Source organism: Topomyia yanbarensis, unplaced genomic scaffold (genome assembly GCF_030247195.1).
Source record: "Topomyia yanbarensis strain Yona2022 unplaced genomic scaffold, ASM3024719v1 HiC_scaffold_22, whole genome shotgun sequence".
Lineage (NCBI taxonomy): Eukaryota > Metazoa > Arthropoda > Insecta > Diptera > Culicidae > Topomyia > Topomyia yanbarensis.
In genome coordinates, this window is record NW_026683404.1 from 1 (window position 1) to 130,466 (window position 130,466).

General features: G+C 37.3%; 5 protein-coding genes and 1 long non-coding RNA gene across 9 annotated transcripts; 3 read left to right on the top strand and 3 right to left on the bottom strand.

The window, feature by feature from the left end:
- The first annotated feature begins 2,945 nt into the window (after nucleotides 1-2,945).
- On the top strand, nucleotides 2,946-6,134 carry LOC131694983 (uncharacterized). Its single transcript, XM_058983521.1, has 6 exons — nucleotides 2,946-4,261; nucleotides 4,326-4,410; nucleotides 5,218-5,489; nucleotides 5,545-5,656; nucleotides 5,721-5,818; nucleotides 5,874-6,134. Exons 1-6 carry the CDS (start codon nucleotides 4,178-4,180, stop codon nucleotides 6,048-6,050), a joined length of 828 nt encoding a protein of 275 aa, XP_058839504.1. The 5' UTR covers nucleotides 2,946-4,177; the 3' UTR covers nucleotides 6,051-6,134.
- Nucleotides 6,135-6,367: 233 nt separating this feature from the next.
- On the bottom strand, nucleotides 6,368-11,351 carry LOC131694988 (uncharacterized). Its single transcript, XR_009306576.1, has 2 exons — nucleotides 11,232-11,351; nucleotides 6,368-11,147 (listed from the first exon to the last, which is right to left on the bottom strand). It is a non-coding gene; the product is annotated as an uncharacterized LOC131694988 (long non-coding RNA).
- Nucleotides 11,352-14,592: 3,241 nt separating this feature from the next.
- Nucleotides 14,593-15,553, bottom strand: LOC131694982 (DNA-binding protein RFXANK-like). Its single transcript, XM_058983520.1, has 3 exons — nucleotides 15,403-15,553; nucleotides 15,055-15,339; nucleotides 14,593-14,997 (listed from the first exon to the last, which is right to left on the bottom strand). The coding sequence occupies exons 1-3, from the start codon at nucleotides 15,432-15,434 to the stop codon at nucleotides 14,673-14,675; spliced, it is 642 nt and encodes a 213-aa protein (XP_058839503.1). The 5' UTR covers nucleotides 15,435-15,553; the 3' UTR covers nucleotides 14,593-14,672.
- A 1,240-nt stretch (nucleotides 15,554-16,793) lies between these two features.
- LOC131694980 (transmembrane protein 214-A-like) lies at nucleotides 16,794-86,566 on the top strand. Of its 3 annotated transcripts, none has more exons than XR_009306575.1 (9): nucleotides 16,794-17,092; nucleotides 17,878-18,700; nucleotides 19,687-19,997; nucleotides 20,069-20,214; nucleotides 65,244-65,561; nucleotides 65,623-65,745; nucleotides 65,829-65,959; nucleotides 79,607-79,750; nucleotides 85,752-86,566. XR_009306575.1 is itself a non-coding variant. In XM_058983517.1 (9 exons), the coding sequence occupies exons 2-9, from the start codon at nucleotides 16,966-16,968 to the stop codon at nucleotides 85,864-85,866; spliced, it is 2,094 nt and encodes a 697-aa protein (XP_058839500.1). In that variant the 5' UTR covers nucleotides 16,796-16,866; nucleotides 16,935-16,965; the 3' UTR covers nucleotides 85,867-86,566. The 3 variants fall into 3 exon arrangements, 2 of the variants coding, with proteins under 2 accessions (XP_058839500.1, XP_058839499.1); XM_058983517.1 differs by lacking the exon at nucleotides 79,607-79,750 and having other exon boundaries at nucleotides 16,796-16,866; nucleotides 16,935-17,092; XM_058983516.1 differs by lacking the exon at nucleotides 79,607-79,750 and having other exon boundaries at nucleotides 16,808-17,092.
- A 3,503-nt stretch (nucleotides 86,567-90,069) lies between these two features.
- Nucleotides 90,070-91,953, top strand: LOC131694984 (tRNA selenocysteine 1-associated protein 1). Of its 2 annotated transcripts, none has more exons than XM_058983522.1 (3): nucleotides 90,070-90,360; nucleotides 90,644-90,791; nucleotides 90,904-91,953. In XM_058983522.1, the coding sequence occupies exons 2-3, from the start codon at nucleotides 90,756-90,758 to the stop codon at nucleotides 91,849-91,851; spliced, it is 984 nt and encodes a 327-aa protein (XP_058839505.1). In that variant the 5' UTR covers nucleotides 90,070-90,360; nucleotides 90,644-90,755; the 3' UTR covers nucleotides 91,852-91,953. The 2 variants fall into 2 exon arrangements, with proteins under 2 accessions (XP_058839505.1, XP_058839506.1); XM_058983523.1 differs by having other exon boundaries at nucleotides 90,686-90,791.
- LOC131694985 (uncharacterized) lies at nucleotides 91,941-92,727 on the bottom strand. Its single transcript, XM_058983524.1, has 3 exons — nucleotides 92,603-92,727; nucleotides 92,147-92,361; nucleotides 91,941-92,087 (listed from the first exon to the last, which is right to left on the bottom strand). Exons 2-3 carry the CDS (start codon nucleotides 92,357-92,359, stop codon nucleotides 91,995-91,997), a joined length of 306 nt encoding a protein of 101 aa, XP_058839507.1. The 5' UTR covers nucleotides 92,360-92,361; nucleotides 92,603-92,727; the 3' UTR covers nucleotides 91,941-91,994.
- Nucleotides 92,728-130,466: the final 37,739 nt, after the last annotated feature.

Consider the following 130,466-nt stretch of genomic DNA (forward strand, 5'->3'; position numbering starts at 1 on the left):
CTTCATAAAATATTTTGTCGTTATTCGAAATATTTATAATATTTTTTGTTATTTGAAAATTTCCACACCTTTTTATTATAATATTTTTGACAGCTAAAGTATAATTTCGAATTGCACCAAACTATACTGGTGGTTAAATAAATGTTTAGTACAGAAAATGTTGAAAAAATGTTTAACAAATGTTAAATATTTCTACTATTTTTTAAACAATTTTTCAAACAAATAGAGTTTTAGTCGGTTTCTTCACGCGACATACCGTTTAAGTTGTAAAATATTGCATATATTATTGAAATTTGAGTAAGCATAGGGTTTTTTAAATATTTCACTTTTTGTGTTACCCTGTATGACACACGGGCGGGCGAAACAGTCGCTTCTCGGGGGTCAAATCAGAACTCTCCTTCCTTTTACTCCTTTCGTAAACCTAGAGAATTACAATTTGAAATTATTTTTTATAATAAACTAAGGGGCACAAATTTACAGTTATCTTAAAGCTAGGAATACTTATAGTTTGACTTACAAGAGGTTTTTTTTCAAGAAAGATTATTGAATTTGGCAACTAAAACTAGGAAATCACACTTAAATTTGTTTCTAGTATAATAGATTACTATGCTTTGGAAAGAAATTCAAAAGAGGGACTTCCATCATCGGAGCCGCAGAAACCGTATCAGCACAGAAAAGAGAGGTCGGGCAATTATGACAGGGAAAGCAAAACTCAAACTTGCAACTTTATGGCACGCAAAAGATCAACAATTACAGCCTTGGGCTACCGAGACATCTTGAACCGAGATGCTGCACAACAGTCCTAAACCCCCCAAAAAAGATGATCAAAAGTATTTCCTGGCTTTGGATGATGTTTTCGTGCTTAGGTGTCGTCAGTAAAGTTTCACGAATCTTGACAATGCATCTAAATTGGTTAGCTTCTTAAATTTTCTTAATCCATTCCAAGCGCGTCATACCACATTCATCAAGAGATATGACATGTGCAATTTTTCTACTCACCTCAACGAAGATTGCGATGTTTTTGATCATCGGAAGCTTCACAACGAAAAATAGTTTGTTTGAAAGCTACTGGCACGTGTGTTAGCTATCACAACGAGAAACTTACGTAAAATACCAGCACTGCTCTGCTTCCTAAAATATACCTCACGGATGAAATGACCTTGGTACAGCAATCAAATTGAATTTAATTGAAGTGAATAAGTAAATCAATAGGGAAGAGTGAGGACACTTGATCCTTGGGGATATTTGATTCCCCTTCCATATCGCATAGGGGAGACTGAGGAGACTTGATCCCCTTTTTTATTTTTCAATCCTACTCCATGGAATGACAAAAAAAACTATGTATTTTTTGTAGTTTTATATTGTTTCTAGGGTTGACTGATAATCATAAAAAAATTACATGGAAATATTATACTGGACATGAGATATGAGCATTTTTGGAAAACAACAAAAAAAATGGAAAATTCTTTGATTAGTTGAGACTCGATCCCTAATTTGGGGAGACATGATTATTTTTTGAAAACGTGTTTAAAAGAGCATGTAATGTAATAAGCCTATTTTTATCCTGTTTCTATTATCATCCTACCCATCTGATGCCTTTGGTTAGAACAGCGTCTGCCATCTTTGCTCAACGCATTGGCTCAAATGGTGTTGCGATAATTGGGGTACTCGATTAGAGTTTTTGCTGCGCTCAAACAGAAGATTTTCACCATTCTCAAGACAATTTTGTTATTATATTGGCTCTTAATAAGAGGCGAGTGACCTTAAGGCTAAAACCTCCATAATCGAAATCAAAAAATGGCTCCTAATAACAAAGCAAAGAAGCTGAAATAATAAAATTAATAATGAAATAATGTGGTACCCTTCCTAATAGGACAAAAATAGGTACCTAACTCCATTCAATGTTATAAATGTATTTTGGTATTGATTAAATTGTTGTGATTAGATATTACTATTTTTGTTACTACATATTACCCATCTCTCACCTAATTTTTATTACGAATTCCCTAAATCTCTGTGCAATTATTTGAAGGCTGTCGTTATTACGGTTGAGGAACGTCAAATGTGGGATGCATGGTTGCTATGTGTGCTGTAGTAAACATTTACAGTTAAGTTTTTGTATGATGAAACGTTCATTTTTGACGGTGTTTTTTGTTATTTTATGGCAACAATGACTTCAATTGTTCTGGTTTGAATTTGGTTATTTTCAGTAGTGTGTATGAAGCATGGCGAAGGGGATCAAATCTCCACGAGTTTGAAGGGATCAAGTGAACCTATAGCATCTATTTCAGCAAGCTTTAGTAAAAAAAAAGATGAACAAATAAATCAGCTCAATCATAACGTATTCATATAATTGACATTCTCCTGTATTTCTGTATGCAAAAGTATAGTATGCAGTGGGTGACTTTATCAATTGTATAAAAGTTTGAAAATTTGGAAAATAAATCTTCTTCAGTTCTTCTGAGATTTTTTTCTTTAAATCGGTAAAAATTCGGTAACACATGTCCAATTTATTTTTTTGTGTTAAAGAAACTTATGTTTAGATAAAACTACGCAACTTTCTAGTATATTCGATTAATGTATTCTGATCCGCCTTTGAGTTTCACTGATGGGATCAAGTCTCCCCGGGGATCAAGTCTCCTCAGTCTCCCCTAATCTAAACACAAAAAGTTATCACAATATAAAAAGAAAATAACATATTTGGTACTTTATGATGTTTAAAAAACAAATCAAATGAATTACATTTGTTTCGGAAAACTTGTATCATATTTTTGAAAATATGTGTTAAAATTCATCTCGAAGATCTTTTTACGATTTTTTTGAACGATTGTATGAGTTCGTCGAACTAATTATTAATGAATATATTCAACTACAATTACTTTATTAGGGCTTTTATCTAGAAAAACAAGTTTTTCATTTTACACGAAAACAAAAAAATTGTGTTAAAAATTCAAATTACAAAAAAATCATTTTCCCTAACTTTTTTTTTATTTTGTCAACAAAAACCTATAGAGAAAAGAAACATTTTTAATGTAACTGTATGATGGAGAATTATGGGTAAAAAAGTTTTTCTAACAAATTGTCGTCTTTTAACCAAGTCTCACCAATCACTACACCATCTATGGAAGTTTTACAACTGTCAAGGGCTTGCAAAATTTCATCAAATTTAGAGAGATTGTTTATACCTCTTAGTTCCACTGCCAAATTTTTAGTGTCTGGTTATCATTATTTATATAATTGCCATTAAAATCGTAAATATGATCGAAAGAAAAATTATTGATTGTATTATCCATTAGGAATGCATGAATTCAAAGTTTTTATGCTGGATTGCGAATTTCGTTTTCGTTGGGGTAGATTGTTCTGGTGACGAAGAGGCAGATTTTACACGGTTGCAATTATTTATAATTCGATCAAGGTCATGTTTGCTACCAAATCTTTCAATTTTAGACTGTTCATCCTTTTTTACTAAAATCACTCCTCCACGATCAGGCCATACAAATTTAATATTCAGAAGTTTTTGAGATTCACGCATTTCTTTTAACAATTCTATTGACAAGGCTGACAGTTCTTCACCGATCGCGACTTTCATTGCTTTTCCGTTTACATTTAGTGCTTTATCAATCGTCATAGTAGATTTAGTTTTTAAAATTCACTATTTTTGTAGGTAATCCACTGCAACACGTTAGGGAAGTAACGAAGCAGGCAAACAAATTTCAATATTCGTGGTTATTAATTTTTTTGAGGGCGCGTAGCTGGTAAATCGATTGCCCTGTACGCAGTTCACCTGGGTTCAACATAGGGTTAGAGATTTCCCTAACCCGAAAAAGAGACCTTAATGTTAAAACCTTTATAATCGAAACAAAATAATTTCTTTTTCTCCTTTACCTCTCACTGACATATTGCAACGAATACCGCAGCCCTCGGTGATCCTCTGATTAAAGGCCTTACCGAGGTGGCCAATAAGCGTCCGGCGGATCCCATCACCTATCTGGCAACATATTTGTACAACTTTGCTAACCAGAATCGGTCGAAAACAAGTGCCGGCAGCCAGACATCTGCCATCAAAAACGATCCGAATAACAACCAGATCGAGATTGCCGTGAAGGAGGAATCCGAAAAAGAGTTGAAAAGCTCTGCCAAAACAGAAGAAACCGTCGAAGCGTTAGACGAAGAAGAAATGGCCGATCCTGCTGCGGAGAAAGATGAACTGGCACCTCCGTCGCCGGATGGTTCTGGCAGTGCGCCTTCCAGCGATAACAGGGTGAGTCTTTGTGTGTCTGGCTGATAGAATCGAATTTGTTATTAATCATGGTATTCAATTTCAGGACGAACATGGTCAAAGTATGCTTCATTTTGCATGCGCTAGATCACATGGCAAAAATGCGTTGATTCAGTTGATTGAAGAATCGGGTGAGTTGATTGATGCGAGGTGTAGTGTATAGATGTTTTTGCGTGGTGTGTTTGGTAAACAAATTTATTCGATAAAAATCGGCATCTCTAAAACCTCAAGATATCGAAGAGTTAAAACTTTTGACAAGTAGGCCCCGTGCGAAACTAAAAACTTCGATAACATTTTATTAATTTCTCGGCATGATTTTAGATTTATATATACCCAGGTAACCAATAAGCAAGCTAAATGCATCTTAACGGCTACTTGATAAACACTTAAGTCATATTAAATGCTATTTAAAAGTCGCTTTTGGCAAAATATACGGCTAAATTACTGCTGTGCCATGAAAATGCTTTTTTACTGCTCTTGTGCATTCAGAATGCTGCTTAGTGGCAAGAAGTTTTTGAACAGTTTTTCGAATGCTGATTAACAACAGTTATGCATAACGAATGGTGGCATACGGCAAGAAGCATCCGAAATGCAAATTTTACGCTACTTTACTGCATACACTAATGCTTGTTGGTTACCTGGGTAGCCTATATCAAAATTGTAGACAACATGTGTCCGTCAGATTCTCACTTTTAGTTAGAAGGTCTAATGTGCCACCTCGTGGTAAAAAAGTGAAATTACTCCACTGTAAAACTTAAGTTTTCAAGCAAAAAATTTCGAAATAATTTTTTTTTGGGACCTCCTGACCGATTAGTTTACTTTTAACCGCGAATGAAAGGGGAAAATCCATTCTTACGTATCATGACGTTTTCGAATAAACTTGTTAGAAAACACACCGTATTTCTACACCGAATATAATTCCGCCATGCTGATCCTAGGGACTAGTATCACATATCGCGATGAGCTGTACCGAACTGCTAGAGATGTCTCACTGCAAGCTACTCAGCCGGATAATTCGCGAGAAATTGATCGCTACGTGCTTGGCTTGGCCGCTCGTGGAGATTTGGATACGTTGACCAATATGTTGCTGGACGGCTACGACCACATTGCCGATGTGGTGGGTTCAGACGGAACGACTATTCTACAGGTGGCATCATCCAGGGGCCATCGGGATGTAGTTCGCTTTTTAGAAGGGATTCGAGAATTCGAGGTTTGTTTAAAACAGTTTTTTTTATCTAGAAATTTGATCGGACTTTTCGAAATAGGAAAACCGGGAAAGTTTGCTGAATGCCGTACGCGACCAGAATATTCAAAGAGTAATGAAAATTACTCAACTTTCGGATGGCATGAAACTTGCGAAAGCTAAAAACTACTATGGTAAGGCGTACTTCATGTACATTTTTATATTGATCCATTATTCATGAAAAATGTTTCGATTTAGGACGCTGCTCTCTGCATATTGCTGTATTGTTTGAAAATGAAGAAATTGTAGAATATCTTGCAACGCACTTTAAGCATGTGCTTAAAATTGGCGACAATGTAAGTTGGTATTTAAACGAGATGCGGAAAACGTATGAACTATTTTTTTTTCTAGTTGGAGCGGACACCTCTCCATTATGCAATGGGAATCGGCAATGTAGAGGCAATCAGTCGTATACTGATTAAGAATGGAGCTAAACGGGTTATGAAAGATCTCAAAGGACGGCAACCTAGTTACTACTTTATGAACAAGGCCGATATTTTACGTCTGCAGGAAGAAGAGAAGGAATAAAATTTGACAAATTTGTAATGAAATTATTTTTTAAGGTGGAGATTTTTTATAGACAAATGTTACTCGGAGTTAATAAAATAGCAACTTAATATATAAAGAATGATCGATTTGTTTTTTTCAAGATAAATTCATCTAATAATTTATGGATTGAAATCTGCTTTTCAATGCACATTCTATTAAGTTTCGTCACTGGTATCTTTAATATACGAAGATAAAAATTATATCTGGAGGAAAAGTAAAACACTTGCGATCAAGACTAAGTTGTATTCCCGTGTCGAATGATTCGGATCTCCAATTAATTGATTATGCAACGATACTTGAAAAGTAATTCCCGTTATTTATTTCTCGCATATCTAAACCACACTGACAGTTCATCCCACCAGGCCCGTACTCTGCATACTCTACAAGGTATTTTCCCAGTGCCGGACTTGGGCACCACATCTCCCCTTTTAACAAATTAAGAATTCATAACTGATAATCATGGAATTTCAAAGGCAGTTTCCTGGATCGTTGCTCTCTAGTTGGTGACCGATGTGATGATACTGTAACTGATGATGCATCTTCATCGAAACCTTCGAAACCCTCCTCTGAATTGTCGTCTCCTGCTTCTTGTAACTCTGCTCGCTGAGAGTCCTCATTGTGGACTGGAGCTTCAATGTGTGCCTGTGTTATATCAATAACTTTTTTCAAATGTGCCACGTTTCGGTCATACGATCTTCCATTTAAGGGGTCTTCAATTGTTACTCGTGGTCCCGAACGATCAACGACCTTGTATTCTTTGGGGTCGAATGTTGTTTGGAGCTAATTGCCTGGTAACAGATTTTTCATTAACACAGTGTCTCCAAGATCAACTGACGGTTTCCTTGCTCTTCCACGAGAGTCCTCATTTTCTTTCCCCTTTTCTTTCAACATTTGATCTCTGTCTGCAACATCAGAGGTGGTTGGCGTTGTTTCAATATCCTGCAGATCTGGAATTTTGGATCTGATGGTTTTACCGTACAGGAGTTCCGTGGGTGTGCGTCCAGTTGTAGAATGCGGTGTGGTGTAGTACATCATCAAGTACTCTTGTAAATCTTTACGCCAATCTCTACCAAGAGCATTGCTAATTTGAAGTCGCTTGAGCAGTGACCGGCTTTGCCTTTCCACCAACCCGTTCTCTTAGGGCCAGTATGGTGTCGAGTGGTTTAAGTGGATACCGCGACTTTGACTGTATTCTTCTATCTCAGTACCCACAAACTGTTTCGCGTTATTGTTCTGGGTTACCCAGACGAGTGAAAATGGTGTGTAGTTTGGTAACAGTTTCCTTGGCCGTAATTTTGTGCGCAACCACTACTTCTTTGTAGCGACTATAGTAGTCGATGACAACCAGTAAGTACACACCGCTCGGCATCGGTCCAAGGAAGTCAATGGCAGTGGTCGTCGTGACATCGGTTCGGGCTTATTTGGTACAGAAACTAGACGGCAGCCTCCGCAACTCGCAACTCGATTAGTGACCTCGCAATCCATACCAGGCCACCAAACTCGATTCCTAAGACGCCGCTTCATGACAGATTCGCCGGGGTGCCCTCTGGTGAGCCAAATCCATCATCCTGGAGTGCAGTCTGAACGGGACGACAAGTTTATCGCCACGGACAAGTAGGTCACCTACCATTCCTAGCTCGCCTCTAAATGGTACGTACGGTTTAACTTCCGATTCATTCCAGGATCCTGTGTGCAGACACTTCTTCACTGCTGCTAGTGTTGAATCTGCTTCCATTGATTCCTGTAGCTCTTGAATATCGATTGCTGCTGATTCCATGACCGCCAGCACCATAAACTTATTTTCGACATCAAATTCTTCGGGGGTATCGTCAACAACTAGTCGAGACAACGGATCAGCAATGTTTCTGGAACCTTTACGATATTTTACGGTGAATGAAAAAGATTGAGGATTGCAAACGAAGCACCCATCGATTCTAGAACAGGGTCTGGACGTTGGTTTGAATATCGCTTCTAGCGGCTTGTGATCCGTTTCCAGTTCGAAGGTACGACCCAGCAGGTAACAAGAAAAACGCTTGACTGTCCAAACCAACGCGAGGGCTTCCTTCTCGGTTTGACAGTATCTGCGCTCAGTTTGTGTAAGGCTTTTACTCGAGTATGCAATCGGGCGAGGGGCATCATCAGTTGAACCTTCAAATTGTATCAGAACGGCACCGAGAGCCATGGGTGAAGCATTAGCAATGACACGTGTTCGTAGAGTTATCGAAGAATCACAATAACTTAACATTAGCAATCATTTCCTTTAGTTTTGTAAACGATTGGTGCTGATCTTTTCCTCACAGAAATTTGACCCCAGTGTGCGTTAGTGCCGCAAAGGTGCAGTAGTGGTCGCAAGATCAGGTAGAAATCGTCCTACGTAGGTCACAAGACCAAGAAAGCTTCGTAGTTCTTCCTGGCTTTTCAGAGCTTCGATTTTGTTATCCGAAGGCTGAATGCGTTCTGACGAGATTGTGTGACCCAGAAAATCCAACATCGTAACCTTGAACACACATTTGTCCTTGTTCAGCAGCATTCTGTATCCACGGAGCGTAGAAAGGACAACTTTCAGCGCTTCGTGTTCTTCCATTGTTTCAGTAAAGATTAAAATATCGTCGATGAAATAGACAGCAAATTTACCGCAGCGACTGAGTATCTGTTCAAGAATGCGCTGGAAAATTTCCGGTGCTATGACGATTCCGTACATGAGGCGCTTGTTTCGAAATAAACCCATGAGCGTGATAAACGTAGTTATATATCGACTGGCTTCTTCCTATTCAACTTGATGAAAAGCCTCTGTTATGTCTAGCCTGCTAAAAAACTTTGCACCGGTAAATCTAGGAAGGAAATCCTCGATCGTAGGCATCAAATGTCTCTCTCTTAGAATGACAGCTTTCGCCCTACGCATATCCACGCACAAACGTAAATCCCTATTATCTTTCACTACAGTAACATTGGCATCCTCCTTCAACAGGCTCAATGATGTCGTTCGCTAGTAATGCATTAAACTTCTCCTCTATTCTGGACGTAAGCGCAATTGGTGGTTTTCAGGGATGTTGGCAGACCTGCGTGATCGAGAGATCGATGGGAATACAAACCTTCACTCCTTTGATCTTGGGAAACGGGTGTTTCGTGCTGGTTTCTGGCATTGCTACTCCATAAGTACTTGGTAACCCGACAAACAACACCCCTAGATCTGTGGCAGTTGTCCGACACAAAGTTTATAAAGAACAGTTGCGCAAAGACTGAAGCAAATCTACCTATTGAACACTCAAAACGTCTACCTATTGGACACGAAGAATAACAATGCTCGAATGCGTGGGGAGTATCGTTATTATGTGATTATAATTATGAGAAAAAATTCAATGATGTAATATTAACATTTTAATAATGTTAATATTTTGCTTAATGACAATTATTAAAAAATATATGTTCACTGATATTCAAATTTGGCACTATTTTAAACACCGGAACAGCTCTTCCACCGACAGTGGAAATATGAAGGTATTTCTCATAGTTAAAGTGCAGCTAAAATTTTGACAAATTTGTGTATGCATTCCACTTATACTATACTTATACACTTATTTATCTTACGCTGCAAATTCGACTGTTTTTTTGTCACACCCCAATCAGCGGCAAAAATCAATGCATTTCGTTCTTAGTTGCGGTTCAGGAGAGAACCGGAAAAAGCTTAAATTCTTTATACGATGTTATTTATCGTACTGATTTTTACAAAATAAAACTGAACACTTAATTTTAAATTTTTAAATGCACAAAGTTAACTTCTAACTGAAGCGTTCGGGTTAAGTCATTTGAAATTTAACTAAAAATAAAAGGTTGCCAAAATTTAAAAAAGACCAATGATTGGTCCAATGTTACCAATCCTCTCTACGCAACTCTACTATTAAAAACTCTGGTCCGACCTAGTAAACATTGCTGTCCACCTTTTACTACGTAGAATGTGGTGTCCTTCTCGTAAGTACGACCCGCGTATTCAATGTGTACTAGTGTTTCAAACTTGCCTAGTAGCGTTAACGGGTTCGCTTGATCGCCGTATGGTTAGAAAACCTCGTCACACTTCTTTTGTTGATTCCAAACGTTCGTCACCTTCACTGATACGGAAAATGAAATTATTGTCCGAACATACGCCTTCTTTGTGGTCATCACCTCTGTGAATCTCGACCTTGTTGATACGATCAGTTTGGAAGCGTTTGCCACTACGAAACGGTCCATCATATTTCCGCTTGGATGCAAAATTGGTGCGACATTGGGTAGCAAAATGCCCAATCCGTTTACATTTGTTACACTCCTTTTCTTTAGCAGGACATAAAACGTTCCAAAATGTCCTTTACGACCACATCGCGTGCATTCTTTTGCATGTGATTGCTGAATCCTGTTGATATTTCCGTATGCTGTCGAGAAGTTTTCAGAGCTTGTTGTAGGAATGCTGACTGATCGGACCTGCTGTTTTACGGATTCATACGTGGTTACAATTTTGGTAACTTCATCAAGACACAATGAATCACGTTGGAGTAATTGTTCCTTAAGCTCACTTGGTGCGAAAAGAATCACTTTGTCGATCACGCTGATTGATCTGCTTTCTTCGGCTGATTTCCCGAAATTGCATTAATTTGCTTGGTCCTAACAGCAGGGCATGAATTTCCCCAGCGATTCCTCTGGATTCTGGGCCACCCTTTGCCAGCAAAATATTCCGTATGCTCGTTTTGTCTTTTTCATTCGTAGCCGATATAATATAACCAAAATTTCGCTTATATTTCACCCATTCATCACGAATGGCGTTTCTCGGCAATGACTTATACTTGAACTGGGGGATGGCCCATTTCTCCATCGTACCACACGTTACAATCGATCAACTTTCAATGTTTAAGCTTCCCGGCCCTTCGGAGCCTCTACCTTCTGGTAGATAGTTTCGCTTTCGCTCTAGCTGCTCTTTTCAAATGGCTTTGATCTCGCTGGCTATCAGCTGCCACTCGCAGGTGACTTAGTCTGATCGCTATCCTTTCGATAGCTACTACCCTTTGATAGTATCGCTTGTATCACGCTAGTTAGCACTTAGTTTCTCTGGAAATTAAGACAACTACTTAACCTCAATTTTATCGAATGAACTCTTTCCGTTTAGTTTTAACATATATTATATGTTCTTACCTTTTTTCCGTACTAAAGATGAGATCATCCTCGTCGCCAAATGTTGTATTCCCGTGTCGGATGATTCGGATCTCCAATTAAGTGCAACGATACTTGAAGAGTAATTCCCGTTATTTATTTCTCGCATATCTAAACCACACTGACAGTTCATCCCACCAGGCCCGTACTCTGCATACTCTACAAGATATTTTCCCAGTGCCGCACTTGGGCACCACAAGATTCATTGAAGATCTATCATTTAACATGCTTGGATTAGCTTCGTTTCCCGAGCGACTTTCAATAAGCTTAAAGCTCTAGTTTCTCAAGTCTTCACACATTCGAGAACTGTTTACTTTCAATGAATAATATTAACCTTTGGAAGATTACGATTGTACCGGTTCCTATGTGGCTAAAACGACGATGTAAATGAAATTCAATAGAGGTCAATGGGAGTATTATATCTTTCATTTGAAAGTAAGTTCTTAAAAATCGGTCAAGAATTCCCTAAGAAATAGGTGTCAGATTAACATAGGAGCTTGGTAAGTTCTCCAGGGGTCATAGATAGCCAACGTGGTCAAAGCTACTTTGATTGGTTATCAGTGATCTGGACATGAAAATCCAAGTAATGTTGCACGGATTTTAAAATGTATTGCATCATGTGGACATCAGGATGTTACAGTCAAAATATCATGTCACATTTACTTTGACAATCTATCTAACAATCTTTTATAGTCAGTGGTTTTCAACCGGGGGTGAATTCACCCCCAGGGGTAAATTAAACTATTGCGTGGGGTAAATTACGCGGGAGAAATTTTAAATTCAGATTCCTACCGAGAGTGCTTAGGGACAAGTTTCTAATTGGAAAATTACGGTTCTCATTTTACTGAAAATCATTTTTTTCTGCCAGATTAAAGATGCAAGAAATGTTTAGAACGGGGTACATCATGGGGATCAATATTCGGAAAGGGGTACATGGTACGAAAAAGGTTGAATACTAGATCTACTCGGATACTATCCGGTGATGAATTTACTACGATTGAGAGTTCCCGGCGGCGGAATTGCTTTCGATTTATCCAGAACCCGATTATTGTTTTCGTGAGCCCCTGAAAACCCCGATTCGTCCCGATCTACTCGATCTAGTCCCCGACGGTGGACCACGGCAGTAGGTGCCGAGGTCTGTCCAGTGATACCGGGTGGAGCGTAGCTTCCAATTCACTGGCGCCCTAACAACCCACTGCTGGTGGTTCGACGCGGTCTACCCGTGCAAACGATAAGCCCTTTATACCATGGTCCAGATTCACCCCCATTATATGATATGTTGAAAGTGTTTGTAATGGGATCAGCCCATAAAAACATCATCACCATGGTTCGGTAGTTCCCACATAAAAACCCTATTTTGGTGTATCTCTGGGTTATTGATACCATTTTATAGTGTTTTGGTGGTTGCAAAATTTGTAACAAATTTGGCGTCCGGTTCGCTGGCGCCCCGATGACCCGAACCCGGTGATACGTCGCGTACTACTCGACTGGAATTTTTCCCGAACCCGATTAATTGCTTGACAGTGGTTTTCTAGTCAGCGGCGCTGCTTTGTTGGTCTATTTGGGACTTCCTGTACAGCTCGTAATGTATGCTCGACATTACTGTATTGACCGCATCCTAGACAAGCTCACATCGTGGCACATAGACTGTCGACTGCCACGCCGACCTTCTTCGAACCTAGGGCATTCGAAAGCCACGTGTTCTGGCATCTCTTGTACGCTCATACACACATTCCCATACTTCCGCAAGCATCCGCACCCGGACAAAAAATGCGTCAAATGGAAGTTCACTTCACCGAAGAATTGTGAAGTGAACTTCCATTCATACCGACACATTTGGGATGAGTCGGTGGGTTCACCTTCCTTGTCTCATTATTGCTGCCACTTAACCAACAAATCCACTCTGACCAGTCTTTTTTCATTTCGTGTATTCTTCCGCTGGTAGCAAATTCCACGTCCTCCGCCAGAATGATGCAGATGGGGATCATCCCGGCAATCTTGCATAGGACCTCTAACGATATCGTTCTGTAACCACTCGCGACACGAACAGCCATTTCGCGAAACGTGCTTGTCAACTTCGTCCGGTTCCGCTTTGAGTTCAGCGCAGCAGCCCAGACTGGCATATTTGCCATGAAATAAATTTTAGCCTTTACAACGAATCCCGGGCGCAGATTTTTTAGTATTTATGCAAAACAATTGCTTCAAGCGTCGTTTAAGAGAACGCATCGGATTTCTCGGGTGCTGTTTGTACGCAAAGCCTAGTAATAGATCATGTGGACTCTCCCCACAGTAGGCTCGTTTTTCAACTTGTATTTAGTGCGAAGCTGCAACGCATGACGCGCGGTTTAAACAGCCGAACAGACAGACGATCCTTGTCGAAGAAGATGTAATTAAACCTAACCCAATCCCGCCGTAGGTCACCCGACACAACATTTGTCCCGTCTACCATTTGTTTGTGAACGCACACACAATTTCGTCCCATCCAGTACTTCCACGCAAGACAATCTCGAATTGACTACACCGTCGATCCAAACTTTACGAGCGGATATGTAGACGCGGTAGTTCAGTAACGCTTGCTTCGACAGAGGTCACTGTTTATGATTTTAAACGGGAAGTTGTAGCCTTTGATGGCGAATCTTGTTCGACATCAATTTTACCATCAGCTGGTGTTTTTAGAGGAATATATGTATGTGCGGGCCGGAGCCCGGCGCTCTTCACTTGATGCATGAATGAATGCTACCGCTTTCCTCCAACGTATGTGTGAAAACCTTTATCAGCAATAGTTCTAAAAAGCGTCTTTGTTTCACTCGCGTTTGCGAAAAGGTGAGTAATGTCGCTAACGCTATAGTATTTTCACACAGCTCACAGTTCCTGAAAATTGTCTCGTCAGTATACTGGGCATTCAAAACAACTTAAGTCAAAAAGTTTTCACTTGTACAAACTACCAACCTTTGAATTTAAAAAAAAATAACTCGTATTTTTTATGCTAAATGTCAGAATGTCATGAAACGTCGAGATCTCAGAAAAATATTTTTTGAAGAAATTGCTTTTCTGGGATTTTGAAGCCATTTGGACACTGGACATCAAAAATATGAAATCAATTTTTCAAATTTGGTACTTTTTCATAAGTAATAATTTATGACCGGTGATCTTATTGAGCTAAAATTTTGTTTAGAGGGTTTTTTGAGGCACTATAAAGCTTTTGAGGTGGTTATTATATTCGATGGCAATTATTAAGTACGCTTACTAACTGATGTGATGGACCAGAATGGCAACTAAATTCTTCCCCGAAGAAAATAACAATAAGGAATAACACAATGAAAATTATTACATAAAACATGTATATTGATATTTGAATATAACTTCAAATTTAAAAGCTAGTGGTAAAAAATGCACAAACAGCTCATGTAAACTACTAACTAGCTACGACATCAACAGTGCCGTAATGTAATTTTCCAGCACAGCCTGAGACAAACCAGCTTGGTTCTTCACAGCCAAGCTGTAGGCTGTTTCGCCCTCTTCGTTACTATCGGTAAACTTAGCACAGCGGCTGAGCAGCTCATTGCACGTGTGCGGATGATTCCCAGCAGCAGCATACATTAGTGCGGTATTACCAATCACATCCATGTGGTTCACATTGGCACCTTTCTGAAGCAGCAGCCGGACGATTTCATGATGACCACCGGCGGCTGCAAGCAGCAACGGAGTGACCATATCGATTGCCTGACGGTTGACATCCGCTCCACAGCTGGAAATTACAGTATTATCATTCACATGAAAACGCCAGTAATTTGAACCGTTTTACTTGATCAGAATTTGGGCTGACGAAAGTTGCCCGTAATAGCAGGCCCAATGCAGCGGAGTACAGCTATTTGAGTCGACAGTGTCCACCGATTTTTCTGCGCGAATTTGTTCTTCAGTGATCTCGCCTTGGCCAGTTTTTTCGTGGAAGTTCAAACAGATTTCACTAGGTATGCTTGCTTCGGTATTGCCCCGTTGCAAATTTGTTAGGACTGTGTTGGTTGGTTTGTAAGGCAGAAAAGCGCTTTTTCGGCTACCATTTAGCAGAAGCGGATTAAACTCGATTTTCCTGTAAGATGTGGGTGAATCAAATCTATGCAGTTGTATTCAAATACAAAGTTTTGAATCTTACCTATCATCGTCGGAATTTGGAGATGAGCTCATTCTGCATAAGTGTATGCAATAAGAGTATAGCTACTTTAAATTCTAAAAAAAAATACCAGCTGTAACTGATTTTTATAGGAACGAAAAAATAATTTTGCATTCTGATCCATTTACCAATATTCAATTCAAAACAAAACAAATAAAAGTATTGGGCGATACTGTATAGAAACCAAGAATATCGATCCTATCGAACGAATAATGTTTAAAATAGATCGATGCAAACATTTTCCCGGTCAAACATAGAGCCAGCCCGGAGACAACTTAACAGCAACCAGCTGATTTTTTAACTGGGCCGCTTTTTAGTTGGACCTCTGCTAGTTGGACCATTGTCCAACTAAAAAGCATCTGAATGTCAAAATCTTATGTCAAATTTACCTTGACAATCAATCTGACAATTATTAGAGATGTGAATATATGCAATTACACTACAAACGTCTCCTTTGGAGAGTTTGACAGCTGTCAGTCGGTCCAACTAACGAATCAAATTCGTTAGTTGGACAGAGGTGTGGCCCAACCAGCGAATCACGACTGTAGTTGGGATATCTCCACCAGGTGCGCTACTGTCGTCATGTTTTTTACTGGCTGAGTTCGACTGCATTAACAGCTGTTATACCTCTACCCAGTCAAACCATTCCGGCACTGGTTTGGGCTTCTGAGTGGATTCAGTATGAGTTCCAGCTCAAATGCATCAACCGATTGAGTCGGAATCGATTGTTTTCTTTGAGTCATTTTTCATACGTTTTTTCGGTGTGGCGCCGCTAGTGTTTTATGGTTTTAATGTTTACACACGTTTTATTGATTTATTTGCTCGATCATGGATATCTGTTCTCTGTGGAAAAACGGTGCACTTCGATATAATGGATTCAAGACACAAAATATGGCATGCATAAAATAAATTAACAAGAATCCATTTTCCTTATTAAAATTAGCAGGACTGTTCGAAAGATTTCAGCACACTCTACGCGTAAGAATCGTAATGCATTCATTTTATCTTGACTGAGCGGAGATGGAAGGTCATCTGTATCGGACTTATGCGTTTTGAAATTCGATTATCGCTGTATTTCAAAACTAATATCGATACTTTACGATACGTTGCCTAATACCTCGCGAATGCGGAGATCAAAGGAAATCAACAAAAAATGCAACGATTCAACCGTAGTCACATTGAACCACAGGGCAGAAATGCGAATCAAACTGTCAAAACAGATAGATCGGAAAAAGCGAAAACAGTGCCGGTAAGAAAAAGAAAAATATATGCCAAGTTGTCAGTTTGCATCAGTTTTTGTTTTCCAGTCGCTGTCTGCGAATTTTTTTTCTTAAATTTTTACATTGTTGGTAAAATATTGAAGTCTTTTTTGAGCGATTGATAAGATTTTATTCGTTATATTTATTCGTTTGCTGTTTTCGTTTGACGATTGTTCTTGTAAAGTTTGTGAGTTTGGTGCTTTGAATCAGCAACAGGATTATAATTAGTATACTGATAACCTCTCATAACAACAGAACTCCCTAACCAGGAAAATTAATAACTATAATGAATAGTGAAATGACCAATGAATGGGAAGTAGTCGGCAAACAGAAGAAGCCCCGTAAAACCGGTGGGGACAAAATAAATGGCATCGCAGCAAGCAAAGGCGGAATTCTTAAAATAGAAGATGCTGGTAAGAATGAACGGTTCTGGCGAGTTTTTCATTCGAAAGAACGTATGGATAAGTCGAATGTGCAGTTGGCGAGGGGTACTTCAGCACAAAAAGTTGAGTTTAAAAAGTATTGAATAAAAAATAATTCTGTAATTTATTTCTGATATAAGGCAAATACGCTAACAGGCTATCGTCACAAATAAACATACAAATTTTTCTAATTTATATGAGAAACGTACATTTCAATGGTTTTCTAACTAAAGGTTTATATTCAAATCAAGTATAATAAGAATTTTCGTTTTTTACATCTCACTGCATCGGTGTAATTTGTGATTCACTTTCAAACTTGGATGTAAACAGTCTCTTTTTTACACTACCACAGAAAACTCTATATGAGTTTGAATGCCTATGGTATATTTATTGTACTCGTTTTAAAATTAAACGTGGAACCGATAATTACTATTTATATTAATTTATTTGGCTAACCATAATGTAATAATTCTTCATTCTTCGTAGTAAACAAAACAAAAAATCGATCGGTATGAACTAAAACTGCCCCTGCTAATAGAAGACCCTCCGGTTTTTTAACTCATGCCCCCCTCGCCAAATGGTGCAATTTGCAAGAGAAATAGAACAGGGAGTGTAACATTAATTCTAGTGCATTTAGTTGCACCTGCACTCTGCGTCCATTCTTGAGCATTGTTCGTCAGTACTAGCTTAGCTACCCGTGGCGCGTGACACGCACGATTGAACATTGAACGCACGATATTTCAACGTTAGTTGTTTGTTTTGTTGGTTAATTTTAGACACAATGGATCAAATCCGGTTGCTGTACGCCAACGTGAAGGACGATGTGCTGTTCGATTCTAAACAAGTTACAGGGGAGAGAAAGAATAACCATAATACAAATGGGAAACAGCAATCTCACGATCGGAAACGATCACCTGGTAGGGCCCAGCAGCAGCAGAACCAGAATAAGAACAAACAAAAAATAGAAGCAGAAAGGAGACAACAAGCAAAGCCTAAATACAAGGATATAGAGGCCGCTTTAAAGGCGATCATCATCAGTGACCTTCGTGCCCACCTATGGGCGGTGAACGAAAGCTTTAAAGACAATCATTTATTATTACTGAAGGCAATAACGGCATTTCTGAACGAGCATCTCCGCGTTGAAAATGTAGATCCGATATTTGCGGACAAATCGCTTTCGTATCCATATAGCGTGATTCCTCATGAGCTGAAAGCTATTATTGATCAATCCATTTCGTCGGCTAGTACACAGATTTTGCAGTTTTTCTACGATCTCTCGCTGTCCAATTTGGCTGAAGATATGAACAAAAATCTTCCCCACATGGGGCACAAAATTTTACTGCAAGCTGTTGCCCTTCACCAACCGCAAATATGCGTCAACAATCTAGCTCGAAACGCGATAATACGAAATTCGTTCCAGAACCGTAGCAACATTGGTCTCAGTTTGCTGTGGGCACTTGGACAGGGTGGTTTTCGTGATCTCAACGTTGGACTGAAAATCTGGCAGGACTTTATGGTGCCGGTTATTGAACTCAAGACCTATAGCAAATACGTTTACGAATATATTCACAAGATTCTATTCAAACACAAAACAACAAAGTAAGTAGATCATTTTGTACTCCGAATATATCTTTTAGCTGCATGGTATCCCAAACAATATCAATCATTGTATCGTTGTTGTTGGCTATTTTCGGCAAATTTAAGACGGGAGCAATGGAATTGAAATGTGGATAGGTATTCTAGAGCGAATCAGTTATAAGCTTAGAACGGAAAACTAGGACTAGGCAGGCTCATATGGATATGATCGAAAGGAAATATGAAGAATCCTTTGCCTTCTGCTGGTAGGAGTTGGGCGTTCCACTCAAGTCTACCGCATGCTTGTTGATAGAACATAACGCATCATCATGTTTTACCGCCGACCCCGCCAATTATTGTTCATATCAGTCCATGATGTGTGTTTGTGGTGAACCGTCTCACATGTAGCGTTTGCCAGTAGAAACTAATTCGTTTTGTTTGCTGTTTACATGCTTCTATGCGCACCAAATTGTTGCAATGTTGCAACCGCATGGAAAATGCTCGTGTCGGAAAGGCGTTGACAAAACCGAAGGACTGAAAGAGTAACAGAAAATGTTTCTAGTATAGTATCTATCACTTCTCAAATTACGAATTGAACGAAAAACAAAACAACAGAGATCGATTGCGACACTTCACTCGGCTGCATTGAGTGAACAGCGATCATTCGCTTCCTCAGAAGAAAAGTTTTATTTAGGTGTTGAGCAGCACCCGACACTTTTTTTGTTGACCTGGATAATTTGGCTTGACACAGTTATGTGAGAATGGTTTGCTGGGTTATGAAGAAAAATGCCTGTGTCATACTACGTATTACAATTGTTTTTTTAGTAATACTCTTCTTTCGTTAAGAAAATCCTTACGTTGCTTTGAAGGCAGTATAAAGTTTTATAAATAAAGCAGATTCGTTTTTAAATAAACGCAACTACATTTATGTACATCCAAACCATTAGAGCTTCATAGTTCCCAACCTTTGTCGCTTTCAACTAGAACTTGCTTTTTTCCTATTTTTTCAGACTAGAAATTTCATCCAGTGACTTTCTCACCATCCTGAGCTCACTGACGACACAAACCAAAGCCAGCCGAGACGTTAGCAAACTCCTAGAGGAAGCTTCCAAACTGCTTGTCGAGCGCTATGTTTTTAGTGCACCTAAAACTTCCAGCACGTTCACGACAATGTTCAAAAATATACCATTCATTGCGAAACCAGAACTGATCTACTTTGGACTGATACTGTGCCTAATTGAGGATCCCGAGTGTTGGACCGCCTGGCGAGGTCTGTACCGTAAGAATATACAGCAGACGGTTGAATTGCTTAATCACATCGGTAAGAAATAAAGACCAGGTTTGACAGGTGTTTGGCAAAAATAACTCGTTCATTTTGTGTTTAATTTTTAGAAAATTCAACGCCTGAGCTGTCGCTGAAATTAATCAACGATCGACTGTTTCATCAGTTTCTGGATGATATCCAGGCAGTAAATGTTGAACTGGGACAAAGCAGGAAGAGAGTGGAAGGATTAAAGGCATCTACAACTATATTACAGGTGAGCCAAATTTAATGTTACCGTGATCAATTAGTGTACATTGTGAATTTTCTTGTGTTTTATGAATGAGTTATCGATGACATGTGTAATAGCGTGACATGGTGTATTAGGATCGTCTCCAGATATAAAACGTCTGATTAATTAAAATAATGCCACCGCCAAAAGGAAGTGAATATTTCGCGTATATTCTTGCTGAATACACTTGGACAAATCAAGGTGGCTAAATCAAAGACTTCTCTCTGCTCTGCTCGCTGACCAAGTATACAAAATGGACAGCTGCCTAATTTGGTCAGCAAGCCAAATAAAATCGTAGCATATGTAACAATTTTGTATCCACAGTGGTAAACAATCAGAGCGTTGCTTCCGAAAATTTTCATAAAATCACATGTTTTGTTATTCTAATCGTAGGTACATGTTTTGGCCTTTTTGCTGCCTATAATAGCAAGTCAGTCCTGTGTTCTGTGGAATTACCTGTCTACATTAACCCGACTTGCGATTCTGTGCAGTTTGCGGTTTGCAACAATTAACCTTCCGGGAAGTCGCGCTAGTGCACTGAGTGCACGCTGCTCTCAAACTCTAGCGAAATCGTCTTAGCGCACCATCGGCTGCTCATTCAGTGAGCCATTTGCGCGACTTCCGGAGGGTTAAATACCTCAATTTAGTATAGCGGACATTAACATTAAACGTCGTTGGTTAAACTTCATATAGTACATAACCTTCTATGCATAATTGGCCCATTTATATACTGTCGCTCTACGCTTAATTGTCCCAGGTGTATAGGGAATGCCATAGTATATAACACAGTTATTCGTATAGCGGCACTATAGGCAATACTACAGAACATGTGACGGTTATAAGTATAGAGGTAGCATATCGAAGCATTAAAAGTTCTTCATTATAAAAAATCGAGTTTTATCAGGTTTCCGTCGGATTCTGTGTTCGTGATTTATTTCTTTGAATAGTCTCCTAGTAGGGGAGTTGGAGGGTCCATGCAGTCAGCTCCGTTGATGGCGTTTCATATAGATTGTCTAGTACACACGGTTGAATATTTCTGTTCGTTCATCGGAACGGGTTACCATCGTACATCTATCTTTGTTATATTGGCATGTTTCTTTGTGTCGATAGCCTTTTAATATATATGCATTATAAATGTTAAATAAATTTGGCATTGGCTTCTGTTTTGGTTTGAAGGCAAAAAACGCATTTTTTGCTGTTTCAAACATTGTTGTTGACTAAACGGGTACTCCTGGTTGGGGAACCGTTATGAATTTTGCCACTGACTTAATTTCAAACATGACATAATTTAACAAACCGTAATGCACAAAATGACGAAATATAACCGTGTTCCGTTTATTTTACATTAGAAGTTTACTTTCTATGCCCAGTGACATGAAATTACACTATTTCATTTGTGATGCTCGTAAATGTCAGGGTCAGGAGATGTAAATTTACACGATTTTTCCTATGCGTACATAGGGCTCCATCTGGTTACATAATTGAAAACTAATAACACCTCGTATTTGATAATGCAGACTCAGATAAAAAGTAATATGTCGTGTCACCCGCATTCTCGCAACAAGTGCAACGTTGGAAATACACGAGAAGTTTCGACAGATTACACACGTTAAGGACTTACTATCAGCTAGACTATATTACTGACGAGTGGAACAGTAAACATTCAAATCCAATTTATTTAAGTTAGGTTTTGTGCTCTTAAGCGCAAAATGTTTGTTTCCTTTAGGAAAAATAAAGGTTGCATATTCACAGTCGTTTGACTCCAATGACAAAAGAGTTCGATTCCCTATACTCGTCAGCGACCCCAGAGTCTTTGTGCTTGGCTAACCGAGACATCACTCGATGTCGGTCAGTTGCTTTAGGCGCCCACACATGTTATGTGAACTGTTTGGATTTAATGTCTAACTGACGCCAATTTGGAGTTAGTTGGGATATACACTAGACTGGTTCAATTTTTCACTTTTAGCTCCACCAGGCTCTATTGATTCCTTTTATAGCCCTTAGTAATTATGCAAATTTTGGTACCGATCGGTTGTGTCTACGGACCCTCCAAAAATTTCAAAGTTTACATGGAAATTAGTATGGAAAACCGGATAAAATTGAAAATAAATTCATAAAAAATCACCTTATCAATCAATTCATGAGGACACTATATATTTCTAAAGGTATTCTTCTACTGAACACATTCGTGGAACATTGTAAGTTTGTGAAAATTCGCTGAAAAAAGTTATTAACTAAAGAAGCAGCATGGCTTCAAATCAAGTGGATTTTCTTATTAATCATAGCAACCCTGTTTGAAAAGCTCCATCGTTACACACAATGTAAACTAGGCTTACCACCCACCGCTCCCGTATGGCAGATACAGCTATTCCAATCACGAAACTTTGCTCAAAGAATCGTATTTTTTATTTATAGGGGGAAGTAGTCCAATTCGGACCCCCAGCAGTTTCTCAGCTATGGTAATATGTATTATGAAAAGCGGATTCAAGTGTGTATCTTTGTCGCGAGCGGTTGACTCTCGTAGAGCCTTCTTCGAGTCAGTTAATTTTCATCATTTTCGGCACAGTTTATTGCCTCCCGGTTATCAAAAGTATGAATAACGGTTCAATTTAACGATTATACAAAGTGCCCTCCCCAAGGTCTAGGGGTTTCACGGTATTGCAAACATTTTCAAGCATATTGCGTGCATCAGTCCTACAGAACCTATGACAGACAATTGCTTTAAGATGGTTATTGCATTACGCCTCGATAGTGATGCATCGAGGAGACCGAGAGGGCTTATGCGCCTTATGCCTAAAAACCCCCGCGGTCGCACGATCATGAATCGGTTACTTCCGGATGTTTCTCTCCTTGATATCAGCAGACTAGGTCTATACCTTCAATTGGTTCAATTAAAAAAAGAAAGCTCTCATATCCACTGGACACCACGTTACATGGCGACATGACCGAGGACTCTAGTGATATGGGGTAACTTACTCCCTGTCAGAATGTGAATTGTACACCGAAAACTAATTATCAGAATGAAGGTCCGCGTGACCATCCAAGAACGCACGCGTATATAGGAATGGCCACACGGTTACAAAATCCAGTCTTGTATACGCGAAGTCACATGAACGCGAGCACACGTGACAAATGCGTTAACATACGAACGCTTAAGCCCTTCGCGATTAACGAATTTTCGTCCATTTCTTGAAAACCTCACTAGTTTACATCGTAATTTTAATACTTTCGATTGTTCGTATGAAAAAGCTGCATAATTTGTTCTATGATGTCATATAGAGTAGAGTGGGGTCAAGTAGGTCAGTTTTCTTTGGCGAGCTCGTGCGATGGTATTTTTGCACTGCTTTTGACAAACAAGCACTTGTTGGAAACGTTATACATCCGGTAATGTATTGGTAATAATGGTTTTATCCCTGGAAAAATATTTTGAATCTTTAATCCAATAAGGCGAAGTTACAATTTTTTGCGATGTCTGGGGATACGATAGGTCACTATATTCGAGGTTTAATTAAACAATGTACACGCCTAGAAAATCACCGGTTCATCTTTTGTTTGAAGAGTATTAATACTGCAGATTATTCAAAAAATAAAGTGACGTGAAAAATCATGAAACCACGAAAGGAAATATTGAAAAAAATCATGTTGTGTCGGCAACTGCGTCTGGCTTTGTACTTGCGAATGAATTCTTCGGTGTCCTCGTCGTCGCCAGATTTCATGTTGATGTCCGTATTTTTTCCAAAAACAAAAATATCGAAAAACTAATACAAAACTCGTGTGCAGCATTAATTTTGGCGAAAGAAAAACCCCACTTAACATATTTTTATATTGATTAAATGTGCTGTACTGAGGACGAAAACAATGCGTTAATAAAAAATAAATAAACGACGCCGTAACTAATACAGCTGATCCACGGTAACAGCCAGAATGACAGTCGTCAACGATGTTCTCTACCGTGTATCTAATTCCCACAAGATGAGCGACTTCTGTAATAGCACAGCAAAGATAATGCCCTATACCTAGTGTACCCACATACCTATTTGACCCCATTCTAGTCTACTAATCTTTTCTTGTTTCCACGTGTTTGGATTAGTGAACTTGAATATTTTCATCTTATTTTCTCTAATACTAGTTATAAACACTTATCATATTTTTTTGTTTCCGCTGGAAAGCTAAGAAAATTTTGCATAAAAATGTACTAATATCTTGCAGTTAAGTGAATTTAGTACTCTTTTAGAAGTAAATTAGTTCAAAGTTAGTGTATTATTATTTTCTTTAAAATAGTAAATAACAAACATCACCTTTCTTATTATCGAAATGCGGCATCTTAGCAAGTTCTACAATTCCTTCTTTAAGTCCGTATCAGTAATTAAAATCAATTCGTCTCGACGCAAAATCATTTTAATCACATCGTTACATAAGCAAAAACGATTTTGTACCCACCGCATATGTGACGACGTCATTTTGTATCTACTATTATATTGCAGCGAAATAAAGAGGGATAAAGTATCAAAACCGAACGGGATATGAAATGAACAATCGCAATGATGCAGTTTATTAAGTTCAGTAACTCTGTAAGGGACCATTCATAAATTACGTAATGCGTTTAGGGGGGAGGGGGTACGACAAGTTGTGACATGTTGTGACACATGGGGGAGGGAGCGTAAGCTAGATCGTTACGTAACATGTTTTACTGAACAAAAAAAATATTTCGAAGAATTCGTTACGTAATAGGGCAGGGGAGATAGAGAAATTTGTGACTATTTGTCACATGGAGGGAGGGGGAGTCAATTTTGGACAATTTTCTCGTTACGTGATTTATAAATAGTCCCTAACGGTTGTGATTTGATAGTACATATGTGCAGAACGATTTTTTTGCCAAAAATGATCCTCTATCTCCCTTCGAGAGATTCTTAATCATGAACCAAACACCCTGTATATTGCCCGTATAAATATATAGCTAAATAAAATTTCCAGCTAAGTTACTTGAAATTAACCGTAAAACAAGGTTGAAGAAGAAAAAATATTTTTCATTGTTTTATAAGAAAAAGTTGTCTAAAAATAGGAGTGTACCCTTAAAGATACATAAGGTGCCAGTCAATCTTGATACATAATGAAGCATCACCAAACTTTGCTGAAGTGACTTTATCACGAAAACAACATCGATAGCCAGAAAATACTTTTAACTATCTTTTTTAGTGTTTGAAACCACCGTGCAAGGCTTATACACTCAGGTTTTTTTTTACGCGGGGGATACGAGCCGCGTAAATGAAAACCGCGTAAATGAAAACCGCGTAAATGAAAACCGCGTAAATTTCAAAATCCGCGTAAATGAAAACCGCGTAAATTTCAAAATCCGCGTAAATGAAAACCGCGTAAATTTCAAAATCCGCGTAAATGAAAACCGCGTAAATTTCAAAATCCGCGTAAATGAAAACCGCGTAAATTTCAAAATCCGCGTAAATGAAGACCACTTAAATTTAAGAATCCGCGATAAAGGGAACCTCATCGATGAGTACCGCGTAAATTTCAAAAACCGCGTAAATGAAAACCGCGTAAATTTGAAAATCCGCGTAAATGAAAACCGTGTAAATTTCAAAATCCGCGTAAAAAAAACCGCGTAAAAAAATACCGCGCAAAAAAAAACCGCGTAAAAAAAAACTTGAGTGTATTTCAAAATTGGCGTCAAAACTAGTTGATGATTTCATGAAAGTTATGTAGTTCGTTGGTATCTGAAAATTTCTAGAATAAACAAACCTATGTGATAACAATTCATCGTTTGGGGAAAATCACAAAAACTTGATTTTTTGAAGGTACTCAGCAAAGTTACTTCAAATCAACTGTTCAACAAAGTTGCAAATGAAAAAGTATTTTTATAGATGAAAAAAAAAAATATTTCCTAAAATCTCGACAAACATATGATTACGGCCTAAAAGCCAACTGTCAAAATCCACTTTGAATGGAAATTCCAGACAAACCGTTACTAGTCGAACACAGTTCACAACAGTTTATGAAAGAGAAAACTGTTATCTTTCGTTTACTACCAACATCTGTAATTGGCGTGTAACGGTTTGTCCGGAATTTGCATTCAAAGTGGATTTTGACAGTCGGCTTTTAGGCCGTAATCATATGTTTGTCGAGAAATGAGACCAACAAAGTAGCGTCATAGGCTAGAAAGACGCCGTGAAACCACAAATCGGGTTTCGGGAGAAATTCCGCCGCCGGGGAACTCTCCGACGGTGTAGACTGGGTCCACCGTCGGGGACCAGTTGAGTAGTACATGACGTAGCACAGGGTTCGGGTCGTCGGAGTGCCAGCGAACCGGACGTCAGGCTTCACCGGAATCGCCGGACCGACCTCGACACCCTACCGGGTAGTAGGCTAGATCCACCGCCGGGGATTAGATCAAGTTGATCGGGACGAAGCGGGCAGCCAAATGGCTCTCGGAAACGAACATAGGTATCGGGTAGAAATCTACCGCCGGGAAATTCTCAGATTCGCGCAGAGGACTATTCTACAGAATAGTGACGAAAATGGGAGCTAATTGGCTCACGAAACAAACACCGCTACCGGGAGCAATTCCATTGCCGGGGAACTCTCAGTCGAAGTAGAATAATATCCGAGTCGATCTCGATAAAGCTGGGATCTAAACGGCTCAAGGAAGCGGGTATCGATGTCGGAAGAAATTCCTCCGTCGGGGAACCATCGGTCGGAGTAGGGTGAGCTCACCGTTGGGGACTATTCAAGTAGATCGTGATAGGGCCGGGAGCTGAATGACTCACAGTAACAGGAGCTAAATGGCTTATGGAATCAACATCTAAACGGCTCACGGGGACGAAACCTAAATGGCAACGTAATTGCACACAAGAAGTAAGAGGAGAGTCGGCAGTCAAATCAAAGGTCGAGCCATTTCATGAACCAAGTGAGTCTCCGAGATAGAGCAGAAGAAAGAGGTGTGACGAAATTATGAGACCTCCCCCCACGAAGTAATACCTTGATGTAGTTTCGTGGGGAAGAAGGGCTAAAAAAGAGTAAGGAGTGTTTTTAGTGGTTAAACACGAACGTGAGTCGTGAGTCTTACTCAGTGCTAATCACTACAGGCCAGGCTTTTGAAGCCTTTTAAACCTTACTATAAATAGAACATACATAAACACTAGCCTGTCCAGAAAAAGAATGAATTTTTGAAAACTCAATCGGCCCGCCCCTGAGTCGATTTCTAGTCCCATCAGCAGTACTTGCTCCAAATTTGAAGTAAATCGAACAAGTCTAGCTAATGGTTCAACGTGCCTGAAGTTTGTGAGGGATTTTTCGACAATTTACATGGAGAAACCTCACTAGCCTGCATTTTCTCCGCTAGATGGCACTGTATGCATCGTATTATCGTAGGCTAATCGAATATAAGAAAGATAATTTATTTGTCTACAACTTTGTCGAAGACTGCTAGTCAATCCGCATCGCTAAAAGAAGTTATTTCACTTTTATCGAAGTGATGTCTAAGTCAGTCTTGCATGGGGCCTAGCAGCGCATGGTTATGTATTACTACTCGATTCCCACCAATCATACATTTTTGTGAAATAATAATTAGGTTTATTTCAATAGTATATTTAGAAGAATTTTAGTGCATAATACGAGCCACGTTTGCAGTTCCACCTGTTACTTCATAGAGTGCGACAAAACTAACTCTTCATAAAAGAAAGATAGAATATCAAGATGTCCGGGAGAATTACTGGAAAATTCCTGTTCTACAACTTTGTAGAAGACACCTAATTTCTATCTCTCTCCGTTGAAAAGTTAGTGTTGGCGCCCTCTATGTGGTAACACGTGGAACTACAATTTTCTAACCAAAACATGGCTCGTATTATTTACTATAATTGTTCTGAACTGGTTAATGAGCTAAACCTAACCATTATTTCACAAAAATGTTTAGTTCGTTGGAATCGAGTACTGATTTTGCGATCTCGTCGAACTGAGTCGAATGGTACATGACACTCGGCCCTCCGGGTCGGGATTACATTGGAGATGTTCAGTAATTGTATAACCTTTCTATACGAGAAAGGCGAAAATGTGCCAAACTCCAAAAAAGTCAAAAAAAAATTCTAGATTAAGGTAAATGATATTATGTGGGACTATAGAGAAACTGATCAAGATTAGGACTTTTTGAAAAATATGTAACAAGACATATTCAGATGAAGTAATGCGCCAAACCCATCAAATACTGCAAAATTTAACATATTTTAATCAATCTTCCTTGATTCCATATAGCTAGAAATATTTCTAAAACACCAAATTTTCCGAAACAAAATTGCTTCTTTTTCTGATACATTATGTCGTCTTGAGTGAGCTGTGCTGAGTAAGCTTGCTTATGACAAAACTTTCGAAAATTGGAGTTTTATATATTCTCATGTGAGCAAACACCAGTACATTTTTATTTTAATAAATTGAAAATACTACGGAAAATGTCAAGAATTAAATTTCAAATAAAGCATTCACTCCTAGAGGAGCTATTTTTGGTAGTATTTTGTTATAAAGAAAATCTAAATTCGGGGGTTATAGATGCTATGCTGGAAAAAAAAATTCTAATTCGCTTTTGGCATGTTTTGATAGAATATACTCTCGATATGTTTCATAGAAATTTGAGCGTTAGAACCTATACAATCATTTCCAAACATATTTTTCATTCCATTTGGGATACCAGTGATTAATTTGAAACATGTTAAAGCTTTTAAAGAGGGTAGTCCTAATCAAAAAGATAAGCACATTCCCACTCATGATCAATATTCTTTAGACAGTTAAACTGTTATTCTGGTTCCAATCACAGTTTAATATAATCTTTTATTTTCATCTGCACATACAATTCGGATTGGGAGAAAGCAATGTGTGATGTGAAACTTGTCATTCCAGTTGCTAACCTTCGAATGGTTTTTTTTCTGCGTGCGCAATTCTGGGCGCTCTTCTACTAACAGCTGATGAGTTTCATTGATGTGCGTGATGTTTACGTTTGTTTTGATCGGCTGAAAAAAGCAGAATGATTCGTTTTACAAATCACACGTTGGCGTCCATGATCTGGATACCTAGTTAGAATCGATGCAAATGGAATATGAGGCATTGCGTTTCAACTAGATTGTTTTTCGATGAGGTGGAAATTGGCACACCCATGAGGCGATAATTGGATCGTTGAGGTGGGAATTGATGCACAGAACGGAACATTTATTTTCATTTATGCTGAAAATTGAGGCAATTGTGCTAAATAAGCATTATATAGATGTTTAAGAAACAGTACACTGATACTTTATTCTGAGAAAGGTTATAGATAATATGGCTTCTTTTAAAGTTGTTCAAAAAAGAATGCGACCCTCTCCCTAATGGTGCCAAAATAGGCTCATCACCCTAAAATCTCGACGTTTCATGCATTTTAAAGACATTTGGCATCAAAAATACGAAATCGATTTTGAAATTTTCCGCTACTCTCCCCTTTGAGCATTTTTCAGTTCCTGTTTATATAGAATCAAGAACCGTCGTAGGTGGCCAATATGATCAAAGCGACTTTATCCGACCGTTTTATATGAGAAAGGCATAAATATAATGCACATCACGTTTAAATGGGACATGATCATAATTTGATTCCCACGATTTACGAAGAAAATAACGGTGCACTTACAAAACAAATTGCAAAAACAAAAATTCCAGAATGCCTTCTATATTACTAACAAAATTGTTTCAAAAATGTTCGTATAATCTCCGATAGTGCTCAGTAATCAATGTTCAGAAATCGGGCGTAACGGAAATCTCGTTGTTGACAATATGTTGTTTAGTTCACAAGCATTTAGCTTCCACGGAAAATTTGTTTTTGTTAAAATCGACGATTTCGTTGTGTAATATAAACTACCACCATATATTGTATTATTACCCCAAATAACGCAAAAAACGTTGTGGTATGGTACAATTATATCAATTATTGTCAATTATTGAAGACGACAAGTGGTAAGAAACAATAAAAATAAATTTCGTCTATAGTTTAAAATTCTATGTTATTACTCAATGCAATCCAGTTAATCTAGTGGGATGGCTGGTTCCAGCTACAATACCAGGTTGCTACTACTTAAGAAACTGATTAAATTTCCTGGCACTTTATGATCAGAAAAAGCTAAAATATTGAATAATCTTTTGAAGCCATTCAGCTCAATTTTTCTTTAAAGTGTATAATATCAATGTGAACCGGTTATGTGTTACCCTATACCTGCCATCTCACAGCAGCTTTTGACAACACGACGGTTTTCCATTCTCTCTCCTACTCTTGCCCATGCTTCAGCTTCAACCGTTTCGTTCTTCTCTTTTGTTTCCACACATTCTCGATAATGTTTTTTCAGTTGATTTTCTGCTTTTATTGCGAACAGACACGCATTTCGTATCGGTCCGTTACAATTCGCTTGTTTCATAGATTCCAATACCTACTGGTATACGGTGTGTTTTTGACTCCTATGCGGGCTAGTGTGATTTTCGGGTTCTAGCCGAGGAAGAAAAAGAAGACCCTGCACCGCTTTTTTGCAAATTCAGCAGATATCCAGTTCTTTGCCCTTGTTGGGAGATTTTTTTGTGTGTTATCTGTTGACAGACGGCCAATACCTGGGAGTTTATTTGTACAGATATTGTAAGTTTTAAAACATGAACCAAGGAAGATGCTGCTGCGACGGATAGTTCTGGTGAGGTGGTTAGTGGCGGTTTACGACAACACTGATTAAACCACTGAATGCGATCTATATGAATGGAGAGTGCATACTACGGTGTACAACAATGTGAGACAACTGGATGATATCATAGCACAGGTTTAGTTTCAGAATTCTACGCGGTGCCGTATATTGATGGCAGAACGTGCTGGGAAAAATCAATACAGAATTTCCAATGTGACGCTCCCCGTTGTATTAGAGCTCGGCGCCGTTATACGTGTCAAAAGCAACCAAGAATATGGTTCGGGGAGGAGGCTTTCCGAAGCGTTGGTAGTGGTGCCTAAAATGGATGCTCGGCGGTACCATCAACACCAACGTACCTACCTCCCTATCTCTTGCGGGTTAATATTGTGCGATCGAGGAGGATTCGTTCATGGGTGCTGTAGCTACCGGTTGGATTTTAAAGCTATTATAAATTGATAATTCGAATGGAATGATTTTACGTTTATGCAACATTTTTTTCTAATATATTGCCTAGTCTCGTCAGTACCGACAAATAAGGAGACGAACAGATGACGAGGCAAATAGGGTACGCTAACAAAGAGTGGACTTCTCAGCTTTTCAAATTAGCTTTTCCTGATCTATGAAACGAAACACCATTGAAAAAATTGTTTGAATGTACAGAAAATTAGGTACATGTGCATTAGCCATTCACTTCTTTCAAACCTCAAATTTTGGCGTGACGTGACGTGATTAAGGTGTAAAAGTTAACTCAAAGAACACTTAGAGGGGAAATTTCGTACGAACTCGTTGAGCTCATCAGTTAATAAAGAATGAAAATTTTTCGCATTCATCTTCTGATGTGATCTTTGTTCTACGAACAACGGAACGTCTGGAATCTGCTCAAATTTAATTGTGACAGTTGGTTTCCCGAATCTTTACAAACTCTCGGGCAATTATATTTACGGTAGTGAAAACATTTCTAAAATTCAAACTCTTATCTAGGATTATTTTTAACATCAAATTCAAACCCCTACATTCTTATAATATAACGGATGCGCGTGTCCACAAACTAACGCTGACTCCGCTCGATGGTACACTATGTGTCAATATACCCTTATTCACTTCTGGAAATTGCTTCTTTGCTGATTCCACTGGTCGGATCATGTGTGTGAGAAACGAGGAAGAACGGTTCATTAGTCGTCACAGCTTTTAATGCCCGCGAGGTATTTGGTTTCGGTATAGGTAAACTTTCTTTTTTGACGTTATAGTAATCTATTTACTATTGTCTCGATGCTAGGTCTAGCCCTAACTGGCACCTGTGATTTCAATACAAGATGTTCGTTATAGCGCGTGGTTGGATACTGATTTAAGAGGTTTGACGGGTGGAGTAAAAATTTTTGACAAAAGTTTAACCTGGCTCGAATGTTAAGCGTGGGTGAAGAAATCGGGGCTTGGATGTTGAAGTCAACCTAACAATACGCTTTAAAATAGAGTTTAGTACTGTTATAGTATATACCTATGCAGCTTCTTTTAACCATTTTAGTTGATATCGTTTTGCTAGGTTTGGCAGATAAACGCCCCCTGTGACTTAAATTTCTTTTAAATGTGGTTGATAATGTTACATTAATTTACATTTTTGGAGAAGGTGTATTGAACAACTTTTACTCTGCCACTTCCATGCATGCTTCTGAACCAATTTTTAATGATTATCTATAGTGGGTGAAATATCCCGTTAACTGTTGTCGCTTTTACAGAATAAACTTTATGCATGTAAGGTATTGCCACTATATTTTATTGCTATTCTACGCAATAAAACTCTGTCCTATCTATATTGAAAACTTTGCAAACCTATAAAACCCTACACGTTCATTATTTTGCCGATATCACACCAGTAGTGGTTTGTGACAATTGTCCATCAACTATCACCGAACCGGCATGCAGTCTCATTTCCAATCAGCGCAAACACATCACCACGCGAACTACAAGGCGTCTGTGATGTGTGGCATTTCTTTCTGCCGGTTTTCGACCACGTTGCACTCCTTCCTTCCTTGCATAGCGACGGACAAGCCAATGGCGTTAATCGTTTCAACTTGGTGATAGTAGGTTGGTATACAGACAGCACCACTAGGCAGGTTCCCTACCTTTCCGTTAGGTAATCAGCAGTGATCGGTTTTGAAACGAATGCATACCTACACGTCGTCGACTTTTTGGCTCGACGGTAGCTCAAGTGGTGCACTGTAGTACACTGTTTTTAATGATTGCCATTATGTCATTGCAAACACATTTGCAAGTGGTTCTGTTTTCCGGCTAATAGGTCATTGAAATTCTTCGATTTTTCCTTTTAGAATGTTGCTAGCATTAGCTTGATTCGTGCCATCGCACAGTGGTTTCAGAGTGCCAAAAGTGGGCCATTAGATTGCACTAAAACTGTGAATTTCAGCAATATGATCCTTCTTATTTTTATCTGACCGGAGCAATGATTAGTCCTCCTAATAGCGAGTTATACGTTTTATTTCTTTTAAAATAGATAAATGATTTTCGTATCAATCTTATAGAGGACCTTATCACAAACATCTTTTTCGAAGACATTTACATTATAATTGTTATGGTTTCCGAGATATAGGGTGTTATTTGTGACAGGACTATGAATTTCACTGACTTCTAAAACCTTTTTAAATCTTGGCTGCTTTACGTAGGACTTTCAAAACAAAATAGTTGGTTCCCACAAATAAGTTTTAAGGGAGGGAGAGGGGGTAACGTTAATTCGGTAAAAACACATTTTAATAGAAATAATTGTTTTTTAAATTTTGCGCAGTTCTTCACATCATTCCACAGTGGTTTTTTCGCCAAAAACGTGCGCAAAGGTATTCAGACAAAAACGGTAAAGCGTACAGAATGATGTCTTCTGGGATGTTTTATGATGGTCCATGGTCTTCATTTTGGTGATTTGCTTATAGCGATTAATCCCTTTTGAAGTGAGATATTTGTTACATTTTTTTTACAATGTGCGAAAAACTAATTTTACTGTATCTTTTTTGGCTATTTTCGGCAAATTCAATACTAGACGAATTTCTCGCCAAATCGTATTCAGAGTTGGCAGCACCCTCTCAGATTCTAATGAAACTTTCTGTACATGAAGACTTTGTCACAAAAAGCCACTTTGCATATTTTGTTTTTCCAAAAATGATCTAGACTGTCTTTTGAAAAGGGCCAAACTTTTTTTTCCCAATTTTTTTTCAAATGGCTTTAGTCTAAAAATGACAAATCCTGCAAAAAATGTTGTAGGAGTGGTTTTCACAAAATTAGTCAAATTTTCGAATAAAAATATTGAAAAAAATCTTTATTGACTCCTACACTGAAAAAAATCGATTTTAAAAATTTAATTTTTGATTTGGATGAAATTTTGTTCCGAGATAGATAATTATGTTTCCTACCTACCGTCAAAAATTCAAGTTGGGCACTTTTGAGGAAAAATAGATATTTGAAAAAAAAAAACCTCCTTGTCCAAACTATTTTTTTTTCTTCAGTGTATTTTTATCAAAAACTAACCCAATGAAAGTCATAATCATCTCAGAATCCAATAAAACTCAGTTTGTGAGAAGATATTGTCTAATTCAGCAACTGAGCATATTTTTATTAAGGGGTTAACTACTTTTTCATTTCATAAAATCGATTTTTTTATTACTTTATCTAAAAGTACAACTCCCAAATTTTTATAAAGATCCAAGAAATAGATCGAAAGGTACAGCGCTTCCAAGCACGCTTCGTCTACCAAGAGCAGTGGTAATTTGAAATTTTAAACTCGATTTTCTCGAAATGTGGTTTTACTAAAAATGGGTTTTCCGTGATCACGATTACCGAAAAACTGCTCAATCAATTTTCTTAATTTTTTTCAATTGATCGTAATTAATTCTTTTTTTAATTCATAAATTTTTGTTTCATGGATAAGAATTTTTTAAGACTATTTTTAGAGCAAAGTTTTTTTTATTTTTGTATTGTGCTGCTGCTCCATCAGACATAAAATAAATTTTAGAAAAAATTGTCAATTGTTTCATAAAATTTATCAGTTTTGAGAGGAATAAATGAACTGCAGTCTTCAAGTCTTCCAGTCTTCTTGTCTTCCAATCTTCCAGTATTCCGATCTTCCAGTCTTCATTCAAGTTTGTTATGAATATATAACAAATTCGTTACTGATACTTTTTGCATGTATCAGGCAACTAGCAGCTGGGAAAATGGATCCTGAGATGATCATGACTTTCATTGGTTTAATTTTCGAAAAAAATACACTGAAGAAAAAAAATTCAGTTTGAACAAGGTAAAGTTTTTTTCAAACAACTTTTTTTCTTCAAAAGTGCCCAACATGAATTTTTGACGGAAGGTAGGGAACATAATTATCTATCTTGGAACAAAATTTCATTCAAATCAAAAATGGTTTTTTTTTGTAAATCGACTTTAAATTTTTATTTTTTTCAGTGTAGTCAATGAAGAATTTTTTCAATATTTTTATTCGAAAATTTGTGAATATTCTCCTACAACATTTTTTTGTAGGATTTGCCATTTTTAGACTATAGCCAATTGAAAAAATTGGTAAAAAAAGCTTGACCCTTTTCAAAAGACAGTCTAGATCATTTTTGGAAAAACTGAATATGCAAAGTGGCTTTTTGTGACAAAGTCTTCATGTACAGAAAGTTTCATTAAAATCTGAGAGGGTGCTGCCAACATTTGTTCGAGTTGGTGCGAAATTCGTCACTAAGAGAAACGAAAGCAATGAAATTGAAAGACGGATTAGAGATGGCCGGGTTTCAATTTTTTTGAACCCAAACCCGAGAGCTTGAAAATTGAAAAAACCCGAACCCGACCCGAGCCCGAAATTTTAATATTTGAAAAACCCGAACCCGACCCGAGTCCGACCATTTTAAAATTGAAAAATCCGAACCCGACATGAACCCAAGAATGGAAATTTTGTGAAATTCGAACCCGAATCGAATCTGAGAATTTCAAAACCCGAACCAGATACTTTATAATTTGAGAAATTTGAGCCGAGCCCGACGTGTTAATACGGAGAATCAACCAAAGATCCCGAAGATTTTAAATTTTAGTCCCCCGAACTGGATCTTTGGCTCATCTAAAAATTTTAGAATCACTCGGCCCTGAAGTAGCACCATATGCATCCAGTTATTTCTGCCTATAGCATGATGCTTCGACACCTGCAATGGAGTTCTCGGAACGACTTCGAACTTCTACAAATCCCCTAATGGCTTGAACAGAACACACAATATTATTACGATCAATTCTTTGAGAGCGTGGAAATTCCTGTATTTTCATGAATGAATCCGGATCAGACAACGGTTGCCCGGGGGCAATGTGACAGAAAGTGCTTGTTTCATATATGTACCACTGATTTGATAGTGGCGCTAGTATATCATCATCATGAGTGCCATCGTTGTTCAGGACACTTATATGGTGATGACTGTTAACAATACCCACTGAGAAGTCCAAAAAAATGTTTCAAAATCGTTCAACACGGGTCCAACGATGGACGTTCGTTGAACGGTTATTTGGACGTTGTCCAAATTGGTCCAACGAACGTCCTTCATTGGAAGATTTTGAAACCAACCGTTCTTAGAGGGTATACATAGTTAAATCTTACACAGCAAAAAAGTCATGTAACTTTACGTCTTGTAAAATACACATAAAAGAAGCGTCCCAATTCACATAAATTTACATTCAACTACATGTAAAAATGAGAGTTGGCTGCTTTTCCCTACTTCATTCAGTCTGAGTTTTACATCAAAAGAATCACAATATTGTATTTCACATATTATCGTATGTAAAATTATATTATCAGGCAGAAAAATATGTCGCTACATTGTTTACGTCTAATGTATTTTTTTCTAAGTGTGTAATGTACAATTTTAATTCAAGCACTCGCGACACTTTTGAAAACTTTTCGAATGCTTGCGACCAAACCTTTTCGTTTTGACGACCAATCAGGAGCGTATCAATAAATAGTTCTATGTTGTCTCTACTTCAAGTAGATTTCTATTCGCTTTAATTCGCTGTACGCTCTAGTCGAGTTTCGCTCGTTTACTCCGAACGATGCCCAAGTATCTAAGGCTTCATAGTAAGTCGAAATTTATATTACATTTTCTATGACTTGGTTTATTGATGATCATAATGAAAAACAAATCGCATGAGATTTTTGATGCGAAATACTTAATTGTTGAATGTGCTGCTCGATTAAAAACTAAAATAATTCGGGCAGTTTGTGAATCTGAAGAGAAGAAATTGTGAAAAGTTGCGGAATTGTTTAGGAAATAAAATGCAACCAAATTTGTTCACCGCACGCAACTGTGGCCGGAGATATCCCGATATTATGCTTATTTTAATATATTTCCATGGGGATATTCTATCCTATTCTGATATTTATGGAACGGGAGCATCCAAATATTTATACGGGTAAATTCGAAATATTTCGAAAAACACGTCCCGAGTCGCAACCGGAATAAATATTTTTTAAAGTACCCAACCCGTGCCAGATGATAATAAAACCTGAACCCGTCCCAATTCCTACGAGTACAGGTTCGGGTCGCGCTTTAACTTTAAGAATACAATTATTTGTACTTGTACTGCGGCTTCTGAATTTGATGGAAAACCGTTAACGTTACCGATTTTCAAAGCCCCATATCACCGGCCAAAGTTACGTGCGGTGAACAAATTTGATTGCGTCTTGTTTGCTGAAATTTTCCGCAATTTTAGCGGTACACTTAGGTTTTTTTTTACGCGGGGGATACGAGCCGCGTAAATGAAAACCGCGTAAATTTAAAAATCCGCGTAAATGAAAACCGCGTAAATTTCAAAATCCGCGTAAATGAAAACCGCGTGAATTTCAAAATCCGCGTAAATTTCAAAATCCGCGTAAATGAAAACCGCGTAAATTTCAAAATCCGCGTAAATGAAGACCACTTAAATTTAAGAATCCGCGATAAGGGGAATCTCATTGATGGATACCGCGTAAATTCCAAAATCCGCGTAAATGAAAACCGCGTAAATTTCAAAAACCGCGTAAATGAAAACCGCGTAAATTTCAAAATCCGCGTAAATGAAAACCGCGTAAATTTCAAAATCCGCGTAAAAAAAACCGCGTAAAAAAATACCGCGCAAAAAAAAACCGTGTAAAAAAAACTTGAGTGTACAGTTCTTTGTGCTTTTACTGTGGCTTCTGCATGAGGCCTCAGATTTGATGACTAACCGGTAATGTTACGGACCGTTAAATCACCATATCTCCGGTCACAAAGGCAAGTGGTGAACAAATTTGATTGCACATCCAGCACGCAGTGAAGAAAACAGCGGCGGTGACATCCCCAAGCATTGGAAACCAACATTTCTTGAGCAATTAACCAGATATCACTTGAAATACTCGAATCCGTCATCAAAAATTGGAACAGTGGAATGGACTACCTGAAGCGCCCACATGGTCAACATTTAAAAGAAATTTTTTTCAAACAATAAATGGCAAAAAATGTTCTTTCGATTGACAAACAATTCGCGATTTACTCCATTTTTCAATTTTATTATCAGATTAAAAAAACGTCATGACGAATCACCCTGTATTAAATTATTCAGATCTACTTTTTTCCAAGAGAATCAATTTCAATTCCTTCCAACGATTTTTATTGTTAATGCATACTTTCTGCGACTAATGGCAACCAAAATTTATTTTACTCAGAAGTAACCAAAATTTGTTGGATAGCTCAATATGAGGTTTGGCCAAAGTGGTATCTTCGTTCGGAATTTGCACTACATCATTCTAATTTGTTTCGATTGAGATTCAACATCTCAGTTCAACCGCTGGAAAACTATTCCGACTGTTTTTTTTTCAGTATTCTGGCTCAAATGACATCACTGGCATAACATTTGGCAGAGATGTCCTTAATTTGCTCTCAGTCTATTTGGTAACCCTAGCAACTTTTGGTGTATATTTTGTTCTACTTTTTCAGCGGCTTTCAATTAAATGGCTTTTAGTTGGATTTCTTCCACTGTGCATAGGGCGCTTGCAGAGCGCATATGTATTGGTGAGCCGTTGGGCAGGCAAAAATGACAGCTGCATATAATGTACACGGAGCATCGAGATTATTTTATTTAAAATGATTAATTCATAATATTTAGAGCAAATATGATAAAATGTAATGCATTATCGGAAAATAAACCTTCATTGCATAACACAGTCTTTTCGAACGTTTGAATCAGATACGCGGACTAAATAAGTAAAATATTGCCAAAGTTATGCTTCATATCTATGAAAACAATGAATATTCTAAAAGGTTTTTGCCCAAAAAAAGTTTCTTATTTTAAATTTATGAAATATTTTGTACGTCGAGATTTCGTGCATACAAGAAAGCTTCAAAATATTGACAGGTTTAATGCCTATACAACTTAATCCAAGGTTTTTGAAATTTTGCATTTGGTTTTCTTATCATAGAGTGTTGGGTAAAATGTTGTACTATTTCAATACATATTTGTAAAATATTATTTGTCAAAAAATTAAGTTTTATTTTTATTTATAACATTTTATCCGAAGCCTGAGTATCGGTAGTTCCCACAGGAATACCCCAACTGTTTCTTACGATTACATGGTTGTATTTGCGAAATTTATTTTGATACCAAGTCGGTCTACTTCAGTGCATTTAGCATTGTATATTGCCGTATAATTGAACGGAGCTGTTCTGGACAATTATCCCTCTGCAAAAAGCGAAACCATTTTTCCCCATCACGATCGCCCTATTTGCAATCATAAACTACTCGAACTTTTCTCATGCTGCATAGAATGTCAACATGCAATGTGTGCCCAATAGGGTGGGACAAAAATTAGATTCCAGCTCCGAGCAACTTTTAGGTACCATTTGGGTCCTAGAACAACTGTGCAAATTCTTAGCTCGATCGGTGAAACTATATTTTTGCGCCCACTGTTTAAAGTTTACATGGGATTTTGTATGGGAAAATTAACTTTTACAAAATAATTCCTCCAGGAGTCGCCCATTACTTCCTAAAAATAAATCATTATTTGGCTTTTATAGAAAATTTAACAAAAAAACATAGTCTCGTAAACCACGAAACGATCTGACGTTTGAGAAAAAAGTTATTAAGCAGAAGCCGATTGATGCTCTGATGATTCATAAAATATTCATTTTTTCTAGCACCACTGCTGTTGGTTATCCAATTATACGCAATTTTGATTTAATCCTCTCTTAATGTGTCTAAATCGTTTATCTATACTATTTGGCCACTTCTCAAGGTTTTGAGGGATAAATTGAGGCTTCTTTTGTACATATTAAGAGGATGTTAAAAATTTTGTATATAATTAGACCGTCAGAAGCAGTGATGCTAAAAAAAGTAAAATTTTCGTCAATCTTCAGGGCATCAATCGGTTGTTGCTTAATAACTTTTTCCAAAATCATCAGATCGTTTTGCAATCTTCTAGACTTTGTTTCCTTGACAAATTTCCTATAAAAATCAGCCATCTACTTATTTTTAAGAGATAACGGCCTACTCTTGGAAGAATCAATTTGCAAAAGACAATTTTCCCATACGAAATCCCATGTAAACTTTAAACCGTGGGCGCAAAAATATAGTTTCACCGATCGAGTTAAAAATTTGCAGAGTTGTTCTGGGAGCTAATTTGGACCCAAAAAGTTACTCGGAGCCAAATTTTATTTTTTTCATATAACCATGTCCCACTCTAGTGCCCAACAGATGCTTTGACTGTGTGTGTGATTGATGCTCTGATGATTCATAAAATATTCATTTTTTCTAGCACCACTGCTGTTGGTTATCCAATTATACGCAATTTTGATTTAATCCTCTCTTAATGTGTCTAAATCGTTTATCTATACTATTTGGCCACTTCTCAAGGTTTTGAGGGATAAATTGAGGCTTCTTTTGTACATATTAAGAGGATGTTAAAAATTTTGTATATAATTAGACCGTCAGAAGCAGTGATGCTAAAAAAAGTAAAATTTTCGTCAATCTTCAGGGCATCAATCGGTTTTTGCTTAATAACTTTTTCCAAAATCATCAGATCGTTTTGCAATCTTCTAGACTTTGTTTCCTTGACAAATTTCCTATAAAAATCAGCCATCTACTTATTTTTAAGAGATAACGGCCTACTCTTGGAAGAATTAATTTGCAAAAGACAATTTTCCCATACGAAATCCCATGTAAACTTTAAACCGTGGGCGCAAAAATATAGTTTCACCGATCGAGTTAAAAATTTGCAGAGTTGTTCTGGGAGCTAATTTGGACCCAAAAAGTTACTCGGAGCCAAATTTTATTTTTTTCATATAACCATGTCCCACTCTAGTGCCCAACAGATGCTTTGACTGTGTGTGTAGCAAGAGCCCTATTGATTGAAGAATTTAACTATGTTATTAGCAGAACATTAACAATAATTCATTTATATGTCTATTTTATGAGCAATTTTCCCGGTTTTCCATTGATTTGGTTTAGCCTTTGACATTTCTAGCACTGATGTTCTCCTATGCTGATTTGAGCAATTCTCTGAGTCCACTATCTCATGTAGTATGTGCTATCAAAAACATCGCGAAGCATCAAGTTCTAAATGTTCTCAATCAATATAATATCCGAAGAGAATGATCAGAGTTATGAGAAATGACTCATCACCCTCTTAAGGGGATTAAAAGCGTTTTTTCGTCAAATATTGTTTTAATAGTTCTATCAGGGTAACCGGATTTTAATTACGGATTCTTTTTCTTATTTGTCTTACTATTCTGTATCTCATATTTTAAATGTCAAGTATTTTTGTTATCTTACGACAAGAATATCCAAAAACGTACTTCGTTTTCCTTTTTTCATGTGTGAACTCGATATTTCTAAGGATCCTGTAGATGGCTTCAAAGGGTTTCGTTAAATTAGTTACTCATTCAGTCATCGAAGCCGTTTTTCTTTTTCTCAATTTTTTACTGTGATTACACTTTTCGGGCGATTTGCGTTCTATTTAAGTAAGAAATCAATTTCAACTACCAAAAGCTACCAATGCATCCAAACCGATCCAAGCCGGTTTAATTTCATGTATTGTTGATTGCTCACATACATACATCGAACAAAAAAATATGCCGGCTCAATTTTCGGCAAACCTAAAAAATGCTGCTCTGGAAAACACACCGTACATGTGGACGTGTGAACCTGCTGAATTGTCAGCAAGCAAGGGCATGACGTGTCTTCAATTGATTGCGGAATCAAATATTACACAATTGAATTAAAATAAAACGATTTGACGTGTCGGTCGTGCAACCACGCGTTTCTGCATGCAGTGTGTATCACTATTCGAAAGACGCGCGTGTGTGCGCGTATTGGAGGCTTATGTTTACCATCCCTCTCAGTCTCGCCCATTACTGATACAAACTGGTGTTATTATAATCGGGTAACCCTTATTGGACTAGCCTCCGGCGAGAGGTTTATACACGCCACATGTATTGATCACTATTCATTTTCCTACAACAAACTTTCTTTTAGTTACAGTGATACGGTACAAATCTACAGCGGCGGCGTTGCGATGCAACATTGAAACATTGTGGAGATAGGTTTCCCCAAGACACTAATCTCAATTCTTATCAGATAATGTGATTCGAATATAGTCCCACTTTATGAGGCAATGGAAGATTCCAGAACGATGTATTTGATTTCTGTAATGCACTTTGAATGTACCTAACGTGGTAGAAAGTTTAGTGAACTCAGGCTATAGGTAGTCGTTCGTCTGAAGCTGGACTGTTGTCAATATGGTTCCGTGACTATATCAGATAGTTTGTAACATTCCTAATAAAGCGAAGCCATTTTGCGTAAAATGGCAAAATAATTTAGACGAGCTCGTGCCGAATGGTATTCGATACCCCATCTGATCACTTTTATTGTTGATGAACAGTGCACTGGCCTTAACGTTTTATGCTTTGCTTGGAGGAATCTATTATACGCTATTCTCCTTTTTAATATTGTTGAACTCTGATTTATTTACATTCATCGTGAAAATTCACACCAGATATCTACGCTGTTCATTACGATGAAATGCCTTCAATATACAACCAAACGTACTCATCTAGGTAAAACGCAATTAAATCGGTGCTGGAGGCAGTCTCAAACATAATGCTTTGCTACTGACGCAGCATCTGACTCAGTTTCTTTTAAAATCTTCGGGACAAAATAGTCTTGTTCACAAACACATGGCTAAGCACATTTTTCTAATTGAGCTTTGACGCTCCGCCCGGTGATGCAGCATTCTGTTTGATCCTAATGGAGTCACAAACAGAGGGCTTCGGCACAGACGAATCATCAAGGCCCGGTTGGAAAAATCTTTCTATTCATGGGTTGCTCGCTGTATCGAACGATGGAATGTCGTACCGACGTTGATGTAACTTTTTAAATAGGGTTTGACTATTTAGTGGCGGGGAGCTATATGTTTGCAGTTTAAGGGGTTCAAGTCGTTTGGAACGTTATTTTAATACTGAGATTTTACAACAATTTTAACAATATTTTGTTTTTTTTTTTCGTTACACTTATTTTCATAATGTCTATGGCAGATTTGAATAAGACCTGAAATTACACGAAAAATGTGTTAAGAATCTTATTTGCATCGATCCGTTTTATTAAGAATTAATTCTGGGTTGTTAATCGCAACGGTGAATTTATTAAGAGTTGCCAAGAAAAAAAAATTAAAATTGTAGGGCGTGTTGCCACTTTGATACAGCTAAGACCCGTTTTTATCAGCCTCCTTTGTTTATGTTAGGTTGACAAAATGGGGACAATGGCAAAACATATTTCTTTATTTCTTTTTAGTAAAACGAAGCTCTAGAAATATTCTTCTTTAATCCCTAGGCATAGCCTTATAATATTGGTTGATCGATAAAATCGGGTCAAAAAACTGGTAAAAACAGGGGCTGGTAAAAACGGGTCAAAAAACTGATAAAAACAGGGGCTGATAAAAACGGGTTTTCTATGTATTTATATATTTCTCCTCTTTTATTTTTTCTAGCAATCTTATTTAATTTTACGGATGAAATATATACTATTTAATTTCCAAGTTTAAACTTTCACACTATACTATAGTCAGTCTCTACGCATCGCTCGATCGAGATAGAAGTGTTTTGTTTTCGGTCTGTTGGAAAAAGAACAGTGCAGTAATCCGCGTTCAAGGTTATTTTGCCATTCTCTGCCTCTTCGAGGTTTGGACTTTTATTCTTTTGTGCGTGTGTTAACCGTTAGGCCACATTCCTCAACCTTTTGTTCGTAAAGCGAGGATTGAACAATAACCAGCTATTTAAGCTGGACTGGTGCGTCGTGGGAAACGAGTATACAGATAAGTGAAATCCACCTTTTTGATACATTTACGGCTTTTTCCCGTCTGCGCGGGTGCTGACCCCGCGCATTGACGGTGTCGATGGCTTCCTCCCCGGATGGCCAAATGGAGATCGAGTCGACTCCTAAGGCTCTCCCCCGGCCCAAACAATATCCAGAGCTCTCGACCGGTCCCTTTGTGGTCTTCTTTCGGCCCAAAACAAAATCGCTGAATCTATTACAGATTTCAAAAGACCTAACGGAACGGTTCTCGGCTGTGATCGAAATAAAAAAGGTCCGCTTAGACAGGCTGAGGGTCGTGCTGACTAACTCAAAGCAGGCAAACGATATTGCTTGCTGCGAGCACTTTACGAAGGACTATCACGTGTATATTCCAGCTGTGAAAGTACAGTCTGAAGGCGTTGTCACCGATGACAGTTTGACATGCGAGGATCTGCTGCAGTACGGGGTTGGCCGTTTCAGAGACCGCATACTTCAGCCAGTGAAAATACTCGAGTGCAAGCGTTTGCACTCAGTAGTAGTTGCGGGGGATGGTTCAAAAACGTACCCCCAATCAAACTCTTATCGGTTGACCTTCGCTGGTACCGCTTTGCCAAATTACGTCCTCTTGCACAAGGTTCGTCTGCCTGTGCGTCTGTTTGTGCCGCGGGTCATGAATTGCACAAAGTGTAAACAATTGGGTCACACAGCCACCCATTGTAGCAATAAGGCCCGCTGTGGAAAATGCGGGGAGAATCATCTAGATGATTCGTGCAGTAGGAATGCTGAGAAGTGTCCTTACTGTGCAGAGAATCTGCATGATATCTCGGCATGTCCCGCGTACAAACTACGCGGGGATAAACTAAAACGTTCCCTTGCGGGACGATCCGAACGTTCTTTCGCAGAAATGCTAAAGAAAGCTACACCACCAACCTCAACAAACATCTATGCTCACTTGCCTCCTAACGAGGGCGAGGCTGATGACCCACAAGAGGGAACATCTACTAGGGCGCCTAGAAGTTATAGGAAGAGGAGGAACATTTCCTCTCCTAAAGTTCGTTGTAAAGGCCAGAAGGTATCCCTTGACGGGACTCCGAAAGTCACATCTATTGGAAGTGTTGCAACCAAACCGAAGCAATTAGCTCCTGGTCTCGGAGGATTAAACTCAGAGAAGGAGTTCCCAGCACTTCCCGGAACATCAAAAATCCCAAGTGTTCCTCTGTTTCAGTTCGAGAATAATCGGGGCACTGGAATTATCAAACTCTCGGACATTGTGGACTGGATAATAAAAACTTTCAATATAACTGATCCTATTAAAAGTCTTATGTTAGCTTTTCTCCCTACAGTAAGAACATTTTTGAAGCAGTTGACTGCTAAATGGCCCCTCCTTTCAGCGATTGTATCCTTCGATGGCTAACTCATCGAACGAGGTCACGGATTTGATCACTGTTCTACAGTGGAATTGCAGAAGTATCATCCCGAAAATCGATTGCTTCAAAATTTTAATAAATAATTTGAGTTGCGATGCATTTGCATTATGTGAAACTTGGTTAACTTCCGACATAGATCTCAACTTCCACGACTTTAATATTATTCGCCTGGATCGAGACACCCCCTATGGAGGAGTGCTTTTGGGGATCAAAAAGCGCTATTCCTTCTACAGAATTAACCTTCCCTCGATAACAGGTATTGAAGTTGTCGCTTGTCAAGTAACAACCAAAGGCAAAGATCTTTGCATAGCTTCCATATATATTCCCCCCAACACCGCGATTGGGCATCGCCGGCTACATGACATCATAGAATCCCTGCCTGCACCGCGACTAGTTTTAGGCGACTTTAACTCTCACGGTACGGAATGGGGTTGCCTTTATGATGATAACCGTTCCTCTTTAATTCACAATATTTGCGACAACTTCAACATGACAATTCTAAACACGGGTGAAATGACACGGATTCCTCCCCCACCTGCGCGCCCAAGCGCATTAGATTTATCCCTTTGCTCGACCTCGCTAAAGTTAGAATGCGCGTGGAAGGTAATCCCTGATCCCCACGGTAGCGACCATCTGCCGATCGTAGTCTCAATCAATAACGGCTCAAGGCCATTGGAAACAATCAATATTTCGTATGACCTCACACGAAATATCGATTGGAAGAGCTATGCTGCCGCGATATCCGACAACATCGAATCTACTCAAGAACTTCCTCCGGAGGAAGAGTACAGCTTTTTGGCTGGCTTGATTCTCGACAGCGCGAATCAAGCTCAGACTAAGCCAGTACCCGGCGCGAACATACAAAAACGTTCTCCCAATCCCTGGTGGGACAAAGAGTGCTCAGACGTGTACGCGGAGAAGGCCGCCGCGTTTAAGACCTTCCGGAACGACGGGTTACCCGCTAGTTTTCGACAGTACGCGACGTTAGACAAGCGAATGAAGAGTTTGATGAAAGCCAAAAAACGCGGTTATTGGCGCCGGTTCGTCGACGGATTAACGAGAGAAACATCGATGAGCACTCTTTGGGGAACAGCCCGACGTATGCGAAATCGAAACAGTACTAATGAGAGCGTGGAATATTCAAACCGTTGGATATTCGATTTCGCCAAGAAGGTTTGTCCGGATTCCGCCCCGGCACAGAAGATCTACCGCGCCGCGTCCCGTCACGATAACGCGAACGAAACACCTTTTTCGATGGTGGAGTTCTCACTTGCTCTCTTGTCGTGTAACAATAAAGCTCCAGGGCCAGACAGAATCAAATTCAACTTGTTGAAGAATCTGCCAGACTCTGCCAAGAGACGCTTGTTGAACTTATTTAATAAGTTTCTTGAGGCTAACATTGTCCCACACGATTGGAGGCAAGTGAAGGTCATCGCCATCCAAAAACCAGGAAAACCAGCCTCCGACCACAATTCGTATCGACCGATCGCAATGCTATCTTGTATCCGGAAGTTGTTCGAGAAAATGATCCTATCCCGCCTCGACAATTGGGTCGAAGCAAATGGCTTACTGTCAGATACACAGTTTGGCTTTCGCAAAGGCAAAGGGACGAACGATTGTCTTGCGTTGCTCTCAACCGAAATTCAAATGGCCTATGCTAGTAAAGAGCAGATGGCATCAGTGTTCCTAGATATAAAGGGGGCTTTTGATTCAGTTTCTATCAACATTCTTTCAGAGAAGCTGCACCAGCATGGTCTTTCAGCGACTTTAAACAACTTTTTACTAAACTTGTTGTCGGAAAAGCACATGCATTTTTCGCATGGTGACTTATCGACATCACGATTTAGCTACATGGGCCTTCCCCAGGGCTCATGTCTAAGCCCCCTGTTATACAATTTCTACGTCAACGACATTGATGAATGTCTTGACAATTCCTGCACGTTAAGACAACTTGCAGACGATGGCGTGGTGTCTGTTACGGGACCCAAAGCTGTCGATCTACAAGGACCATTACAGAATACCTTGGACAATTTGTCTGCATGGGCTATTAAGCTGGGTATCGAATTCTCCACGGAGAAAACTGAGCTAGTTGTATTTTCTAGGAAGCGCGAACCAGCACAACTACAGCTTCTATTAATGGGTCAAACTATAGCTCAGGTCTTCACAGTAAAATATCTAGGGGTCTGGTTCGACTCGAAAGGTACTTGGGGATGCCATATTCGGTATCTGAAACAGAAATGCCAACAAAGGATCAACTTTCTTCGTACAATAACCGGAACGTGGTGGGGTGCCCACCCAGGAGACCTAATTAGGTTGTATCAAACAACGATACTGTCGGTACTGGAATACGGATGCTTCTGCTTTCGATCCGCCGCGAACATACATTTCATCAAACTCGAAAGAATTCAGTATCGTTGTTTGCGTATCGCCTTAGGGTGCATACAGTCGACCCATACGATGAGTCTCGAAGTCCTGTCGGGCGTTCTCCCGTTGAAAAATCGATTTTGGGAACTCTCATATCGATTGCTCATTCGATGCGATATCTTGAACCCGTTGGTGATTAAAAATTTCGAAAGGCTTGTTGAGCTCAATTCTCAGACCCGTTTTATGTCCCTGTACTTTGACTACATGGCGCAAAATATTAATCCTTCTTCTTACAATCCCAACCGTGTCCATTTCATAAATACTTCTGAATCTACTGTTTTCTTCGACACATCCATGAAAGATGAGATTAGTGGAATTCCGGACCACATACGCCCACAAGTGGTTCCAAATATTTTTTATAATAAATTCCGAGAAGTCGACTGTTCTAAGATGTTTTATACTGACGGATCAAACCTCGAAGGGTCCACTGGCTTCGGTATTTTCAATCAAAAGTTCACCGCCTCCTACAAACTCAGTGACCCTGCTTCAGTTTACGCCGCAGAACTAGCTGCTATTCAGTATACCCTTGGAGTCATTGACACATTACCCGCAGACCATTACTTCATCGTCTCGGACAGCCTGAGTTCTATTGACGCTATTCGCTCGATGAAACATGGAAAGCATTCCTCGTATTTTTTGGGGAAAATACGGGAGCTACTGAGTGCTTTATCTGACAAATCTTTCCAGATTACCTTGGTGTGGGTCCCTTCTCATTGCTCCATTCCGGGCAATGAGAAGGCGGACTCCTTAGCTAAGGTGGGTGCCATTGAAGGTGACGTTTTTGAAAGACCAATTTGCTTCCACGAATTTTTCAGTATTACTCATCAGAGAACCCTCGAAAGTTGGCAAACCTCGTGGAGCAATGGGGAGCTAGGAAGGTGGCTACATTCGATAGTCCCTAAGGTATCGACGAAACCTTGGTTCAAGGGGATGGATGTGGGTCGTGACTTCATTCGTGTGATGTCTCGACTCATGGCGAACCATTACACGCTGGATGCACATCTCCGACGTATTGGGCTCGTGGAGAGTGGTATCTGCGCTTGTGGCGACGGTTATCACGATATAGAGCACATAGTCTGGGCGTGCACCGAGTACAGTTCCGCCAGGTCTCGGCTTATGGACACCCTCCGGGCCCGAGGAAGACCACCCAACGTCCCGGTTCGAGATGTGTTGGCAAGCCGCGATGTCCTCTATATGTCCCTTATATACACCTTCATAAAAACCATCAATATTCAACTTTAACTGCCCCTTTTTCCTTATCATTCTCAGAAACGCTCTCTTCCACCTGTACCATACACCCACGATGGTTTGATGCGACTCCAAGGCGACACAAAACATCCTTGTCAAATGAGCCAACAAACACGGGACCTAAAGCACGAACATCACACGCACAACTCGAAATGTAGCCGATCAACATCTGAGCCGCACTACGAAATCGTCTGGAGAAACCCCTGCCATCTTAAGAACGACCACCCGGCGTCCCAGTACATGATTCTTCCTGATGAAGGCCACCCTGATTCTGTAATCCATCCGTTGATCTCCCGAAGTCTGAAACTGAAATAATATTCTCCCCCTGCCATGTTTGTCCACCCTACTTCCCCTGACTCTTATACACAGAAGTAACACCCCTCCCCCCCCCCCCCCCCAAATATCTTCATGAAGCATTTAGCTCTTCTTGCCTTTTCTAGTTTTAACTATTATATTATATGATCTCGTTGAAAATGCCCAACTCTACTACCACATAAAATAACTCTAATTAATGTCTCCGAATCTTTACAAAATTTAATCACGCCCTCTAATTATTTCTACTTTTAAGATAGTCGTATAAATTTTCCCCCTTAGTTAAACATTATTTGCTCCAATAATCTCATTGCTAAAAATGTCAAACCATATTGCCATAAAAACTAAATGACCCCCTAATCTTACGAAAATTATATTACCCCTTGTGTATATGTATAGCTAATCAATATGTAATCCCCTAGTTTTAAGTAATTTAAAATGTAAAACAAAACAAAATTGGCACCTTTAAGCTAACGCAAACCTGCCTTATCAAATAAACGAATTGGAAAAAAAAAAAACTATACTATAGTTGTTTTATGACGTCATAAAAATGTAGTTTTGATCCTAACTTGAAAGTGCCTATTTGCGTCAATGTTTCATCAAATCTTCAATTGCTGGATGCAAGCATTGTTTTTTTAAGTTTGTTATAATAATCATTGGAACATTCCTCTCCCAATTTAATTAATTTAAACCATATCTATTTATGATTGCACTGAGCACCATGCATACCGGTTTGTAGTCTATGTACTACAGAGCAATGGGTTGTGCTAATTACCGTGTCGAGTTATGCAACGAAGGTAACTCCGATGGCACTATGGGTGTGAATCGCCGTGCATCAATTACTGTTTGTTTGTTTTTTAACTTTTCAGGGTTAGAGAGAAATATACAGCAAGGCTGTGGAAGATGCAATTGTTTCGGTTATCGCGATAGCACTGCACAGTGATCAAAATGTGTAAATTCATGCCTTTAATTATTTAGCGGCAAAATTATATGATTTCGTGTTTTAATGACATTGAAGAAGTTTTTGGGGTTGTCGAGACGGATTTTCACAAGTTTATGGCCATGTTCCAAAATGCAGTGTAAAGGCATTTCTGAAATCTAACTTTTTGCTCGTAGCAGATAGAAAGTTTAGTCTTCAGCAAAGTTGTAGACAACATTATTTTTAGCATACCTTCTGAAGGTAGGGTAAGGTGGGGCAAATCCGACCGTTGGGTAAACCCGACCCCCCTCTGTTATCCAAAATCGGAAGCACTACGCGAACTAATATAAATGTTATCGAGTAGAGCATAGAAAATAATCATAATGGTGGCATGACAGCATTTTATTAGTCTACATTGAGATGCTCAAACGATATTAAGTGTGTTTTTACAACTTTTGATTTGATTTTTGTGCATCATTGACTACAGGATATTTCTAATTGATAAAGTGATTGCACAAAAAATGTAAGTGGATTTAAATTATTTGATTAGAGTCCTACAAAGTGCATAGATGAATTTAGTCCAACTTTTCTCATATTTGTTTTTAATTGCATCGTAATGAAAAATGACGCGGTGGGACAAATCTGACCTCTAAACAGTGGAGTAAATCCGACCGCTTTTTTGCTAAGAAAATGTTTATTTATCAAATTGAATTATATTTTTATTATTTTTTAGCACAATGTAATTTAGTAATGTGCTTTTATTATTTTTTATGCACTATGGCTCATAATTACAAACGAAAGACACAAAAACGAGATGAATATAGGGTGATGAGCCCATTTGCGCCATGTTTCTATTATCACAATAGGGACACCTGATTCGAGTTTAGGTGCGCTCAAACACGAGAATTTCACTGTTTTCAGTGCATTTGTGTTGTATTATATTGGTTCTTAACAACGAAGCAAAGCTGTTGATGTCAATTTTTACGTCTTCCATTGATTGTAGGGCGAAAAAATAGGCACTTCACCCTTGTATTCGTCGAGCAATTGCTCTGATGTAAATGGGAATATCTTTACGTGCTACTGATCGTGATTTTGTCATTCCAAGATTGACATTGAATCCCATTTTCTTCATGTCACAATTAAATAACATAACATTAATTGATTTAGCATTGAAAAACTATAAAATTTGGGTAATATCTGTACTAAATCAACCAAAAGCATTGGCGGTCGGGTTTACCCCACCATTTTTGAAAACAACAAAAATGAACTTTTTCGTTAAACACTTGAATCTCAATTTTTTTTCCAAGATACCAGTATAATGCTATATACAGAAAGTTTCCAAACCTTTAGTTTGGTATATAAAACGTCTTGATCCGATGTAAAATGAGCATTTTACAGCCAAAACCATTTACTAGTTCGGATTTGCCCCACCTTACCCTACTAACTCTCAAAAGATAGCTGTTCTTATGTTATGTGCTTCTTAAGCACTCCCTTAAACACTGGTTTTTGTCATCATGATAATTTTTATCATATTTGCTTTTCTACAAATATATTTTCTGCAATATTTTAGATATAATAAAAACACACAACTTTGTTGAATATTTCAAGAGGCTACTATATTTTTAAAAGAGTTACAGTATTACAGCCAGTATTCTCAAAAAGTTACAGAAATATACAAATGAAATATAGTTATTTTGAATATATTATAAACTGCTACAAATTCCTGAAGGAATGGTTTGTATCCGATAGTATCCTAAGATGCTATAAATGAATGAAACTGCTAGTATTTGAGGCGGTTATTATGGGTTATGCTTGATCTTAAATATTTTTAAAAAAAGAGGACGTAAACAGAAATTTATTTGGAGAACGATAGTCCAGAATTCTTCTGCTGATTCCTCCGAACTGGCGTTGTCTGATGAGTTGCCATATTCGGCGTTATAAATTAGCATAGTCTTCGCATCACCTGAAAGCTATTTAATTGTTGCTTTTCGTAGTTCTCGAATACCTCTGTCACTACGGAAACAAACGACAAAAGTAATCGCTTAAAAAGACCTTTGTTGGCTAGAATTACTAATAGTCCAACTGCGTGGAAAACGTAGCCAAAAATAGTCTAAATTGACAAGTTTTATCAGTTTTCACTAATATTGCAATATAACGAAGTTATATGAAAAAATCATTTTCCGTCGTCAACGTAAACGGCCCCTGGCAGCACTGCTCCATCGGAGTTCAATCAGACTAATTGCAATAATTTCAGCTGATCCTTGTAACTGTTAATACTCAAATGAAAGCTAATAGTCACATTTATTAGCCTTACTTGTTTTTGTGAGAAAATCTTGACTCAAACAAAAGTTATAGCTGTTTAAAAACGTTGTTGTCCACAAACAACATGGGCATGAATGGGTTAAAAATCGTTTCTAATATCTTGGAATCAAGAACGTAAATTGCGACTAAATCATCATAATAACAATTACGAAAATCGTTACTGAAGTCCTGAAATCATGAACATAAATCACGCTATTCTGCTAGCAAAATCCGATAGTAAACTCATGAATAAATATCACGATAACGCGATGAGGAATTATGAGATTCGGGACTAAGGTCCTGAAATCATGAACATCGTTTAACTATCGGCTGTTTTAGTTGTTATAGTTTATAGAGAACAATATATTCGCAAATTGAGCACATGAATCATAACAAAAACTAAACATGTCCAGGGAACAACCACAGTAACCCAACCAAACATTCGAATATATCGCCACTATGGACTGACAAAAAAGTGAAGTTTTCAATGTGTGTAAGAAATTAAACTGCTTTTAAAATGTCATCAACAAGTAGCACCTTTGCCTTTGCGTGCAAACTTGGATACTATAGTGATTCACGCATGCAAACCTGGGTGCGATGGTGATTTTCAACGCATTTTCATTTAAATGTTTAAACAGGTTTTTCGGAAAAGTTTGTTCTAGCTTATACTGGTAGCGCCGTCTATATTTTTGGCGCGTGCCAGTTTTTTGGAAACACAAATAGTTTCATTCATACGAGGTTTTTTATTCATAATTTCAGGAACGTGGTCATGATTTTCGTAAATAGTTCAAATCACGTGATTTTTTTCATAAATTTACGAACGGATTTCTTTGCCCATTGGGTTAATAAAGAACAACAATAACTTAGCATCATTCGATCCCCCGCCTCTAAATACAAAACTCCTCCAATATATACACCCTTATTTTTGTTTACGACAAATGCGAGATTCGAACGAAAGTGGATCGTATTCTCGCTTACGAAGGGCAAAATCAAATGGGCGCACGAATCTCGCATTCGTTGTATACAAGAATAAGAGTGATAATTTAATCATTTATGGATGTATTCTTATACAAAATTTTATCCAAACCTATGAAGATTCTCCTCCGAAATTAGAAGTCAAGAAATACTGTAGTTCTTCTGGAGATCTCACCACTAACAAGTGAACATGAAAAAATAGGCATATTTCATAAATTTTTCTAGACGCAATAAAGAGGTCAATCAAGATCTTGTCAAATGGGATTTATAAACTAGTTGTGAAGCACAAAAAATAGTTTTTTGGTTAATTTTATTACAAGATAGTGGCTGTGCAGGCTTTTTCAGTAGACATGTCAACTGGAGTAGGATTTTTTTGGAAATTTTGATTTGCCGCGAAATGACGCCCTTTTAAGTAAAAAACTCTGAACATGTCATAAAAATCGACATAAAATTGTTGATTAAAAAAAATTACGAATGAAAAAATAAAATCCTACGTTACAGTGATAACTGGAGAAATCAATTTTGAATATACTGTAAAAATTTCGAAACAATTAAAAATCATTTGTTCAAGTGACGTTTCCGGCCAGCTCAACTTTGAAAATTTTTAACATTTAGTAATTATAGTCGCCTGTGGTTCTTTGGTATATCATTTCCAAGACCCCAAAGCACATATTAGACCAATAAAAAATATCGATCTTTTGAAAATTCTACAGTGGTTTAACCCCTTAATTTGAAATTATTTTTATTAGAAAAGATCACTTGTAGATGAAAAACAAATATCAAAGTTACTATTTGTTGAAAAATAATTGTTGTTTTCATCTATCTAAATCGGGAGTAAGATTTTGTGCCTTGTTTATTTTTGATCTACTAATATTGAGATTGATGTTCAGAACCTACCGCACGCTGGTTAATTAATTTTAAGCTTTTTGTGGAAAAAGTAGAAAACAATTTCATAATACTTTACCGCCTATTTTTCGCAGACAACGTTATTTTTTATATAATTCGTGTATTAGGCGCGGCTCAACGCGTTAGGTTTGCAAAGCTGTTGATCTTTTACAATTAAATATATAAAGAATAAAAATTTAAAATCACGATTATTAATGAGTGTGCCAGATCCCATGCGCGACAGTCCGTCATTGTGAAGTTAGACCTGTTTTCGCTACTAGAAAATATTTGCTTCCATGTCAACATTACCCAGCAAACCAGCAATCGTATATAAAAGTTTACAATAAATTACAAATAATGACAGACTAAATCAAAATTACAAATAGTGCAAGCAAAAATTATGTTTTGTTGTAAAAAGTTCACACAAAATGCAAATCTGTGATCGAAATACAATGTTGACTTGAAGTTATTTATTAGTCCACTACAACTTAAAACAAAATTGTACATGCGGAATAATAAAGACAATTTTGAAACATTGTATATAAATTAATTTGCAATTGGATTAAACAGCAAAATCGTTCAAAAAAATAGTCACCTCCTTATAGCACTTCGCAAATTCTCTGCCAGACTAGGTTAATATTTGAGCAATAAAAATGGCTTGAGTACAGAATATAGGTTGTGATTTGACAGGTATAGAAGGTATCATTGGAGTGCCATATTTAGGTTGGATTATGGTATTTTTAGATCGTAATCACAAAGCGATGAAAATTATCAAATATAATCGTTGCTTGACAGTGTATAAATAGATGAGTACATAGCGGTTATGCTGGGAATACGAAGAACTCAGGTTCGAAACTGGAAGTAAATCGTAGCAGGTAATTTTAATAATTGATGTTCCAGTAACTCCAACTTCACTCATGAAAAACATATCTACCAGTGTGGGCGTAACTGTGCCTTACAACAGAATTATGGAAATTTCATCCTGATTTTTTTATTTTCATAATATTATTTTTTAAAAAATACTTCTTGTTACCACATTGGAGACCTTAAGGTGCATAAACCTTCATGTGTGATTGTAAAGTTGATCATATATAAACTCAAAATGATAAGCTAGATGATTGTATAATGCTTCTGATGAGATCAAAATTCGTCGTAAATCACATAGTTCTACTATACCGATTTGTTGTACGTATATGGCCTCCACTTTTGTTCACATAGAAGAGATCTGTGCATTTTATACAATCAAATCATATCGTTGAAGAGTACAGTTAATCAAATTGCAACTTATTAAAGTGAATCAAAATGTTGGCTGGGTATCTTGGGGGTCTTTCGATATTGCTTCTAGCTGCTTTCACTTGCGGGACACAAACGTGAACCCTGCGTCCTTGATATTAGCTCCCTTACGGATGATATCGGCTGTTGAGGTTGCGATATTTGACGGATCGTTTGCAGTTGCCATTATTTCTTGCCCAGTACCCCTAAATTTGGCAAATGTTTCTGTCTCAGGCAATGATATTGAAGACTCTGTGTAAGAATTTTTTTCTTCAGTGGATTTGGAGCAGGCTTATTCGTGATGTGCCGCATGTTCACAGAACAGGCACGTATTGTCGTGTTTGATAGTTGGAAAGGTATGAGGAAAGTGATCCTCGGTAATGGGTTCAACCCTGTGAAATGCGACATTTACTAGCTACTAAGTAGGTGGAGCAGGATCATGTAGTTTGACCTCGATTTTCCCATCATCCATTTATGAAGTTAGATATCAGCGTTGTCACACACAACCACGTGTTTATGTAAATTTACCTTTACATTTGTGGGGTTAGGTATTTTAAACATAAAATGTGTATGCAAAGTTTAAATTAAATCGGTTAAGTAGTTTTTGAATAGTAGTTAACACCGCAAATCATGTTTTTTGCAGAGACCTTCTACAAAAAGCTTCGTCACCGAGCCGCTTGTCGATATTTTTGCATGAAAAAATAACAGAGCGTTATTGAAATGATACATTATAATGCACAAAGGTTTTGGTCAATTCGCTTCACCCAAAGTTCTAAAAAAATCGTAAAAAAAGTATTTGAAACCCTTAAAAAATGCGAATAGAAAAATACAAGAGTGGAAAACAAACTTGTTTTTATTGTTTTTGAGAGAAGGATATGAAAAAAAAAATCGTGCGGTGCAAAATAAGCATTAACTACTCAAAACTTTACTCTGTGTGGCACGCATACTAGCGATTTCACACGCGCGTGCTTCATTATTATCCCAACTACTCGAAAGAAAAGCAAGTAGTTTTAATATGAATTGATAAGAATGATCAAAATTAATGTAATAGAGTTCAGTTTTTGTCGCTTCCTACGACATGAAAGCAGAAAAAACAAATTTCATATTTTTAGGTGGGAATGGGTTGGTCTACCTGCATTCTCACCACAAAACACCATTTGCAATATCTGGAAAGTAGGTTCTCCATGTGTCCTCCGTAATAGATTCCAAAATGCGACATGATTTTTTTAAATGCCACCTAGTATGAGGAGCCAGATCATGTAATTTGACTTCAATATTTCCATCATCGATACATATAGGGATCTTACTTTTAGCGTTGTCACAAATAAGCACGTGTTTTAAGTTGCTCTGCGAAATGAATCTTTTCGCTTGGGCTAAATTGTTGAAGCTTATCAGCACTGCGTGCCTGACTTACTCAAGCTGGAAGAGAAGATGACTTCCGAAAACCGAAGCTGTATTTCCACCTTCAGCAAATGTTCCACATCACTAATTCTGGTTCTTATGCGAAAATACCTGAAGTCAATAGCTTCGTGTTAGGCCACATAAGTTTGTTGATAAGGCTCAGTCATCTTGATAGATGACTATATAAGAATAAAAGTAGCGGTATCCTTTGTTGTTAAGAGAATGCATACAAGCAACTGATTTTTTCGTTCGTTTTGCGCTGACTCGTACAGAAGCCGAAGCACACTGAGTATCGTGACCGATGTCTCTGATAGTTGGAAATAGACTGATCGAGGGTAGAAGGGATGCTAAGTAATATTTTTAGAAATCTGTGCAAATCTTTGTTAAGGAAAACGTACAAGCTTGTCCCAAAACAAGATTTTTTTTATAGTTTTTGCACGAGGTCAGAAATTGAGAAATATGTACTGGTTATTACAATAGAAAACTGTGGAAATCTGTGCAGTATAGAAATCTGTGCAGCACATTGAAAATCTGTGAAACACAGATTAATCTGTGCACCTGGCTTCCATGGAGGGTAGTAAACAAACCGAAGCAACAACAGAAAACTCGATTTTATTTGTGAAATGAATTTGAAATAATTTTGAGCGGCCCTATATGAGCACTAACTGTACCGAATGTTTTACTTCGTATGACATACACATCTCAACGCGCGCGTCGTTTGTTTCTCGTCCCTGACAGCTTCTGACCCACAGATCTTCAACGCAGCTCCCGCCCGGAGCGAAACTAATGGCATTTTCGTTTTTGACAGTGCACTACACCGGTGTAGTCGGTGCTACACTCATTCAAACTTGGTACACTGGTGTAGCACCAAGAAAAGACGAAAAAACGCTATAAATCAGGCACCAACCCCGACCGCTGTCGAAATGTAAGATCTGACAGCAGCAGGCTTTGCATTTATCACTCATATGACTAAATGAGTCCGGATAATTTACCACTCCGACAATAAAAATTCACATTTTCACACGAAAAGTTATTGACACTCACACAACTTCTCAGGATAAATACAACGCATTATTTCTCCGGATAAATAAAACCGTTGGACGGGCATGAGCCAATGAGTTTATCATAGTATCCTCTTTGCGCTCGCTGCCTTGCTGGTACTATTCCAATACACGACAAAACAAGTCTAACGTACTTATCTGGCGGTTTTCGTTTAAATGAATTATATATTTTGGCACTTTTAATAATTCCCACGGAAATAAAATTTTATCTCCTCCGGTGAGAAGGGAAAAATCTGAAAAATTTTATCGGAAAAAATATTCTCGAGCTATTTGCGGAGACGGAGAATTTTGCGACTCATCTTATCCCGGAAAAGTTGAACATCGGATAAGCTGCCTCTCGTGTGAGTGAGTGAGAATTACAATGCCTGGACAGCAGTTAGGGTCAGAACCCGACAAAGCATGACTCGGTGGTTCGTACCCCCGTTGGTCCCGCGGGGAGGTAAGGGATAGGAGTTTTATACAAGAGGTGAATGGCGATATAAACTGGCCTCGTGTAATACAGATTTGCCAACCTATAGTGCATGTACTAGTAGTAGTAGTAGTAGTAGTACATTGTACTACTCAAAAGTACATGAAATTGCTCAACCCAATGAGAAAAAATATATACCTAGTGAACATGATATATTGAACTAAAGGCAAAGAAATGAACTTGACAATAAAACATTTGGTCGGTGTTAAGTCAGACCGGAGTAAGTCGCAAAACTTCAAAAAATGAGATAATGACAATACTGGATAAAGAATTTCTTCAGCTACATTCAACTTTTGCCAAATTTGAAATATGTAACCATAAACAAGAATTATGGCAAAAAATAATTTCCAATTATAACGTAGAGGATGCTGCAATTCAAACTTTAAACCCGTTTTTCTCGAAATCAATATTTTGTTACTTAGTCCGGTCTGACCTAACACCGACTATTTGCTCTTCGTGCTGATCTGAGCGAATGAAATGGGTGACTGGCCCTAGGCTATATTCCTCCCTAAGATGGAAAAAGGGTGCAAATTATTGGTGAAACCACTCTTTGTACGTAAAGGGCACAAATCCTAACTTAACAAAGTCATGGGTGCGTTTCGATTTTGTCTCATCAGAAACCGGAAACACTGCTCGGAAAAAAACCCGTTCATAAATTCATGAACACAAAAGGTCAAGATTTCGTGAACTGTACGATTTACGAAAACCGTGACCAAGTTCCTGAAATTATAAATAATAATCCTCGTATTCATGAAACTATTTTTGTTATCTAAAAACCAATTCGCCCCGAATATACACATGGCGTTACATTAGAATGTTTGGTTGGGTTACTGTTGTTCCCTGACATGTTTAGTTTTTGTTGTGATTCTTGTTCATGATTTGGGAATACACAGTCGACAGTCACATGTTGTTCATAATTTCAAGAGCTTATTCGTGATTCTTGTGAATTCTCATGACGTAAGCGAGATTAAAGTTCATGATTTCAAGATCTTAGTCGCGATGTTCGTAATTTATATTCACGTTATCGTGATATTTTACTGTTGAGATTCATGTTCACGATTTCAGGATCTTTCTCCCGATTTTAAAATTTTTTGTCATGAGTTGTGTGATTTGTTTTCATGCTTTCAGGATCTTAGTCGCGGTTTTTGTGACTTCTGTTCATGTTATCGTGATATTTTAGTCATGAATAGAGCACTTCATTTTCATGATTTCAGGATCTTAGTCACGATTTTAGATATTCTTGTCACGAGTTGTGTGATTTGTCACCCAAGTCACGATTTCTGTAATTTCTGCTCATGTTATCATGATATTTTATTTTAGAGCTTACTTTCAAAGAGTAATGTAACTAATGTTCATGATATCAGCCATTTTAACATGGTATTCATAAATTCTTTTCTCCTTATCGTGATCTATTATTTTTTGGTTACTAACGGATTTTTTTCTCGGAATAGCGTGACAATATGAACTGAATCATTAAAATATCTGGTTTTTTCGATATCTGGTTCTGTGAACTATATCACGTACACTATTTGGGGTTCTCAGTGCAGTTTTCGTCTTCTGGCCGGACATCACAATGAACCTTATCAAGCGAATAACGATGTTCGAGGTTCTCGTACCTTTTACTGGACGCAAGCAGCTGGGTATTTAATGAAGAAGATCATAGAACAAAAATGATTCCATGAATAATACTCCAAATTTTTTTAAAGAGTTCACGTAAAAATTTCATTAACATGTTGCATGAAATTGTAAATGATTACAGATCTTCTAAATATCATAAGCACGCAAATAGATACTAGATAGATCGTAAACCATGTACTAGTATTCATGAATCGGTTCACGAATACATGAATATTATTTCATGATTTTGTGAACTATTTCACGAGCACGGATGTTGGATCGTGACTAATATGTTAGGAATCATGAACCAGTTCTCGAATACATTGGCAATATTTTGTGATTTCATGAACTATTTCACGAAAACGAGTGGTAAGTAGTGACTATTTCATGAGCACGGATATTGGATCTTAACCAATATATTAGGAATCATGAACCAGTCACGAATGCATGAATAATATTTGATGATTTTGTGAACCATTTCACGAGCACGGATATTGGATCGTGACTAATATATTAGGGATCATGAGTTAATTCACAAAGATTGAATGCATTTATGGATCAAATTCCGAATTTCGTGAAATAGTTCACGAAAAAATATCCAGAATATTTTGATTTTGCGAACTAATGTTCCTATATCTATGAAAAAATCATGAGTCAACCTTTGGTTTTATGAATAATGTTCATAAAGTTGTGAACTAGTTCTTGGTGGAAACCGTGACCGAAGTTCACAAAACAAAAACAAATATTTCCACTAATGAAAGCGTTATGCGGGCGTTAGTCAAGGGAAATTGAACATATTTATAAAAGCCATGATTTTTGTTCATGGTCCTGTTTTCGTAACGTAAAAACGTGATTGTTCCAGAATTCATGGCACTTTATTCACGATTTTGGGAACCATTTTTTTCCGTGTGGTGTAGTGTATGTAACTGATGTTTAATTCTTCTCGTGAATTGTCAATTCTCAACCGTCATACATGATTCAAGTTATCATCCCACTCAGTCAAGACCATTCGTTTTTCCCATGGACATTTAATTCCCTGTGGATTAGTTCCCTAGTTGGTCAAATCAACACTAAAAACCTGTTTTAATCCACCTAGCGGTGCAATTGTGCCTTTCTCATTTCTCTAAACTATGGCACGGAGGCTTTTTATGTTCAACATAATTGTGGAAATGTCCATTACATTCTTAGTACATTTTGCACTTATACACAATGGCATGCCAGCCACGAACTTGATGAGCTACGTGTCGACGGTGAAACACTTAAAACAAAAAAATATCGTACTTCATTAGCCTAATCAGCATTAGATCAATGTTATCTGCTTGCTAACTCATTTTGTCATGCGGGGTTGCGTATGTGAGGAGGGCGAAAGTCCCATGAACGAACGACTCCCCAGCTTAAATTGGTATGCTTTGTGATATAGTGGTGGTTTAAATATGATGGGGTTGAAAGGGAGGGGTATGAGGGTTGGATGGGGTGGTGGTCTGAGGGGTGATTTAAGGAGATTTTTAAAGGAGGCGAGTGAACAGTAGAGGGGGGTGTAACCTCTCTCCGTAAACCATCAACTACGCCCCTGTTAAAATCCAGAAACCTTATGCGAGTCAAAAAAAAAATTTGGCCGGTATTAGGTTGACGTTTTTCAGAGTGATTGCATAACCTTTCTATATGAGAAAGGCAAAAATGTGCCAAAATCCAAAAAAGTGAATCGTCGTCAAATTTTATTTTCGAGTTTGCATCAAATCTCGCCGTTTCATGCACCTTGAACACATTTAGCATCAAAAATAAAAATTCGATTTTTAATTTTTCCTATAGTTTATATGAGAAATTTCTGTGTGGCCGCACTCTGAAACCCGTAATTCCGGAACCAGAATTCCGATCGATCCAAAATTCAATAGCAGCCGATGGGAAGGTTGCACCTTTCATTTGAGACTAAGTTTGGGCAAATCGGTCCAGCCATCTCTGAGAAAAATGAGTGACATTATTTGACACATACGCACATACACACACATACACACACATACACACACATACACACACATACAGACTTTTTCCGATCTCGACGAACTGAGTCGAATGAGATATGACACTCAGCCCTCCGGGCCGGGATTAGGTTGGCGTTTTTCAGAGTGATAGCATAACCTTTCTATATGAGAAAGGCAAAAATGTGCCAAAATCCAAGAAAGTGAATCGTCGTCAAATTTTTTTTCGAGTTTGCATCAAATCTCAACGTTTCATGCACCTTGAACACATTTAGCATCAAAAATAAAAATTCGATTTTTAATTTTTCCTATAGTTTAGGGTTACTGCTCCCTAATTCATCTTAGCTCCTCTATTCATCTCACCCATTTGAACACGTTAGTTAGAGCAGTATCTGCTATCTCTATTTAAGCGCAATCCAGTCACTATAAGTCGAGTTATCAATTAAATAATGTGACATACTGACTAATGAGATGAATAAGGGCACGTCTACCCTATATGAGAAATTTCTGTGTGGCCGCACTCTGAAACCCGTAATTCCGGAACCAGAATTCCGATCGATCCAAAATTCAATAGCAGCCGATGGGAAGGTTGCACCTTTCATTTGAGACTAAGTTTGGGCAAATCGGTCCAGCCATCTCTGAGAAAAATGAGTGACATTATTTGACACATACGCACATACATACACACACACATACACACACACATACATACACACATACAGACTTTTTTCCGATCTCGACGAACTGAGTCGAATGGGATATGACACTCGGCCCTCCGGGCCGGGATTAGGTTGACGTTTTTCAGAGTGATTGCGTAACCTTTCTATATGAGAAAGGCAAAAAACATAACAATTTTAGGTTGCTCAGTCCAAAGAAATGTTAGCTCGATTGACATCACCAGGCAGATAGCTGAACCCCTACAATGCTATCAAATCAACGAACATTCAAAATTGCATACAACAAAATATGTGCAATTTTAAAAATAATAAAATGAAGACTACAATAAAATTTGCAATAAAATAAGAACGGAAAAAATAGTTGCATAACCGAGGTGGCTAATTTTTAAAGATATAGCACTTTAGATGAAACCTAATAATAAGTGATAAGGGACGCGGACGAAAATAGGTGACCCCCGCCAACATTTGATATAAGTAACTAATTTCGATTGAATATTATGTACGTCCAGTATATCGAGAGCTGATAACGATCGCAAATTCACTTTTAATTTAACGAAATTTGCGAATTTTGAAACCTTTTATTGAAATGTTAAAAATAAAAATATGAATTATATCTAGATTGGCACAATAAACATGGATGATGGAAGCAACAAATCGGTGTCAAATTCATGGGCATGAATTGCATCTATTTCGATTACGTATAATACATAACGCATGGTGTGGAGGTTTAGTTCAAACCAAGGTGAAGGTTTTCCGTTATAATCAAGCACAAATCGAACTTGGATTATAGTTTAACCAATGCATCGATAGCTTATCCGCACGGCCTTTTCTGTGGCTATTCATCTATACCGGTGTCGGTGTGTTTTATTAAGATTCCTGCATCTATTTGCATTAATAGCAAACTTACGGCTCCCAACCCTCGATAATTAATAGGTACATAAAACTTGGAAGCACTTGAATTATTTCAAGTTTGAAAATTAAGTATGTTTGATTAATTCTTTCTTCTAAGCACTCTGAAAAAAATCCACAAACTCGCCGTCATAACCATTACCACCAGAACTATAGCAGTAGCAGCAACACTACCAGTTCCATCGCATAACATGTCGAAATCGGTCGGTTGAAGTTGAGATCGAATCCAGTTTCATCACTTGTCAAACACCTTGTAGAACTTGGCAACTAGAACCTGCTTCTGTCGATATGAACATTCTACTCAATAATTCTCGATCTATATTGAGTACCTGCAGTTGGCAAACAGGTGTATTGACTGGTGTTGTATTGCTGGAAGACATGGAACTGACCCAAACTGGGCGTAGGCTGATTTTCTCATCATTTTTCACAGATTGTAATCGTGACCATTGTATTTATAGTAGTACATACTAGACTATCACCGCAACAACGTTGGTTTTGCGCGCGCCTTCGATCAATCTGGATCTCGTCCCGGCTGACGCTCTGTAGACCTAAGCTGAGCGTGGGTGTGTACATATAAGTTAGATAAGCGAAGCAGAGCAAAGCATTACCCGACGATAATGGCACCAAAGGCAGCAGAGAAGAAAAATCCAAACAAGAAGCCGCAGAACACTAACAAAGACAAGAAGGTAAATTACTTTCATGAACGTATTAAATATGCACTTGTTTTGGTTTTAGACGGTGGTCGTGCATTTTAGCACGTGTTAACTATGCACACATTGAAAGGTGTGTATTACATTGTCGGTCAATTGTTTTGATCTAAGAGGTTTTTATAGCTATAAAAAATAGTATATTGATTGGGCGGCAAGGGTTATATGTTTATGTATTCATTTTTGAGTACAAGTAGATTATATTCAAAATTTTCTACACGATCCTTACACAAGAAATACGTTCACTTTCGATGCTACAATTGCATCAACCAATCCATTTTACGCAGAGGACTGACCGTAATAACGATTAGAAATGTTATCCTTCAATGCAGAAAGTTCAGAGTAGTATCTGTTTGCAGAGCCAACAAAGACAAACTACGCTCCTCCGCTCTAACGTTTTCTTTCACTTTAATTCCATTGCAGCAAGTACAGGAAAAAGTCGCCTCCAAGAAGAACAAATCCGCCAAGGCCGCCAAAACGCGTTCGTCCGGTCCCGTCCGGGTATGCTGCAGTGTCGTGCTGGGTACATTCCTGCTTTTCGGTCTGACCGGTGCCCTGATCGGTTTCGACACGTTACAAGCAGGTGGCATGTTCGAGAGGTCGAACACCGGTCAGCTGCTGAAGCAGGCGGGCCTGCTTCCAGCGGTAGAGGACGCGTGGACCTGTACGCTCAAGCATAGCGCACGGGGTTACAAGTGGGCTGAGGAAAATATACCTATCTACTATCAGATTGCCAGCAAAGTAAGACTCGTATATTATTTGTTTGTTTGTCACGCCAATTTTTTTTTGTGTTTACCTTCAGGCCATTGGACCATACATTGAGTTTTCGATAGACTTCAGCAAAATTCTCTGGAATGCGACCAAAAAGGGCTTTGCCAGCCTGAAACTGCTGGTCGAGCAAAAATCACCAGTGGTCGTTGATTTCGTAAGTATAGTTCACCTTGCCGATGGTACTGAAACGTGCAGTCGCTGTTGAATTTTGTTTTTATTATTTTTTGTATGCCCCAGATTGAACAGTACGCACCGGGACTGCCGAAGAAGATTGGTGATTTTGCCTGTTCAACGTGGACGACCGTCAGCACGGTGTCGGTGAGAACCTTCCAGCAGGGCTGTGATTTCCTCAAAGCGAAGGTGTTTATGTAAGTTTGATAATCGCTTGCTTTTTGACTAATTATTACTTGCCGTAGAGAATCATTCGTGACTGTCTTCGTGGCGTTGTTATTACTGTTTGTTTTTCATTTCTAGTACTCTTATCAATCTATTTTCATATTTTTATTATTCAATTTATCCACTGAAGTAGTACAAAGTTGAAATTTTGGCTGGTTCAGCAGTATAAATGAATGCCGCGGGTCTACTCTTTGGGAAGCAAAGATTAAAGTCATTGGAACTTTAGAAATACAGAACATGCTATTATGATAAACGTTTGCAAACGGTTATTGTTTACAGTTGTTGTAGCTATCGCTTAATATCGTTGTTAATAATTAAATTAGCGCAAATAGCGAAAGCCAAGACATTTTGTAAACATAGTTTAACCGTATCATTTCAAATCTAAGGCAGCGAAACATGCTTTTTTCGGGGCACATGAACCGAAGATGGAAAAACAAGAGGCCGTACATATCGCCATGTGGAGTGTGCACCTCTGTTTTAAAAAAAACATTTTCGATTTTTATTTGTTAGCACGAAAGATGCAAATCATCATTAGATGATGTATTACAGATATACGTTATTACGTACGCTCATCGGAACGTATCCTTGACAAAGAAATTTTTTTTTGGGAAACTACAACCAACTTTAAATAAGTTGTATGGAACGCAGAGCAGTTTAACGTAATCAAGCGAAGTTTGTCGAAAACCACACAAAGCTCAGGCTAGCAGGAGTCAGTATATTTTGGCATTAAATGCGGCATGTCCGGACAAGCGTAAAGTCACCTAGTGTCACGACAAAAAGTTAAGTCACGGAAAACTTCCACACTAAGCATTTTGTGTTGTAGAAATTCTTGAATGAGCTAGTTTTTTGATCTCACTAATTGTCTATAGGGATGTTTTATTTGATCGACTATTGTGTTTGCAGGGTTGTTACTTGCGGATTTCGCGATTTTCGCGTATTTCGCGGATTTCGCGATTTTTGTGGATGGGGCGAATTCGAGTTTGGACCGTGTTTTATTTATCGGAGTCTCTCCTAACATGTTCATCTATCATTTTGTTTAAGATGTATATTAAAGGGCGAGCACGAAATTATTGCGACACCGAAAATGTCATGCCAATTTTCTTATAATGTTTAAAATCAAATCAAAATTTTAGGGTAGTTTTATACATATATTTACTTCAAAAATCTAAAGAAAAGTTAATCGATGGAGCCTTGAGTGTAAAATTGAACGCATTTTCGCTTGATGCCCTCCATCAAAGTCTTTACAGTGTCATCCGGTACCAGTTTCTCAGTTTTTTTTCCATTTTCTTAACATGTCCTTCTTGTCTTTGACTATCTTCTTGCTCTTCCGAAGTTCCCGCTTCATCATTGCCCAGTACTGCTCCACCGGGCGCAGCTCCGGACAGTTTGGCGGATTCATGTCCTTTGGAACAAAATGGACAGAATTGGCGTCATACCACTCCAGGACACTTTTAGAATAGTGGCATGATGCCAAATCTGGCCAAAATAGTGGAGAACGGCAAAAGGCGCTTCTCGAGGCACTCAGATTTGTAGATCTCGCCATTTACTGTGCCCTTTGTCACGAAAGGCTCACTTCTCAGTCTGCAAGAGATGGCCTGCCAAATGAGATATTTGGAGGCGAACTTTGACATTTTCTTCTTCTTAAATTTGTCGTCCACATAGAACTTGCTCTTGCCGGTGAAAAACTCCAACCCCGGAATTTGCTTAAAATCGGCTTTTACATACGTTTCGTCGTCCATCACACAGCAGCCATATTTTGTCAGCATGTTCTCGTAGAGCTTTCGTGCCCGAGTTTTAGCCGTCGATTGTTGCCGCTCATCGCGGTTTGGGAAGTTCTGTACCTTATATGTATGTAGTCCAGCTCTCTTCTTTGCATTTTGGACGTAGCTCTGCGACATGCCGATCTTTTTAGCCAAATCACGGCTTGAGACGTTGGGATTTGCTTTAATCATCCGCTTCACCTTTCCCTCCGTCTTTTTGTTCTCCGGTCCCGGTTTTCCTCCAGCTCCTTTGCCGTGGTCCAACGTCAACCGCTCCTGGAACCGCTTCAACAATCATGAGACGGTTGAATGGTGAATGTTCAACATTTTTCCCAACTGCCGGTGCGACAGGTCAGGAAATTCCAGGTGTTTGGAAAGAATTTGTTCTCTCGACTCGCGTTGGTTCACCTCCATTTTCGTTGAATCGAAAAACACGACTTCGAGTTTGACAGCATATAAACAATACACATCAATGAGAAAGTGTGCAAAATTTGGTTGATTTTTACCCAATGGTAAAAATGTCGCAATAATTTCGTGTTCGCCCTTTAATAACTTCAATCGCTGGGAACACTAATCCCTCAGAGAAACGAGTTATGGTTATGAAAATTAACCTGAGACTCCGTTGCCGCTTTGTAAATATTTAAGCTGATGACGAATAATATTAATAAGGTCCCAGTTCTGATTTTTGAAGTTTCATTTAAAAATGTTGAAACACGAATGGCTAGGGGAAAGTGTTCGATTATCGGTACACTTTTGTTTTTGACTCATAACATTCCTCCCATTGCACAATATAGGGCCAGAGGCATACCAATGGAAAGCTAGAAGTCTTAGCTAATAACTGGTGAAGGGATTTAATTTATTCCGTCAATATGAAAAATTCTACTAACAATTTAGTAAAATGATTATTTTTTGCCATTTAGAAAAAAGTGGTCGGTTGTCGACACCCTAAGAAAATTTGGCAAAACTGGCAAAATATGAATGAAAATCACCAACATTCAAAGGGAAAATGAAATTTAGTTATTTCAACAACTAGCAAAGGCACTTTGAACATCATTCCTCATCAGAAGCACAATGTGTGTATGTGAAACGCTGGTGCGCATATTACGCATCACTAACGCACTGGCGGATCCTATTCATTGCAATTGAGTGAGTTTCAGGCAGTAATTTTTTTGACAAAAGCTTCAGACAAATAGGACAAAAGTCCATGCAGGCACGTAGTTAGAGAGAGTGGAGGTAGAGGGTACCCCCCCCCCCCAATTTTCTAAAAAAATGAAATGGGCACAATTAAAAAAACTGAAATTTCTAAACAATAGACGTGACAAGCTGGTATACACCTAGCGGTGAACAGACTGGTAGTTTGACATGACAGATTTAGCTCAAATTTGAAGCAGACATCCTGGTGGGGATAGGAATCGAATTGCAAAGTTTTAGGGCCATCTTTTCGTACAATGTGGATATTTTTGGTTTGCAAAGGTTGTAATAGTAGTTTGTTTACATATCCAAAACTGATATTCACCACCATACAAAAAATTCGACATCTTGAAGCTATATTTATAATGACGGAATCTGAAAACCTCCCATGTGAGTACTTTTAGAATAGAGATGTCGCCTGCTTGGATTTCAAAATGGCATCACACTTCGATTTTTGGCATCGGCTCGTGAAAACCTTGTCGGAAATACTCATATTGATTGGGATATAAAGAATTCCGCTAAACCGAAAGTCGCCATCTTGGATTTCAAAATGGTGTCAAAAATCAATTTGTGACATCCACTCGTTCCGAAAATACCCATATTGATAAGGTTATAGAGAATTCAGCATTTGCCACAAAAAAGCAGTGCCGACAACCGGCCATGTTTGGGTGTATTGCGACATTTTTACCATTGGGTAAAAATCAACCGAATTTTGTAACCTTTTTGAAAACTGCAAAAAAAAATGTTGCGAAAATTTCGGTGTCATTCAATTTTGATTCACAAATAGAATGAATTCACTTCTTAAATATTCAATGTTCTGAAATGCAAATGCAGTTCTGAAACATGTCAAGGAACCTCTGTTACCCGGAAGGTGTAATCAAGGCGTCGGACTTTGTTTCGGTCAACAAACTCTGTACTGCACAGCTCGAAATATGCGCATTCGGAAATGTTTCAGAACCGGATCATAAAGCAAAGCAGTACAGTAAAAATGCAGGTTGGAAAGCTGTATGCTCAAGTGCTGACCAAATCAAACGGATGCATCCTTATCCGTTATGTGTCCGACGCGGTATCCGGGTACCTTTTTAGGTTTCAATTAATGAAATTCCCATGTTTTATCCATAGCTAGAAATTGAAACTTTGTGACATCTTAGAACTTCACTAAGTCAAGCCTTTGTGTTAATAATATTGTTGAAATAGTAAGAGGGGTGTGAGGAGGGGCTCCTGAATTTTTTTACTACGTAACAGGCCACAAAACTGAAATACCAATAAATAAGGTAATTTCCAACCGATTTCGATACTTTTTGGTGTTTTGGATTCGGGAACTCATCCACCTTTAGACTTGGTAAAAATGAATCGGATTACTTCGTTTGGTTCCCGGGAACCTGGATTTCCGGAAGAATGTTCCAGTGCTGCGATAATATTTGTGAATTTCAATAGACTACTAGCAATATGGGTATCAAAATTCTTAGAATTGCATCAGTAGGCTATATCTCGTAGTTTTGGAACCATTTGGTCTTTGACCCCGGAACAGACATTAAGGAGCAGGTTCACGTGGGTCCGTGAGTGGCCGTTCCATTCCAATTCCATTTTTTAAACTGCCATAGGGTCCCGTGATAACAGACTTTGACAAATAACAGAATTTGAAGAGTTTTGATACTCATATTACTAGGAAATTATTAAAATTTACAAATCATGCCCTAGTCCTGGAACATTACTCCGGAAAATCCGGATTACCAAGAACCAGATCCATTCATCCAATTCAATTTTACAAAATCAAAAAGTGGACGAGTTCCTGAATCCAAAACATCTAAAAGTGCTATGCTATATTTCACCCTGAGGAGGAAAATTCGGTAAAAACCAAAATTTCTCACTAGGGTGAAAATTTGTTGGTAAAAACCAGTCTTTGTACAGGAGGGCGCAAATTCTTATTTCATACTTAGTTGCGTTTTAGCTTCGCCTCATCAGAAACCAACACTAACTTATTGTCGGAATAGATTAGCGCCGGCTTGACGCAAATCCCTTAAAACTAAAACACACTTTGTGTTTCAATAGAACGACTGATCAAACGTGATGTCCCGTTCGAGCAGAAGCTCTGTTTATGCCGATGAGACACAGTGAAGCCGAACCTTGTCTTGGCTTAGCAGGTCTATGCGAAAGCACTATGCTATATTTCACCCTAAGGAGGAAAATTCGGTAAAAACCAAAATTTCTCACTAGGGTGAAAATTTGTTGGTAAAAACCAGTCTTTGTACAGGAGGGCACAAATCCTTATTTCATACTTAGTTGCGTTTCGGCTTCGCCTCATCAGAAACCGACACTAACTTATTGTCGGAATAGATTAGCGCCGGCTTAAAAAAAGTGTCCAAATCGGTTAAAGGAAGCCATAGTTATGAACATTTCAATTTGTGGGTACCCGGGTACCCTCGTTGGCCTGTTAAAGGTGTTTCTTTTTGTTGGGCACATAACTGTTCTGGACGATGAAACGTGTATCTATTTGGATTTCGAATAGAAAGAGAAGTTTTATATTGCCAGGGGTCGCTGAGATGTTCCCAAGAAATACAAGTAACGTATGCGGAATAAAATTTGGACAAACTTCAAATGGCAATTTTTTTGTAGAAAACCCTTTATCAAATGTTCTCTCTATATGAAAACATTTATCAGCTTATTAACTTAATGTAGAAAAAAAATTGAGCCTATTCGAGAAGCTTTACGACAGTTTGCAGGAACTTCTGGCAAAGGAGTCGAAAAAATTGATGTTGGCAATGTTCTTAATTTCTTTCTTAATTTTTATTATTATGTTTGTTAGTTTTAGGTCGAAAATTATTGGCATATACTCACTGCTTCAAATTATCCCAGAAATCCTCATTTGGACGCACTTGTGGTACATTTGGAGGGTTATCAGCCTTTTGTACCAAAGGTATGCCATAATCCTCCAATGGGTCAAAACTTTTTTTGGCATAATAGCTATGTGCCAGATTGGGCGTTCGCTGCCATTTTGTTCACATAATATCTCCTAGCGGGTCGTAATTAACCCTGGATGTTTAAAATAAGTGTGCCTAGAGTATGACATTTAATATGATGCCTTACGCAGGGTTGCATTTTTATTTAAATGCTGGAAGCGTTGTCCAAATTTCATTCCGCATACGTTATGTTTTTGCGGATAATGTTGCCGGTAAATTGTTGCTCAGGAAGGGAATCTGCAACTGTAGTTGAAAGAATTCGATTTTCATGGCATCTAACCAGACAATGAAGGCTAGATTCTTAGAAATGTTACATTTTCAAATGCATATATTTGCTTAACCTTTCTTTCAATCGAATAATTTTCTAAGGATGAAGCAAAGGTAATAATTTATTTCGAAAAAACAACTGAAACAAAACCATTCGTCGTTATTTCGAACAAATTCACTTACTTTTCTGCATTCTACATTCAACTAATGTCGCTGGAGATTGCGCTTTATTATCGTCCAATACTTCGCTTTTGGGGTGAACTGGACTACATTGTTGCATAATTGTAGCACACCCTTGCTGTAATGGCAGCTGGGTAAGTTTGTCCAAACATAACGATCCATAATGGGACTCAATGAAGGTTAACATCCGTTTGTTGAGGAACTTCCTTTACTTCCAAACTCGTAGTATTATCTGTCACGAAAACGCTGGTTTTCTTACCACAGGAACAGATCCCTTGCCAAATCATAATTTCTTCGTGATCTAATCGACGAAAAATTTGAACAACGGATTTGTTTGAAATCGGTTACCGCATAGGATCAATCAAAACACATGATCGAGCAACCTGGATTCAGGCCACTGTTTAATGCTCGAGACTTTGGATGGGTTACTTATTTGCTGGATATTTGCAACCTTCTGGAAGACGGATCCGCCCGAAAGTGCAGCGATTAGCATTCTTTATTAGGCTAATTAAATCCGAATGACCTTCAACCGCAATTGACGATATACGGTTCCATTCCGAGACTTGGTATTCACTATACTGCGTACATACTATAAAAAATCTCAAAAATTCATCAAGATCGGAGCACAACAACTTGAGTTACAACCTCTAAACCACTCACAGGTGGAAATTAGTCATTGTTGACTATGTGTTTGAATTGTACGTATTCGTGCGCAATAAAAACAGCTGCAGTCAACTGAGTTCACGAGAACCATGCATTTATAAAAAGAATGCAATAACTACTAGTAACTTTTGGGGACTGATCCAAGTTTTTTCATCTTCTTTTGTCGTCCAGTGCAGTAAAATTTCAAATTAGATCCGGGTAAAGGACGATTCAGACGATACATCACCTTCCGTCCACGTCAACGGAACGTCACCGTTCCGTTAGGATAAGTTTAATACTTTTTCTTCTGCCCGTTCACACGTGCCGTACGTCAAAACGTGCCGTTGATGTACGTGAATGCTTCTATTTAACTGCATGTAACTAATCTTGACGTTCCGTATGGGTGACGAAAGCCTGATGTATCGTGTGAATCGTACTTAAAGCTAAGACAAGAAGAGACAACTGGCTTCGTATATTTGGTTTTCTTGCCTTTCGTATGCCCTAAGAGAAGAGACGGCAACAGGCTTCTTGCTCTTCTTAATTTTATCTACCAGGGCCTGTCGTAATTCCAAAGACAACAAGCATCCATCGTTGCCAGATTCCATTTGCATATTTTTCACAATTGCTAAAAATAATTGTACCTCAAATATCGACCCTCTGTCAAGAATTCAAATACTAGCTGCATTTAAAAATTGAATTTTATGTTTATTCGTGTCTCTCTTAACAATACACATAGTTATATCGTCATACAGGGTATTTATTCAATTTGCATGAAATGTTCATGTGTATGGAAAGTAGCCAAAATAGATTCAGCAGCACTGTTTTTCATCCCGTTTGAAAATATGTTGTACGCTCTTGACTATCACTGACGCAAATCTACTTAAGAATTTCATAAGTCGCAACTTATGAAGCTACACAATTTTGTTTTCATTGGACGCTTATGCATTTCATAAGTTCGCCCTATGGAATTTATAGACGTATGTAATGATGTTCATATTCGTATTATTGTGAAAATGTCATAATTTTACCATATGAAATCAGTGAAAATAGGAAACTAGGCATTTTTGGAAGTGGATTGAATTTAATATTCTTTTTTTCAAATTTGGGGACATGAAATGTAAGTAAATATTCTTCGTAATTCATTGCTTCATATTTTACATCACTTTCATAAGAAATGTATTGAATTTTCTTAAACTTTCAAGACTTCTTTTTCATTCATTTACAGCTTATTGGAAATATTATGAGATTTCACAAACTCATCAAAACATCAAACTAGAGATAAGTGCTCTTTATTCATGTGAATTAATTCATTTAAATAAAAAATATATATTATAAAATGAAAAATATGATGCTGGGTATATTTTCTCGAACTAGCGCCATATGATATATCTATGGATTTCATAACATCTCATTTATTAAATTTATATTCAAGCATAATGATTTACATAAGCACAGTCGCATGAAAGGTATAAAGATGGCTTAAAAATTTCATTAGCATGACTTATGAAAATTCTAAGTGACTCGATGGCCATTTTTTCCTCCGAGTCATAAGTCAAACTTATGATTTTCATATGGGATACTTGTGGCGCCGAATCATAAGTGATTCTTATGGAATTCATTAGTTATTTTATCTCGGTGTAGCAAAACGACCAATCAGAAGCTGGTTCAATATTGAGGTTAGGACTGGATCAAATTGGCTACGCGATTGTCTTCTCTTCTCTTAGCGTATGCCCTGCTTAATAATTGATGACAGATTAATGTATGTAGCTAGCGAGGTTGGCAGTACAACCAATTTCTTTGTCAGATTTCTTTCAGATACATATCAATGACCGTTTTATTAACACACATTTCGCCAAAATTTATATGATACAAATCAATCACACATTTTTATCATATACTACATGTTTCTAGCAAATTTGGCCAGCATAACAACCTATTCCTCAGAATCAAATTTGCAACAAAAATTGAAATAGAGATGAACGTACTACCAAATAACGTTTTACATTGCAACCAGTTCAAACAATCTGTTATTAAAAGATTCATTATTTTTCGTCTGAAATCTGACGAATTTGAGAAATTTCGAAAAAGAAGTATACTATCCGCAGTATGTTATCATAATCGTATGGAGCTGTCGATTTCGTTGCTAAGATGAAATATGTAATTCAGCTATTTTCTTTGCACCTCTACCAATATTTTCGAGTACACAATTCCGATGGCGGCTTTTGGTTACCTCAAATCAATAAACCCACCATCGATATGACCTGTTTATAGTAGAAAAACTCTAGAAAGAGAACTGCGGAGACTCCATTTTGGGTCGATTGGATTCGCGTTTAGCTGTCAAAAAACGAATCCAATCGAACATTGCCTATCCTTATAACATTGGACGTATGGCAACACAATGCCGGGGCATACGTTGCCAAAAATGCTGTTTTTCTCTCCGCAGTTCTCTTACTATGAGTTTTTCTAGTTTATAGCATTCATATCGAGTAAAATCTTTTCGACTTTTTTTTATGAAAGAGAACATTGACTATTCTCGTGTCTGTAGATTGTCCTTGTAATGTGTTCCTATAGAACCAGTGTAGAAGTGATTTACCCCTTTACCATGTCATCGGAATTGTGTAAAACATTGGTAGAGGCTCAAAGAAAATAGCTGAATTACATATTTCATTTTAACAACGAAATCGACAGCTTCATACGATTATGATAACATACTGCAGATATCATATTTATTTTTCGAAATTTCTAAAATTTGCCAGATTTCAGACAAAAAAATGAATCTGGCAATAACAGCTTGTTGGAATGAATTACAATAAAATACGTCTATCTCCGTTGAAAAGTTAGTGTTGGCGCCCTCTATGCGGTGGAACTAAAATTTTCTAACCAAAACATTACTCGTATCACATACTACAATTCTTCTGAACATACTATTCAGCTAAATCTAACCATTAGCTCACAAAAATTAATAGTTGGTGGGAATCGAGTACCGATACACAACCATGCACTGCTAGGCCCCATGCAAAACTGACTCAGACATCACTTCGTTAAAAGTTTAATAACTTTTTTTTAACAAAGCCGGATTGACTAGCACTATTCGACAAAGTTGGAGACAATTAAATTATCTTTCTTATTTTCACTTACAGTGATAATGCGATTCATACAGTGCCACCTAGCGGCGAAAATGCGCGCTAGTGGGTTTTCACCATGTAAATTGTCGAAAAATCCCATACAAACTTCGAGCACTTTGGTCCGGTAGCTAGACTTGTCCGATTTGCTTCAAATTTGGAGCAAGTACTCCTGGTGGGACAAGGAATCGACTCAGGGGTGGGCCGATAGGGGTATTTTTTTTCTTGTCACTCTATTGTGCATATTATCTTTGTTAATCATCCTTATTCTGCATTATGACGAATCGCTTTTTGGAATGAATGTGGTTTGCATTCTCAATAACGACATATCAAAATCAAACGGGTGTCAGATTCTATCTAAATTAATTTCGTTAATAAAACAATTATAACATTGAGTCCAAAATTTTTTTGCGTTATAATAGGGTAGACGAGCCCTTATTCATCTCATTAGTCGTGATGTCACACTATTTCGTTGATAACTCGACTTTGGGTAACTGGATTGCGCTTAAATAGGTATCATCTTTGCTTCGTTCATAAGAAGCAGTACAGTTAAAAGTTAAGTTCTTCATTCATAAGAAGCAGTACAATTAAGTTTGCCTGAAAAATGTAAAATGCTCGCGTTTGAGCGAAGCGAAAAGTCGAATAAAACGTACCCTTATTCATCCTATCATTTAAGCTAATGCGGTGAATAGAGACAGCAGATACTGCTCTAACTAATGTGTTCAAATAGGTGGAATGAATAAAGGATGAATTAGGGAGCAGTAACCCTATTTCAAAATAACTCTGAAAGCTAGGAATATTTTAAAGTACCAAGCCACGATATGTTTAGCCTATTAATAAAAGACGGTGGACAATACATGAGAAGTTTTCTATAATTTTCACATAAAAACATTACAAGTTTAGAAGATTTATAGGAATTTGAATCTATTTGTTTTGAGAATCGCGCAAAATCTCGCGCGAATTTGGCACGTTTTGTCGTCTTTCTTAACAATCCTGTGTTTGCCTCAGCAGCTGTGTCATATTGTCACTGTGTGTTGATTGAACACGGTGCACAGTGTCGCCTATCCGGACAAAACCTAAAAAAATATTTTAGATTTTTCATGATTTAACATTTTTCTCTGTTTCTTAACAGGTTGAATAGAGTCTTCTCAAAATATTAGGTTCTGAGGACGAAAGTTCGATTTTTTACAGAACTTCAAAAGTGAAATAGATGAGGAATTCTGCGAAAAACTCTTTTCAAACCTAAGTTATTCAAATGAATATATCTTTTTAGTTAAGACTCCGATTGGGGTCGAACTGGTTTCATTTGAAAGGTTATTCGCTTGACTTATAGTTGTCATTCGATTTAGTCGATGCAAGCCTTTCTTCTCGCTCAGACATGAAGAACAAATAATAAATCGTGCAATAAATAAAAGTTATAATGTTCAAAAAAACTGTACTTTTTTTTGAAACAGTTCGGAAAGATCGCTTGTTGTTCATGATACTTGAAAATTAGTGTACTTTCCGAAAATGAATATCTTGTTTAGCCCCTTTTTGCCCCGAGATATGAAAAAAGGTGATTTTACATGATATGTCTAAAGGAGACGCCTGGTAGCCTTTAATTACCCAGGGTTCGTAATATAATTTATAGATGTGTCTTATCAATATCAATAATTGAAAAAATGTGTATTCTGCTAAAAAATTCACTATACCAAATTTTTTGAAAATAAATTTTCGGATGTAGTGCACTTTATATTCGTAAATATTGAATTTTGGAGCCACCCTAGGTGCCAAAATTTTGAGGCAATAAAAAAACAAAAAATAAGCATCAAATATAAATTCAGCGTCACAAAATTACTTTAATGTGAAGTTTTCATCAAATTCGGGACACTTTTGAGGTTTTGTCCGACTTTTGTATGGAAGGTGATCACTGTGCGGTGTCGAGAGCTGTCACAAAAAAAAATTAGGATCTCTGTATGAAGAACCGAAAAATCGGATACGTAATTTCATTACTACAGAGCTATTTTATTTCGATGACATGAAGTTCTACAATCGGTATTACAAAGATCTCACTATCACCACTGAGAACTGATATACAAGTAAAGTTTTCAACTTGTGTAAGAAATAAAACTGTCGCTTTAAAATGAGAACAGCAAGTAGCAACTTGCCACTGGCCGGCGCTTCGATCGGCCAGCAATCGCTATAAGGGACTTGTGTGCAAACTTGGATACAATGGTGACTCACGCATGCGAACCTTTATGCGATGGTGATTTTCAACGTATTTTCATTTAAATGTTTACACAGGTTTTTTGGGAAAGTTTGTTCTAGCTTATATGTCTGTTCTCTGTGCTATCACAACTCAACACGCTGGATAGTAGCCATGTCATAATTGAGATTGAATTGCAATTCACTGTGCTCTTACTAGAATGCTGCATTTCTGCTTTAAAAAAATGCAACAAATTCTGTCATACTTTCGGATGTTAATTCGTTTAAAAAGTTATTGGAATGTAAGTTTTGTAGCTTTGCTAAGCGTTGGTGTTTTCGGATGCGGTTCAAGAGCGAATCTTGTGTTTTATCCAGAAAGTCGACAATGGTTGGGTTGGGGCAATAGAAGATAAATATGAAAGGCTAAACTCTTCAATTGAAACAATTCGAGATATGCAGTTACTAGTCTTCTTCCTCTTTATGTTCTAGTTTTTGTCCGTCGGCCTATTTCCGCTATGAGGCCAAACATAGAATTGCATATCAATATTTAAGAAACTTACTTATCGATACACAAGAAGTAACGGATGCAAATAATTGGTACCTTTTGTACCAACGTATTAGATTTTATATTCATTCCGATTATATTGTAATCATCGTCAGCTTGTCTAGTCCGTAGTAAAATCAGTTTTTCCTTATCTCGCTCTTCGATAGAAGAAAAAGTTGGGGTTTTCCTCTGTAGCAAGAACTTCTTTGAACCTTGATTGAATTATTATTATTTGCAACACGAAGATAGGCAATGATAATAGTTCTGGTACACTGTTAATCATACTCTCTGTGAATGTTGAAGGCAATGTGGTCTTCATCTTTCTTATTACGGCAAATTTCTTGACTGGATGGAAACCGGTTTTCGCTGAAAACCAGTTTTCGAGTTGCTGGTGACCAAATTTCATCCAAGGGAAGCAATTAGCCTTTAGAGCTTTGGTTACACAAAAATTTTGGAAATCTGTACCGTCCGCTTAAGGTTTTAATTAGTTGTGCTTCTAGTTTCAATGTTTTATGTGCTGGATGAGGTTTTAACATTTAATTCAATCATTGCTATATTGTAGCAACAAGTAATACAATCTCACTACCTATATCATAGAACATGTTATTTGGTTGTGCACGAAATATCAGGGGGTTGGAAAATTTTATGGTCCCGCCTCACATATTCTACGTTGTCAGTGACATACAGACTACGAGTTTCTTTGCATGTACTGCTTCTAAAAAAATCAACACTGCAAATATAGTACATTTCCTGTCTTTCTTATTCGTAGGCCCGAATATTCCCCACCGCCACTAGAAGAAATGGAACCGTAAGTCCCGAAGTGACTCCAAAGAGTGGTGTGTAACAGCGTGAAGCGGCTTCTTCAGAACTAATAGAAACTGTCAAATAATTGTGTTGAATAAAATAAGAAAAGGTACTACACTCATTGGTTTTGCATGACTAACACATTGGAGTCCCCTTTGAAATATTTTGGTTCAATCGATATCTTCGTTAGTTCGGGTATCTTGAGCAGTAATCTCTTCTCGTATCTAAATATGATTTTCCTCGGGATTTTGGCAATTTTAATGTGAAAATCGTGCGGTTTAAAATTTTACTTTGCAATTGTTTTGATATGCATCCTTAGTAATATGGTCAAATTATGCTCATCTGGTTCAGGCTTATCTATCTGACGATAGTCAAAATAAAGTTAAGGAGGAGTTTTCTTCAACTTCAAATAGACATTTTTAAGAATTATACCACAGCCAAGATCATAGTAATGTGAATAAAATGAACAAGTCGGTTTTCTGGCAAAAATATTCTCATGCCGTCTCTTGAATCTTAATTCGCGAAGGTATGTCTAATAGCCAATAGTCTAATAGTTTTTTTTATTGTGAAGTTTTGCAGTAACAAAGCAAAATCCATTAGACATTAAAGTTTAAATTTTTGAAAACATAGAATTCAAATAAGGCTTGAATAAAAAAGTTTTAGATTTATTTGTTCATTGGGCCATAATTCATTAGAAATTTTAAATATAAAACAGAAAAGAAAAAAAACCGCAATATAATGTAATGAAACATTATTTATCTACCCATTATTTTCTGATAATTTCTTTTCTACTGAATACTACAGTCGTGATTCGCTTGTTGGACACTTTTTAACTGGACCGCTGTTTAGTTGGACCTCTGCAAAAATTAAAGGGTTGTGTACAGGACACGACCACGGTGACATTAAAAATATAGCTTTTTTATCTATCACACATATCGACACACGTTCTTGTTCACTCGCCTGTTTTCATATGTTACAATTTTCTATATACCCTCCCCATTAAAACATAATTTATTGAAGGTCTTTTAACGGTAATCTATTAATTAATCAAGTATCTCACTAGGTGATTGGCATTATTTGGCTGATCCATCTAGTAAAAATAGGCTGGTCTGTCCAGAAAATATATTCAAAAGAAAAGTTCCATATTGAGAGCTGTGATGAGGAAACCCACGCCCGCCAACGGAAATATACAGATTCTCCATAAATTATGAAATTTCATTTTCCATTTAAATTTTCAATAATGTACTAATGAACTTAAGTAAACAATCTTAAGTGTAAGTATTTCTTGATCGATTAGTGGTGGAAAAATGAAATTATTTGATAAATTACATTGTTATGCAACGTTCGCACTACCAGTTAAAACGGGTTTTTATGCTATCTTGGTGACATTTTTCTTGTTGCTAATTATTAAAACGTGTTATAACTCTGTAGTGTAAACGTTGTATTATTAAACCAATTCTGCAGCGTTTTATGTTATATAGGTGTTTTATGTGGTAATAGGACTGACATAATTATATCTTCAGTACAGCGGTTTGTTTCATAATTTAAAACAGATTTATTTTAAAATTTAAATTAGTATACCCAACCGTATTTGTTGTATACCTTAAAACGCAATTAGAACTGTGTTTTAAATACATAGGGTAGGACAGATATTCTGACTGGTTAAACTGGGAAAACAATTTTAAGTCCAGTAACGCTTAAGACATGGCTTGAATTTGAATCGAAAAAGAACACCCGCTTCAACTGCTGCTGGGACGGTAAGTTCTGTTTTAAAATTTTCCGTTGTGTGCAGTACGAAACAAAAGTGTTTGAAATTAGAAAACAAAAAATTCTGCTGGGAATGTGATTGTTTCCGATGCAATTACACTCAGATTTTTCACGCAGGGGATACAGGCCGTGTAAATGAAAACCGCGTGAATTAAAAAAAAACGCGTTAATGAAAACCGCGTAAATTTCAAAATCCGCGTAAAAACCTGAGTGTACTCTCCTATATAAAATACTACGCTGCTGAACAGTGCAATAACTACAGAAGCACGTTGTCAGATGCCTTACTGATAAAAAACATATAACCGAAATATGAAACATGAAAACCAATTGGCTCTTTACCCTACGCAGCTACAAAGCGCCGTAAACATGGATTAACAAGTTACAACGCACACGCATGCATAAAAATAAATATATTTTTTTCAAACGCAACACTCTTAAGCACCGTATTGAATTAAATCCAAACCACCCCGCCCACCCACTTTGCAAATCATTCTGTGACATCATGCTGGTACCCGACAAATCCGCACACGGCCACCGCTGCCGAAAATGCATAGCGTCTACCGCTTATTGTAGTGCCCAGACGCTGCAGCCATGATCTTACCCGTTCGACATAAGAACAAAAACTGATTCAAACGGGTACGCGTCACCTCTATTTATAAACTAACCGTATATGGTTTAGTCACTTAGGTGCGAGTGTGTGCAAATGCCAACGTTACCGAAAATCGATAGCGCTTATTGCATCGCCCGGAGACGACGTTGCTCGTGTGGGATAAGAGCAACAACTGATTTAAACGGACATGCGTTGCTTCTATTTATGACTTTTCGTGTTTCATTGAGCAACTAAGCTGCCCTCTTTTGACGGCTGTGTCTGAGAAATCTGCCTCACGAATGGTATTTTTCCCATTTTTTGTGAACTTTTTAATTTTACCAATTTCCAAAAGTCTACTTTTATTGGGGAGATATTAAATTATTACCAATATTTAAGTTAGGTGTTTCTGAATCGGTTGGTGTATGAATGATTAAAATCCATCTAGTAATATCGGAGTTATAAGCGTGCAAACCTTACATAGTTTCGTTACATGGGAGATAGTTTAGATTTTAGAATGACACCTAGCCCCAGATAGTGGAGTAAGACATTTTTAATGTCAAAAGCATCTGAACGTCAAAATCTTATGTCAAATTTACTTTGACAATCAATCTGACAATTATAAGAGATGTGAATAGATGCAATTACACTACTAACGTCTCCTTTGGAGAGTTTTGACATCTGTCAGTCGGTCCAACTAACGAATCAAATTCGTTAGTTGGACAGAGGTGTGGCCCAACCAGCGAAACACGACCGTATGAGATTTTTGTGATAAAATGTTCCAAAAGCCTAACTTTCCCTATTTTTCGAGGAACAATTTTTTTTGGTTAAATTATAAGAAAAATGCTGCTTACAAAAAAGGTATAAACTGTAATTTTCCGAGTGCTACAGTCGTGATTCACTGGTTGGGCCACAGCCTCTGTCCAACTAACGAATTTGATTCGCTTGTTGGACCGATTGACAAATGTCAAAAACTCTACAATGGAAGCGTTAGCAGTGTAAATGCATCTGCTCACATCTCTAATTATTGTCAGATCGATTGTCATTGTAAATTCGGTATGAGATTTTGCCACTCCGATGTTTTGTTAGTTGGACAAGCGAAGTGGGTGGGGGTCTAAGATTGTCCAAATGATGTAAAATTTGGCATCTGAGTTTATTTTGACATTTGTCACAATATAAGGGGGGGGGGGGGGTGCTTAAGATTTAAAAAATAAAGGGGTTTTTATATGCAATGCCCTAAAGTGCAGTGTGTTATTCTGTAACATTTGCCCGAATGTCATCTACCCGAATGCCACTTACAATTCGCCCGAATGCTATTCGCCCGAAAAATATATCGAAATGAAAATACGCTGCAGGAAATTGACCTTATTAAACTGAAATACAATTTTTATTTGATTTACATTTAATCCCAAGACGCAAATTAAAACTAAAGCTATATCTGTTAAACAGTTAATCCCATTATCTGGTTTGTATTATTTAACTAGTGTCTCCAATTTTATGTCCTTTTTCGAATTTTTATTAGATCTTAGGTTCCGCTTGCAGTGTATTTAAAACGTCCGTACTAAAGATTCTCTCTTCGAGTTGTTTCTACACACTATAGACTGTTGGATTTCCACAGTTTAAGAAAGCATTCCATTTGTTTGTGACAGCCTTGGAGATCCTGGGAATCTTTTTTGACACATTTTCAAAAACTGACCATAAAACGGGAGAAAGAGTCCTCGAGAATCTTTCCCACCGGAAATATAACTTTCACTAACGTTAGGGACCATTCATAAATTACGTGACACTTTTTGGCGGCCGGGGGTCACGGCAAATTGTGACATGTTGTGGTGTATGGGAAGGAGGAGTAAACTAGAACGTTACGTACCATGTTCTTTCTGCAGAATTTTTTTTTAAAGGAATTTATTACGTACTAAGGGAACGGTAGTGGGGGGGGTACAGAAATCCAAAAAATCTAGAACCGTTGAATGTCTTGATCGGGTAAGAAGGCTAAACCCAGTCAAAAAGGGCAAGTTGCTGGCTAACGGGGGGCTATTTGCCAACTCGGATGCGCTAATTGCCCCTCAATTTGGCAGCAAATTGCTGGCAATTAGGGGGCTATTTCAAATGCAACATTTGGGCGATTTGCCGCCGTCATTTATTTGGCGCCCAACCCGCCCTTAAATCGCCCACGGAACGCGCCATTTAATCGCCCATAATTGCCTAATATGAAAATTACAAATAATACTTATTTTCGGATTCATTATCTACTCACATATACTTACCAGTATACTAGGTGATCACCACCAAATTATAGGAAAAATCAATGGTGAAATTGGCATTGCACACCAAAACTTATCACAATCTGACGTTCATTGAAACTGTAGGTCAGAGATCTTGTTCTACTATACTTACACACGATTCCAAAATTTCCCACATTCGTTGGCTAAATGAAGTGCACTAGACAAACAGAGTACAAGAGAGAACACATCAATTGTTCAAAAAACAATTTTAAGCTTAAGCTAAACATGAACCGCCATGTTTGAAAAACGCGAAAAACAACCAAGTCCATTTCAGCCGCCAGAAAATTTGTCTAAGTATTGAAATTGCCTTTAAATCGCATTCGCAAATTGCATTTGTTCCCAGGGGCATTTAGCACAGGCGAGTTGAGTCAAACGTCAAACTTTTTAAATCGCCTGACCATGCTCGTCCGCATTTTTTTTTGACAGGGAAGCAACAACTTGTTTGTAAATGAGTTGTGTTCGGTGATCATTGGAATATTTTGTCTAATGACCAAGTTTTTTTTAATTTCCTGAGAAAAATTCCATAATTAATTTAGTTATAGGTTTTGTGCTTTTCACGCTCAAAGACGGGTTTCAACAATTTTCACCTTATTGGAGAAAAAATAATTTTTTTACCATATATTACAAACTGAGAAAAAATGTCTCAAGCTTAGTGGTTTGTGTCCAGGTTGAACCGTTCTTGTCCAGGCTGATGTCGACAAAACAACTGCGCCAGATTGTTGTATTCCACAAAAGCATTGCTCGCCAGAAATCAAAAATCATCACCTCTTTGGGTAATAGTATGAATCAGGAGAATATAGAGATTTCTGGAAAGAATTTCCCAGGTTTTTCCTTGAAGAAGCTAAATTATTTCTACAAATTGCGACGATTTTTTGAACGTTAGGAAGGGAGGGTGAGGTTTAGCTAAGGTATTTTTGATGAAAAAACGATAAGGTTTCCGATGAAAAAACCTGCAAGGCTGCCAAATCGACGTGGTTGTTTCATTTTAGCCGAACCAACCGGAATCTCAAATTAAATTTCAGATGGGTTTGGCTGACTAGGACTTTTTTTATTTATTTATTTATGACGAATAGAAGTGCTGCAATAAGATGAACTAAGGTGCATTGGTATGAAAACTGTGAGTTTTAATGTTTAAGTTTTGCTGGTCGATTGTCTATATGCAGGAGGCTAAGTTTACCTAAAACTTTGATTAGTTGTTTAGTATATTTGAGAAGAATCATGCTTTTTTGCAAAAGTGCTACTAATCAGATGAATAAGGGAATGACATTGAGTGAAAAACAAAACAACGCCATCGGGACAGTCGAATGCACTGCGGTTGGTATATAATTTAAAGATCGCCTTGGTTTGTTTGTCTTAGGAAGTTGCCTAAATGCCGAGCTAAATGCACAGTAATGATATGAAAGTGGAAAGGTTGCACTGTATTCCTAATACCCTAACATCAGCAGATCGTACACGTGTTTTTTCTCCCATTCCAGTGGTCAGCTTTCGCCGGAAAACTTGGGGAAAGCCTTCAACAGTACCCAACTGGCTGCTGCTCAGTACTATAGTTGGTTCTACGAGCAGGTCGACTTCTACGCTAAGATCAAGTAAGAATGTGAACTGGATGCCCGTGTGTTAGTAAGCTGTTATAGGCTAAGCGTGGAAAAGTGTGCATACGTACGAATAAAGTGAACTAATGAGACAACAAAACAAATATGAAAATTGAAAAAAAAATAAACGTAATGAATCATCCGAAAGACTAACTGGTGGCATCTCCCGTCATCAAAGTGGTAGCAGCAGCAACAAGCACTGAAAATCTGAAGTGGAGCTTACAGTCCCCACAGCCAGCCCAACTCATTTTTTAAAAAAATACTACATATGCAGACGGTAGCGGTTTGGTAGTTCGATCGAATGGAGTACATGATTTAGAGTAAAGATTTATTAGCAGTAACTAAAGTAATTATTCTTTTTGCTGTGGGGATGATAACAGCAAATGAAAAAGGGAAGAAGTTATCACAATGCAACTCTCGGAGAACAGCAATACAAAGCGTTGATGATATAGTTTATTTCGTAGCAAGTAACGAATGTAGTCGGTGGCAGGAAACAAAAAAGTGAAAGCTAGAAAGTGAGCATTTGAGTAATTTCAACGGAAACTTGTATGAGTACATTTGATAGACTTTTTAAATAATATTTTACTAATTTAATGTTTTTGTTTATTTGCTAAGGCTCCAATAACTGTTTGATGATGATGGAAAGAAAATGTAAAAAAGATTATAAAATGACGTCGTTGTTTTTTTCATTGTTTATCATAGATATCTTGTGAACATAAAACGAAAGAAATCCTTCAGACGTGACAATTCCGCTTTTGTGTGTCTTATAGACATAGAATTCCGGTCACGTAAAATTTCAACACTTCCATGCCCAACTTTTTTCTAGTGCATACAGAGTTCCAAAAATATGTTTCTATAAAGGCCGATTTCTTCACCCTCGCTTAACTTTTAAACCAGGTCCATCAGTGCGTTTACACCCGGCTTAAACGTTTAATGTGGGTGAACAAATCGGCCCTAACTAAGACTGTTGGACAAAACACAAAAAATCTGTGCTCCTTTCGCAATGCTACCCAATTTTTACTTTTCGATGCTCCATACAATTCTCCTAGATTTTTTGCAATGGTCTAATTGCTCGGAAAAGGTAGTCGAAGTCAGTCTAAAGTAATAGATTTTATGTTTCCAATAATATTGCAAGACAGAGAAGATATATTAAAATTTCATTTTTCACCATAAATTCAAACTGTAGCTGGAAGCATTGCTCCAGCGAAATCCAATCGCTCTGTCCAATCCAATTCTCTTTGTCAGCCAGCGTTGCCAATGTTCCGGATTTATCTGGAATCTCAAGCCAGACATTTTGCCAGATTTTTTTTTTGTTTTGCCACATTTTCAGAATTTTTTTTGAATTCTCCGTTACATCCCAGAGGGACAAGCCTCTTATTCTACCAGATTTTTAAATTATAAAGGTTGTTACACACAAATATTTTCCCAAACAAAAATCGATTAAAGTTCTTTGTAGACCAAAAAGAATGCAAAATTTCGATGACATTGATGTTGCTGCCAAGTGACAGATTTGGCCAGACATTTTTATTTGAACTGCCAGATTTTCTTTGAAAAATAGTGGCAACCCAGCTGGCAGCTACCTATCGTGAAAAGTAAACAAACATTCTTCTTTCGGAGTATTAGCACAGACTAACAGACATAACACTATGAGGGAATTACCTTAAAAAATATCGATCCGGCAATTTTCCCAGAACACTAGCTCCACCTTTTATTCACGGTCCCAAACACTTATTTGCTGGTGGGTTACCCCTCAGGCTTGGGAACAATTTTTCACTAGTGTCTATCCCCCATATGCTTGTTCATATGTCAGTGGCGCCACAATTTCAAAACCGGTCACAGTCCCAACTACAAATATATTTAAAATGACCGTTAAAGTGGGTGAAGCATTATTTTCGAGTGTTATGTCTGTTAGTCTGTGGTATTAGTGTTGATAAAAATAATATCATGGCGAAACATTTCAATTGACTAAACAAGACACTGCATTTAGTTTATTATACCAGTAGATACAGAACACTAGATTAGGATTGTCGCTGGCATCAGTGGTTGGAACATCATTGTTTCGATTCCGGGATATACCTGTCAAATGGGCCAAATAAAAAAAAGCAAAAAAAAAATAATCCTCTATCGTTGTTTCATAGCGACTACAGTCGTGATTCGCTGGTTGGGCCACAGCCTTGTCCAACTATCGAATTTGATTCGCTAGTTGGACCGACTGACAAATGTCAAAAACTCTCCAAAGGAGATGTTAGCAGTATAAATGCATCTATTCACATCTCTAAATATTGTCAGATTGATTGTCAAAGTAAATTTGACAGAAGATTTTGACGTTCAGGTGCTTTTTAGTTGGACAATGGTCCAACTAGCGGAGGTCCAACTAAAAAGCGGTCCATTTAAAAAATGTCCAACCAGCGAATCACGACTGTAATCATTTTTGTTTCTTTTAGCCAGCAAAACAATGGCCATTCTTGGTTGGTGTACTCAACTTTAATGAATTTTCATTTCCTTGTGCGGTATATACAAACTCTTCCATTTCATAACAATAACAGTCGAAAATGTACACCGAGAAAATTCGTTATATTGAATATATTAGTCATTAACATACGCGGAGAGAAAAACAGTGAATTTGGCTGCACGGTTTACCAAGTTGTTTTGTCTGCTAGTTTTGGCAACTAGGAGGAGTTTTATGTAAACAGCGAGTGACTTGTTTTAATGAATGCTTGACAAATTTCTTTTGAGAAATATTTCGCAAAATACTCATTCATGAAATTCGAAAACGCATTGATTCACGTAACTGAGCCTGTGTAAATGTTTTTCGTTGCACTAGAGAGGATATATCGAAAATAAAGCTTATGAGTAAGGGATTATCCATAAATGACGTAGCATTATAAGGGGGAGGGGGAGTTTTGCATTTTGTGATGATGTGAGAGGAGGAGGAGGAGAGTAACTAACAAAAAAAATATAGCATAACAAACATCGTTTTTTATTTGTTTATATTTACAGGGACAGGGGGAGAGTTACCATACGTAATTACCAGTGGGTATTTAGAGGTTTGTGACGAAATGCTATGATAGGGGAGCGAGGTGTTGAAAATTACTCAAAAAATGCTACGTCAGTTATGGATTCCACGATACCCCGAGATTGAGTCAAAAGCGCTCAACTTTGGGTAGTTTTTCGTATCCGTCTATAATACCACAGACTCTAGGTTTACCTAATTTTGCCTTCCTGCACGATACCCCGAGCAGGGATTCCAGGTGCACAGATTTATCTGTGTTTCACAGATTTTCAATATGCTGCACAGATTGCAACAACTGCACAGATTTCCACAGTTTTCTGTTTAACGCACAGATTTCCACAGCTTTCTAGTAGAATGCACAGTTTAGCACATATTTCTCAATTTTTTACCTTGCGCTTAATTTTTGACTCGCGCAAAAACCAAAAAAGGTTGGTTTTTTTGTTTTAGTGTTTCGGATTCTCCTCGTCAGTAACTAGCACCATCTGGGTGTCCAGTTAGACTATGTATCTGAACCCAAATTAGCACTAGTTAGACACTAAATTCCAAAAAGTCACACGTCTTGCGTGAACACTAAACCACTGGCTTATACCGAGTGATGTCTCGATAGTAAGCACAGAGGTTCTGTTTGCCGACGAGGAATATGAACCGAAACTGTCTTTTGGTATGAGTACCAAACGCCTGGAATTATACAAAATTCCCAAGTGGGAAAAATTTTGGACAAGACCAATTTCTTTGTGCATGAGGGCACATGCCTTACATGAAGTATGGTTTTTTTGTTTTAGTGTTTCGGATTCTCCTCGTCAGTAACTAGCACCACTAAAACAAAAAAACCATACTTAAGGCATGTGCCCTCATGCACAAAGAAATTGGTCTTGTCCAAAATTTTTCCCACTTGGGAATTTTGTACAAAAAAAGGTTACCACATCTTGTTCTCAGCCAAATTTGTACGTTTTTTGTGACAGACAAAGATTTTTAAATGAGCCGTGCACACATTTTTCAAAATATCGTCTGGCATCCCTGACCACGAGATTGAGCCAAAAGTACTCAATTTTAGGTAGTTTTTCGTTTGTCTATAGGTTAGCCCCGTTGAAAACGGAATGTACTAAAGAGATGCGAGCCGCCCGAATGACATTTCCCACACTGCTGTTACAGTAAACTGCACACAGAAAACTAGCATTGCCTAGCAGTAGGTAATTTTAAATCTGTGCATCCCACTTCCTCCAACGAAAAATGAAAGTTAGGGAGTCCAAATTTACCCAAAAATAATGAGATATTCCCCAAAGCCGACTAAACTTCATCCCATTAATTTTGAGTAAAAAAAATCATTCCCTCTATCTCGTTTTCCGGCAGTGAAATAAGGACAGCAAATTAAAATTACCTACTGGTAGGTAATGGATTTTAAGTGTAACCTGCAAGTTACGGCGGGTAGCCTAGAGACTTACCTAGCTGCGTTGGTATTGTGCCACTTTGACGTTTAAATTGGTAGGCAAACAAAACTTTTACTCGCGAGCTGCGTGGTAAACAAATCGCTTCTCGCCTCAGGCCCATCAAAAGAGATTTGTTTACCACCTAGTTCGCGAGTAGGTAGTAGGTATAAAAATACGAGACCTCGAGTGTGCGTATTTTAAATGTCAGATATCCCAAGAACAAAGTTTCAGTAGTCTACCAATCGTCAGCATCTATAGTTTAACCCGCCTAGCCGCATTATCGTTTACTGGGTTGCATCGATTTCATCACAAATGTTTTTCCATTTCGTTCCTTAAAGAGTTCGTTTTGAAGTGTTTATTTCCAATTCTATCAAGAACAGTACTGATCGCGAGCGTGCTGCAAAAATTAAATTTCATCTGGAATAAATTGTGCTGATTGAAGACAACAAAATGAGCTCCATTCAGTGCCAGTTGTGGATGGGGAGTGTAAGTTTAATTGATACAATTTGTTTAACTTTAACCTGTTATAAAGCATTGAAAATAAGCACGAACATGATTTTAATAAAACTAAATACTTTAATGTTTTTTTCTACGACAGCTGGAGACGTACATGACGGAAAGCTTCATTCTTGCTGCCTTCCGGAAACTTGGCGAGGATCCGCAGACCGTCAAGCTGATGAGAAATAAGTACACTGGGGAGCCGGCCGGGTATTGCTTTGTAAGCTTCAAAACCGACGAAGCAGCAATAGATGCCATGCATAAGCTGAATGGTAAACCTATTCCGGGAACAAATCCTTTAGTACGCTTCCGGTTGAACAGTGCCACCAACAATCAGAGTAAAGCACTACTTGCGGATCGAGAATTCAGCGTTTGGGTAGGAGATCTTAGCTCCGATGTGGACGATTACAGCTTGTATCGGGTGTTTTCCGCCAAGTATACGTCAATTAAAACAGCAAAGGTCATTTTGGATAGTTCAGGATTTTCCAAAGGCTATGGCTTTGTTAAATTTGGCTTAGAAGACGAGCAGAAAAATGCGTTGTACGAAATGAATGGTTTTATCGGTTTAGGTAGTAAACCGTTAAAAATTTGCAATGCTGTCCCTAAACCGAAATCAGAACTGATGGGAATAACAGGAACGGGGACAACTCCCCCGACCAGCACACCCAGTTTAGTTGGATATGGAACTGGCACCGACTATTCCCAATACTATGATCCATCGTCCTACTGGCAAAATTACAACGCTTGGCAAGGATACTATGATGCCTCCGCCTCAACAGATGCTTATTCCGCTTACCAGATGCCAACAGCCGCCGCGCAAGCGGCAGTCGATGCTACGGCGGCTTATGCACAACAGCAAGCATACGAACAACATCAGCATCATCACCATCATGCGCAGGTCGAGGACGAAGAGCTGACATTGGTGGATCACAAATTTACACTGGATGTGGACAAGCTGAACCGTGAAATGATGGAACGTGATCGCAATCTTTACGATGCACTAGAGAGCTCTAAGTGGATGCCTGTGGAGCAGTTGGAAATATTTTAATTTTTTAAACTTTAAATTATAACTTTTGGCTTAGATTGTCAATTCAATCAAGGTGTACAGCAGGTTCACATTAACAAATACATAAACAATTAAATTGATTAACTGATTTATATTATTAACTGAAAATATCACACCTAATGTGTTTAGTATGCGTCAACGCGTGGCGGTTTGGCGTAGTAATCTTCCGCCTTCCTATCACCCAACAAACCTTGACGATGTCTTTCAAGACGCATAGTCTATCAAATATCAAATAAAAGTTAGTTTAAGGAAACAAGCTTAACGCGAGATCATTTACCCTGAATCTAGCAATTTGCTTATTCATGAAGGCACACTCCTGGAAGTCGATCAAAATGTCAGCACACTTCTTCGCACCTCGGACTGTTCCGTACGCTTCCAGACAGTCAATGGCAGCCATCTCCATTTCGCCGCATTTGTCGTACTGCTGGAAGTTAACCATCGAAGCGGTCAGATCCGTGAACGGAGAACGGAAAAATGGCCCTAACGACATTTCTGCAATAGATAATTTTTTAATAAGATTTAGCAATGTTTATGAAGCAATACTGGGACGAATGTTCCATCAACACAACTGGTGATGTAACATCAGTATGTGACATCTTCAAATAGCACGCAAGATCCATAACTCGGGCGCTATATAATGAACTACTGTTGAAAAATTTGAAGCAGTACAATAGAAGTTAAGTATCTCAATCAACCAAATAAGTATACGAAACACAAGAATAAATAAAATTACCTCTTATATATCACAAACTTCCAAGCACTCTATCAATAACTAGAAAAATACGCAAACCACGAAAACTATATTTTGACATTTTTAAGAGGAACTCGCTGAAAAAGGAACACAATTTTTTAGAACTCTGAGGCAGCGTGACCAGATTTTTTTTCCAATATATTATTGCAAAGACGATGTGTTATTTAATTTGCACTTGGGTGAAACTAACCACCAAAAAATCCATCCGCCAAAATGTTTTAGAGGTACTAGTAGCGACATCTAGCGGTAAATAGCTAAACTAAAACAGCGCCACCTGTATTTCAGATATGTAAGCTTGTGAATTAAACCACAAAAATCTAACCACCAATTTTTTAAAAATTCAATTTTAATAAAACTAATAAAGCAATGGCAACTTTTTTTTATTAAATCCAATGAGAAACTAGTTTAAATATCACAAAATTACAATTTTATTGTCAGCGGCCTATAAAATATATAAAACCATAGATATGTAAACAGAACAGTAGAAATGAAAATACATGTACTGAGATGTCTAGAATAGATCTCTGCAAATCTAAAAAACACAACGCAGTCGGGCCGTAAGAGCATAGCATAAGCCCCCGGGGATCTAAAAAATATGGTGTAGCTGGTTTGCATAAGGTACAATGCTTTCTCTTTGCATGTAGAAATCGTTCATAAGAAGTGACCAAGGAATTTGTCGGCGCAGTAGAAATGAAACAACAAGTGTTTAGATATTTAGTATAGGTCCCTAGGGATCTGAAAAGTATAATTTAGTCGGGCCCAAAGAGCTCTTTGATACCCTTGGGTGGCATAAGGTAAAATGCTTTTCCCTTTGCATGTAGAAATCCTTCATAAGAAGTGACCAGGGAATTTGTCGGCGCAGTAGAAATGAACTACCAAGTGTTTAGATATTTAGTATAGGTCCCTAGGGATCTGAAAAGTATACTGTAGTCGGGCCCAAAGAGCTCTTTGATACCCTTGGGTGGCATAAGGTAAAATGCTTTTCCCTTTACATGTAGAAATCGTTCATAAGAAGTGACCAGGGAATTTGTCGGCGCAGTAGAAATGAAATATCAAGTGTTTAGATATTTAGTATAGGTCCCCAGGGATCTGAAAAGTATGGTGTAGTCGGGCCCAAAGAACTCTTTGATACCCTTGGGTGCCATAAGGTAAAATGCTTTTCCCTTTGCATGTAGAAAACGTTCATAAGAAGTGCCCAGGGAATTTGTCGGCGCAGTAGAAATGAACTACCAAGTGTTTCGATATTTAGCATAGGTTCCTAGGGATCTTAAAAGTATGGTTTAGTCGGGCCCAAAGAGCTCTTTGATACCCTTGGGTGGCATAAGGTAAAATGCTTTTCCCTTTGCATGTAGAAATCCTTCATAAGAAGTGACCAGAGAATCTGTCGGCGCAGTAGAAATGAACTACCAAGTGTTTAGATATTTAGTATAGGTCCCCAGGGATCTGAAAAGTATAGTGAAGTCGGGCCCAAAGAGCTCTTTGATACCCTTGGGTGGCATAAGGTAAAATGCTTTTCCCTTTGCATGTAGAAATCGTTCATAAGAAGTGACCAGGGAATTTGTCGGCGCAGTAGAAATGAACTACCAAGTGTTTCGATATTTAGTATAGGTCCCTAGGGATCTGAAAAGTATGGTGTAGTCGGGCCCAAAGAGCTCTTTGATACCCTTGGGTTGCATAAGGTAAAATGCTTTTCCCTTTACATGTACAAATCGTTCATAAAAAGTGACTAAAGAATTTGTCGGCGCAGTAGAAATGAAATCACAAGTGTTTAGATATTTAGCATAGGTTCCTAGGGATCTGAAAAGTATACTGTAGTCGGGCCCAAAGAGCTCTTTGATACCCTTGGGTGGCATAAGGTAAAATGCTTTTCCCTTTGCATGTAGAAATCCTTCATAAGAAGTGACCAGGGAATTTGTCGGCGCAGTAGAAATGAACTACCAAGTGTTTAGATATTTAGTATAGGTCCCTAGGGATCTGAAAAGTATACTGTAGTCGGGCCCAAAGAGCTCTTTGATACCCTTGGGTGGCATAAGGTAAAATGCTTTTCCCTTTACATGTAGAAATCGTTCATAAGAAGTGACCAGGGAATTTGTCGGCGCAGTAGAAATGAACTAACAAGTGTTTAGATATTTAGTATAGGTCCCTAGGGATCTGAAAAGTATGGTGTAGTCGGGCCCAAAGAACTCTTTGATACCCTTGGGTGCCATAAGGTAAAATGCTTTTCCCTTTGCATGTAGAAAACGTTCATAAGAAGTGCCCAGGGAATTTGTCGGCGCAGTAGAAATGAAGTCAGAAGTGTTTAGATATTTAGCATAGGTTCCTAGGGATCTTAAAAGTATGGTTTAGTCGGGCCCAAAGAGCTCTTTGATACCCTTGGGTGGCATAAGGTAAAATGCTTTTCCCTTTGCATGTAGAAATCCTTCATAAGAAGTGACCAGAGAATCTGTCGGCGCAGTAGAAATGAACTACCAAGTGTTTAGATATTTAGTATAGGTCCCCAGGGATCTGAAAAGTATAGTGAAGTCGGGCCCAAAGAGCTCTTTGATACCCTTGGGTGGCATAAGGTAAAATGCTTTTCCCTTTGCATGTAGAAATCGTTCATAAGAAGTGACCAGGGAATTTGTCGGCGCAGTAGAAATGAACTACCAAGTGTTTCGATATTTAGTATAGGTCCCTAGGGATCTGAAAAGTATGGTGTAGTCGGGCCCAAAGAGCTCTTTGATACCCTTGGGTTGCATAAGGTAAAATGCTTTTCCCTTTACATGTACAAATCGTTCATAAAAAGTGACTAAAGAATTTGTCGGCGCAGTAGAAATGAAATCACAAGTGTTTAGATATTTAGCATAGGTTCCTAGGGATCTGAAAAGTATACTGTAGTCGGGCCCAAAGAGCTCTTTGATACCCTTGGGTGGCATAAGGTAAAATGCTTTTCCCTTTGCATGTAGAAATCGTTCATAAGAAGTGCCCAGGGATTTTGTCGGCGCAGTAGAAATGAACTACCAAGTGTTTAGATGTTTAGTATAGGTCCCTAGGGATCTGAAAAGTATAGTGTAGTCGGGCCCAAAGAGCTCTTTGATACCCTTGGGTGGCATAAGGTAAAATGCTTTTCCCTTTGCACGTAGAAATCGTTCATAAGAAGTGACCAGGGAATTTGTCGGCGCAGTAGAAATGAACTAACAAGTGTTTAGATATTTAGTATAGGTCCCTAGGGATCTGAAAAGTATGGTGTAGTCGGGCCCAAAGAACTCTTTGATACCCTTGGGTGCCATAAGGTAAAATGCTTTTCCCTTTGCATGTAGAAAACGTTCATAAGAAGTGCCCAGGGAATTTGTCGGCGCAGTAGAAATGAAGTCAGAAGTGTTTAGATATTTAGCATAGGTTCCTAGGGATCTTAAAAGTATGGTTTAGTCGGGCCCAAAGAGCTCTTTGATACCCTTGGGTGGCATAAGGTAAAATGCTTTTCCCTTTGCATGTAGAAATCCTTCATAAGAAGTGACCAGAGAATCTGTCGGCGCAGTAGAAATGAACTACCAAGTGTTTAGATATTTAGTATAGGTCCCCAGGGATCTGAAAAGTATAGTGAAGTCGGGCCCAAAGAGCTCTTTGATACCCTTGGGTGGCATAAGGTAAAATGCTTTTCCCTTTGCATGTGGAAATCGTTCATAAGAAGTGACCAGGGAATTTGTCGGCGCAGTAGAAATGAACTACCAAGTGTTTCGATATTTAGTATAGGTCCCTAGGGATCTGAAAAGTATAGTGTAGTCGGGCCCAAAGAGCTCTTTGATACCCTTGGGTTGCATAAGGTAAAATGCTTTTCCCTTTACATGTACAAATCGTTCATAAAAAGTGACTAAAGAATTTGTCGGCGCAGTAGAAATGAAATCACAAGTGTTTAGATATTTAGCATAGGTTCCTAGGGATCTGAAAAGTATACTGTAGTCGGGCCCAAAGAGCTCTTTGATACCCTTGGGTGGCATAAGGTAAAATGCTTTTCCCTTTGCATGTAGAAATCGTTCATAAGAAGTGCCCAGGGAATTTGTCGGCGCAGTAGAAATGAAATAACAAGTGTTAAGATGTTTAGTATAGGTCCCTAAGGATCTGAAAAGTATAGTTTAGTCGGGCCCAAAGAGCTCTTTGATACCCTTGGGTGGCATAAGGTAAAATGCTTTTCCCTTTGCATGTAGAAATCGTTCATAAGAAGTGCCCAGGGATTTTGTCGGCGCAGTAGAAATGAACTACCAAATGTTTAGATGTTTAGTATAGGTCTCTAGGGATCTGAAAAGTATAGTGTAGTCGGGCCCAAAGAGCTCTTTGATACCCTTGGGTGGCATAAGGTAAAATGCTTTTCCCTTTGCATGTAGAAATCGTTCATAAGAAGTGACCAGGGAATTTGTCGGCGCAGTAGAAATGAAATAACAAGTGTTTAGATGTTTAGTATAGGTCCCTAAGGATCTGAAAAGTATAGTTTAGTCGGGCCCAAAGAGCTCTTTGATACCCTTGGGTTGCATAAGGTAAAATGCTTTTCCCTTTACATGTACAAATCGTTCATAAAAAGTGACTAAAGAATTTGTCGGCGCAGTAGAAATGAAATCACAAGTGTTTAGATATTTAGCATAGGTTCCTAGGGATCTGAAAAGTATACTGTAGTCGGGCCCAAAGAGCTCTTTGATACCCTTGGGTGGCATAAGGTAAAATGCTTTTCCCTTTGCATGTAGAAATCGTTCATAAGAAGTGCCCAGGGATTTTGTCGGCGCAGTAGAAATGAACTACCAAGTGTTTAGATGTTTAGTATAGGTCCCTAGGGATCTGAAAAGTATAGTGTAGTCGGGCCCAAAGAGCTCTTTGATACCCTTGGGTGGCATAAGGTAAAATGCTTTTCCCTTTGCACGTAGAAATCGTTCATAAGAAGTGACCAGGGAATTTGTCGGCGCAGTAGAAATGAACTAACAAGTGTTTAGATATTTAGTATAGGTCCCTAGGGATCTGAAAAGTATGGTGTAGTCGGGCCCAAAGAACTCTTTGATACCCTTGGGTGCCATAAGGTAAAATGCTTTTCCCTTTGCATGTAGAAAACGTTCATAAGAAGTGCCCAGGGAATTTGTCGGCGCAGTAGAAATGAAGTCAGAAGTGTTTAGATATTTAGCATAGGTTCCTAGGGATCTTAAAAGTATGGTTTAGTCGGGCCCAAAGAGCTCTTTGATACCCTTGGGTGGCATAAGGTAAAATGCTTTTCCCTTTGCATGTAGAAATCCTTCATAAGAAGTGACCAGAGAATCTGTCGGCGCAGTAGAAATGAACTACCAAGTGTTTAGATATTTAGTATAGGTCCCCAGGGATCTGAAAAGTATAGTGAAGTCGGGCCCAAAGAGCTCTTTGATACCCTTGGGTGGCATAAGGTAAAATGCTTTTCCCTTTGCATGTAGAAATCGTTCATAAGAAGTGACCAGGGAATTTGTCGGCGCAGTAGAAATGAACTACCAAGTGTTTCGATATTTAGTATAGGTCCCTAGGGATCTGAAAAGTATAGTGTAGTCGGGCCCAAAGAGCTCTTTGATACCCTTGGGTTGCATAAGGTAAAATGCTTTTCCCTTTACATGTACAAATCGTTCATAAAAAGTGACTAAAGAATTTGTCGGCGCAGTAGAAATGAAATCACAAGTGTTTAGATATTTAGCATAGGTTCCTAGGGATCTGAAAAGTATACTGTAGTCGGGCCCAAAGAGCTCTTTGATACCCTTGGGTGGCATAAGGTAAAATGCTTTTCCCTTTGCATGTAGAAATCGTTCATAAGAAGTGCCCAGGGATTTTGTCGGCGCAGTAGAAATGAACTACCAAGTGTTTAGATGTTTAGTATAGGTCCCTAGGGATCTGAAAAGTATAGTGTAGTCGGGCCCAAAGAGCTCTTTGATACCCTTGGGTGGCATAAGATAAAATGCTTTTCCCTTTGCATGTAGAAATCGTTCATAAGAAGTGACCAGGGAATTTGTCGGCGCAGTAGAAATGAAATAACAAGTGTTAAGATGTTTAGTATAGGTCCCTAAGGATCTGAAAAGTATAGTTTAGTCGGGCCCAAAGAGCTCTTTGATACCCTTGGGTGGCATAAGGTAAAATGCTTTTCCCTTTGCATGTAGAAATCGTTCATAAGAAGTGCCCAGGGATTTTGTCGGCGCAGTAGAAACGAACTACCAAATGTTTAGATGTTTAGTATAGGTCTCTAGGGATCTGAAAAGTATAGTGTAGTCGGGCCCAAAGAGCTCTTTGATACCCTTGGGTGGCATAAGGTAAAATGCTTTTCCCTTTGCATGTAGAAATCGTTCATAAGAAGTGACCAGGGAATTTGTCGGCGCAGTAGAAATGAAATAACAAGTGTTTAGATGTTTAGTATAGGTCCCTAAGGATCTGAAAAGTATAGTTTAGTCGGGCCCAAAGAGCTCTTTGATACCCTTGGGTGGCATAAGGTAAAATGCTTTTCCCTTTGCATGTAGAAATCGTTCATAAGAAGTGACCAGGGAATTTGTCGGCGCAGTAGAAATGAACTACCAAATGTTTAGATGTTTAGTATAGGTCTCTAGGGATCTGAAAAGTATAGTGTAGTCGGGCCCAAAGAGCTCTTTGATACCCTTGGGTGGCATAAGATAAAATGCTTTTCCCTTTGCATGTAGAAATCGTTCATAAGAAGTGACCAGGGAATTTGTCGGCGCAGTAGAAATAAAATAACAAGTGTTTAGATGTTTAGTATAGGTCCCTAGGGTTCTTAAAAGTATAGTGTAGTCGGGCCCAAAGAGCTCTTTGATACCCTTGGGTGGCATAAGGTAAAATGCTTTTCCCTTTGCATGTAGAAATCGTTCATAAGAAGTGACCAGGGAATTTGTCGGCGCAGTAGAAATGAACTAACAAGTGTTTAGATATTTAGTATAGGTCCCTAGGGATCTGAAAAGTATGGTGTAGTCGGGCCCAAAGAACTCTTTGATACCCTTGGGTGCCATAAGGTAAAATGCTTTTCCCTTTGCATGTAGAAAACGTTCATAAGAAGTGCCCAGGGAATTTGTCGGCGCAGTAGAAATGAAGTCAGAAGTGTTTAGATATTTAGCATAGGTTCCTAGGGATCTTAAAAGTATGGTTTAGTCGGGCCCAAAGAGCTCTTTGATACCCTTGGGTGGCATAAGGTAAAATGCTTTTCCCTTTGCATGTAGAAATCCTTCATAAGAAGTGACCAGAGAATCTGTCGGCGCAGTAGAAATGAACTACCAAGTGTTTAGATATTTAGTATAGGTCCCCAGGGATCTGAAAAGTATAGTGAAGTCGGGCCCAAAGAGCTCTTTGATACCCTTGGGTGGCATAAGGTAAAATGCTTTTCCCTTTGCATGTAGAAATCGTTCATAAGAAGTGACCAGGGAATTTGTCGGCGCAGTAGAAATGAACTACCAAGTGTTTCGATATTTAGTATAGGTCCCTAGGGATCTGAAAAGTATAGTGTAGTCGGGCCCAAAGAGCTCTTTGATACCCTTGGGTTGCATAAGGTAAAATGCTTTTCCCTTTACATGTGCAAATCGTTCATAAAAAGTGACTAAAGAATTTGTCGGCGCAGTAGAAATGAAATCACAAGTGTTTAGATATTTAGCATAGGTTCCTAGGGATCTGAAAAGTATACTGTAGTCGGGCCCAAAGAGCTCTTTGATACCCTTGGGTGGCATAAGGTAAAATGCTTTTCCCTTTGCATGTAGAAATCGTTCATAAGAAGTGCCCAGGGATTTTGTCGGCGCAGTAGAAATGAACTACCAAGTGTTTAGATGTTTAGTATAGGTCCCTAGGGATCTGAAAAGTATAGTGTAGTCGGGCCCAAAGAGCTCTTTGATACCCTTGGGTGGCATAAGATAAAATGCTTTTCCCTTTGCATGTAGAAATCGTTCATAAGAAGTGACCAGGGAATTTGTCGGCGCAGTAGAAATGAAATAACAAGTGTTAAGATGTTTAGTATAGGTCCCTAAGGATCTGAAAAGTATAGTTTAGTCGGGCCCAAAGAGCTCTTTGATACCCTTGGGTGGCATAAGGTAAAATGCTTTTCCCTTTGCATGTAGAAATCGTTCATAAGAAGTGCCCAGGGATTTTGTCGGCGCAGTAGAAATGAACTACCAAATGTTTAGATGTTTAGTATAGGTCTCTAGGGATCTGAAAAGTATAGTGTAGTCGGGCCCAAAGAGCTCTTTGATACCCTTGGGTGGCATAAGGTAAAATGCTTTTCCCTTTGCATGTAGAAATCGTTCATAAGAAGTGACCAGGGAATTTGTCGGCGCAGTAGAAATGAAATAACAAGTGTTTAGATGTTTAGTATAGGTCCCTAAGGATCTGAAAAGTATAGTTTAGTCGGGCCCAAAGAGCTCTTTGATACCCTTGGGTGGCATAAGGTAAAATGCTTTTCCCTTTGCATGTAGAAATCGTTCATAAGAAGTGACCAGGGAATTTGTCGGCGCAGTAGAAATGAACTACCAAATGTTTAGATGTTTAGTATAGGTCTCTAGGGATCTGAAAAGTATAGTGTAGTCGGGCCCAAAGAGCTCTTTGATACCCTTGGGTGGCATAAGATAAAATGCTTTTCCCTTTGCATGTAGAAATCGTTCATAAGAAGTGACCAGGGAATTTGTCGGCGCAGTAGAAATAAAATAACAAGTGTTTAGATGTTTAGTATAGGTCCCTAGGGTTCTTAAAAGTATAGTGTAGTCGGGCCCAAAGAGCTCTTTGATACCCTTGGGTGGCATAAGGTAAAATGCTTTTCCCTTTGCATGTAGAAATCGTTCATAAGAAGTGACCAGGGAATTTGTCGGCGCAGTAGAAATGAACTACCAAGTGTTTCGATATTTAGTATAGGTCCCTAGGGATCTGAAAAGTATAGTGTAGTCGGGCCCAAAGAGCTCTTTGATACCCTTGGGTTGCATAAGGTAAAATGCTTTTCCCTTTACATGTACAAATCGTTCATAAAAAGTGACTAAAGAATTTGTCGGCGCAGTAGAAATGAAATCACAAGTGTTTAGATATTTAGCATAGGTTCCTAGGGATCTGAAAAGTATACTGTAGTCGGGCCCAAAGAGCTCTTTGATACCCTTGGGTGGCATAAGGTAAAATGCTTTTCCCTTTGCATGTAGAAATCGTTCATAAGAAGTGCCCAGGGATTTTGTCGGCGCAGTAGAAATGAACTACCAAGTGTTTAGATGTTTAGTATAGGTCCCTAGGGATCTGAAAAGTATAGTGTAGTCGGGCCCAAAGAGCTCTTTGATACCCTTGGGTGGCATAAGATAAAATGCTTTTCCCTTTGCATGTAGAAATCGTTCATAAGAAGTGACCAGGGAATTTGTCGGCGCAGTAGAAATGAAATAACAAGTGTTAAGATGTTTAGTATAGGTCCCTAAGGATCTGAAAAGTATAGTTTAGTCGGGCCCAAAGAGCTCTTTGATACCCTTGGGTGGCATAAGGTAAAATGCTTTTCCCTTTGCATGTAGAAATCGTTCATAAGAAGTGCCCAGGGATTTTGTCGGCGCAGTAGAAATGAACTACCAAATGTTTAGATGTTTAGTATAGGTCTCTAGGGATCTGAAAAGTATAGTGTAGTCGGGCCCAAAGAGCTCTTTGATACCCTTGGGTGGCATAAGGTAAAATGCTTTTCCCTTTGCATGTAGAAATCGTTCATAAGAAGTGACCAGGGAATTTGTCGGCGCAGTAGAAATGAAATAACAAGTGTTTAGATGTTTAGTATAGGTCCCTAAGGATCTGAAAAGTATAGTTTAGTCGGGCCCAAAGAGCTCTTTGATACCCTTGGGTGGCATAAGGTAAAATGCTTTTCCCTTTGCATGTAGAAATCGTTCATAAGAAGTGACCAGGGAATTTGTCGGCGCAGTAGAAATGAACTACCAAATGTTTAGATGTTTAGTATAGGTCTCTAGGGATCTGAAAAGTATAGTGTAGTCGGGCCCAAAGAGCTCTTTGATACCCTTGGGTGGCATAAGATAAAATGCTTTTCCCTTTGCATGTAGAAATCGTTCATAAGAAGTGACCAGGGAATTTGTCGGCGCAGTAGAAATAAAATAACAAGTATTTAGATATTTAGTATAGGTCCCTAGGGATCTGAAAAGTATGGTGTAGTTGGGCCCAAAGAGCTCTTTGATACCCTTGGGTGACATAAGGTAAAATGTGAAAGTAAAAATTTTCTAACTATAATGTATGCATTGTTTGTTATAGTTTGGAATTTCAACCAAATATAATATGCTTTATTATTAGTTCGAATAGCAAAAATTTTGCATGAATTCATTAAATTTAATTTTTCTAGTGCATAAGCACATATTAATGAATCGTTTTATACTTTCTTTTCTTCGTTTCGTTTTGTAAATATCCATGAGCCATAATTTAACGTTCGATATATGAATCAATACATAACATTTCTAATGTTCATTTTTACATCTTCTATCTATATTTAGCAAACATTTTCATCAAATTTATGGAACTTTTTCTAACATTTTATTGCTCCATTTTGTAATACCGTGGAACATTTTTGTCGATATTATGGAACGTATCGACGTGTTTTAATGCATGTAGCATTTTACATTTCCAATATTTTTATAGGGCATTGGTTGATTTTAATTGCTCTTTTATTACTATTTTAGTGCTCTCTTGCGACAATTTTATGGTTGAATTTTACATAATCTATGGATCAAATCACCTTTTTTATTGATCATTCACACTGTTTTATGGGTTTTCAGTTTTGTTTTATGTAACATGAACAACTTTTTTATGGATCGTTTTTCAATTTTTTATGGATCATTTTTGTTGCGGCACAAACTTAGGGCTGCCGATATGAATGCTAGTTTGGAAAGATGGCCTCTTTCCCAGACACTTCCGGAACCGTCTATGGTGATCAATGTAGTCAACGAAAGTTTGGTTGGCCGTGAGTGACATATAACTGCAAATTTAAGTTGCTTGAGAGACGTTTTAGTGAAATTTTTACCTTTTTTGATTTCATCGGAGTATCGGTTTGAATCGGAGTTGGTTTTGTGACCGCACGCCACAATCCATAACTTCGGAACCGGAAGTCGGATAGGGATAAAATTTTAAAACCATTTACGGGGATAAAACACCATTCATTTGAGACTAAGTTTGGTCGAAACGGTCAAGCCATCTTTGAGACACCGATGTGACTGCTATTCTAATTTGGATACTTCCGCCGGAGCTTGCGGAACCGATGATGATGGCCAAAGAGACTTTAAATGGCTGTTAGTGACCTAGTACTACAAATCCAAGCAGATGTGGTCACATTTTGGAAAAATTTTCACCTTTATAATTCATTGCAGAAATTGTAAAAATCGACATTTTTCGTGTGATCGTTCTCATAACCCTGTAATTCCGGAACCGGAAGTCGGATTCATTAGAAATTCAATAGCAGCCTGAGGGTGGGCGTAGCGTAGTTGTTAAATCGATTGCCTTGTACGCAGCGTACCTGGGTTCGAGTCCCGGCCCCGCACATAGGGTTAGAAATTTTTCATAATAGATTTTTCTAACCCGGAGAGGCGAATGACCTTAAGGTTAAAAACTCTATAATCGAAATAAAAAAAAACTACAAGGAGCAGCCCTTTGTGGTTGCACAAACTGTAGACGTTGGACTATACTACCTAATGAAAGATATTTATTTTCTTAGTACATTTAGAGTAATAATAAATCAAATATATTTCTTACGTATAGTTAAACACAATCAATCAACATCGAATATTACATATTGAACCAAACCTTCTTGGTTATCAGGTCATTTCATTTGTAGTAGGTGATTAAATCCGATTTAACTTATTTGAGATGATCAGAAGAAAGAAGACAGAAAACCGTGACCGAACTAATATCTGGAACTAAATTTTTATAGCACAAGATAAGCTTTTAAAAATTATAAATACTTTCCGATTGTGTGTGGTAAAAAACCCGGACCGGTGAAGAAAAATCAAATTTTAGGCAATAAAATCACTAGAGTAACAAGAAAAAAATTTACCCATAGGCCCACCCCTGAGTCGATTCCTAGTACCACCAGGAGTACTTGCACCATATTTGAAGTAAATCAAAAAAGTGTAGCTACCGGACCACCGTGCCTGAAGTTTGTATGGGATTTTTCGACAATTTACATGGAGAAAACACATTAGCTCGCATTTTCGCCGCTAGGTGGCACAGTATGCATCGTATTATCACTGTAATAGGAAAGATAATTTAATTGTCTACAACTTTGTCGAAGACTGCTAGTCAATCCGGTTTTGTTATATATATATATATATATATATATATATATATATATATATATATATATATATATATATATATATATATATATATATATATATATATATATATATATATATATATATATATATATATATATATATATATATATATATATATATATATATATATATATATATATATATATATATATATATATATATATATATATATATATATATATATATATACATATATATACAGGGTGTTTGGTTCATGGTTAAAAATCTCTCGGGAGGTGATAGACTGCCATATTTGGAAAAAAAAATTGTTCTACACATACCATCAAATCTCAACCGTTACAGAGTTATTGAACTTTTTGTGTAAAAAACTTATTTGTCTTGAAATACCTCTAACTTTAAAAGTATACTTTTTATTTTAAATGTTTTAGTTCCATTCGAAAGGTGAGAAAATTTCACATTGAGTGATGCCCTCATATGTTTCAGCTAATGAGTTTAAGTAGCCTTTTCAAAGTAATTTATTGAAAATTAAACAATTTTAATCGATTTTTCGTTCATTTCTTGAAAATCCTAATAGTTAACCTCATCATTTTAATAATTCAGATTGTCAGTCTTGATGAGCTGCTTAATTCGTTTTTGACATGATACACTTACCATTTCTTATTTTCATGATTTTGGGTTATTCAACTTGGATATTTTTATCTCATTTTCACTAGTACCAGCTCTAATTGAAAAATTATGGCACTTATTGTACTTTTTTTCTTTTTATTCGAAAGCCAGGAAAATTTTACAGTGAAAAATTTATTAATACCTTTCAGTTAAGTGAATTTAGTATTCTTTTAAAAGTAAATTAGTTTAAAGTTAGTGCTATTATTAGCATTTTCGTTTATTTTCTTAAAATAGTAAATAATAAACATCACCATTATTATCATGGAAATAATGCATCTCACCAAGTTCTACAGTTCTTTCTTTGACTCCATTCAATTATCTCTTTTGGTTTCGACGCAAAATCGTTTTTATCACATCGTTTCATATGGAAAAATAACGATTTCGAACCCATTACATTTGTTGCGAGCTCATGCTGTGTTAACTATTAAATTGCAGCAAAATGAAAAGAGATATAGACAAAGTGTCAAATAAAAAGTTATAGAGAACATTAAGGGGCATCAAATGAACAATAGTAACGATAAATTTTGTTGATTAATAATTAGAATATTTAAAAAACTCTCCAAAAAACACAAATTTTGAGTTATTTCTTTAGTAAAAAATCATTTATTACACTTAACTAAAAGATATTTGTACATACACTGATAGGATATTTTCTTAGCTTTCCAACGAAATCTTGTAAATAACTATATAAAGCATATTTTTTAGATTAGAGTCTTTTAAGCACTTGCAAGTCGGTTACAGGAAAAGTATAGTAATGAAATTACAAAGAAATGAGAAGAGATAGAAATATGTCGTCCAAGAACAAGTTATGAATCGTCCTAAAACCCAACTTTTGGATAATGGATATTGCTATAATCATACTTAATTATTTCGAGAAAATTAGCAAAAACTTCCTCAAAAACACTAACTCTTAATTACTTTACAGCTAAAAGGTAATTAAAACTAATTACTTAAAAGATATGAGAACACCAGTCAATAGGAAATTTTCTCACCTTTCGAATGGAACTTAAATATTTAAAATAAAAAGTATACTTTTAAAGTTAGAGGTATTCTAAGACAAATAAGTTTTTTACACAAAAAGGTCAATAACTCTGTAACGGTTGAGATTTGATGGTATGTGTAGAACAACTTTTTTCTCAAAATATGGCAGTCTGTCACCCCCCGAGAGATTCTTAACCATGAACCAAACACCCTGTATATATATATATATATATATATATATATATATATATATATATATATATATATATATATATATATATATATATATATATATATATATATATATATATATATATATATATATATATATATATATATATATATATATATATATATATATATATATATATATATATATATATATATATATATATATATATATATATATATATATATATATATATATATCTATCTATCTATCTATACTATACTATACTAAATATCTAAACACTTGGTATTTCATTTCTACTGCGCCGACAAATTCCCTGGTCACTTCTTATGAACGATTTTAAAATGCAAAGGGAAAAGCATTTTACCTTATGCCACCCAAGGGTATCAAAGAGCTCTTTGGGCCCGACTAAACTATACTTTTCAGATCCCTAGGGACCTATACTAAATATCGAAACACTTGGTAGTTCATTTCTACTGCGCCGACAGATTCCCTGGTCACTTCTTATGAAGGATTTCTACATGCAAAGGGAAAAGCATTTTACCTTATGCCACCCAAGGGTATCAAAGAGCTCTTTGGGCCCGACTACACTATACTTTTCAGATCCCTGGGGACCTATACTAAATATCTAAACACTTGATATTTCATTTCTACTGCGCCGACAAATTCCCTGGTCACTTCTTATGAAGGGTTTCTACATGCAAAGGGAAAAGCATTTTACCTTATGCCACCCAAGGATATCAAAGAGCTCTTTGGGCCCGACTACACCATACTTTTCAGATCCCTAGGGACCTATACTAAATACATAAACACTTGGTATTTCATTTCTACTGCGCCGACAAATTCCCTGGTCACTTCTTATGAACGATTTCTACATGCAAAGGGAAAAGCATTTTACCTTATGCCACCCAAGGGTATCAAAGAGCTCTTTGGGCCCGACTAAACTATACTTTTCAGATCCCTAGGGACCTATACTAAATATCGAAACACTTGGTATTTCATTTCTACTGCGCCGACAAATTCCCTGGTCACTTCTTAGGAACGATTTCTACATGCAAAGGGAAAAGCATTTTACCTTATGCCACCCAAGGATATCAAAGAGCTCTTTGGGCCCGACTACACCATACTTTTCAGATCCCTAGGGACCTATACTAAATATCGAAACACTTGTTAGTTCATTTCTACTGCGCCGACAAATTCCCTGGTCACTTCTTATGAACGATTTCTACACGGAAAACCCCGCAATCACAAAAATACAATATTGCAGTTTTTGTTTTTCGTCTTGGCTGCTTCAACTAAAAATAGTTACTACAACTAACTGTTTTGTTGAATTTCGCTTCACCAATTGGTTGAAAAAAATTGTTGTTTTTGAATGCTGTCAGTTGCATGAAAAGAAAGACAGCAAACAGAAAAACAACAACTTCAATGGAAATTTGACCACTCCTTTAGTTGAAAGGGATACGTACATAAGATAACCCTCTATATTTTTTTCTTTAAAAATATTGGAGTTAAGCTGAAAGCGATTGGTTACGAAGTTAAAATAAAAAAAAACGGTTGAATAATCTTGAAGTGAGTTTCTAAACCCTACTAATAGTTTAAATTTTTCGAAGCATATTTGTGTTTAATTTATTTGCACCAAATAGTAACAGAAAAATATTTTGTCGCTGAAGTCAAAGTGTTTGTTGAATAATCGTATAATACATCTACATAGTTTCTATTCTCGGAAGAATAATTGCTGTAAAAATGCTGAAATGAATCATGGTGAATGGCAGTACATTATAGTGTTTGTCATGTTCCATGTAGCAAGCGTCTAATGTAGTACGCATTACTACCTACTGATGGGAACTAAGTAGTGCTATCAAGAGTGCTACATGTGATTCTTAAAATGTGATTATTTGACATGGAAGTATAACAATATTTTTGATTACCCGAAAAAAAACCATTGTTCATTTGTGTATCATCACTATAGATACTCGCGAGTTAATGAAAAACCATTAAGCTCGGCTACAATATTAACCTAGATAAAACAAAGAAACGCTAATAACGTTTGCAAAATTCGGAAATGAATTGTATGAAGAGGCTATTATTGACTAGCCATACTGATTAGATGACATAGGTAGTCCTGAATTTCATCAATGCCACCTCTAATTAGTTTATAACCACGGGTGTAGAGATTCCAAGGTAAAGGACATTACTTTAAAGCATGTATGTATGATCATTAGAATGGCGCATAGTATCTACTTTGTTTTGAAATTATGTAATTTTCTCGGATTGGTGAAGTTAAACACCTCCATCTTTAACATATTGCTATTTATCAGAAATATTCGGGCATACCCATTGCATCAGTTTCTCAGAAAATTACGTTCACAGAACACTCATTATGTATGTGCCCTGTTTACAAGTCCATTTTAAATTGCATAATCATAGTTTTCGGTACACGCTTTGATATGAATAGCTCTTTCAAACGCCTCCCATTTGAACTTTAAATATTTCATAGTAATTTTTAGACGAACCACCCTTTATAATATCAGCTATTTAATTTTACCAACCACACCATATACAGAGAATGGTTCGCCAGAGAGCAATCAACTTCTGCATCAGGAATACACAAAATATTTGAGGATAAAACTAACGAGGAAACTTATTTTACATTGCAATCCGTAAAGATAAAATAATTTAATGATTCCATCAAGCTTCGGATCTGCAAAGAAATTGATTGTTTTTGAATGAATGATACTAACATAAGTAAACAAAGTGGAGTTTCCAAAACACCGCATGAAAACTTCGAAGCGTAACTAATTATAGACATATTTAGCACCAAGGAAATTGCTTGCTCAAACTACAGCAAAAACACAACTAAAAAACTACCAAAACACCATACCATGAAGATTTTATAGGGAGCACTGCACTGAATTAAGTATAAATTATAGTAGTATATATTATATTATATGGTCGGTGTTAAGTCAGACCGGACTAAGATTTTCTTCAGCTACCTTCAATATATTTTGCCAGATTTAAAATACGTAAGAATTGTAGCAAAAATTTATTTTCAATTATAACGTAAAGAATGCTGCTATTCAAACTTTTAATTCGTTTTTCACGAAATCAATACGTTGTCATCTAGTCCGGTCTAACTTACACCGATCTATAACAAAGAGGGTACACGTGAATGCAGCATTGGGTTTTGGATTAAAGCAGCGTATAGGTAAACTCTAATGTTTACAAAATAAATGCAAAAAACTACAGCTTCGAACGAACCTACCTCAATCCGGATCTGAAATCGCATTAATTTGCATGGCCTGATAACAAGTATAAACTGACATAAATATTAATTTTATTTTATCAAGATTTAATAAAACATACAAACTGAAAATCTTTGGCTTTTGTAGTATATGCTAAATACACTTTTATGTTACGTGTTTAGCATATACTACACGGCCGAGAATAATTCAATTATTGTCAATAGTGCAAAAGGCTTTCAATTGGCCTGCTGAGTGATGAACCCATGTAGCATGCGGGCCCATATTATTGGCTCGAATCAAAACTCGTCGAAATGTCAATTGACGATAGGTTCATGGCTGGATGTTGTTGGCTCGAATCAAAACTTGTCGAAAGTAAACAAAGCTCATTTCATATCGTCAACTTGGCGCCCAGGTGGTGAAATCGTTAGAATTCAACGGGGTGCTGGAGCGTTGCCAGAAAATTTTTATTTCCAGATTAAATCCGACCCGCCGTCGGAAGCAAGCGAACCTGTGATCCACTCGTTTGCCCAGCTTACTCAAACACAGGGGGCTGGATGTTGTTGGCTCGAATCAAAACTTGTCGAAAGTAAACAAAGTTCATTTCATATCGTCAACCTGGCGCCCAGGTGGTGAAATCAACGGGGTGCTGGAGCGATGCCAAAAAAATTTTATTTCCAGATTAAATTTTACTAAACTTCCCAGTTTAACTAAGCCGGAATGCTGGCTAGAGCTAATTCGTATTCCGGCTCCGGTGACACAACCGATTCAAGTTAGAATGTTTAAGGGGTACCATTTCGATGCGGCTTAGCCGCATAACCGAGGCCCGGGCGAGGTGGCCACCGACCCGCCGTCGGAAGCAAGCGAACCTGTGATCCACTCGTTTGCCCGGCTTACTCAAACATAGGGGCTATCCCTAGTTTAAGTCCGACTGAGCGGTAGCGAAGTCGGACAGCACGCGCAAAATCGATGTGGCGTAGCCACATTGGGTGCTGGACACAAAATAAAATTGGCAACGCTAACAAAATGTAAACACAAATGAACACTCCGGATGAACCTATCGTCAATTGACATTTCGACGAGTTTTGATTCGAGCCAATAATATGGGCCCAACACAGGGGCTATCCCTACACTGAAAAAAATCCAAACGTTAATTCTATTAGCTCCAAACCGCTTAAAATTCATATGAAGAAGAAATGCTATTGTTATTACGCGCACACATACCTTCTATGTGTCAACTGTATAAACTATGTATGCACACACATAAGTTATATGTGCATATTGTTATAGAACGGGGTTTTATGTCCCTAATAGTTATGAAATGTGAATGTAAGATTAATATTTCTTGTAAATACACATATAAGGCTTATGTGCCAGCAAATAGTGTCTATATGCCTCCGTTAATTGCAAAAATCTATGTGTAAAATCAATAGGCATAACATAAGTAAAATCAATAGGCATGTGGCGTAGCCACATTGGGTGGTGGACACAAAATAAAATTGGCAGCGCTAGCAAAATGTAAACACAAATGAACACTACGGATGAACCTATCGTTTATTTACATTTCGACGAGTTTTGATCCGAGCCAATAATATGGGCCCTAGGTTCATCCTGAGTGTTCATTTGATATTTACATTTTGCTAGCGTTTCCAATTTTATTTTGTGTCCACCACCCAATATGGCTACGCCACATCGCTTTTGCGCGTGCTGTCCGACTTCGCTACCGCTCAGTTGGACTTAAGCTAGTGATAACCCCTATGTTTGAGTAAGCCGGGCAGACGAGTGGATCACAGGTTGGCCGACAGATCCTCAGCGGCTTTGCGCCGCTTCGGCTCCTAGGCCTCGTTTATGCGGCTAAGCCGCATCGAAATGGTACTCCTTAAACATTACTAGAATCGGTTGTGTCACCGGAGACGGTATACGAATTAGAACCAGCCAGCATTCCGGCTGAGCTTAAATGGGAAGTTTGGTAAGATTTAATCTGGAAATAAAAATTTGCTGGCAACGCTCCAGCAGCCCGTTGAATTCTAACGATTTCACCACCTGGGCGCCAGGTTGACGATATGAAATGAACTTTGTTTACTTTCGACAAGTTTTGTTTCGAGCCAACAACATCCAGCCTTAATCATTGCACATTTCATCAAGATGGAAAGGTGGTCAAATTATGCTCTTTCATATATGGCACGTGGAATCCACATAAACCACATAATCTTACACGCAGAACTATATCTATCTATCTATCTATCTATACATATATGTATATGATTTATAGACTTCCAAACGGCTTAACCGATTTCCGTAAAAAATTATACAGAGTGCCCGGATAGAATTTTACAATAGCATTTACTTTACAAACAATCGTAAAACAATAAATATTATAGTTATTACTGTTTCAACATTGTTCGATGCCAAGTTCTCACAGTAGATTTACAATAAAATTTCATGTATCAATAAATTTCACTGTTCAGCAAAAAACTGATACAGTGCATTCACATTAAATTTTACTGTTTTCGAGAAAAAAATGTATAGAGAAAAATTGATTTTTTTAATGTTAAGATACATAACCACCCCCCTTTTTCACTGTAAAAGTCTATTTTACATTGAAATTTACTGTAAAAACGTTAAAGTTTATTGTTTTTGTATTGTAGCATAACACTAAAACTTACTGTAAATTATTGTAAAATTACTGTACTGTCACAGTGAAAATCATGGTTTTGTTACTGTACATTTCTATTCGGGTGGGCATTTGTTATGGAGCATGTTTGTGTGCTATTGGTTGGAGATTATCTGCTCCAAATTGTGTTTTCCTACTATTGCGTTGAAAGTCGCAGCAACGCGCAATGGGTATTAGTTAGTATTAAATAAAAATACAAATTTTGTATCTACAATAAAAGCTGCAATTGAAAAAGCATCGTAGAATATCTAGAATATTCAACCTGATTTTTCTCTATTTGAGTACTTTGCGAGTTAGGTCCTAATGAAAACTTTGTGTCGATTTTTTGGCTTTCTCAGTGGGCTGCTGCATGGGTTTTACAAAAGCCTTTTCATGAAATGTCAAAACACAGCACAGTCAAGGAATGCCAGGTGCACAAATTAATCTGCGTTTCAGAGATTTTCAATGTGCTGCACAGAGTTTTAAAACTGCACGGATTTGCACAGTTTTCTGATACAATACACAAACTAGCAGAGACTACCTTGTTTTATAACAAACTAAAAAAAGATCGCAACTTCTTGTTTTGAGACGTTTTCTTTAAACAGGTTTTTTACAAATGCTACGCAGATTTCAAAAAATACTACCTGCCATCCCCGGCAATTTCAAAAGATGACCCGATACAAGGATGCCAATAAATCTGCAGGTTTTTTTTATTGAACCTGTTATTTCGTATTTTAGATGCAATAATAAAAGTTTTATCCCACGTAAGATATTGATTATAGCAAATATATACAGATTGGTTGAAGAATGCTCGAAGGCTAGGATATGTGCTAATTCTGTGTACCGTGCGTATCACAAGTGCTTATTAAATGTAAAAACATTTTTGATTTCGAAATCGAGCAATTAAATAATATAAATTGATGAAAAGTTCGCCCAAAAATCGCATGGGAGATAAATTTAAAATACCCATTTTACATATTGTTGCAGAATTTACCTCAGTTTACAGTTTGTTCAAGTGACACAATACATCTGACAATTAAAATTCAACGGTACATATTAAAAATTTGTTTGTTAGACACTAATTTACTTTTTTGAATATCTTTCAGACATAAGGCAATACAAAAAATGTTGGGTTTCTTCTGCTGCTACAAATCAAGCAGGCATCCTTGCAATATTCAGAAGAGGAAACTCATGATAATCAAAATGCAAAAATAGAAAGGTGGTCACATTTTCTAAATGTTTGGTGATTGTCATACTTATTTATTTTTTCGAGGGATCTTTGGAAATAATCGTTTAGTGATGCAAATTTCTACCTTTTGCATTCCCGGCATATATACTTATTTTCGGAATATTTACTTATTTGCAGCCTTCGTGTCAATTGGTTGGTGAACCCGACCACCGTGATTAATTTCGCACGCAAGAAAACGACTAATTCAAAAACAACGAATGTTTCCACCTTTCTATGTTTGGATCTTGCATGCTCATTGCTCACTCTTTGTTTACGAATGTGTATATGAAATGAATTCATGACTAATTGCATTTTTACACAAATTCACAAAGGAGGTATGATTTAGAATCGTTTTTTCAAATTTACAATTTACACAATTAATTGAATTTCAGGAAAATTTACAAGGCGATGATGGGCTCCAGTCTACTGTCAGATAAGTATCTATAACATATTTTTCATAAAATATATTTTCTTTGTGACTTTCCAGTAATGATACAAATGCATACGATGGCTACTAAGCTGAGCAGCTCTTAGCCTCTCAGTAATTCATCTATTTCAAAATTCGTTCAGTTTGCTGTAAGAGTACACTTCAAAAGTTTGCCCCGGGACTAGTTCTTGGACAAATTCTAAGCGTTAAGGGTATTGCAGGAGAATCCCAATTGAAGCGAATATTTCATAAAACCAGTTATGAGCTTAGAATGGACGCAGAGTAAATGGCTAAACTGATTAAGGTTCTCGATTGAAAAAGAGTACAGTTAAAGCTAAACCTCATTCATGATGGACTAAAATATTCATTAATCTAGATTGTAAGAACTGTTTTCCAATTATCAAAAAAATACTCAACAGCCAGATTATAGTTGTCGAACATCAGAACGACGAAAAGAATATGCAATGAAATTCGTTGTGAGATTATCACTAAACTCACGTTTTATATGTGCAAGTATAATTGATCTGTTTGTAAAACTTTCTTCAGTTCGCTTATTTCGTATTATATTAATCTTTTGAGCGGATAAGAGCGAAAGATAGTTAAGTATTGATATATGTATTGTATTACTTAATTATTTGCATTTTTTATAATTTTTATAGACTGCGACATAGGTAGATTTGCGTTTGACAAGGAAAAGTATCTTCGGGTAACTCCGGATCGATATTATACTATTTAAAATGAAGTAATTAATTTTTCTATTTCAGAAAATCGATACAAATTACTTCAGTCCATCTCGTGATGCATCCTTTAAAACATTTCCGCCACGCACTCGATTAGTTGTTACTTTGCTACCCGATGACCACTGCAGTATTGTGATTGAAGTTTATCCGACCCAATATAATTATTATATTTAAGTATTTGACATTAATTGATCTATTTATCATGTATAACCATTAAAAATAAAGGAAAATAATTGTAATAATTTATGTCCTCCTTTCCAAAACACAAACTCCTCAATCTTACAAAATAGTTAACTGGTACAACAATTTGGGGAATCGAATCAAAAAATGATTTACTAAAACAATTAAATTGCTTTTTAATTTCAACTCACTAACGTTTTTAATCAACAATATATGTGGTTGTTGCAACCAATTCAAAGAGTTATTTCGCTTGGTGTGAGTCTTAGCTAAACTGCCAGCATAACATTTTCAACTGGATATTTGGTAGTTTTAGCTACTATATTTTTGAAGCAAAATCAAAAATGAAAGTTTAGAAAAATCAGCAATCGTTTAGCTGTACCAAATTTTAACTAATCGATTTCAGAAACGCAACTAAAATTTTAGTTGCCATGCGATTTCTAGCATTTCCGTGTACATGTAAAGGGAAAAGCATTTTACCTTATGCCACCCAAGGGTATCAAAGAGCTCTTTTGGCCCGACTACACCATACTTTTCAGATCCCTAGGGACCTATACTAAATATCTAAACACTTGGTATTTCATTTCTACTGCGCCGGCAAATTCCCTGGTCACTTCTTATGAACGATTTCTACATGCAAAGGGAAAAGCATTTTACCTTATGCCACCCAAGGGTATCAAAGAGCTCTTTGGGCCCGACTACACTATACTTTTCAGATCCCTGGGGACCTATACTAAATATCTAAACACTTGATATTTCATTTCTACTGCGTCGACAAATTCCCTGGTCACTTCTTATGAAGGGTTTCTACATGCAAAGGGAAAAGCATTTTACCTTATGCCACCCAAGGATATCAAAGAGCTCTTTGGGCCCGACTACACCATACTTTTCAGATCCTTAGGGACCTATACTAAATACATAAACACTTGGTATTTCATTTCTACTGCGCCGACAAATTCCCTGGTCACTTCTTATGAACGATTTCTACATGCAAAGGGAAAAGCATTTTACCTTATGCCACCCAAGGGTATCAAAGAGCTCTTTGGGCCCGACTAAACTATACTTTTCAGATCCCTAGGGACCTATACTAAATATCGAAACACTTGGTATTTCATTTCTACTGCGCCGACAAATTCCCTGGTCACTTCTTAGGAACGATTTCTACATGCAAAGGGAAAAGCATTTTACCTTATGCCACCCAAGGATATCAAAGAGCTCTTTGGGCCCGACTACACCATACTTTTCAGATCCCTAGGGACCTATACTAAATATCGAAACACTTGTTAGTTCATTTCTACTGCGCCGACAAATTCCCTGGTCACTTCTTATGAACGATTTCTACATGTAAAGGGAAAAGCATTTTACCTTATGCCACCCAAGGGTATCAAAGAGCTCTTTTGGCCCGACTACACCATACTTTTCAGATCCCTAGGGACCTATACTAAATATCTAAACACTTGGTATTTCATTTCTACTGCGCCGGCAAATTCCCTGGTCACTTCTTATGAACGATTTCTACATGCAAAGGGAAAAGCATTTTACCTTATGCCACCCAAGGGTATCAAAGAGCTCTTTGGGCCCGACTACACTATACTTTTCAGATCCCTGGGGACCTATACTAAATATCTAAACACTTGATATTTCATTTCTACTGCGCCGACAAATTCCCTGGTCACTTCTTATGAAGGGTTTCTACATGCAAAGGGAAAAGCATTTTACCTTATGCCACCCAAGGATATCAAAGAGCTCTTTGGGCCCGACTACACCATACTTTTCAGATCCCTAGGGACCTATACTAAATACATAAACACTTGGTATTTCATTTCTACTGCGCCGACAAATTCCCTGGTCACTTCTTATGAACGATTTCTACATGCAAAGGGAAAAGCATTTTACCTTATGCCACCCAAGGGTATCAAAGAGCTCTTTGGGCCCGACTAAACTATACTTTTCAGATCCCTAGGGACCTATACTAAATATCTAAACACTTGGTATTTCATTTCTACTGCGCCGGCAAATTCCCTGGTCACTTCTTATGAACGATTTCTACATGCAAAGGGAAAAGCATTTTACCTTATGCCACCCAAGGGTATCAAAGAGCTCTTTGGGCCCGACTACACTATACTTTTCAGATCCCTGGGGACCTATACTAAATATCTAAACACTTGATATTTCATTTCTACTGCGCCGACAAATTCCCTGGTCACTTCTTATGAAGGGTTTCTACATGCAAAGGGAAAAGCATTTTACCTTATGCCACCCAAGGATATCAAAGAGCTCTTTGGGCCCGACTACACCATACTTTTCAGATCCCTAGGGACCTATACTAAATACATAAACACTTGGTATTTCATTTCTACTGCGCCGACAAATTCCCTGGTCACTTCTTATGAACGATTTCTACATGCAAAGGGAAAAGCATTTTACCTTATGCCACCCAAGGGTATCAAAGAGCTCTTTGGGCCCGACTAAACTATACTTTTCAGATCCCTAGGGACCTATACTAACTATCGAAACACTTGGTAGTTCATTTCTGCTGCGCTGACAGATTCCCTGGTCACTTTTTATGAGCGATTTCTACATTCAATTGGAAAAGCATTTTACCTTATGCCACCCAAGGGTATCAAATAGCTCTTTGGGCCCGACTACACCATACTTTTCAGATCCTTAGGGACCTATACTAAATATCTAAACACTTGGTATTTCATTTCTACTGCGCCGACAAATTCCCTGGTCACTTCTTATGAACGATTTCTACATGCAAAGGGAAAAGCATTTTACCTTATGCCACCCAAGGGTATCAAAGAGCTCTTTGGGCCCGACTAAATTATACTTTTCAGATCCCTAGGGACCTATACTAAACATCTAAACGCTTGTTGTTTCATTTCTACTGCGCCGACAAATTCCTTGGTCACTTCTTATGAACGATTTCTACATGCAAAGAGAAAGCATTGTACCTTATGCAAACCAGCTACACCATATTTTTTAGATCCCCGGGGGCTTATGCTATGCTCTTACGGCCCGACTGCGTTGTGTTTTTTAGATTTGCAGAGATCTATTCTAGACATCTCAGTACATGTATTTTCATTTCTACTGTTCTGTTTACATATCTATGGTTTTATATATTTTGTAGGCCGCTGACAATAAAATTGTAATTTTGTGATATTTAAACTAGTTTCTCATTGGATTTAATAAAAAAAGTTGCCATTGCTTTATTAGTTTTATTAAAATTGAATTTTTAAAAAATTGGTGGTTAGATTTTTGTGGTTTAATTCACAAGCTTACATATCTAAAATACAGGTGGCGCTGTTTTAGTTTAGCTATTTACCGCTAGATGTCGCTACTAGTACCTCTAAAATATTTTGGCGGATGGATTTTTTGGTGGTTAGTTTCACCCAAGTTTAATTTGCGCCCCATTTCGTAGTATTTTCCAAAACTCAATGTTTCACTCTTCCAAATAATTGCAGTTTTTAAAAAACATCGAAATTTCATTTTATGCCGTTTCTAGTCCATTCTAACAACTTTTAGAATAATTTGATTTCTTTCAAATCTCGACAAACATATGATTACGGCCTAAAAGCCAACTGTCAAAATCTACTTTGAATGGAAATTCCGGACAAACCGATGATTATGAATGGGATTTGTATTCAAAATATCGGTCTATTTAGTATTTATGCAGAAACTTCAGAACTAGTACACTATTGAGGTAATTATTCGTTAAGCGACCACTCAATCCAGAACCCACGATTTTTTTTGGACAACCTCACACGTTTTTGTTTCTTGCGTATATTTTGATATAATTTTGATCTGGGAATAATACAAAATGACAGTTCCAAAGACGATCGTCAAAAATTCCTCTCGTCGGAAGATTTTGACTGTGAAATCATCTGAAGCACCACTAGTTAGCAGACATGCATGGACCATTAAATGCATGAACCATAAAAAGTTAAAAAATGTTCAAAGTTAAGCATTGTAACAACAAAACACCAGATTTTTAACAATAAGTAGATTAATTTTTTTATTTTTATTTAATAATTTCGGTGGTTAAAGCAGTAGTGTAGTTAAACTTCTACAACAAAGTGTTTACTCGAGTTAATCAGTTTCTCTTGCAATCATTTACACTGATTTAAAAATCTTTAAACACCCGTTAAATTTTACGTCTCGACCCTATGCAACTCCGTGCAAACCGGCTCTACTATATTTATCTTCGAACATATTCGGAGTTAAACTTTGATAATTTGCGATAATACTCTAAGGTGATACGGCTATTAATTACATAAGAAATATAAATATTTTTGGGAAGATTTAAATAGCTTCGTTCCCTTAATCAAATAAGGCAATTTTGATTATCTTATTATCTTAGAAATATTGAAATTTGTTCACGAAAAGTTAAGTTTGTGTGCATATTTGGTTTATTATTTTAGTCTAGATGATAGTACACATCGACAGTATTAATTTGTAATTGTTTCTTATAATTTAACAATTTTGAATGCACCAGTAAGGCTCAAAAAGTTTTTAGCAATTCTGCATTGTTGGTGTAGGTCGCACTTCGGCCAGAATTTAAGCTAGTTATAGCAATGTATCTTTATAGGGGAGAGAGGGTAACAATGAAACACATTTTTTCCAACAATTTGATTTTGATGATAATACTTGTTATTTGTGTAACCAAAAGTGATACATAGTGCCACTCTGTTGTTAACTAATACATATATTTTTTCCAGCTGGTAAAATTCACGGGAAATAACATTTTTTTGATAATAAACAGTCGGTGGTAAAATGTATCAGTGTGCTCCATGGGTAGGAACTATGAAACACGATGTCGTCTATAGTGAAATATTCTACTTATAAATTTTATTTTTTTGTTTTGACGAAGAATGATCCTAACGCTTTGAATTAAAGTCATATTGAGGCGAAAATCGTTTGTTTACGAAAGAATCCACTATATCATCGCGTAACATCGAACCACCATATATGCATATTAGCTGCAATCCTGAAATAAGGGACAATTTCTACAAAACTTGCCCAAATTTACTAATTTTGCACTATATGAGTAGTATTTACTGTGGAAAATCGGAACCCATTCACATTTTGAGACAGACCACAAAATCAAAAAAATCACTGTTCCCCATACGCCATCGTTCCACAGTTACCCAATGGGTCTATTCATGACAATTGTTAAATTACACAGAACCATGAGAAGTTACCAAAAAACTTTGTTCGCGCAAATGTTGAGCATAAAATTTGCTGTAAATAGCAATAGACTAAACATTTATTCAATGAATGGTAACTCATAAAGGTGGAATAATGTTTTTCATTGCAAATTTACTCTGGCTATCACAAAACAAACAAATATCCATTAAAAGAGATACAGTTATCAGATCTCTTCCAAAATATAGCAACACGTGTAAAGAATTAGAAATCGTGAAATATGAGGGAATGAGACGATTCTGATCATGCATTATGATTTTATTGCGAATGTTTTATAGTTCCTGCTGATCCACTGTTACCCTCTCTCCCCTACATATATTTGAGTGACTAACCTTGAAAAGAAGTATTCCGCTACACAAACGTTGGAAAGCACCTTGAATCGGTATTAATTAATTTGATCAATCATAGACAAAAAACCAATGTGAAAAATCTTTCTTTAATATTTAAAAAGCTTGAAATAAATCCGAACGCTTATTTTTAATTGAACATTATAATGTGCTTCTTGCTAAATTCACATTTCCTGCGAATAAAAAAAATTAAAAGTCTGCGTAGACTTTTGGCGGGGGGGGGGGGAGGGGGGTTGTTAAAAGTCTACTAAGGTCTACTAGGGGGGAGGGGAGGTTAAAAATTCTCAAATTTCGTTCTACGTGGTTTATGAACGGTCCCTAAGCATTTCTTTAGTTCAAACGCTGGAGAACGCCAGTTATAGCGACCGTTAAAATCCATTACAGTATACATCCGCTACCGCTGCCATTCCAATGCATCGCGACGCATAGTTCTTTATTGATCACTGCTAAAAATCTTTCAGGTCCTTTCACATGATATGTGCCTACGGCCGAATAGCTGATTTCCATTTTTATTAAGGTTCAACTGAGAAAGCTTGGAAAAGCGGCCATGTTGGAAGACGCATAAAACAGTTTTTTTCTCACACCGTTGGAAAAATCTTCATGAAAATAAATTAATGTAGTAGAGTACCAATGATTGATTTTCATGAAGATTTTCCCAACGGTGTGAGAAAAAACTGCTTTTTTCGTTTTCCAAGATGGCCGCTTTTCCAAGCTCTCTCAGTTGAACCTTAATATGAAAGTGTCATTAAAAGTACAAAAGTTAGACATTGTTTTTTGTTTATAAAAAATACGAACCATTTTTGCCTTTCTCAATAGAAAGGTATTGCAATTGCTCTGAAAACCGACTTTTTAACGGAGGGCCGAGTGACACATACCATTCGATCCAGTTCGTCGAGTTCGGCAAATGTCTGTGCATGTGTATGTATGTGTGTATGTGCGTCTGTATGTATGAGACCAAAAATTACACTCATTTTTCTCAGAGATGGCTGAACCGATTTTGACAAAGTTAGTCTCAAATGAAAGGTGCAACTTTCCCATAGACTGCTATTAAATTTCTTATTGATCCGACTTCCGGTTCCGGAATTACAGGGTGGTGAGCACGATCACGCAGAAAATGTCGATTTTTATAAATTCTGCAATGAATGTATAAAGGTGAAAAATTTTCCAAAATATGACCACAACTGCTTCGATGTGTAGTATTAGGTCACTAACATCTATTCAAAGTCTCTTTGGCCACATTGGCCACCATCATCGGTTCCGGAAGCCCCGACGGAAGTATCTAAATTCAGAATAACAGTCACATCGGTTTCTCGGAGATGGCTAGACCGATTCAACCAAACTTAGTCTCAAATGAAAGCCCCCGTAAATGGCTATTAAATTTCATCCCGATCCGACTTCCGGTTCTGAAGTTACGGGTTGTGGCTTGCGATCACATAGCAAATTGCAATTCAAACCGATACTCCGATGAAAGCAAAAAAGGTAAAAATTTAGTCAAAATGTCTCTCAAACAACTTAAATTTGCAGTTCTAGGTCACCGACGGCCAACCAAACTTTCGATGACTACATTGACCACCATAGACGATTCCGGAAGTGCCCGGAAAAAACCGCCATCTTTCAAAATTAACGAACTCACATCAATTTCCCGGAAATGGTTGGGCCGATTTTCACGAACTTAGTCCCAAATGATAGCTATAATATCCCCACAGAGGTCTACAAAATTTTTGTACGGATCGCTTATATGGATCCGGATATATAGACTAAACCGTCCGGTCACATGAAATTCCCATGTAAGCCGGATCTCAATTTTTTTTTCAAATGAAATGAAATTTCAGAAATCGAATTCGTATTTTTGATGCCAAACATCTTTAAAATGCATAAAACGTCGAGATTTTATGTTATCTCGAAATTTTTTTTATAAAAGTCTACTTTTTGGGACTTTGCCGAATTCGCACCTTTTTTTCAATTTAATATTACCGTGGCTGTTTTTTCTTTTACAAAATTTTAGAACTCAAATAATGATTTCTTTTCTTCTATATAGTTAACAAGTAATGTATAATAAAATCGTAATGTATACATTTGAAAGCTTTTAATAAATATAAGCAACTAAAAAATTCTCGTGTTCATGATTGAGAAAGGCACAATTGCACCGCTAGGTGGATTAAAACATGTTTTAATAATTGATTTGAATTCATAACATTGAATGTACCGAATACGTCCGGTAACATTTTAATTACCGAACGAACGTTCAGCTGTTGAAAGTTCTGTAAAAAATTACCGAATGCTGCGAATATTTCTAAGTTTGTACTCTGCATATCATTATTTATTTGCGTTGAGTTTAAGTTTGAGTATTCCAACACAGTTTATTGGGCATTGAAAGAAAATCCAAAATAACTTGAAAACATTTGCATTTTGAAGGATAATTTTTCGTGAGCATTTTGAATTGAAAACCCATTTTGAAATACATTCTATAACTAAATTATTTAAAGAAAAAAAATTAAATAAAAATTCAAAATTAAAAGAATTATTGAAATATGTCAAAAATATTTATTTTTATTTTCTCTACGATGTAATTATATTTTAAAGTTTTTTTATTTGCAATTAAATTTTAAACGTGTTATGTTTTTGCGTTTGGCACTTGTGAGGAATTTATTAAAAGGGCGTATTTTCACTACTAGATATTTTGTTGAAAAAAAAAATCAAGATATTTCGGAAATTTTTCTTAAGAGCATTTTGCTTCGAAATTATATTTAGTATTAATATTGCATAAGAAAATTATATTTATGACTGGAAATGCTAAGAAATTTAGAGAATACTTGAAGTTAAAAATGGTTTCTTACTAATAACTTCCTAATAGTGCAATTATAGTTTCATCAGTTTATAGGCTTTCGTTAACAAAAAAAAACATTGTTTTTCTGTAATTGTATTTTAATTTTTTTTGTGTTTTTTAACAATGTAGGGTGATGAGCCCATTATCGCTATGTTTCTATTATCACGCTACCCATTTGAAGCCGTTGGTTAGAGCAGTGTTTGCCATCTTTGTTTAACGCATTGAGTCAAATGGTAGCGCAACAATAGGGGCACTCGATTCGTGTTTTCGTTGCGCTCAAACATGAGAATTTAGCTGTTTTCAGCGCATGAATGTTATTATCTTGGTACTTAACAACGAAGCAAAGCTATTGATGCCAATTTGTATGCATTCCATTGTTTGTAGGCCGAGTAATCAATGAATCAGTGAGGCGCCCTCCTTAGTATGGTGAAAATAGGCACTTCACCCTATTTGAATTTTAAACATTTTTTTGAAAAATTTCACCAAAAAATATTCACACGGAGCAATTAATTTCCTAGAACTCGCTATCATATAGTTTTGCTGCACAAAAGGCGATTTTCGAACTATATATTGAAAGTAGTGCATTCAAGATCTCATACGCCCTTTTTAAATATTACTCTTGAATAAAAATTGTTTGTTTACTATTGAAAAATACTTAGTCTCCCATACACATGAAACGTAAAAGGTTTCATCAAAATCAAAGATGGTCACCAATATTGACGCAATTGAATCAAACTTGATAGAATTGCTTTACAGCAGAAAAAATCTGTCACGTTACATAAGATAAACTGTGTTTTCTTAAAAATTAGTAATACTTTAAAGTTTTCACAATATAGTTTCAAAAAGTAGACTCAAAGTAGTAAGAAAAAATGCAGGTTAGACATTGTATGCATGCTGCTGGTGTGGTCCACAAAACTTTTTTGAATTTTTGATCTGTCACGTTACAAGTTATTTGGTTTCCATTACTTTACAACTGAAAATAAGCAATAATCCATATTCATAAAAATTTATTAAGCAATATCATCAAATTTAAATTAGACTATGATAGAAAAATGTGGTTGCAAGCAAAAAGTTGAAAATATGGATTTTGTTTACCTTTTTATCTCCTTACGGGCTTATAGTCATTTTCAGGTCATGCAAGTAGCATAAACAAACTTTCATAAATGATAGACATGAAATTTTTTTCTGGGATCACCATTCATATTTTTTAATATTAGAGGTTATATACATACGGAAAACAAACAGTTCGACGCAAAATTTGATAAAAAAAATTATTTCGCCTGTGGTTGCCATTTTCGAAGCCTTGACCATATGCCTTTACCGACTGCATCAATCGTTTGCAATAAAATGTTTATAATTTTTATTCAAAGCAAAAAATGAAATTGATCATCAGCACTCTTGTATTTTTAAGTCTGTAACCGAATATTTGCTGCAGTTACCGCTTCTTCTCAGCAACCTTATCTTGATATCGAGAGAGATTCCTGATTTCAATTAACTTGCGTCAACTGTTGATTTTAATTAAGCGTTCTAAGATTGCATGGCTTGCTTAAATAAAATGAGATATACATGTTTATCGTATGTCTTCAACCTTATGATCATACTTATTAAAATTAAAAAAAATCATGAACATAAGGGGGGCTATAGCTCCCCCCCCTCCCCTAGCCCCCCCCCCCCCCCTTGCGCACGTTAATGATAGTGTTCATCACTTCTAAAATATTGGCATAATGAAGAAGGAACATGCAAACAACTTTTTACCAAAACATCTTCTGGCTGAATAGAAGGGCCTCCCTGGAGCCGCCAGTGCCCCTCACCAACTTTCTCACCCCCTCCCCTCTCAGACCAACCGCACACCCGCATTTCCTTTAACAAAATATGTTAGGTTGCTTCCAACGCATCCTCCCCTCCCACTAATTATCCCCCTACCCTTCTCCACACTCCGCATTTGAAAATGTGTTAACATGAGGACAATATTGAACTCACGTTGGTTTAGCTATTTAAATATTAAATATTTTTGTTTGTTTCAAATGTATTTGCGTCGACTTGTTGCTCATCTTAGAAGATAGAATTTAATAGACATTTCCACAATATTATTTTGAACTTAACCGGCTATTTAATCAGCTTTGATAAATGAGAAAGAAAGAAACCTATAAAAACCGATTTAATCCACCTAGCAGTGAGATGAGACATTTCTTACACATTCACACACTCTATTGGATTAGTTTGCAGAACTCACGAGAAGTAAGCACCCAAGCAGGTGGGATGAAAACAGTTTCTAGTCTTGCACGAATACAATCTCGAATAAACTGAATAAATTATAGAAATCAACAAAACGACCGAAATAAAAAAAAGTAAAGCAAAAAATGAATTTTATGAATAAATTCATAAAATGAGTAGAAAAATTAATGTAAATCAAAATTATAATATACACGAATCAAATTAGATTAGGTTATTAAATAAAAATTAAGATTATATTTAGAAATAGTTATAAGATTAATAGAATAAATTGACTCATACTAACAAATTGAATGAAATAAAACGAATGACTGAACATTAAATGCATAAAATTGAAGATATGAATAAAATGTATCAAATGAATCAATTGAATCAAATGAATCAAATGAATTAAATGAATCAAATGAATCAAATGAATCAAATGAATCAAATGAATCAAATGAATCAAATGAATCAAATGAATCAAATGAAACAAATGAATCAAATGAATCAAATGATTCGAATGATTTAAATGAATCAAATGATTCAAATGATTCAAATGATTCAAATGATTCAAATGAATCAAATGAAACAAATGAATCAAATGAATCAAATGAATCAAATGAATCAAATGAATCAAATGAATCAAATGAATCAAATGAATCAAATGAATAAAATGAATAAAATGAATCAAATGAATCAAATGAATCAAATGAATCAAATGAATCAAATGAATCAAATGAATCAAATGAATCAAATGAATCAAATGAATCAAATGAATCAAATGAATCAAATGAATCAAATGAATCAAATGAATCAAATGAATCAAATGAATCAAATGAATCAAATGAATCAAATGAATCAAATGAATCAAATGAATCAAATGAATCAAATGAATCAAATGAATCAAATGAATCAAATGAATCAAATGAACCAAATGAATCAAATGAATCAAATGAATCAAATGAATCAAATGAATCAAATGAACCAAATGAATCAAATGAATCAAATGAATCAAATGAATCAAATAAATCAAATAAATCAAGTGAATTAAATGAATCAAATTGATTCAATTCATCCAGTGAATACACTGAATCAAATTAATGAAATGGATCAAATGAATAAAAAGAATGGATGAACAAAATGAATAAAGTAAAAAATAAATGAAATGCATAAATAAAACAAACGAATCAAATAAACAAAATGAGCTGAAGTGATAAAATGAATAAAAAGAAGAAAATGAGCAGAATTTAATGCATTGCTTAAAATGAAAAATTGAACAATGGTAAAATTAATATAAAGAAATGAATTGAATCAAATAAATTATTTGGATGGAATGATTAAAACTGAAAAAGTAGTCATATTATTTAAATGAAGAAACTGAACAAAATGAATAAACTGGAAAAAAATGAATAAAATGCATACAATGAAAACAATGAATAAAATAAGTTAAATGAATGATATGAGTAAAATGCACAAAAAGAGTAAACTGATCAGAGTGAAACCAAAGAATGAAACGAATAAAATAAGTAAAATTAACGTAGATGAACAAAACGAATAAAAAGATGCGGAATTAAATAATTATTTAAAAAGAAATGGTCATATATTTGAAGCTAAAAACATTTTTGAATAAAAAAATGAATAAACCGGATTGTACGAATTTGAGAACCATTGCATCAGAAAGTTTTGAAATGTTTTTGAAAATCCCATCGTCTGAGAAAAGGGTAATAAATATGCAATGGACTTTCTAGGGCTTCCATCTTTTTTTAGTTTTATTCTTTTTGTTTTCATACTTCTTTACTTGATGGCGTCGTTTTAAGATTATCTGGTGTTTCTACTTTATTGTTGTACCTTAATTAGTTATCAGGAACCTGGAATGTTCAATTTGCTTTGGAATTCGAAGTTTACTTTTTGGTCACATATTCTCGAAAAAAGATTTATGTACAGAATAGAATTTCCAGGTCCAGTATTTTAACGCACAATTGAATACAGTAAAGTGAGACAAGGTCACATGTGCTTTCAAGGACCTTGAACAGAGAACGACAGGGAGAATGCGATTCGTGAATGAGACAGGTAGATATTTCAAAGTTTTTATTTGCATTGAAGTAAATAGTGTGAAATGTCTAGGCTATGTCGATAGCATAAAAGCCGTGCATTCAGTTGATTGCAATGCAGTCTCTTTCCATTCATCCTTATAGCTTTCATATTGTTTCGTTCGGAATTCTCGTGCAGGAAATATTGATAAATAAGTCGTATACAGACCAAAGAAATGGTTCAAACTACTCAGTATATCCAGATATGGACGACGATAAGTTAGAAGACACATTGTAGTTGCATCCCCCATCGAGAGTGGGTACTTTGGGAGTCTTCTTTTCCTGGATCTAATTTGTGGATATTTTTGGTCTTTGATCCGTTATTTTTCATGAAAGTCCGTACCAATACAACGAATGTGCAGCTGATACAACTCATGGTTCATTCGCCTGCGCAACGTTCCGTCTTCCATCTGCACGCCACCATAGATGGTACGCAAAACCTTTCGTTCGAAAACTCCAAGGGCGCGTTGGTCCTCCACGAGCATAGTCCAGGTCTCGTGGCCGAGAGGACTACCGATCTAATCAGCGTCTTGTAGATAATCAACTTCGTGCGCCGGCGAATTTTGTTCGACCGGAGCGTCCTCCGGAGTCCAAAGTAGGCACGATTTCTCGCCAAGATCCCTCTCTGAATTTCTCTGCTGTTATCATTGTTGTCGGTTACCAGTGAACCCAAATACATGAATTCGTCGACCATCTCGATTTCCTCACCGTCAATCCGAACTCGGGTGGGAGGTTCACATTGTCGTCTTTAGAACCTCTTCCTCTCAAGTATTTTGTCTTCGAAACGTCGATGGCAAGTCCAATCCTTCTGGCTTCAGCTTTCAGTCTTTGAGCATATATTTCATTCAAAATTCAATAGAGATACGAATAGTTTAAATATTGCACGTGGAATGTCTCTTTTGAAAATTTTCATCGTCAAACTTTCATATTACCCAGTTAAGCCAAATATTTTTCTGATATAGCCATGAATTTCCTTAATTATAGTGTAGATACAGGCTTTGAATAGAATTGAATTAAAGTTGAGTTGATGTAGCAGCAGACAAGAAATAGTTTTGTTTTCTCAAACCTTCGCAATTACAATTAATAAATATTTCGTATTGGCAGAAGATCTTATCACACAACTTAGAAATGGATACAGAAATAGTTAGATAGATGCGATAGAAGAGAGACAGAGAGAGCAAGAGAGAGAGAGAGAGAGAGAGAGAGAGAGAGAGAGAGAGAGAGAGAGAGAGAGAGAGAGAGAGAGAGAGAGAGGGAGAGAGAGATGGTGGGGGGGGGGGCGTGTGAGGAATGGCAAATGATGGTTAATGCAGTGACATTATTTTTATAGGTATATTATTATGATATATTGATTTCTTACATTCTTATCATAAATAATGTAAGTAGTAATTTTTGCGCATTAACCAGTATAACCTAAATCTTGCAAAAGAGTTAAATTTTCGCTAGATTTTTGGGCTTCAAACATACAGTTGCTTTCGGTAACGCCACGAGTATAATTATATAAGAAATCTTTTATCTCACTACTAGGTGAATTACTTCTTGATCTGTGTATTGATATACAATACAACATTTCCCTCATGATTGAACGCAATGCCCAATCCAAGGAATAAATACTAGAACTCACTGTTTCTTTATCAACACATTATTTTGTCTTTGAAGTGAACTTATATATTGATTTTTGAGAAATAGTTAATTTATTATAAAGGTAATTCACAAAATGTTCTCAACATTGAATTTCTTGAATCACGTAAATGTGTTTTCATACCCCGATATTCAAAATCGGTTTAGTTTTGCCCCTAAAACACCAGTAAAGCAATACTCTGTATGAAACAATCTCATTTTTAGTTAGGGGAAATTGGTAAGCGCGGACTAAAAATACAAAATGTTCAATATCTCCGCTGCTCGTGCACGGATTTAGACAATCTATAGCTTGTTAGAAAGGTATTTTTACAAGCTTTCTATTTATGTGCAGTTTGTGGGACAAAATTGTATTGTTTGAAAGTTATTTGCGAAAAACTTTCCGTGTTTTGACAAAATCGCCCATATCTCAGAAACTAAACAACATATCGAAAATCAAAAATAATAGTGTCAAATGGCAACGCTAGGCCTTTCATTTGAAACTAATTTCATTAAGATCGGTTCAGCCATTGCTGAGATAATTACATGACATTTTGTACATACATACATACACACATACACACACACATACAGACATTGTCTCAATTTGTCGAGCTGAGTCGATTGGTATATGAGACTCGGCCTTCCGGGCCTCGGAAAAAGTTTTCAAAGTTTGAGCGAATCCTATACATTTCTTTTGTAAGAAATGTAAAACGAATCCATGATACAGTGATGTGTTAATGTGAACGAAAATAGTGTTGGTTTTTTCGGGCATAACGCATCTGCGAGCGGTCAAGTTTACTGGTAGCTACTGATGTGATGGAATTGAAAATTTATCCCGTAATACTAAACAAGCCGATTGAACAAATTTGATCGGATGTTTAAAGTTATCAACAAATATGTTTCTATAATACCGTGGATACCCATGGTAAACAATTTATGTTTCGCAAAGAACTTTGACGGTACAGTCTTGAATTAA

Bases quoted from the DNA above. Each gene is read 5' to 3' on its own strand.
- LOC131694980 (XM_058983517.1), top strand. From the start codon at position 16,966: ATGAATAGTGAAATGACCAATGAATGGGAAGTAGTCGGCAAACAGAAG. The intron at 17,093-17,877 runs GTAAGAATGAAC...GGTTAATTTTAG, and splicing joins TCTTAAAATAGAAGATGCTG to ACACAATGGATCAAATCCGG. The intron at 20,215-65,243 runs GTGAGCCAAATT...ATTCCATTGCAG, and splicing joins CATCTACAACTATATTACAG to CAAGTACAGGAAAAAGTCGC.
- LOC131694983 (XM_058983521.1), top strand. From the start codon at position 4,178: ATGGCCGATCCTGCTGCGGAGAAAGATGAACTGGCACCTCCGTCGCCG. The intron at 4,262-4,325 runs GTGAGTCTTTGT...ATTCAATTTCAG, and splicing joins CGCCTTCCAGCGATAACAGG to GACGAACATGGTCAAAGTAT. The intron at 5,657-5,720 runs GTAAGGCGTACT...GTTTCGATTTAG, and splicing joins GAAAGCTAAAAACTACTATG to GACGCTGCTCTCTGCATATT.
- LOC131694982 (XM_058983520.1), bottom strand. From the start codon at position 15,434: ATGAGCTCATCTCCAAATTCCGACGATGATAG. The intron at 15,340-15,402 runs GTAAGATTCAAA...CACATCTTACAG, and splicing joins CCAAATTCCGACGATGATAG to GAAAATCGAGTTTAATCCGC. The intron at 14,998-15,054 runs GTAAAACGGTTC...TGTAATTTCCAG, and splicing joins TCAGCCCAAATTCTGATCAA to CTGTGGAGCGGATGTCAACC.
- LOC131694985 (XM_058983524.1), bottom strand. From the start codon at position 92,359: ATGTCGTTAGGGCCATTTTTCCGTTCTCCGTTCACGGATCTGACCGCT. The intron at 92,088-92,146 runs GTAAATGATCTC...GATATTTGATAG, and splicing joins AGCAAATTGCTAGATTCAGG to ACTATGCGTCTTGAAAGACA.
- LOC131694984 (XM_058983522.1), top strand. From the start codon at position 90,756: ATGAGCTCCATTCAGTGCCAGTTGTGGATGGGGAGT. The intron at 90,792-90,903 runs GTAAGTTTAATT...TTTCTACGACAG, and splicing joins GCCAGTTGTGGATGGGGAGT to CTGGAGACGTACATGACGGA.